The sequence below is a fragment of the Mixophyes fleayi genome, chromosome 8 (assembly GCF_038048845.1).
Source record: "Mixophyes fleayi isolate aMixFle1 chromosome 8, aMixFle1.hap1, whole genome shotgun sequence".
Lineage (NCBI taxonomy): Eukaryota > Metazoa > Chordata > Amphibia > Anura > Limnodynastidae > Mixophyes > Mixophyes fleayi.
The window spans coordinates 22,459,208-22,603,386 of record NC_134409.1 but is presented as its reverse complement, the minus strand read 5'-3'; the positions used below and the strand labels follow the sequence as shown (position 1 = coordinate 22,603,386).

Sequence of the window (144,179 nt, the reverse complement as noted above, 5' to 3'; positions counted from 1 at the left end):
AAAGGCTTAAAGGTTTAAAAGCTAAAAATGACAGACAATCATAATCCCTTCATAATCTATGATTGTGGCCATGACCCCGGCACTCTATGACTTAGAAATACTTAGCATGTCCCATCCTCTAGAATGTAAGCTCTCACGGGCAGGGTCCTCTCTACCCATTGTCTTATGTCTGTCTACTGCCCGACTCCCTTGTCCATCCTGCCGTGTATTTTGCTGCACTCTGTGAGAGTCCCCATACCATTACTCATCATCATCAGCTGTTTATCTAGCGGTATTAATTCCACAGCGCTGTACAGAGAACTCACTCACATCAGTCTCTGCCCCATTGGAGCTTACAGTCTAAATTCCCTAACACACAGACACAGACACAGACACAGACACAGACACAGACACAGACACAGACACAGACACAGACACAGACACAGACACAGACACGGGTCAATTTGAAAGCAGCCAATTAACCTACTAGTATGTTTTTGAAGTGTGGGAGGAAACACTGGGAGTGCCTCTCAGCACTGGGGTCATGGGTTCAATTCCTGACCATGGCCGTATCTGTGTGGAGTTTGTATGTTCTCCCCGTGTTTGCGTGGGATTCCTCCGGGTGCTCCGGTTTCCTCCACACTCCAAAAACACAGTAGTAGGTTAATTTACTGCTATCAAATGGACCTTAGTCTGTGTGTATGTTAAGAAATTTAGACTGTAAGCTCCAATGGGGCAGGGACTGATGTGAATGAGTTCTCTATACAGCACTGCAAAATTAGTGGCGCTATATAAATAGCTGATGATGATGGCGACCTGGGCAGGGGCGATAGACGCAAATGTGTATTAAGATCCGCAAACACATACTTTGTATACAGAACAAGATATTGAGGAGGAAGGGGTGGAGACAGTCTATGCTGCCGCTACGAGACATTGCAGCGCTTTGCAAGGAAACCATATGCAGGCCCGAAAAAAGTAATATGCATCACGCTGTATGGATTTATTAAGGAATCTGCTGAAGTAGGTGCTGGCTACATGAAATTTATATTTGAAACCTATAATAAAGGGATCCCCAAAATTCAGCAGTACTTATTGTTCCCGATATGTGCATAGGGATAACATCCACTTCCCTAATTATGATCACGCACCAGATTAGATGGATAAAGAAAGAAATGTTTGCTTATAAATGTATTTAATCTGTAAAAGTAGGCTCAATTTGTCAAATATGAATGTGCTGTAAGGTTCACGCTTATAATATCCACTTGCGCCCTACTTGGTATAGAACTGGACAGCAAGAGACTGACAATTACATTACAATCTTGAGACCTGCAGCCGCACCACTATCTCTGACTCCCATCAAAACAATGTCAGTGGCTAAATGCCTTTATCACTCAGCAATACAAGTACATATTTTATAAGCATATTCTAAGACTTTTCTCTGTACTACATTATGAACTGCTCCAACAATCCCTGCTGCCTCTTCTTACAATATAAAGGTATTAAATGGTAGATTACAATCTAATAAAAGAGTAATTAGCTTAACATAACTTGAAAATTAAGATTTTTATGAAATCAAGGATCTATTTTTTTCCAACCAATGGCTCCTATTCTATACTCACTATCTGGATATATTCTCTATATAGTAAACATGACACACATTGTTCTTGAGGAAGGCATCAATGATCTCCAATGTAAACAAAAAAGATGGACTCTACAAACCTGATTGATTGAAACAAACAAAACAAAAAACACAGTACAAAGAATTATTGTATGCTAGCAGCCATTCACTTGTCAATCATTGTGTATAGAACATATTTAACGTACGAATCAATCATCCAGGTTCATGATCATTTTAGGCTCCACTCAGTACAGTGAAGAACATACATCTAGGACCATCTAGGACCATCGGTTTTCTAGCCCTTCGATAGATGAAATACTGAGAGATGATGACTCACTAATGGGTTGTAGAGGTGAGCAGAACGTAGGACAAAAGACACCTCCATGAACTGTAAAAATATCCAAACTTCAACCCTTCCCTCTGTGTGATTATGGTCATGTGATAAGTATGCTCATCAATGAAGACCAGTTAAAATTTTATGAGATGGCTTTGCCACGGCTTATTTCCATCTAAAATGTAATAAATAATATTTTATGTTTACTATGGAGATAACCATGAAAATCTGTGTGTTATTATTATTATTATTGACTTATAAGGCGCCACAAACGGTCCGCAGTGCCGTACATTACGTATACAGAAAACAGAACAAAGATACAACATGATACAAAAATGTATACAAACACAGGTGACAGGGTAAAGCAAATCAGATATCTGGGACACATAGTGAAAGGGATGGTAGAAATCAGCGTGAAGAAGGCCAAAGCTTAAGAGGACAGGTAAAACAGGGCTAGGGAAGAGGGCCAAGAGGTACAGAGGGTGATGGAATAGTAGAAGCAACGCACATGGAAAGAGGGCCCCGCTCCTGAGAGTTTACATCTTAAAAGAGAAGGGGGAGACACAAATAGGGTGGTACTAACTAGGGGAGAGAGCCAGAACAAGGAAGTTAGGAGGAGGACTGATAGACTTGAATAAAGAAATGAGTCTTAAGGGCACGCTTGAAGCCTTTGAGAGTAGATGCTAACTTGATGAAACGTGGAAGATCGTTCCACAGCAGGGGAGCAGCCCGGGCAAAGTCCTGGAGACGGGAGTGAGAGGAGGTGATCACTGAAGTTGTGAGGCGGTGGTCACAAGCAGAGCGCAGGGGGCGGGTAGGAGTGTAGGTAGAGATGAGATTGGAGATGTAGGGAGGGGAAGATTGACTAAGTTTTAAAGGTGAGGGTGAGGAGTTTAAATTTAATTCTGTAGGGTATGGGGAGCCAATGTAGTGACTGTTGGAGGGAGACTGCAGAGACAGAGCAACGGGAGAGAAAAATGAGGCGGGCAGCAGCATTGAGGATAGACTTAAGAGGGTCAAGATGAGAATCAGGTAGGCCAGAGAGAAGGAGGTTACAGTAGTCAAGGTGAGAGATAACAAGCGAGTGAAGGGTTTTCGTAGCTTCCGTGGTGAGAAACGGACGTATCTTAGATGTATTCCGAAGGTGGAAGTAGCAGGATTTTGAGAGGGACAGAATGTGAGGCTTGAATGAGAGGGAGGAATCAAGGATGACCCCAAGACATCGGACTTGGGGAACAGAAACGAGGAAGGCTATTTACACTATGGCATTAAAGCAGAAAGCCCTCTCGTCTGATAGGAAACAGATTTTTAGTGGAACATAAAATGCCTCCCTAAAATCTGTTATAGGATATATAAAAGAAAAGCTAGATAAGACCTGTGTTAGGTCAGGAAGCCTTTGGTATAGGGCGTTAGCATTCTTTTCTCACGCTCATAAAACGTCTGTAAACGTGTGACATGCGCTTACTACTAGTGCTCCTCGTAGGCTGTAGTAAGTACATGTGGATATGGAGCAAGATATGTTCTGATAACCATAACACAACCATCATGCAAGTAACAGTGGTATGGGGGACACTAGAAACAAGGTTACGAATGTAATTTCTGTTTACCTGCATTTCACTGGCATTAAAGCCACCAGTAAAATTAAATTAACTTCAGTGGGTATGACCTACAATGACTTTAGATTGATTACTTTTAATCCATCGTTTCAAAACTACGTACTATTTCTGCGCTAGACAGTTTACAGCATATAAAATAATTTAAGTTCTGAAATTTTATTGCCGATTATATAGTATCTATGTAACAATCGCAAACAAAAGACCAGGAAAGAATTCGCATTACCTAAATATAAGGTCATACACCTGTATCTTGCGCCAGCTGATGGAAGGTACAGTAAATGAAGCCGTGCTCACGTATCACACACAAGAGTTGACTAAGCAGGAAGCAGGCACAACACACACACAGGAATGATGGTATAAATAGAATGCCAAGAATCTAGGAGGTGTCATCCTCCCATCACCCCAGGCAGGGAAATATTAACTATGAAAGAACACTTCTCAAAAGGAAACAACGCCAGGAGGAATATTCTATCTATTCTAACCATGCAGGAATCACTACACAATAAACATTCTTTATTTAGCAAAAAAATTAAAAAAGGTGTTTTTTTTTTCCTGTGCTTTCTTAAGAAAACAGAAGCTTTGTAATTCAGTTTTGGGAAAAATGCACAAAAAAGACAACTTCGTAATTAATGTGCACTCTACAAAAGGTTTGTTGTGGTATTACCTAAACCACTTAGACCTTGCACTCATTAGCATACAGAGGTGGAAGAGGAAAGGGGGAATGTAACATTATAGAAAATGGAATACAAAGAAGAACTATCAGGCAATATCTTCCTCCAATTACAAGTCAGGAGATTACAGCAAAATGGTTAATAGAGTACAAATAGTTCTTGTCCTTCACTAATGACCCAAGTGACATCCAAGGTGAAAAACAACAGACTCTCTGCATGACTAAGGCTATGTTTATTTACTTCTAAGGGATCTGAGAACAGCCTTCAAATAAAAAAAATCCAACCACTATTCAGCAGTCAGGGATCGGCAAGAGCTGTAATAAATTGCTCCCTGTCCTTTAAGAAATTGACACCCATGAATGCCAGAATCCTGGAGAAACTAACTCTCTGAAAACCGACAGAAGGAGCAACAAAATTATAAAGAAAAAGATTATTTTATAATATGTTTAAAAAACATGTTTTCAAGGTAAAATAGGTAAGCGCCCACTTTTTACACAAAGGACAAACAAAGTATCCATTAAGACATGGACTATACTTTCGTGAATTAAAGTGAGTAATCCCACACTAATGCCAATCCAGAAGGAGCGTGGATATGTACTTAATAAACACAGGCGATAAAAAATATGACATTTATGAAACGAGATCAAGTTTTTCTCGAAGAAAGAAAGAAATGATGCAGAAATACAGTCTTCTCATGTGACTTGATAACAAAAGAGAATTAACTGATTATTTCTTTACAAAACAAATCCATATATAATAATATGTGTGGGGGAAATTCAGTTATTCCAGAAAAACAAATCAATTTTATTAAATCTGCACTGGTTAGGAAAATGTTTGAGGGAAGCATTTGACTTGAGTAGGCAAAGGAAAAGAATATACATAATAAAATTGGGATACAATGAAGTTTATATGTGTTTTTGATTCACTCATTGAAGAGTACAATGAGAGACTTAAAGGCATGATTCAAGCAAAGGTTGGCTTTTCAGCCACATCTGGTGGACGGCTCACATGCACCTGAGAACTTACAGATGGAGATGGGTAACATTATAAAGTCACTTTTAATAACAAAGAAGATCCTGTAGAAAGACGTAAAAATGCTATACAAGATCCTCAATCACGTCAATATGCTGAGTGTTTACTCTCTTGCTAATTCGGTACAACCTATTGCTGCGAGTCTAACTGGCCGCAGCGATGGCCAATTAGAAACTTACTGTAAAGTCATGTGATACATTATATTGGTCTCCACCGCAGACTGAAGAGGAGCCAGCACGGCAGTGACGATAGGATGGCAAGTATCGCTGGGCATTATCACCAGCTTACTACACTTTGCTATACATTACTACTAGCATGTAACATTCTGCTAGACGTTATCAATGGTATATCTATAATATTCCAATGGGCAATATTATTGGCACATTACATTTACATCTAACTGCACACTAACACTACTGGGCATTTATACTGTACATTACATCTTACTGGGCAATATCACTGGCATATTCCATCACCATCATACTACTAATATTACCTACTGCTGGTGCAATGTTCAGGGCATATTATATTTGCTGGGCATTACCACGTTTCTATCTTACTGGTGTAATATTACACATTGCTAAGCATTGTTACTGGCATCTTGATCAGCGGTACCACCTTCGTATTACGTCCTTACAGTAGAATACACTGGCCAATACAGCATCTAGATTATTAATACCAAGTAGATTACATCTTGCTGGGCACTATTTATTACAGTCAAATTTCTATTTATAGTTTCTTTTTTTCCACTCAGTCCCTCATTTCCGAATGTATATTCCCATTTTCCTAGCTTCATACTACTTTTTCTCATATTCTAATTCACAAACATTTTCCAGGCAGGATTTTGTACGGTCATATTGCTGTACAGTATGGGGGGGTTGACTTCACATTACTCCAAACCACAAATCTATTTTCACTTTACACAACATCCCTAGAATCAATAAAAGATTTCAGTAAATGAAAATATTCTGCCAGTGCAGTGGTGGAACAGTGATGCGGTACCTTGGGCCACTTACTTACATCTACATTGTATAGTTATTAAAATGCTGCAGTTTTCTATGAGCCGTTACGTGTCTAGGAGCGCACTTCTCCTTGACACATCCTGATCTTCTCCCAACAACAACATGACCAAAGAGCAATTGGTGAATATTCTCTTTAAACTGAACCTCTCAGGAAAACTGATCAGCAACTTCCAAACACAAACATGAATAAACAGAAGATGTGCTTACCAGTTTATTAGAGGATTTACGTGAACCAATATACAATAATAAAGCTGCCATCTCAAATGCTCATTTTGTTTTGATTTATAACAGCAAGTTTTGTATCGGTTAAATATAAAGTTGATAGTAATTTCTCCTATGAAACTCAGCCCACCCTATGCAAAATCTGTCTGTGCGGGAGACTGGTATGGCTGCCACTGCAAGAAATAGCCTCAGCAAGAATGCATCGGCTTACCAGCACTCAAGCTCATTCCTGAGGAAAGGGTCACCTGATCTGAGTTATCAGAGGATGATGATTGTGCGGGGAACAAGCATGCTGACAAGAGGGGCCTCTATGCTCACTAAATCATATTAGTTTGGTTATTATGGCAGCAGCAAAACATTAAACAACTTGAAGAAAAAGGTAAAAAAAAAAAAAGTATTGCTTAACAAAAAACATCAATTTTTTTTTTTAGAGCATTTCAGCTTTAAACTACACATCTAAAAATACACTAATTATAAAGAAAAGATTATAAATTTATCGTATCACTAGTATACTGTTTGTTGTTTTTAAATTACAACCCCTTTAATACCAGTTACCACATATTTTCTGAATGTGCAGGGCATTATTTAGATCAACATATTCATTATAGTATACAGATGTACACAAACACGGAGATGGACAATATTCATGTTAAAGATCACCTGTCACATACACACAATGAAATAAGCTATTTTGTGGGCTGAACAAACATTCATGACAATGCAGCCTATTGATCTAGGAAATGATAACATCTTGGATATTAGTCATCCCTCATGATGTCACTAGCTCCCACTGAATGGATCCTATGAATATTGGTTCAGTCCACTGGGTATAGAGGACATGCTGATTCTTTTGTGAGTAAAAGGCAATGACCCCAACATCTGTTAGGAAAGAGAACACCAACACTCAAGGGGCAATTTACATATGACTAGTAGATGCATTTAGATTTTGTCAGTGTATCAGTCTACATTCAAAGTATAAGCCCCACCCACATGTATAAGGTCACCAAAGTGGGAGGGCTATATGGAATAAAGCCTGGCCCCCGGAATCCGCTTTGAGGATGTCACAAAAGTGGGCAGTCTGACATTTATACAGGGAGGAGACTGAGAACATTAAGCTACATGTATGAAAACTATGTAGGAAAAGAAATCAAATTTGAAGCTGCGTCTGAAAAGTAACCACAATGGAATGAAAACATCTGCAAATACGCAGCCAAACACACTCACTTTTTGGCAGTTTTTTTAGATTCATTGAACATCTCCAAATACAATTTTAAAGAAAGGCGAAAAAAGAAAAATCCTTACCTGTATTTGCAAAGTGTGACGCAAGATTGTTTCTTCTAATGCATTAATCCACTTTTCCCGCTCATCTGCATCTCTGGCTGTTAGCAGGAAGGAAAAAATAAAAAGAATCTGTTAATCACAATGTAACCTCAGACATATGTAGCCATAGTGGCCCGAAATTAAGGACCTTTAAATCCTGCAGCAGAGAGAATCTCCCACTCACAGTAAATGTAGATTGTGCGGTTTTATACGCCATAAAATTGTGTAAAGTGATTGTAAGCCTTGTGTTAGCCTGCTTCCTTTCTTCAAAGGCTCTGTGCAGCAACACATACTGTTTATTATGAAAAGCACAATCAAGGTCCCTCATGACATGAAAATAGAATTAAAGTGCATACTCTGTGACGAGTCACAAATACACATGCTCAAACTTTAATGAGCATCTGTACAAAGTGGTTTCAGTGCTAATCAGATGAAAACAATTTGTGAATCATTACCTTTATTTAGGAAGGGATACAAACTAGCCATACAAACACACACACACACATCACAATGTTACTGCAGAATAGAACTTAAAAAACATCTAGAATGCCCATTTTTGTACATTTGATTTTTCTTTTTTTAATATAAAAATATGTAAGCTGTACAAGCATAATGTTGGTCCATTGCATTCTTGAATTATTATTTTTTGTATTACTCCCCACCACAACAGCTGGAAGACTACACCATAGATCGATCACCATTTATGTATTAAGAGCTTTTCCCTATTTGCTTGGGTGCATGGAAGGGATGGGTGATACCAAAAATTCCTATATTAAGAAATGTATAGTGATATAGATATATATTATAAGTATCTGATTAGTAGGAAACACCTGGATGAAAAGCATTCAGCAGGACATAAGAGATCAACACCTCATCATCATTTATTTCTATAGCACCAGCATATTCTGTAGCACTTTACAATTTGGAACACAGTAATAAAACAATACTGGGTAATACATACAGACAGAGACCCTGCTCACAAGCAGGACAGAAGGGGTTTACACATGGGAATGGGGACAGCAGATAATACATTAGGGAGCAGACAGGAGTGCAGGAAGGGAGGGGCTAGGGATTAAAACAGAGTAGTTATTTGGATAGGAAGAGGACAAGTGATGGACATGCTAGCCCGTCCAGTCTCTCTATATAGAGCAATACCCCTATATTCACATCACCTCCTCCCTTCACTGAGCATCATATATCATACCAGCATCTCATCTATACATCTTTCCACCACGTACCATTCTCTCTCTATATATATATATATATATATATATATATATATATATATATATACACACCCCCCCCCCCCTCCCGCCACTGAATCACCATCAGCTATTTATATAGCGCCACTAATTACTCAGAATGATACCTATTATACCAGCATCTCATCTATACACCTGTCCGCCACATGCCAATCTCTCTACATATAACTATACACACACCCCCACCCCATATATTTATCTCACCTTCCTCCCGCCACTGAATCACCATCAGTTATTTATACAGAATTATACCTATTATATCAGCATCTCATCTATACACCTGTCCGCCACATGCCAATCTCTCTACATATAACTATACACACACCCCCACCCCATATATTTATTTCTCCCTCTCCTGCCACTGAATAATTTCATTTCACCAACATCTAATCTATACACCCGTCCTCCATGTACCATCCCCTCTACATAGAACAATATATGCCCCCCCCCCCCCCAAGCATTCAGGTGACCCTCCTCCTTTACCGTTTTAATAGGGTTGAAGTCCATTTGCAGGATATAGGCATCGCTGTATCTATAAGTTTGCTCCTCCATTTATAAAGCAGCCAGCTGGGATCAGCCACGGTGTTACACAACCATGGCATGCAGCTGACTGGTATCGCTCAGGGGAGAAGCCACAGGCTCCTCTCCTCTGTTGGCGTACAGTGCCATCTTCCCCGCTCCTTGGTATTACCCTTAGGTCAACCACCCAACTATAGCTCAGTCTCTCCCACCCCAGGATCCTGTGATTCAGAGTTGGCATCAGGGATCCCTGCACATGCAGGTTTGATAATAGAACAGATGTAATGCAGAGGCAGCAGGTGATATAAAGCACAATTACCACTGATGAAAATAATGGGCACCAGGTTATCTATGTCAGAAAACAGAACAGATTTATTTACAGTCTCTCTATATATACACAGTCTCGTCTTCATATCTTATCACACGGCAGAATAATGCACTGTGCTTGCAGTTAGGCTTAATAGCACAAATCACTTTGTAGTAATGCAACACAATAATATCAGGCTTAGTGGGTGACTCTAGTGACAACACTCGCTCACATTGGGGACCGTCTCACTCCTGCACTGCAGCTTTAAATTACTGTTCCTAGTTTCCAATGACTCCACTTGCAGAACACACTTGATTGCAGCATGGATTTTCCTATGTGCCGATATGACCTTTATAGTGGTGCACTCCTGTGTCCTCTGATGCAGACTCACTCTAACTTGTGCCCAACTATAAATCAGGTGATCAGCTTTACTCAGCATACACTTGCACTGCCTTCATCCTCTGTTTTAATCTCTCGTGCTCTCTCTCTCTCTCTCTAGATATCCATCTAGATCTTGTGATCTTCCCTCGTTCCACTCTTTCACAGCATCACTCTCTCATCTTATCTTGACATAGAACTCCATTTTATCTCTCATTCATTATCTCCCATTCTGCTACCTGTACCAGACTCCTCAACTCTTCTCGCTCCAATGCGGAACTCTCCAATCACATCCACCATGGGCGTCATACCCAGCCCTGTCACTAGGGGTGTTACTCTTACGTTACCTTTCAGTTTTCCTCACTCCAATTTCAAAGTGTTCTAAAATGCTCTTACTTTTAAAGATACTTTTGAACTCTTAATACTTGTGATATGTTTGAAGGTTTCCATCAGATCACCTCTGTCCAGTCTATCCTCCATGCTGTACTTGCCCAGTCTTTCCCAATGAGTTTTGTTATATAGTCCATTGACCATTTTTAGGCGTCCTCTGACATTTTTTCCCTTTTTGGAGATATAGCCTGCAGAACATTATACAGTACTAACAGTGCTTTATAAAGTGCCACTATTACCTCTTCCTATACAATTCTGTACACTGCTTTCTTCCCTTCATGTTATCTGACTATAACTTTAAGGTCCCTCTCCACTGTAGGGAAGACAATACATCACCATTCTGTATTCTCCTCTCACATTTTATTTTACTTTTTGACTTTAGTACATTCCTCACTTTTGAATTTAGCACATTTCTCTATATTCTCTAAATCATTTTACAATGTCTGTGGTATTAACGCTATTACAAATCATTGTATCATCTGCACACAGACAAAAAACATTCTTTACCTCCCCTATGTCCTTCAAGGTCTTCTCTAAATAGGTACTGAATAACTGTGGGATACAGGGAGAATATATTCTAACCTGCAGGCATATGAACACATAGGGGGGATTCAATTTCCCGCCGAGTGCCTCCAGAATGGTTATGAAGGGACTATGAGGCAATGTAATATCACAGATATGTCGTCATACTCCATAAAGAGCTGTAGCCACAACTGGTGTCTACCTGTAGTACAAACGAGCAGGACAAAATGTGCTGGTTTTTCAGGACCTTCATAGCTGTCTGTACAGCACATTCCTGAGGGAGTGAGAACTACCTGTAACAAAGATGAAGGGCCTGAATCATTAAGGAGAGCAAAGCATAAAAAGGGAGTGACTTTACACCTGGGCAAAACCATGTTGCATTGGAGGGGGAGGTAAATTTAAAATGTGATGGCAGATTTATAGTTGGGGTAGGGCATGTCCTAGATCAATTGTAAATTTCAGTGTAAAAATAAAGCCATCAAGCATTTATGTGCTAGATGAAAAAACAGACAGTATTTATCTTATGTGCAAAATAATAAACTAATTTGCACCCCTTTGCATTGTAACATGGTTTGTCTCAGAGAACATTTACTCCTTCTCTTGCCTTACTTTCCTTAATGACTCAGGCCCGAAGTTCGTTTTCTATGTGAGGCTATTTAGACTCTGATGCACTAAATTGCAGTCCGTTGTCTGTTACAAGCTCCTCAGGAATACCACAACTAGCAAAATATATCCTTCAACAGTTTGATAACGCTGCTTCACGTGTGTAACAGGATTGACCTATGCCACCCTGTCTGTTGTTTCTGGGAACCAGCTGGGCTTACTTGCCACCGTTCTCTTTTGTTATCCCAAATGCGCCCACTAACCGCAGTAGGAGGGGGCTTACAAATGCTGCCACCACTGGACTCCTTACAGGCATCCAGTACATAGACAAGTTTCCAAGCAGGTCTTTGAAGCAAGTGATGTTTATTTGCTCACCCTGATTGAAGGTACCAGGGAGCAGGTCAGATGGAACAAGAAGAACAATTTTCAATACAAAACAGTGTTTTTTATACAGTTTTTGGACACAGCCTCAGCAGGTAAGCCAGCCCCTTGAGGTCCGAGCTATTTTTAGAATCAGGATGCAATGTGTCTACCCAAACATGGATTTACATGCAATGCAAAGGTAACAATATTTACACTTCTCTGTGATATCCTAAAACTTGCTGTGATTCTCTGCATTGTTTTAGACACAGGAAATCTAACAGCAAGTCTAATTAAACCTTCCTGTGCCTTCAGGTGCTGGAACCTCACACATCAAAATATCTAACATGATATTAACATGGGTCCCCCTCTTCAACCAGTTGCTGAATACACATTTCCTCTACTTGAACATTCCCAAAGAAAGTTACAATACCCCAAACAAGTCATTTCCCTACACCAAGATGCACAAAAGAGTTCCTCAACAAAGGCTTATTGTATCAGATATATACCTCAGAAATAATGCATTTCCTCTAGCAAAGTTAAAACAAAAAACAAATTTCTCAGAAATAAAGATATTTCCTTTACCAAAATACACACCATCACAAATAAGTACATTTGCAATTATATAAATAAGCTTTCTGCTCTATTTCCTTTAAATATGTTTATATCATAAGTTATTTATAAGTGATCCAGTCACAACGTGATATCGTGCAAAAAAAGAATGTCTAAATATCTTGAGCTGTAGTTGACTGAGACTACATAGTGTGCACCATTCAATTCAAACAAATCAGCAGCCAATCACTTTTAAAGGCCTACTCGGTAAACGTGTAGTAATTATCAGCTGTTTGGTGGATTTTGTTTGTCCTGTGAAACATTGAGAATCCCTAAAAGACAATTTTCTTAACCCTCTACATTTCCTCTATTACACTAAATCCTTCTTGGAGCAAACACAGGATTTCATCTTGCATGTATTGTTGGACAACAATCTAAATCAACAATATTACTATGTTCACTCAGGTGTGAATGACCTGCATCATATTTTCTTGTCAACTCTTTGCAATTTTGGTGCAATTTTATTCCATCTTCTGTAAATGCAGCTTTTTACAGCTGACAAGTCTGTTTGATAACAGCTTGGTGTTAGGCTGTTCACCTATAGCAGCCGCCTTTCCCGTAGAGCTTTATATGCTCACAGGTACTCGGATGACCTCAGGACTTAACTCCTAGCGTAGTGCAAGTTCGTTATACAACACCGCAGCGGCAGGCCAGAGGAGGCCGAGTAGATGGTAGCAGATGGTCAGACATTAACCGAGGTCAGGGGGCACAGGCAAACAGCGGAGTCCAAGATTCAGACCAAAGGGTCAGGGTCACAGGCAACAGGCAAGGTCCAAGGTACAGGCAGAGGGTCACAACAGTAGGTCCAATAGAAAAACGGGTAGAGTATCCACAGTAACAGCACAGGGGCAGGACAGCAGCAGATAAAATCTACGCTATAAGCCCTCACTGCCTTAAATACTAATGGTAACCAAACAGGGCTTTTCCCTGAATCATCCCCAGACACCAGTTAATGAATTAATTAGCTGCTTAATCAGCCCGCATGCACCCGGCTGCTCTGATGCCGGGGTGCGACAACAATTACTTTCAGCGTCCGGCTGTTGCCCTGGCAACGGTCAGGCAGAGAACCCGGAAGAGATGTCCTGGTCATCATGGAGACGGCCGGGACGCCAGGGAGAGGGGCAGTGAGTAGCAGCGGTGCCCGCGGCCTCCCTGTCTCCTAACACTTGGATCATTATTTATTGACGTTTATTTATGTTTTGGACAGAACTTCTGGTTAAAGCATTCACAATGACCAGTTTCTTTCAAGGCATGGGATCAAGTATTGGGTTGATCCACATAAGCCATCAGTAGACCTTAACATATCGAAAGAGATTTGATCCAAATCTTTAACTTTTAATCAGAATTGCCAGTGAGCAACTTTAAAGAACGTAACCCACCTAAGTATCAATAGAAGCTTCACAAGTCCCTACACTCGGATTCAGAAAAAAGAGGATGTTGTCGCACTAGTTACACACACCAACTACACATCTCTTTATACATTTTATCGGTATCATGTTCTCAACATTTCTAGGTATATGTTGCGATCACTCTTTTATTGAGGTGCTACCATCCAGTAATTAAATAGTCAGAGGTAAACAAAAAAAAGAGAAAAAAAAAAGAACTGAATCTTAAAGGTGCACTGTGTAATATTGGGTTATTTTTTATTCCAATTACTTGGTACATGTGCATTTCAAATAAGAGACCCAACACTACACAGTGCACCTTTAAGATCCAGTTATTTTTTCGCTCTTTTTTGTTCAAGTCCCTACACTTGCCAGACACTCCTCCTCAATTTGTGATTTATTAGGGGTTCTGGAACACAAAGCTTCTAGGTTTCTACAATGACTCAGGAATAATACTCCTCCAAGGCCTAATGATCATGTCGTATGTATGCACTCATACTGACGATCTCCATAGAGTTTACAGAGCCAGGCTCTTTTTAGCCGATGTTAGCACTGAGTGTCAGAGTGAATAAATGTAGAGAGTGCTGTAGAAGGAATAATTCATTTGTTTGTTCTGATACAGAATATTTCGTTTCAGAGTCACAGAAGCTAAGGAAATTCGTTAGGACATGCGGATAGTTATAACAAGGCGGTTTTAATCAGTGTGACAATGAATGAATATTGTGATGTCATTCTCCGGACTAGAGGACCAGATGAAGAGCACAGATCTGAAGGTAAATCGTGTCAGTGTGTACGCATGGATCGTCAGACTGATCGGACTTTCAGTCGTAGGTATAATCGTTTGAGATAACAAGTCGGTCAGAAAAATTCTTCAGTGTGTACCCAGCTTAAGGCTCACATTTTAAAGAGTCCTTGATTTCCAAAACACCTTGTCAATTTCATCACCTCTTTGCGTCAGGCTCTTCTTGTCAGTAACACAATGGCTTAGCAAAGTACACAGTCTTGCCACACACTGTAAACGTCAGATTGTCCTTTCTATATTGCTTCAGCTAGGAATTTCCAATGCAGTTTAATTTACCTCCACGGCCCTCAGGAATGTGTGGTTGGGTCTTGGGAGCATGTGTGCTAAAAATGGCTATCCTTTATTTTCAACTGTTATTAAGACGGGGAATATGCTTTATCTAGGTTCTTTGGTCTGGCTTGGCAGTAGAAACCAGATGATCTGCTTTTTGAGAAGTAGCTACTTTAGCTTTAGTACCTTTGGATGTGTTCCTTCCACTTCACTCTCTGTTCCCAATCTTCTCTCAGAAAGACTTCTCTAAGAAATCTATTTATTCTTGTTTCTTTATATAGTGCTACCAAAATATGCCATGCTTTCCAGAGAATATTGAATTATTTACATTAGTTCCTGACTCATTTTTTATTTTTTTTTGCGGACAATGTAAATCCTTAATCCCACAAGCCCAGGATAAAGTCCGTTTTATTTTTTGTCAGAAGACAGGTGGGTGTTTTGAGTGTCTGGAGCTCAAGAAGGAAACCCATGTGAACACAGGAAGAACATACAATCTGCACACAGATAGCGCCTCGGTCGCAGTCACACACAAGGCAGTAGCACTGCGAGACACCCATTGTGCCGCCCATTATTAACTACACCAACCTGTTCACTGAATGTACATAAACATTTTTGTGGCTTTCTTCAGCAAATGTGAACGATTTACAGATGGGACTGGGCTTTTTTCAATAACAAATAACAACCAGTCCTTCCCCAGCCAGATGAAAACCACCAAATCCTTCCATTCTGGCCATGCAGCAGGGTGTCTCTCAGACACCATGTCATACGGAGGACGGACCATGTTTCAGTTAAGCAGACATGCTTACTAACACACTGATGTAACACACAGTACGTTCCCCGGGATAGAGGAAATAGAAACATATGCCACACTGGGCAGCATGGTGGCTTAGTGGTTAGCATTTCTGCCTCACAGCACTGAGGTCATGAGTTCAATTCCCGACCATGGCCTTATCTGTGTGGAGTTTGTATGTTCTCCCCGTGTTTGCATGGGTTTACTCCGGGTGCTCCCACACTACAAAAACATACTAGTAGGTTAATTGGCTCCTATCAAATTGGCCCTAGTCTCCCTCTCTATTGCTGTGTGTGTGTATGTTAGGGAATTTAGACTGTAAGCTAAAATGGGGCAGGGACTGATGTGTGCGAGTTCTCTGTACAGCACTGCGGAATTAGTGGCGCTATATAAATGATGATGATGATGATCTAGTGTCAAACATCCATTTTCCGCAAGCTCATCATCACACATGCTGCACTCATCGGGCCAATGGTTCAATATTGTCTGCAATATAGTACGTGCCTCTCCAGCATTAGAGGGTTGTGTCTGCCCCCTCTATGCTTGCCCTTATATCAGTCCGAACGCAAGTCCATACACCCAATGCCTCTAAAATGTATTGTGGATTGAGGGTCACCACACATGATTAGGATCGGCAAGAGGGCTCTGGGAGGAGGTAAGGGCATTATGTGTCAGAGAGAAGGAAAAAAAAAAACACCATCAGAAAAAAATGGTAAATCCCATAATAAGCATCTTACCATCCATTTATATCAAAATATCTCCAACTTAATTGCAAAAGGTAGTTTACATTGACCAGATGTTTGAAAGGCTTTCAAAAGACCAGGGCATAATTTCCAATGTGAAATCTGCACATATGATCAGCAGAAGAAACATATTCTTTATGACCATCAATGAAATATAAAACTAAGGGCTTTGCTATGCACCTTTGGCCGTTAAACACATTTATAAAGCACAAGCTGTATTTAGGTTGTGAGCGTCCCTTTAAATCAATGAATGAATTAGCATCCTCTGAATGATGGCAATGCTTTCTTACCTGCTGAGAGGATCATTTTATAAACCCAGATACTAGAGAAGCAAGCCGTTTGAATTCACATTAGAAAAACAGAAGATCAATAAATCTTAATTCAGACAGCAAGAGAATATATAACTTCAGCTAATGCTGCAGAAGAGGAGAACTCATACGTATGTAGGTAAGAAAAAATATTGTGCGTAGTATGTTAGACAATACCAGGAAATGTTTAAATACCAATGATTGAAAATGGAAATTATATGAGATACTGCATCCAAACTGTGGGCAATAAAGATATTAGAAGTGACAGAGGGCAGGGAAAACGGAGGGGACTCTGGATCATGTATCCTCCTGTATCTCCTTTATGTTGGAGTTTGTGTGGGGATCATGTTTGGTGGCCAAAATGTCAGAAGCTTTCAAACTTCCTCCTAGAAACTGCTGAACTATATTGTTTGTATTTCTCCCATTACTTATGTAAGCTGAGATGACGTATGCATAATAGAGGTCAGTGTATAAAACGCTCTATCCGTCTTTCCGTTAATTTGTTTAATTTACTATACAGCACAAAAGGCACATAGCAGTATAGCAAACAGCAAGGTTTGTCCCTCTTTAACGAGTCGCAGAGTAGTTTATCTAGGATGTCCTAACAGTCTTCCCTTTGCAAAATCTCTCTGTGGGATAGAGGCAGTTTCTCAGCTGGAAGACATTTCCCTTTCAAACTTAAACTCGTTCTTAATTAGAGAGTCCCCCTATACACAAGTAAGCGGAGAAGAGGGGTATTAAAAAAAAAAAAAAAATGTAAAAAAAAATGCAACACAAACATGCCATTTTGTTACAAATTTACAGCTTTAATAATGTTAAGAGCATTTAGGAACTATATATTTTGTTGATATTTCCATAGCCGCTGGCTTGGTAACCTTTTGCACTGTTTTGTCCATATGAACACCCTAAGGCACTAACTTTCTACGGGTTGCTCTAGCTCTGCGAGCATCCCAACGCACTAACTGGCTTCAGGTTGGTCTATCTCTGCGAGCATCCCAAAGCACTAACTGGCTACAGGCTGGTCTAGCTCTGCGAGCATCCCAACCCACTAACTGGCTACAGGCTGGTCTAGCTCTGCGAGCATCCCAACCCACTAACTGGCTACAGGCTGGTCTAGCTCTGCGAGCATCCCAACCCACTAACTGGCTACAGGCTGGTCTAGCTCTGCGAGCATCCCAACCCACTAACTGGCTACAGGCTGGTCTAGCTCTGCGAGCATCCCAACCCACTAACTGGCTTCAGGTTGGTCTATCTCTGTGAGCATCCCAACGCACTAACTGGCTTCAGGTTGGTCTATCTCTGTGAGCATCCCAACGCACTAACTGGCTTCAGGTTGGTTTAGCACTGTGAATCTGTGAACATTCTGTCAAAGTCGTATAATTGGATGAACGTAAGTATATTGGTTAATATTGTTTTACTGTGCGATTGTGATCAGTACGCCACATGTTACGTGACATGGCGCGATCGCACAATAAAACACGCACGCATACACTCGCACTTTTACATTCATCTATTTATATATTTCATATTTATAAGGGTTCCTTTCCACGGTCGTTTATAAGCAGATGGTATTTGGTTTATAGTTATATATATTATAAGGTTATGTGTACACTTTAGTGATATTTAAGGTTCAGGTTACAGGAAATATGTCATGTTTAGTATAATTTTAATCCCCTATGTATCCGCAGTTGTCCGGTTCATTCGCCGAAGGGATTGCACATTGCATACTCTAGTTAGCGATGTTAGGGAATAAATGTTTAAAATGATACTGACTGTGTATTGTAAATAGACTAGTTTAAACTGGAGGGGGTTGTTTGAACTGGCCTATGACCTGCATTACACTGGACCCTCCTGAAGCCTGGACCTATAGAAGCAAGACACATCATCTGTATTGTTTTCTCTGTAACACGGAGTGTATATATACAAGCTCCCTGGGACCAGCTAACAGTGATCTCTGACCACAGTCTTCTGGACTGAAGTACTATAGCTGGTACTAGCGGAGCACAGCGGTATGTATGTATTTGGTATCAGCTGTACTGTATTATAATTATGTATTGAACTGCTAAAACTTTTGCTTCTGCTAAATAAATTGTTTGTGCTTTGGAAACACAAGAAATCGCTTAGACAATGCTTATTGGAAAATAATAAAATTACTTTAATAATCCCAATGCACTAACTGGCTACAGGTTTGTATACCTCTGTGAACATTCCAAACACAATAACTGGCTTCAGGTTGGTTTAGCTCTGGGAACATAATGTTTCATTGGCTACAGGATGCCGTAGCCCTGTGAACATTGTAATACATTTAGTGGCTACAAGTTGGTTCAAATCACACTCATTTCAAATTTAGTTACGCATGGGGAAAAAAGCAAATCAGTGCTAAAAAGCTCTGCTGTTTGAGGTTCATTATTAGATACAATAAGAAGGACTTAAAGGGAGACCGATTTAGTATAGTAAATAGTGTGGCATTGCTGCCTAGCCCCTCTCCCTCAGACATTCTGCAGACAAAGATACAATTAGTATTCTGGAGCAGTTGATGGCAGCTTGTTTAGTTTCTGGCTTATTGACTTCATCAAAAGCTGCTCCTCAGTGTCTCTGCTTTCCTCGAATATGTGATGAGTAGTGTATTTTTTTTTTATTACTAATTATAGAAAAAGGGTCCGATACTAATCAGTGACACTGCACCAACAGAAGAATCAATCAGCGATGCAGTCTCACAACAGGACAACTCAAGCAGTACACACTGCAACCTTACTGCACTTTGTAAAACAGTCATTTGTATTACATCGTTAAAGGGTCCAAGAGCACAAGCTGTCTATTGCTAAATCTTCTAACAAGCTAAACATGGTTAAATGTTTTATCAGTGGCAATCCATTTCTAGTATACTAAATCAAGAGAGTTTGGACCACCCCCAGAGTTAAATGTGATCGCTAGGCTTTACAGCAAACGGTACTAAAGAAACTTGTAACCCAGGGCAAAGAAAATAAACATGGCCTAATAATTTAACACACATGGCCTGAAACCACAGAAAAAGGCAGAAATATAGAGTTAAAGTGCTAGATTTACTAAGCTGCGGGTTTGAAAAAGTGGGGATGTTGCCTATAGCAACCAATTAGATTCTAGCTTTCATCTATTTAGTACTTTCTACAAAATGATAGCTAGAATCTGATTGGTTGCTATAGGCAACATCCCCACTTTTTCAAACCCGCAGCTTAGTAAACCTAGCCGAGAGTTAAAAAAAAATAAAAAAATTAAAGTCTACAGTGCAAACAATTGCTGATTATAAGACATTTTAATTAATGATCCAAGTCAGTGAATTGGTATATAGAATGAGATTTCACAGGAACATGGCGGCATCCAATGAGCAGCTTAGGTGGTGATTTTCTAAATAAACAGAGGCTAGACCTGAGATGGGCCACATGCGGCCCTCCGAACCTTCACCTGCGGCCCCCAGCTCCTTCCTGCCTCATTGCCAGATGTGTTGGTTACAGCTTGTAGCGCTTGTGTGACATTCCTGCTCATATGTTACTGCAGATAGGGGTCTCTTTCTTTCATTATATGTATTGTTTTATCTTATTACGGAGATTAAGAGTAATATGCGGCCTTTAGAGGGCAGCAACCATCGGCCCCTGTAGAGTATCAGGCTGCCGGTCACTGGCCTGGACCATACAGTTCAAACGTGTTTATTCAGGTTTAATGCAATAGAGTGCTATCATTACAGAGAACCTAACCGTCCATTCATTCAAGACTGAGCGTAAGAACCAACACCTGTAAAATAACACAGTTATAGCATCAGGTAACCTTCTACATATTACAAACACAATAAATTAGTGAAATTGCAGTAAGTGGGGTAAAAAAAACTAAACTTTTTCCTTGCATCTTATTCCTTGGTTAAAAACGTCATGGTCAGATCCTAGATCAAGTGATGGTTAAAGAAAAGGCTGCTTGCAGGGGCTGTATCTGGCCATGTAAACTAACTACAACAAGCTGTCTGAAAGGGGACATACACTGTATCCATCACTTTAAGGACTAGTACACACATTTAAAAATAATTAAAAATATAAAAGTTATCAAATGGACCTGTGCGCGCGGGCGCGCCCACACACACACACACATTTACTTTCTGAGTGTACAAGCCTTCACTGGTGGCACCTACACTCAGAGCCGTAACTTAGAATTCTAGCGCCTGGGGCAAGAAAGACAAATGCCGCCCCCCTAGCCCTCAATTTTAACCAAATTAACCTAAAATATTCCTTAATTGCGCCCTTCAGCGTTGCGCCCTGGGCGATCGCCCCTGTCGCACAGCCCTAGTTACGGCCCTGCCTCCACTAACGCCTATGTGTACAAGCCTTCACTGGTGGCACCTCCACTAACGCCTGTGTGTACAAACCCCCACTGGTGGCACCTCCACTAACGCCTGTGTGTACAAGCCTTCACTGGTGGCACCTCCACTAACGCCTGTGTGTACAAACCCCCACTGGTGGCATCTCCACTAACGCCTGTGTGTACAAGCCTTCACTGGTGGCACCTCCACTAACGCCTGTGTGTACAAACCCCCACTGGTGGCATCTCCACTAACGCCTGTGTGTACAAGCCCCCACTGGTGGCACCTCCACTAACGCCTGTGTGTACAAGCCCTCACTAGTGGCACTTCCACTAATGCCTGTGTGTACAAGCCCTCACTAGTGGCACTTCCACTAATGCCTGTGTGTACAAGCCCTCACTAGTGGCACTTCCACTAATGCCTGTGTGTACAAGCACCCACTGGTGGCATCTCCACTAATGCCTGTGCTAGTCTCTGTGAATGAGGGGAACAGTAGGATTCAGAAGGTATTGTAGTAACTAAAGCTCATTAAGTTCTCTGTAAGAGAAATTTAACTACTACTATATTTAAAATCACAGCACACACAGACATCAAGTCCTGTCAACTTATCAGCAAATGAAGATATTTCAAATTAAGTTGTGATCTTAGGGGGGGAGGGGGGAGATTCTCTGCACCGTAAACTTTACCCACATGACTTTTAAAGAGGTACTGTGGGCCTCTCCGTGTATGAAATGGCTATAACATACAACAATAACAGTCATTGTGCCGCATAGCTAACAGTCCTGGTAAGGTAATAGCACTTAAATATATATCTGTGAATGTTACTTAGCTGTTTTTTTTATGCAAGGCTACTATTAAAACTTCTATGCACCATCTGTCCTCCTTTTAATAACTGTACCCGGAAATATACTAAGCTGACTCTACAAATTCTGCAGAATATATCAATACTTGAGAAAACTGTAGTACCCTTAGCACAGCGGGTTATGTGAAAGGAATGTCCCCTTAGGTTCACTCAAACAGCTATAATGTATTGTGTTATACATATATGACAAACATCAGAAGCTCCGAACACCAGTTTACACTACATAGAGACAGTTTGGGCTGTTACATTTTAATAAGCAGAGAGATTACAGACTCCAGTGCAGGACACCACACAGACAGATCAAAGCAAGATTTTGTTTCCTCTCTGCAAAACAAACACAAAAGCAGCGAAACTGAATAAATCACTAAAATATCCTGAAATCTCTCTATAAACAGATAGTGACTTATCTGCCAACACGGACTGGGGTATGGTTTAATGACTTAAGCAAAGTAGTTCAGCCATGATATAGGGGTACAGGCTGTGCCTAAAGGAGGACAAGGTGAAATACGCAACAACATTTCACATGCAGAATCTATTCACATGATGGACAGTTGGATTGCATTCATTTGCATAGCGCTCTAATGCACAGAGCGAACTTGGTTCACGCAGTGTGCCAATGACAGTAAGAGTTACACCTTACCCTTTCTACGGTTCAGCCACAGCATGCAATGCCGAAACATAGCAGTAATAGACGGCATTGATTTGTGAAGTTATGATCGGATATGGTTAGGAAAGCAGAGAAATGATGACAAGGGAGTGCAGATGAAAGAGAGAAAAGAAACTTGCAGTCTTGAAGCAAAACTCCACCTTAACAAGGCAACAGCAGGCACACGGATAACAAGATAATTAGCCTGTTTCTGGCTTTATTCACTAACAAAGACTCCGTAGGCGTTCTCCCCGGCAGACTCCTCATCTCAAAGGCAAGTGAAGAGTGGATGGAGAAGTCTGACACAACGCAGAGTCGGCTTCTGGGAGACAGCTTGCAAAATAGTGAATGCCTCCAATCTTTTGGTCTCAATCATGTCTAGCACGCATCCTATTCACTGCAGAACAGGCTATCCCATCCCAGCACAAGTATCCACAGCGCTCACTGTCTGCTTAGCCAAGCAGCGTGAGCTGTAGTGCTGCAAAACTGGAGCGCGCGGTACACAACAGCAACAAAACAAGAGGTAGATATTGCTCACCCTGGAAGTGAAAGGTTTTCTGATCAACGGTTATAGTAAAGGTGCTGTCGTCCTCATCGTCAATACCAATCACAGCCCCCTGTGGAACAAAGAGCAGAATGCTGAGCAGAGAGGCAGTGACCTCAGCAGTACATACATTATTACTACAGCACTGCAGTACAGCAGCCAGGAGGGGAGAACACGTAGTAGGATGAGTTCTCAGGGTTCCTTGTAGACCACATATAGTAAATCTAGAAGAGCAGGAACGGGACCCCCCTTCCTGGCTGGCTGCACAGGATTACAGAGATGCCATGTAACCAGCTGATAGAGGCCACTAACCTAAAACACAAGTTGATGCAATATGTAACATATCTATATCATCATTATATATATATATATATATATATATATATATATATATATATATATATATATATATATATATATACACATATACATACACACACACACACACACACACACACACAAGTTAACCCGTGCATGATACTCATGCATTCTAGTCAAATCAAGCTACTTAATGTGTTAAAAAGGTTCTTGTCATGCATTTGGGCCATAGCCCAGGCCTCAACCACCAACCACTCCCCACTGTCACCCCCGGCAACCACCAACCACTCCCCACTGTCACTTCTCCTTCAAGAAATATATATATATTTTTTTTAAATCTTTATAAACACTTTTAACAATTAACAAATTAAATTAACAAATTAAAAACATCTTAGTATACCAAATTTCAGCCCTTTCTGAATTTTTTTTCCCACACACACTAAGAATTTAGTAGGTCAGTGTATAACTCCGCCCAGCAGGTGGCGCTGCAGCTTGGTTTTATTTTTTCCACACACACACACACAGACAGACTAACACACGCCACTAGACATTTATATTATAGATATATTCCGTACATTGCATATAATCCTGTCACATACATGACTGAAAGCCAACATCTATTTTTATTGCAGAAGTCAAAAAGAATGCATAGGAAAAGCAAGGTGAAGTAATCACTATTAGCCGTGTTAGGCTCAGAAAGTGTATTTATAATAGGATGTCGGATGTGAAAGGGGAAATTACGCCCCCCCATTAGTTACTTCTAACATATTTAAGTTTTTATTAGCTCCTGAAAGGTTAATACTTTTATATACATGAACAGGGCAGCACGGTGGCTGAGTGGTTAGCACTTCTGCCTCACAGCACTGGGGTCACGAGTTCAATTCCAAACCATGGCCTGATCTGTGTGGAGTTTGTATGTTCTCCCGGTGTTTGCGTGGGTTTCTTCTGGGTGCTCCGGTTTCCTCCTACACTCCAAAAACATACTGCTAGGGAATTTAGACTGTAAGCTCCAATGGGGCAGGGACTGATGTGAATGAGTTCTCTGTACAGCGCTGTGGAATTAGTGGTGCTATATAAATAAATGGTGATGATGATGATGATGAACTTGAATTTTAGGTTTAGCAGGCCTTTCATTTTGTAATCTTGTAACACAACATGACGTTTTTGACATTTTATCTTATCCCATAAGAACAGTCTCTCAAAAGTCCACGTACATTCATAGGTATACATGGAAGCACGCTAACCTGCTCATACGTTCCTAAACACTCCTAAGCAACATGCAACTCCCAAACAGTGATCGGGCAGGACAATCTTTACAGGAAGGTAAGTTTAATCTAATCAAGCAATGTACACTGATAATTTGTGGTAAAACCCCTCCCTTCCCAATAATGGTCCTTTGCTGGAGTCCCTCATCCATTTTCTCTATGTAGCAAGGGCTTGGCTCTGGTCTCTCTGTCACAGAAGAGATCCAACGCAGCAACTCTACAGCTTTCAATTAGACGTAATGTGTTGGGTGTCTTCTGGTACTGAGCTGCCCTGAAGACAAAGATCTCGGCTCTATATCAGCACCGGGACCCTGCTAAACAGAGGGTAGGAACCGTGATCAAAAGTACTATAGTCAAGAAGGGAAGGAATTTAATATAGGGGTTAATTAAAATGGAAACCCCCTTTAAATGCATATAACATGTTTTATCAGTCAAATTATCCCATACTTGCCAACCTTTTAACATTGAATTCCGGGAGATCCCGGGCAGGGGGCGTGATTGGAGGGCGGGAGGCGCGGGCAATCGCGTCATTTTGGCCCCACCCCAGCGACAAAAACGTCATTTTGCCGCGGGGGCGGGGCCAAAATGACACGATTCACTGCGAATCGCCAGAGGACCACGAAATGCACTAAAATCATTTGAAGCGTCTAGGAGACAACAGTCTTTTTCATGTACTCTTGTGAGACTAACTAGTTTATATGTCATCTGTACCATAACATTTGTGCTAGAAATACTTATCAAGTCTCAGTAGTTTAAGGCAATGATCACAAAACATTTGGAATATTTGTGTCAAATAGGAGTCATTTCTTTGGTTTTAGTAGAAAGTTTGCAGTCTCTATTACATTTTTTTTATTATAGCTTTATTATAGCTTGCTGCCGTTTTCTTTTCTTCTTTTCTTTCAAAAAGTTTGGTTTAGGACACCAAAATAAAACAGCCCCTTCTACCACAGCCGGCCCCCTCCCCCGCCCACCAAACTAAAAACTCCTCCATCCAAAAGAACCGTATTAGTCACGTGCTGCCAGAAAACAAGCACGTGACAACATGAAGCAGCACATTTTTTTGGGAGCAGCAAAATGAGGGAGACGACTTAAAGATTGCCAATTTCCTTATACATAACTAGATTCGTTTTATTCACCTAGTGGTTTTTAATTATGGTTCAGATTTACAATATGTGTCTCTTACAGTGGCCACAAGTCTGTACAGATGTCAATGGCAGTTGTGAGAGATTTGAGATGGACACACAGAGGGGCTGGCTGGGCAGATGGGCATCTGCCTCCGGGGCCGGTCCCATAGTGGGCTACCAAGGGCTGGGTCACTGGGCCGCCTCCATTTTATTTCCTTTAAAAGAGGCTGCAGAGGAGAGTCTTGCCCCCCGCGGTTAAAATTTGCCAGCCCTCCCCTGGGCACACATGAGGCTGCTACCACAGACACCCTCCCTGCATTCTGCAAAACTGCTGTGTAACTTCCACTGTTCATCCCAGCAAGAGAGAGAATCAACTATATACAGAGACATCTGCTCACAAAGACATTAATATAAACACAGATTACTATACAAAGCCACAAAACCACAATAACTGATTTTAGTATCATTGCAGCAAATGCATCAAAGTAAACACTAAAATATTAACCTTAAGCACACAGTTACATAATTACATTTTGTCTCTTGTTTCACTGTATACTTGTATGTAATCTCCGTACTCCGTTATTAATGTACAGTGTTGTATGAAATGGAACTTTACAAAACTGCATAATACTACTCCATGAACTGGACAGACTGAAATTTTCCCAATAGTCCTTCATGTAACACAGTGCTGCTGCCACCTACAGACCAATTTAGGGAAGTACAACTCCACCTCACTGTTTCCTGTTTTGTAATATATTACTCAGCAAAAGATGACATTTACATACAGTCTGTACTTTGTGAAATGTTTTGACAGTTAGGATGGGTTATAAATACCTAACACTGGTAATATTTAATTGTTCAGCTGAAGAAACAGATCAGCATCCAAAGAAAACTGCATGTTCTTCTAACAATGTGGATATTTCCACTGGAAATAAAGTGCACCCATCACCTACTCTGTGCTTTATGTCTCTGCGATGCTGCAGAAATAATAAACCCTAAAGGCAATTAGTCTTGTCCAGGGGTGCCCCAAGTTTTTGTTCAAGGGGGCCACAGACCTAAACTGGGATGGGGCCAGGGGCCCTAAACTTCCAAGTCTAGTACCTTTAAACAAAGCCAGGAGCCAGGTGAGGGAAGTCTTGCAGCGCACTTAAATGTGGTTGTGCGTTATGCAAATTCAATCACGACTTATGATTACGTGGGAATGGCTTTATACTGGATTATTACATAAATTAGATGACACAAGAAAATGGTAAGTGCTCACCTCTCTGGAGTTTGTAGGTATTTTTGTAAGGAACCTGCAGTGCTTGTCATACAGTATCTGCTCCCTTTCCCTGACCGACTTCTGCTTAGTCGTCTCCCAGATCACTATAGCTTGGTTCCACCCATCCCAGTGCCATCTAGCACTACCTACTGACCATCATTGGTCAGCACATAGGAGTGGCTGGGCCAACCTTAAGAGTGACCTTTGACCTCTGGTCTGGTGCCTTTCATCACTGTACTGATTGTCTGTCTGTTTCTGGCCGCTACTGTGGTGCAGTCTGGGCAAAGGCGAAACGCATTCATTTGCAAAGTGTCTCTAAGCCAAGTTAATAAAATTGTTAATATACTTTATGCTTTTTGCAGTCTCAGGCATAAATGGGAAATGTCAATTGGCAAAAGTGTATTTGTAAGGTATATTCCTGCTGACTAACTTTACTTCCTTGTGCAATAACCCATTGAGGCTGCACATTCCTTATAGTGTAACTGAAGTCGCACTAATGTTGTAAAGACCATCGTGATTAAACTGAAATCAGCAAGAAATGCAAAACTTCAACTAAATATGCTTGGAAAATTAACAGCATCAAATCTAAATGTTATGTATTAACAGGAGTTTGGACAGCTGCACGTGCTAAATAAAGATGGTGAAGGCAACTTAAACAGCTTAAGAAATGAGCTTTCTATACTCACTGCTTTTTTTCGCAGTACTGGCTGGTCAAAAATAGAACAAGTTTTCTTCAGAAACGTTTGGAAAACAAAAAAGGATGAACAGATCGCATTTCTCCTGTTCGCCACTAGAAGAGAGCGCCCCTTCACATTCCAGGCTAATACTTGGTAGGTAAAAACAAAATTAACTTGTCCTTAATTTACAATCTGCCTTTTCTACATCCTCTCCTAATGTCTATTATACCGTATGGGCAGCACAGTGGCTTAGTGGTTAGCACTTCTGCCTCACAGCACTGGGGTCATGAGTTCAATTCCCGACCATGGCCTTATTTGTGAGGAGTTCGTAGGTTCTCCTCATGTATGCGTGGTTTTCCTCCGGGTGCTCCGGTTTCCTCCCACACTCCAGAAACATACTAGTAGGTTAATTGGCTGCTATCAAATTAACCCTAGTCCTGGTCTGTCTGTGTGTGTGTGTGTTAGGGAATTTAGACTGTAAGCTCCAATGGGGCAGGGACTGATGTGAATAAGTTCTCTGTACAGCGATGCGGAATTAGTAGCGGTATATAAATAGCTGTTGATGATGATGACGACACCGTGTTTTCAAAATTCAAAGTCCACTTTTTAAAAAGGGTCACAGCTATTTTGTGGTTATTAAAAATCAGAACTGTATAGCAGAACGGAGACGTGAACGAGCGCTCCTGAGAGTAAAAGTGTGTAGGGGACTGTCACACCTGCGCCTGTCGCTGTCCTTGTCTCTCCTACTCCCCTATGTTCAGGCACCCAAGGTCGACTCACTGTCTTCTGCCTTTACCATGGGTTTTCTTTTTCTCTGGTTTTCTCTACCTGTCACAATGGTGCATCCCAAAAAAATAGCTGCAGCCTAGTCAGCCTATTGGATAATCGGGCCCTGAATGCAGCATAGGACAATGCACTGTGGTGAGATGTACAATTGTGGGCAGCACAGTGGTTTAGTGGTTATCTGCGTGGAGTTTGTATGTTCTCCCTGTGTTTATGTGGGCTTCCTCTGGTTTCCTCCCACACTCCAAAAACATACTGGTATGTTAATTGACTGCTGACAAAATTAACACTAATGTGTGTGTGTTAAAGAATTTAGACTGTAAGCTACCATGGGACAGGGACTGATGTGCGTGACAAATATTCTCTGTACAGCGCTGCAGAATTAGTGGCGCTATCTAAATAAATGATGACCGTGAAGCCTTACAATTGGAATTCTATTTTCACAGAGGCAGACCTGATGTGGACAGCAACTTAGTATATGTAAGCACTTAAAGTCAGTTTACATCTGCCAGTGTTTCCTCTGACCCTTCTCCCTCTGACCCAGAGCAACAAACGTAATCCGTGGAATTTCTCATAGCAGTTCCAAGTGCACACGCTCAGTGTATAAGGGTCAAGCTGAGTTGCTGCTTAACCTTCTATTATCTCACAGATTCGGTGCCTTCAATAATTTTCTCGGTGGACTGTCCACTTGGTGTCCGGTATTTGTAGTAATTTAAAAACAAATGGAGAGCAATTACATAAACCAGGCCTGGCCAACCTGTAGCTCTCCAGGTGTTGTGAAACTACAAGCCCCAGCATGCTTTGCCAGTAGATAGAAAGCAGATAGCTGGCAAAGCATGCTGGGGCTAGTAGTTTCACAACACCTGGAGAGCTACAGGTTGGTCAGGCCTGATATAAACAAATGCCGTCCACCTGCTAAAAAGAGAGGCGATTTAATGAACCATAACACATTAAATATCTTGCTTGTGAAATATTTCTATACAAATTTCAAGAAAATCATAGAACTAAAATAATAAGGTAAGACGTAAATAACTGGCAGATGTACTTACTCTGAGGCGGACGCATCCCCGCCGGGATCCTCTCATCATTTTGTCTTTTGACTGAAAAAAAGACAGGAAAATTAAGTTGTTTATTAAAACAAACAAACATACTCCCTACTTTATAACCTCATTCACCATTAGATGTTTTTCTCCTGTTCTGATAGCCCAGTCCCAACCTCTCTGGATGCTACCAGGCTTACTGCACAGTCCGCTTCATAATTAGATTACTGTCTTCCACCGCTCTCGTGCTTTAGGAAACTGCACTGTTACCGTCATATGCCAAAACCATAGAATCTAGTCAAATACCATCACTCCAAGGCAGTGAACAGGAATAAGGTTTACGTCATTGTGTCTTTGCCGGGGCAAGCCCAGACGAAAAATCCCAGGTCTGAAAAACCAGGATTTAGACCATACTTGCCAACATTTTTTTATTTTTTTCCGGGAGATGCCGGCTGGGACGTGGGCGTGCAGGGGGCGGGGCTGCGAAATCGCGTCATTTTGGCCCCGCCCCCGTGACGGAATGACGCAAATCGCGTCATTTTACAGTGGGGGCGGGGCTAAACGCTGCGATTCCGGGTGAATCGCGGCGTTTAAACTAAATTTTTCCCCCTTCCTATCAGGGAGATTGCCACACTCGTCCGGGAGACTCTCGCAAAATGCGGGAGTCTCCCGGACAATCCGGAAGAGTTGGCAAGTATGATTTAGACCCGGGACTTTTGGCGGGGTAATTCCCGTGTCGGCCCTGGTTAGCCTGCAGTATGAATGGTGAGACCCGGGTTAAAGCAGCTGATTGGGTGTCTGGAACGCTGGCCCTGAGAAAAACTCTCCTCCTGTGTATATACAGACGCTGAGTACCCTCCCTCTGAGCCAGAAATTGCTCCTTTCTCCTCCTGAAATGACACTGTGCAGCTGCATCAAGCCCTCATTTGCTGTATAAAACAGCAAATAAACGCAATAAAAACAGGAACTCCGAGCTACCCAATAGTGGCTCGTCGGCCATGATTAAAGCAATGCTGTAAACAGCCACCACCCACTTTGACCTCATCTTTGTGTGCAAAAAAACTATTCCCCTTTAAATGACCTCAGTATTTTACAGCCAATGAGAGCTCCTCTTGTGATGACTCACACTTATTGCCAGGGCAGACCCGTGTTCAGTATGAATGGGGTCGACCCGGAAAACTCCCGGGTCCAAGGTGCAGTGTGAACGGGGTCTCTGATCTGGGACGCTCTGTGCCTCTGCTTGAAAAACCCCGGAAAATTGCAGGGGCGTCAGTATGAAAGCGGTACAAGTGACCTGGAAATGCCTGGCTGCAAAAAGGTCACAGCTTTGCCTGGACAACAGTGACAATGGGGCAGATTGATAGGTGCCAAGCACCAATGCAGTTTTCTGCATACCCACATTCAGGGGATCCTGACAGTTTTTTGTTGAGGACCTAAACTATGCCCTGGAAATAGAACTCAGTTGTAAGTGATCTGCTGCCGAACATTACCGCGGTCATACCGTACACATTCCAGTCACCGCGGTCATACCGCACACATTCCAGTCACCGCGGTCATACCGCACACATTCCAGTCACCGCGGTCATACCGCACACATTCCAGTCACCGCGGTCATACCACACACATTCCAGTCACCGCGGTCATACCGCACACATTCCAGTCACCGCGGTCATACCGCACACATTACAGTCACCGCGGTCATACCGTACACATTACAGTCACCGCGGTCATACCGTACACATTACAGTCACCGCGGTCATACCGCACACATTACAGTCACCGCGGTCATACCGCACACATTACAGTCACCGCGGTCATACCGCACACATTACAGTCACCGCGGTCATACCGCACACATTACAGTCACCGCGGTCATACCGCGCACATTACAGTCACCGCGGTCATACCGCGCACATTACAGTCACCGCGGTCATACCGCACACATTACAGTCACCGCGGTCATACCGTACACATTACAGTCACCGCGGTCATATCGTACACATTACAGTCACCGCGGTCATACCGTACACATTACAGTCACCGCGGTCATACCGTACACATTACAGTCACAGCGGTCATACCGTACACATTACAGTCACCGCGGTCATACCGTACACATTACAGTCACCGCGGTCATACCGTACACATTACAGTCACCGCGGTCATACCGCACACATTCCAGTCACCGCGGTCATACCGTACACATTCCAGTCACCGCGGTCATATAGTTTATTATAGTAAGGAATATCCGCTCATTTTCCTGTACAATGTCTTCACAGACCGCTTACAACTGACCCCCCATTGTACTGTTTTACAATTACCAGTGTCTACAAACCAAAGAATTCCACCTGACACTAAACATGCTCATATACTTTTTTATTTTGACGTCCGATTAGTAGGTTTTAGACCTAACTTGATGCAAATATCAGCATATATGAGCTCGAACAACATCTGATTGAGACAGCAAATCTTACAGGACGATCACATGTGGCCATGTATGTTATATTGCACTATCTATTCTTTCACATATGACAACACATGTGTATGGCCAACGTGACACAGAGCTACTTGTTTTTGGTGCAATTTTACTCCGATTCAGAGGCTCCAACAGAAACGCAATGTGATTCTGTGTCCTACTGCTGGGTGATAAAGGAGAGATCAAAGTGCTGGATTGTTGGACCCTTCCAAGAGGGCTAAGGTAAATGTTTCACTTTGGGTGTTATAAGTGTACCACTGGTGATAAGTACAATGCCAGAGAAGTCATCAAGTTGTAGAAAAGAAGAAGATTAGGAAATTTTTAGCAATGAGTATATTAGATGGTCGGGCACAGTGCTTCACTATTCACATCATTCCCTGATCCAGTGGAGCTTACAGTCTAATTTCCTACAGCGCATACACTAACACTAACGTAACAGTATGTTTTTTGACTATGGAGGGGAAAGTAGAACACCAGAAGGAAATATGGGGGGCACTGAGGCAGCCCCAATGGGACACAAAAAAATGATTTGGTAGCCGGGGGGCCCGGCCTGCCCACAGAGCTCGGGCCCCCAGGCAGGCCGGAAGCCGGTAATTTGTACCCGTCCCACCCCCCTCTCGGTGCCCCTGGTGTGTACACATGAATCAGCAGCTGGTCGTGACTTTAATGATATCACATCGGGAGAAATTTTCTGTAGTGTGTACCCAGCCTTACTCCTAGAAACAAGACACATACTTGCCAACTCTCCCGGAATGTCCGGGAGACTCCTGAAATTCAGGTAGGTCTCCCGGACTCCCGGGAGAGGAGGGAAGTATCCCGCATACTGCAACTTGCTCATCAAAATGACGCGATTCACGGTAAATCGCGTCATTGTGGCCCCGCCCCCCGCAACAAAAACTGCATTTTTTAGCGGGGCCAAAATGAAACGATTGACCGCACCCCGCCCCTCCTGCCCTTCAACCACACCCCTTGCCTGAGATCTCCCGGATTTAACTTTTCAAAGGTTGGCGAGTATAGACAGACATCGTTCCCAAACCACTTGTCCTGGAACATTTTAGGATGAATTTAGACCTGCTCTGTTGAGGTCAGTGTGTGTGCTGCAGTGTAGTGGTGTCTATAGATAGAGGGTTCTTCTGCTGGCATGGAGAACAGGCTACACATATTACTGTGTGGCCACAATAGTGATCAAGAACACCTTCATTTCATATACTACCAATGCTGAAAGCTTTTGAGACTCCTCAAATATGATTCAAAGGTGGATGGAGTAATAGTGCTTCAATATAAATGTAATAAAAAAAAAAACCCACACACACAACCACACAATAATATCTGTTTGTTTGTTTTTTAAGTATATCATCATGTGTTTTCTGGAAAAGAAAAAAAGTGAAAGAGGCACAAACAATGAGAAACATGTGATAAAGGCACAGATCACCACATGTGGGATGCTTAACAGAAATTATTTTTGGAATGGATTCAGCCACACAGATATAAACGTTGTACGAGGAGTTATCATCTGGAAACAATTTAATTCCTACTTTAGAAAGAAGAAAGGATTCTTTAGGTCTCCAGCGATGCAGAAACTATATTCAATCTGTCTGATGTAACATTGTCACATTATAACAAGCACCTACATGGACTTTCATCATTAAAAATCAGAGGTCTCCAACCTTCCTGCTATAGTAACACCTGTACTCTAGGCTTCTATCACAAGATGAAATCTAAAATATTTTGATAAAGATAGGACAGACCACAAAATATACAAATTAATTTCCCTTCAAGTAGAATTTCCCCTCCAAGAAATAAATCTCCCTGTAAAATGCATGAATTCATATATGTGACATCTAAGACTGGGTATCTATATTTGCTTCTATCTGATCGCGCTTGATCTGATTAGTATTAGTGCAGTGTTGGGCCAGATGTTCGATATCACAGCATGTGGCGATCAGAGCACAATACAGTCACAGGGTAAAGGACAGTGTAGCATTGTGCTCTTTATAATACCTGGATCACGTGGAAAATTAACCCACAAACTTCTTGCCCTGAACAAAAGGTGTTTAACAGATCAAACACAGAGTTTTGAGGCTAGATTTACTAAACTGTGGGGTTTAAAAAGTGGAGCTGTTGCCTATAGCAACCAATCAGATTCTAGCTGTCATTTTGTAGAAAGTACTAAATAAATGACAGCTAGAATCCGATTGGTTGTTATAGGCAACATTCCCACTTTTTCAAACCCGCAGTTTAGTAAAGATACTCATTGGTATTAAGAAACGACCATAAAACTTAAAGTACAAGCTGCTGGATATAAAGGAATTAATAATAACATTCACAAATAAAGACTATCCACAGTTTGACAGAACTTAGGATTTCTCACATTGTATTAGCGTTTGCTGAGCAGCCAAGCGGAAGCTAACGTTCTATGTGTGGAACAATCAAGTCTTCCGACTACTGCCATGCACACCCTGTTCATAAAGCCTGAAGCTGAATATCTGAATATAAAGGAGGGGTGGGGTGGAATGAGGCAGGCAGGACTGCTTGGTTCAAGTGGAATACATGGCTGTGAGTACTGCAGACTACATGGCTGTGAGCACTGCAGCCTAACAGCCACATAAACCACTCACCATAATCATTACCAGCAACAACTAAAGCTGCATGTCAATTCAAACACTTAACGTAATAGATAGATATAAATATACACACACGTATACATATACACACACTGATCAGCCACAACATTAAAACCACTGATAAGTGAAGTGAATAACATTGATTATCTCATTACAATGGCACCTGTCAAGGGGTGGGATATATTAGCCAGCAAGTGAATAGTCAGTTCTTGAAGTTGATGTGTTGGATGCAGGCTTCAGGATCTGAGCGACTTTGACCAGGGCCAAATTTTGATGGCTAGACGACTGGGTCAGAGCACCTCCAAAACGGCAGGTTTTGTGGGGTGTTCCCGATATGATTAGTACCTACCAAAAGTGGTCCAAGGAACAACAACCAGTGAACCCGTGACAGGGTCATGGGAACCCAAGGCTTATTGATGTTTGTGGGGTTTGAATGCTAGCCCGTCTGGTCCAATCCCAGAAAAGAGATGTAGTAGAAGGTCAAGGTGTTGACTTGGACTCCAAATTCCCCAGAACTCAATCCGATCAAGCATCTGTGGGATGTGCTGGGAAAACAAGTCTGAGCCATGGAGGCTGCACTTGGCAACTTACAGGACTTAAAGTATATGCTGCGAACGTCTTGGTGCCAGATACCACAGGACACCTTCATAGGTCTTGTGAAGTCCATGCCTCAACAGGTCAGAGCTGTGTTGGCGGCACAAGGGGGACATACACAATATTAGGCAGGTGGGTTTAATGTTGTGGTTGATTGGTATAAATACATAGCACATTTACAATCACACATAGGCGGGGAGGAGAATATGTCCTTAGCAGTGTGGACTCCATCTATAGACATGAGGTCATAAAGTAACACCTCACCTATTCAGATAAGAATATATCCCCAGTCTACAAATCAGGAGAGTGAATGGGGTCTGACCGATTACACAGTGGAAAAATCAGAGAATTATTTACATATACGCCCCCTCCCTTTCTTTACCCCATGGCACAAAAGGGAAAAACAATCATTCAATTTACACCTTTGGGCAGAAGCCTGGGATATTTGTCATATCTGAAAATCCCTTAGGACCCCCCATTCAGGAGATTGCTATGGGGGAGGGGGGTTAAAGGCCCCCAGGTGAGCTTGCCAGTCACTAACCTATCTCTGACTACTAACCACAGCATGTGGCATTATCCTATCAGAATAAATAAAACAAACTAATACTATAACAGTACTTGCCATCAACAGGAGGTATAACTGAAATCACCAAGCTTCACTAGACTGTAGAACACATAACAAGCTTAAAATAACAAAATACCTTGGACTTGATTCATTAAAGAAAGGAAAGGAAAAATGTGTAACTTTGCACCTTGGCAAAACCATGTAGCATTAGAGGGGAGGTAAAATGTGGGGACAAATTTATAGTTGGGGTAGGGCATGTCCTAGATCCACTTTAAATTTCAGTGTACAAATAAAGGTATCAAGTATTTATGTTCTACATGAAAAAAACAGCATTTAACTTATGTACAAAATAATAAACTAATCTGCACCCCTTGCACTAACATGGTTTTGTCCAGGAGAAAACTCATTTTTGCTTTACTTTCCTTAATGAATCAGACCCAACAGGTTTAAGGCAAAAAAAAGTTAGAAATATTACACTAGAGTTTCTATTTTAACTCAGAAATCATCTTATTTTGAAACAAGGGGAAGTCTACATGTCAGGAACATTGCTATAGAATAACCAATTGCAAAATATTTATTTATATATATTTTAATTCACAATAGATAGGAACCTTTTACAAAGACAGCTAAGCATCTAAAACAAAACAAGAAGGGGGTAAAATACATTTTTTATGGTTACTCTGACATTAATTTCTTGCTTTGTTAAAAAGTAAATTATTACTTCCCCATTTCATTACAGAAAGCTGTAACTCCTCAAATCTTTAGGACAGTGTCCTCATGGGAATAGATAATACTTGCCAAATCTCCCGGAATGTCCGAGAGACTCCCGAAATTCGGGTCGGGCTCACGGACTCCTGGGAGAGCTGGCAAGTCTCCCGCATCCCGCAATAGCGGGGCTAAAATGATGCGATTTGCGGTGAATCGCGTCATTTTTGGCTCCGACCCTGCGACACGCCCCTCTCCCGGATACAACTTGCCAAAAGTAGGCAAGTATGGAATAGATAATAGTCAAAAAGCTGATTCTGTGACATCACTGGCCCTGTCACTGTGTATATGTCAACCAATGCATGTAGTGCATTTCTGGACAGATGTCACTCAAACTTTACCTGCTTAGTTAGAGAATCCCCTCCCTCCTAACAGGGCAATCTGCTGCAGGGAAGTGAAAAAGAGCATAGTTGACATACTTAGCCATGCAGAAACACTCCAGTTATTTAATGTATAATAGTCAGCTCAGTAATACACAGTCTTTGCTATGAACTGATGTCAATTAGTAACTTTACTAGCTGTTAATAGACACATGCCCCCATCAAAACAGCAAGAGATACAGCTATTCAAGCAATTTCAAAAAGGAAAGGACAAAAAGCTCTAATGGCAATGCAAGCCTGTGATATTACTGGAATTTGCCTGTATGTGAATCCACCAATCCTAATAGAGCATTTCTGATACCTAAAGCACTACAACCCAGACTAGTTTCTTCAAGACCCCAAAGCAATACAAGATGAAGTAGATCTGCCATTCAACAAAAAACTTGAAATAGGTCTGCTTTTATCGGGAATGGACTAGAAACTGGAAATCTAATATAAACTATTTATCAAGTCCAGATCTTCAGTGAGCATAGATGACTCATTTACCATAGAGATTAATAAGCTCTATAATCATAGAAACATATCCTTATGTCTATCCCAAGCATGTTTAAATTGCTCTACTGTATTAGCCTCTACCACATCTGATGGGAGGCTATTCCACTTATCCACTACCCTTTCTGTAAAGTAAGTTTTTCTCAGATTTCCCCTGAACCTACTTCCCTCCAGTTTCAGAGCATGTCCTCATATTCTAATACTTCGCTTCCTTTGAAGAATGTTTCGTTCCTGTACCTTGTAAAAACCTTTGATATAATTTAACATTTCTATCATGTCCCCCAGTTCCTTTCTCTGCTCCAAACTACACATATTAAGATCTTTTAGCGACCGCTTGGCCAGACATCACATTAGTGTATTTCCTGCAACAATGAACGATTATCGTTCCAAAGCACATTGTACCGTTGAACGAGATTTTTTAAACTGAACTAAAAATCTTGTTCAACAATGGAACAATGTCTTTCCAATTCTGCAGTGTGTATGCACACAGGACTGGCACTGTCCATAGAGATCTATGGAGTGTGCAGAGTCACCATCTTTTCAGTTGATGGTTATGAGAGATGAAGAGCACAGATCTGAAGGTAAATTGTGTCAAACATTCAATAGTGTGGACACAGGAATGATCATGCTGATCAAGGCTTTTTTTTTTTATATATAGTTGCTGGTAAATTTGCTAAAAATATTGGATCATTACAATTTTCCTGTAGTGTGTACCCAGCTTAAGTTTTCTGCTATGGGCTTTACACCGTTTTAGTTTCCCTCACAAGCTAAGCATCCTATCAGTGCCTGCAATGTGGTGCACGCAGCAAAATGCATAGTTGATAAAACACTACTGGTTTACCCAGAGTGTACAATGCCATTTACTATAAAACATGGACATCGGGTATTGTATTACATCACTTTGCAGGAGAACAAGGCTTCAATAAACAGGATAAGGACTGCACATTTTGAAAGGAAATAACTACTCATGCTATCAGCCTAGATCAGCACTTCTAACAAACTGTCTCATGTGTCATTTGCTGATCCTCACACTTTTTAACAAAGCTGGGAGAAAGTCAGACCAAGATAAAACAGCGCTTTACCATTTATATTTCATACGTAAAAAGTACAATACAGGGGAGTTTAGCACATACCAAAAAAACCTGCTACAATGTTACAAGAAATGATGCATGGTTTAAAAAATGTAATGCTGCATAAGAAAGTTTTTGTTTTGTTTTTCCAACAAACCTTCAATCTGTTTTTTTTTAAAACCTATGTTATTCCAGTCTGACTACATTTTTTTTTTCCACTGCACCTCAGTGCAAACTTATCATTGAGACACGTATGCCACAGCAAACAGTGACATGCAGGTTTGTACATATACTTTGGGACTGAATGGAACTGCAACGTGTTACATTACTACAGAATATCAAAGATACTAAAATATTTGTAACCACTTCAATTAATTCAAGTACAAAACAGACCACAATCTTTAAACTCTATCCATCACCTTGACACCAAAGTAATCTAATGCCACTTTATGTCAACTTGGGAAGATATCTCAAGATTCCATAATGGACAAAAAAAATACCAATTGTCCACTTACGGACAACACCCCTACACCATACTTACCTACTTTCTTCAGCTCCCTTCCGGGAGCCAGCCAGTGGAGGGGGGCGTGAAGGGGCGGGGTGGCCGAAATCGCGTCATTTCGGCCCCGCCCCCTGTGACGTCATGACGCAAATTGCGTCATTTGACAGCGGGGGCGGGGCCAAACGCCGCGATTCACCGGGAATCGCGGCGTTTGGGATCTAATTCTGCCCACTTCACTAGGAAGTGGGGCACTTCCTAGTGAAGTGGGCAGAATTCGGGAGATTGCCACACTCGCCCGGGAGTCCGGGAGACTCTCACAAAATGCGGGAGTCTCCCGGACATTCCGGGAGAGTTGGCAAGTATGCCCTACACCAACTTAACAGGAACACACAAATTAAAATCTGTTGTGATTTTTTTTTAAAAAAAAGAATACTGACAGGTAGAGAATTGTTTAGGGTACCACAGATTTGACCATGTCTTTGCTTGATTTCATGTCATTCATATGTTGCTTAGTCCACATTATTATAAGCCATAATTGCCAACTCTCCCTGAGACTCCCTGAAATAGGGGTGATCTCCCTCACTCCCTGAAGAGTCTGGCATTCTCCCTGATGCTGAGCCAGTACAAGACGTGGTTGGCTTCGCCATCTGTGGCATAACGACAGTTCAGAAATTGTGTCCTATGTCCATGTATTGATGCCTATGGAGGTGGCCATTTTCATGAAGACCAAGATTTAATCAAAGACTGACAGGTAAGACAACATCACTTCAGTAATGGAGACATAAATGTAAAAGACACTTCAGTCTCTAGAGATTCATTAGCTGCTTTTCTTTAACTTATAGTTGTCTTCTCTCCCAGCATGTCCGGGAGACTCCCGCATTTCTGTTCTGCATTTGCAGGGCAACCTCCCGGTTCTTGTCCCCGCAATAGATAAGTGGAGGCGGTGGGGCTTAATGATACAAATATCGCACCATCTTAGCCCCACCACCTGTTGTAATTGTCCAAAATTGTGACAAAACGTTTAGGGGGCGTTGCTAAAATGATGCGATTCACCAAGCCCCACCCCCACACACCTCCCCCGGGATCTCCCTGAACCCTACGAGGAAAAGTTGGCAAGTATATTATAAGCCCTTAACTTAGAAAATATATAAAAGAAAAATAAAACTTAAAGGGGCATATTCAATTGTCGACGGGTTCCGCCACGGAAAAACTAATACCATTAATGCGGTAATCTCTCACTGGATTTCAGCTCGCAGCTCCCTGAGTAAATTACCGTATTAACTTTTTTCCGCGCACGATTACCGTAATAATGGTAATCGTGCGCGGACCGCGAGATTCTCTGCGTTTCCGCCGAGAATTGAATATGCCCCAAAGAGTTGTAGTTTAGTTAAAAATTACACAAACTGCAAACTTCAAACTAAACAACTATTACATGCAATGATTTTATCAATTCCCACAAAACATTCTGCTTAATATAAGTGTGTAAAAAAACAGAACCACTATAGTCACTTGTCCATATAGGTTTCCATACAAGTATTACTGTCTCTAGGAGTTAATGTATTTCATAAACAGGGACCAAGAGCTGTTGTGGCGAGTGTTGGAATTTGATTTAAAGTAGGAAAATAACCTAACAAAAGTAAAGTTGCCCTCAAAGTGTGTACAAAGTACAGACAGATGATGACCCACAGACTTGTATGACTATGTTACATGCACCTTTGTTACAGTAGTGAACTATGGGACCGGCAGAGCCATGTTGGCCATAGTTGGGCGGCGCCTCCACATTTATTGGGTGCGGCCAGAGGGACACAATAGACTGAGGCTCGCGCCTGTCTTCGCACTTATTGGCTAGAACACGGAGGAGGAGAGCGATGATTGGCTGCAGCCTCAACTTATCCGCAATCTGATTGGCTGGCACCTGACAGCTCCGCGACTATAACCCGTGGTCTCTCCCACCTAACAGCGAGACCGGAGTTGCATGAAAACTACTCTACCCCAGCCGCGTATTCTCACCGTGTAGTAGGAGAGCAGCCCGGCGTTAGAGTCTAACACAAACCACCGATACTGCCAGCCCTTCATCACATTCGTCCATTTACTCAGAGGACCCTCCATAATAGACGCCATCTTGGGATCGATCGTGGAATAACAACAGACGTCCTGGCGTGCGTCATGCGTAACCACGAGAGTGGGCGTGGTCAATTCGCCAAGAGGGAGCGGTCAGTTGGGAAGTTGGGCGTGTCGAGGACGTTAGGAAATGGTCCAGGCGGTTGCTAGGCGACGCTTGGATGCTGCGTTGTAATGAGATGCTGAGATTATCCACTGAGAGATGACAGCTGCCGTGTTGTCTGCGGCGGGCTATGAGGCTTTATGTCCAAGTTATAATAAAATATTACATGCAGCTGTCTGTAGTTTATATTATAATAAAACATCCCTTCTGTAACCATGAACTCTCTAGTCCTTGTGAATGGCAATGTATTCTGGGACTTGTAGTTCCACAGCAACTGGAGAGCCACAATTTACCTAGGATTGCTTTATAGCAGGCATGTACAACCTGCGGCCCTCCAGATGTTTATGAAACTACAAGTCCCAGCATGCCCTTCCAGCTATCAACAGGTTGTCTACTGGCAAAGCATGCTGGGGCTTATAGTTTCACAACACCTGGAGGGCCGCAGGTTGGACAGGCCTGCTTTATAGTGTCCATACACTAATAACAATTACAGAGTGTCCCTAACCTGGTCCTCGCAAATCAGAGAATATTAATAATAATTGTAAATTGTATGTAGAGTTTAGGGCAAACTGTGGCTCTCCCACGTGTGTTGAAGACTTGTTGTTGAACAATAACCAGAGAGCCACAGATTGCCTAGGTCTGCATTTTAGTGTGGTGGTATTTCATATTGCAAAATATGTTTCTAAAAAAGTATACAATGTATATATAAACATTTATATATAATCTCATTCTGTCTACCAAAATATTGGTAATAACTGACAACTGAGTTATTGCTAAGTTTTTACACCAAATAATACAGTGTCATACAGTATAAAGATGAACATGGACTTGTTACAAAATATCCAATATACTGTATGTATCTCATCTTCCTCTCTTCATCACATCTTTTCCTCCAAGCATGTGGTCTGCTCTGATTGGCTGCTTGGAGCCCCACCCGACCAATAGCAATGAGACATCTGTTTGAGAAGTAGTTTGAGGAGTAGCATCTATCTGCAGTTATAGACAACCTGTTACCTTCTCAGTTCTCTGGTACATCTATACAGGTAAGTAGTCCTTATCATTTATTATATTTTCTCTGTACATCTCTCACTTTCTCCACTTCTTTGTGCACTACCCATCTTTGTTTATACATCTCTCTACATACTGTACATCTAATTATATACTCTCAGTTAGTGTTCATCTTCTCTTCACATATTGTTCATCTGTCCCTTAATTTGTCTCATGTCTCCGTCTGTAATGCATTGCTCTATGTGGCCTGCACTTTTCTATGTATAGTACACCATACAATGCATATTTCTTCATGTATAGTGTATATTACTATTTGCATAGTGTGTATAACTTAGAGCATTATGCATCTTTTTCTACACAGTGCCCCTCCTTGTCTAGCAAAGCTATATGTAGTTCCTCTCTCTAATACAGATTGCCTCTTAAATAGTGTGCTTTACCTCGTAAATTGTGCATATCTTCTTTTGTCTATATAGTGGCTAATTAGAAAATATAGTATCTAAGACTACAATTAGTCTCCATGCAGTGTGTGCTCTTCTCTTTATAATACGTGTGCATCCTTATATTGTATGTATTTCCTCTCTAAAGTGCAGTATGTATTATCTTCTATCTAGAATAATTTAGTACATCCTTGTATGATGTAGTAAAATAATTATGCTTAGTATTTATTTATTATCATTTATTTAAATAGCACCAGCATAGTCCACAACACTTTACAACATTGAACATATACAATAATAAAACAAGACTGAGGGGTATATTTACTAAACTGCGAGTTTGGAAAAGTGGAGATGTTGCCAATAGCAACCAACCAGATTCTAGCTGTCATTTTGTAGAATGTACTAAATAGATGACAGCTAGAATCTGATTGGTTGCTATTGGCAACATCTCCACTTTTTCAAACCCGCAGTTTAGTAAATATACCGCCCAGGTATATTTACTAAACAAACAGAGAAATCGGATTCGCAAGCTTAAAATCTATAGCCTTAAAGTGTAGACTAGTGTAGACTACTAAACTTATTTTAAGATAGGTCAGTTCAGAAGGGAGGAAAGTGGTGGACTTAGGCCCACAGATTTAGAAATACTTGCAAAATTAAGATTTGCCTAGTCTCCAATTTAATTGCCCAATAAGCTTAAATTCTTTATTTTTGTTTTTAAAAAGTCAGTGGTACAATTTTCAAATATATATGTAAACATTACAGGTGTTATAACTGGAGATATTTAAGATAAGGTTGAAGGGGGGGGTTGAAGAATTGTTTGCCCTGCAGACCAGACTTCCTGCCTATTGAAGGACACTGGATTAAGTCTTTTAGAACCTAAAATGGTTGATAACAAATTGCAATAGCTGATACTTAGCTACATACCTTATATCTCGAGTCCTATTATGGTTTACAAACCTTTACATACATATTTGTAAATATTAATTGTCTTCCTTGGCTCTCAGTAGCAGGGAATTGCTAGCTCATCTTAATGGGACCTGCATAGATAAGATTTTCCTTTCTTATTGTGGAATAGACACAGAGGCATAATGAGATAAACGCTTCATTCACAATTTTAGTAAAGCCAAGCAAATGATCATTTCCCATAATGCTATGGCCATTGGGTGGCACTGTTCTATTAGTGACTGTGAGTGAATCTTCTTTCTAACTCAGCAGAACAAATGATGTTACCTGTCATACTAATAAAGTTACATATCACATATTAAAACAACAATGAGTAAAGAAATAAAATTTTCTATGCTGAAATAGAAAATAAAAAAAAAATAATGCAATACAAAAAATAGAAATGGAAGACCTTTTGATTAGACTTTCAATAATGTATATTTCTCTCTGAACCTATTTCATGCAAAATTACCATCATAACCATGAAACACCCCTATTATCTCCCTCATACAAGCTATAAATGACACTATACCATGTATTTAAGGGTGTTGCATTATTATATGAGTAACGAGAACCTTGTGTGAAACAACAGGGAAAGTTATTTAACATATATGTGTACTTTTCCATTTGAATGGAGGCAGCCATTTTGTTGGCAGGACCAATAGTCAATAAGAAATAGCGACAATACTAAGTCATGAGGCACAAAATGGCTGCCTCCACTGTGTGGAGGTGTTGAGTACACTTTGATCCCAATCTCTTGTGTCTCCTAACAGCACCATTGTTTGGCAACTGGAATCTAGAACTTTAACTTTCAGACATGAGGTGGTGTTTGCTTTTGGCAGCTACTGTTCTGGTTGTGTCTGCAGACCCCATTATATATTTTCGAGAACAGTTTGAAGATGGGGGTAAGAGGTTATGTTTAGTCTTCCACCTTTGTTATCACGACTGCAACAAAGCTGCTTTTTAGTAATAAATGTTCATTTTGCCATCTAGTATTACATTAAAACAATAGAATGATTTGTAAATTGCTTTTAGTAACATGTGTAAAAAGTGTTTAGGTGAGCAGAAAAACATATATATTTATACATGTATTATGTTAAGTATCCTATTGTTGACTCCACTTCACACGCAATACACTTTTTATATCCTTTCCTCTGTATAATGTCTTATGTGATACCAATGTATACCAGTGATGTGCAACATTATAGTTTTCAAGGAGGGAATTCAATTGGCCACGTTACTGCCGAAAGTAACGCGGCCTGCGCACTAGTACCGATATTACGGTAATAGTGTGCACTATTACCGCTAATACAGTACTCTTAAATGCTGGTTTTTGCTTGCAGCTCAGGGAGCCACGAGCAGAAATCAGGGTTAAAATTACCATATTAACGGTAATAGAATTAACGCCGCGTTGAGGGCGTCTGAATTGAATTCCCCCCAAAGAATTCACATATGGTTCTTGGAAACTCTTGAGGGGCGCATTGTATATAAAAGTATTTTGGGATTTAAAAGGTACCATTGCACCCAGTTCTGTAACAGTTGTGGCCTATTATTGATTCATTGTAGTTAAGTAAAGTGGGGCTCAGTGATTTAGCATACCACCCAGGCTCAGATTACAGCACTGAGGGTGTCCTGCTCCCTGAGGCTCTACCAGAGCTGAGGTGCCCTAATCTGTGCAGGATTACTGCTTCACCACTTTATCTGGGCGCTCTGATGAACAGATCGGACGATGGGCGACCAAGCTCCTCCTTTGGTGATCTCTGCAGCTGCAACCACAGCTTTCAGTTTCATATCTCCAACGTTCACTGTCTATCCTCATTCCAACCACACTACACCACCAGAAGCTGCACATACATGCTAATTGTGAATGCAACTTCATTATTGGTGGCTATTAATCATGCCACCCAAATGTCCCAATTTAGATGTGACCGTCCTGATTTTAGGGGACTGTCACACCGCCCCGACATCCAGGACTTTTGTCCCATCTGCCAGGTATATCCTGCTCATTATCCGGCAACACTAGGGTGTATTCACTACCTCATCTAACATAGCTCATTGTTGCTGATGCTATTACATGTTCCACAGCCAACCAAACATTTGTGGCATCTCTACTCCAACTACTCATAACCACTGTATGTACTCTGCTAACTCCTCATCCTTCCCTGATGTCACTTAATGTTGTTTCCAGATGAATGGCAGAAAAGATGGGTTGAATCAAAAAACAAATCTGACTATGGCAAGTGGCGGCTGTCTGCTGGGTCGTTCTTCGGTGATCCAGAAAAAGATAAAGGTGAGCACTTACTGTTCTAAGCTAAGGGCTAACATGTTAAACTCTCAGCAACACACTCACCTCCCAAGGATTTTGTTGTCCTGTTTTTTTAAGACATTAATTGACAAGTATATTAAGGTCAACATTGACTTTCACATGTTCTCAAAGGGATTGTACATTTTTGGACAAACCCTTCTTATTCCATAGAACCTCGGTGTCATTAGTACTTTAACAGGGGCTTCCTCCCTTGGGAATATGCTGTTTATACATTTTAATTCCAGAAGGAGAAGCAAACTGCTCTCATCGTAGTAGATAAGTCTGGGCAGGTAATTCAAACCTAAGATCTGGGGTATGTTGAGCAGCACGTGAAAAGACAGCACCCATGGCCAATCCAGTCAGGTGCCATATAAATAACATACAGTACGTCATGTTCACAGCACAGAATGCTATCAATGACTGTGACGTACTAGAGTTCCTCCTCCCGTGACTGTGCAAACTAGTAACAGGTGCAGCCCCTGCTGAACCACTAATTGGGGATATTACTTAAAGAGAGGGGGGTTGTCCAAAACGGGACACCTCCTTTCAATGAAGTAACAGATTTGTAAGGTAGGTTAAGATTACAGAGGCTCCTGCTTGAAGCCGTCAAACACCACAAACAGCGCAGGTGTCCAAGATCTTCTCAGAAGGTCCACAGCTCCGAACTTTATATTTACCATTTCACACTCTGAACATTTAGTATAATGAGGACAGGACTGCATGTGACAGTGTAATGAGGTGAGGAGGGGAATGGAGGCAAGCCTTAGGGAGCAGACTGAGGGGTAAATGTATCAAGCTGCGGGTTTGAAAAGGTGGAGATGTTGCCAATAGCAACCAATCAGATTCTAGCTGTCATTTTGTGCTAAATAAATGGTAACTAGAATCTGATTGGTTGCTGTAGGCAACATCTTCACTTTTTCAAACCTGCAGCTTGATAAATGTACCCTAGAGAGTTAACTAGTGGGAAGAGCTTGGTCCTCCAGGAGCATAGAGTATGATGTGAGCTCCTTTCACCCTGGTGCAGGAAGATTGTGGAGTCAAACACACCTGTGTATGAATAGAAGTTAATATATCCACAATGTAGTGTATTGTCTTCCATTTATTATTATTATTATTATTATTAATAGGTTGTGACATCCATGGTCTGCTGTGTAGAGGTAGTAAGTGATGCCCATGGGGTCATGTGTACACAGCCAATGGCAGCTAGAATGATTTACTGATTGTGCCTCATTTAAATGTATTATCAATAAATCGGGTCCTGATCCTGGTTGGGACAGAACATTATTCAGGAAATTCTCTGTTGACGCCGTCTTAAGCCCTTGAAGTTATCTAGAAAAGTTCCTAGTTATAGCGACTGACATCTTAGGGGGGGAAATATTATATGCAAGAAACATATTTTATATTAAATACACATATTTTATACTATATAAATACAGACTATCACTCAATGTTTGCTTCATTGGGGAATAGACTGTGTGGATTTATGGTGGAATAAAGTTACCTTCCCTATGCTTCTTGTTGGTAATGTTGATGTTGTTAATTCCCAATGACGTTACTCCAGGTATACAGACCACCGAAAGCTGGAAATACTATGCTCTGTCTGCTCGATTTGAGCCCATCAGCAATGACAATCAGACATTGGTTATACAATTCACTGTCAAACATGAGCAGGCAATCGACTGTGGTGGAGGCTACGTGAAGTTATATCCTGCGGACATAAACCAAGAGCAGATAAATGGGGAATCTGAATATTGTATCATGTTTGGTAAGTCCTCCAGTTTCTGCATGCAGAACATACTACAGAATATAGCAACACTGATGCAATATGCACTTATCAGATAGGCCTTAGGAGGTATACGTAGGTTAATGCAGCTCTACTCAGAGAGGATTCTGGGTAAGCAGGTCATCTCCAGAGAGACATGTGACTAGTGTAGCTCTGTTTAGAGAGGTACATGATACTAAAACAGATTTATACTTTTCTAGCCTATACTAATCACATTACAGTCTGGACAATCAGATGAAATCCTTATATCTTTCTTTGCTCTCAGCATAATTAGTCACTTTTCATCATCATTCACCTAATCCTGAGATTGTAATGCTGGCCATACATGTGAAAATCTAGTCTTAGGATCTGATTGTTTTCAATCGATTTGTTATCAAGTCAAAGAGTGTGGCGGTAACAGTAGTACAGTCATACTTTTTGGATGCCCCCTCTGGGTGATCCCATAAGGGAGGGTCAAAGGGCAAGTGCGAGGGATAATGACGCTATTCGCATTATAATAGCCCTGTCCCCCAATGCACAATATACAAGTGTGCCTCATTACGCAGTGGGGGGCTGGTCCATGATGACACAAGTAGGATCCTCATACAGCATATCGCATCCTCTTTGCGAATCACATCAAGGTACCCCCCACTTTACAGGAAAGAGAAGTGGCCTGCTATACCGGAAGGACTCCCCAAAATGCGGATGTCTCCCGGATATGTCCTTATCATGCAACAAAAGTCTGGCAGTACTATAATGTGTGAAATCATCATTCCTTCTTTATCTGATTGTAAAAAAAACAATTTTTTTTTTTTTTAAAATGCGATCACAACATGTGCACCATAATTGATAAATTATCTAATTGGATACGGGCAGCACGGTGGCTTAGTGTTTAGCACTTCTGCCTCACAGTGCTGGGGTCATGAGTTCAATTCCCGACCATGGCCTTATCTGTGTGAAGTTTGTGTGTTCTCCCTGTGTTTGCGTGGGTTTCCCCCGGGTGCTCCGGTTTCCTCCCACACTCCAAAAACATACTGGTAGGTTAATTGGCTGCTGTCAAAATTGGCTCTAGTCTCTCTCTCTGTCTGTCTGTCTGTGTGTGTGTGTTAGGGAATTTCGATTGTAAGCTCCAATGGGGCAGGGACTGATGTGAGTGAGTTCTCTGTACATCGCTGCGGAATTAGTGGCGCTATATAAATAAATGGTGATGATGATGATGAATTGTTCATTGTAAAATGTGAACAATTCTTGCATCTATTTATATCTAAGTCAATATCATACTTCCCAACTGTCTCAATTCTCTGACCTCTAAATGCCGGAGCTTTCATGAATATTAGTGGAGTTTCACACAAAAGTGGGTATTTTAGGGAGGATTTGGGTGGGGTTTGGGTGGATAGGGGGAGGGGCTTATTTTGTCCTAATGTCTCAGTATTGGGCGGTATGAAACATACAATATGTTACCTATCTGTCACTTTCATGAATAAATGTCAACAGAGTTTTATATAAATATTTACATGTTTTATGTTGTTCACTTTTTTTTTTTCATTCATTCATTAACAGTAATTCAGTTAAAAAAAAACATTCACTTTTTCTTTCCAAATAATTTCAGGGCCTGACATATGTGGCACAATCCATGAAAAAGTCCATGTTATACTGAATTATAAGGAGAAATCCCATTTAATAAACAAGGATATAAAGTGCAAGGTACCGTGCTTCACTGTCTATTGATCATTGCTCCGGAGTCATGTGACCAGGAAGTGTTATCACATTTAATATAGATATTGTAAATGAATTGATACCATTCAAATGTTTATATTCCCTGAATATCCAGCAGTTCTTAGTAAAAGAATTTTACTTAACACTACTGAACCACAGACTTAGTACAGCTAGAGATCACGTGGACTTTTGTAGAGTATTGTCAATGCAAAAAACTTAACAGCAAAGTTTTCTGTTAAAAACATATCGGACCGGATTCATTAAGGGAAGTTAAGTAACAAAATTGAGTAAGTAGTCTCCTGGACAAAACCATGTTACAATGCAAGGGGTGCAAATTAGTTTTCTATTTTGCACATAAGTTAAATACTGTCTGTTTTTTTCATGTAGCACACAAATATCAACTTTAAATTTCAGTGTACAAATAAGCTATCACGTATTTGTGTGCTACATGAAAAAAAGACAGTGTTTAACTTATGTGCAAAATAGAAAACTAATTTGCACCCCTTGCATTGTAACATTGGTTTTGTCCAGGAGACTACTTACTCAATTTTTTTTACTTAACTTTCCTTAATGAGTCAGGCACATCGTTTTTAAATGCATTTTTCAAAGCTCGATTTTTAATGTCGGTCAATTTTACCTAATGGCCGCTGAGTAGCATAGTTTTAATAAATTTACACCTCCTTAGCCTGGGGTTAAACCACAAGAGGAATTATAATTGTGTTTCAGTAAGCCCATTATAAGAACGTCGTTCTAGATAGCTTATTCTTTCTGTTTTAACAGCATGATGAACTCACCCATTTATACACCCTGGTGATTCGTCCAAACAACACATACGCAGTGAAGATCGACAACGAGGTGGTGGCAAACGGGACCGGGACCCTTGAGGATAACTGGGATTTCTTACTACCCCGCAGAATTCAAGACTTAAATGCAACAAAGCCAGCAGACTGGGACGAACGAGAGAAGATAGAGGATCCCAGTGACCCTCGGCCAGAAGTAAGGGAAGACAGAAGATTCTATTTTATTATCTAAGGAAATACCATATCTTTTAGTGTGCTTTAAGACATGAAATACTGAAATTTTATATGTAATAATTGTGCGTGCAAATAAGTATGTGACTAAATAGATATATTGGAAATAGAAGAGAAACAGGGTGCTTCCATGGTATAATAAAATCTTTTTATTGAGCTTTAAACAGTTAATCACATACCAGATTGATGTAAGGTTGGGTACACACTACAGTGTTTTCAGCCGACTATTGGGTCAATCGAGCGATAAACGACCGTTCGGGCCAATATTGCATTAGTGTGTACACTTAAACGATGAACGATAGTCGTTCCAAAGTACCGATCGTCGTTTTCATTTGAACTATAAATCTCGTTCCAACATCGTTCCGATCCTGCAGTGTGTACAAAATCACAACCAATTGCTCGACCAACTGCCGAAAGTTCCTCAAACAGGGACTCCTTTCTGGGTGCGTATATTTAAATTTATGATGTTGTCTCTACGTGGTGCGGTGTCAAAATGTCAATCAAATGGGAATAATGTGCTTTATTTTAATTTATTTAGCATATTGCTAGCGGGAGGACATATATCGCTTCAGTGTTACAGAATCACAATCTTTTGAGACGAGGTTATAACAGACAAAAAAAAAAACACAGCCCGGATGCTAGATTGTGCAAAAATCATTTAGAATGTGTATAGTGTGTATGCATGATTTGACCCACTGATCAGAACTTCAGGTCATAGGTAAAATCGTTGTAGATAATACATTGGTCGGGAAATTCTGCAGTGTGTACCCAGCCTGACGTAGTACGCATGTCCATATCCTAAGGTCTGCTAATGTTGCCTAACGATTGACAGGAACGGATCATCTCCTTGCAGAGAAGACAAAAGACTTTTTTAAACTTTAAAACCCAACTTTGGCGCAAGTTTCAACGTTCCAAAAAATCATCCATTACACATATCCCTTATAACCCTGTATATGTTTTGTAGGACTGGGAAGAGAACGAGTTTATGATAGATCCAGAGTCAAAACAGCCTCATGACTGGGACTCTAGTATGGATGGGGAGTGGGAACCTCCCATGATTCCGAATCCAAAGTACAAGGTATGTTACCTACCATAGTTGCCAAACTATGCAATTAAATTGTCAAGAACATTAAGCTGCTATTGAAATAAATATTTGCATGCCAAGCTGTACACCAGTGCGTCTGAACCTTTCTGTTAGCGCTACAACATGTATCGGTGTGCCATTATTGTCATATATTGTGTACTTCACAATACAATTTATTGTATATCGGTCATTTGTAAGACCCCTAAAACAGATTCTGGGACCCCTGCTGTAGTTTGTGATAGGCACAGCAACAATATAATAAGTTAATTTATTCTACTTCCATGTTATTCATTATACAGAAAATGAGAACACACAACAATGGCCTGGACTATTGTCCATGGATGTATTGAAAACACAACAACATCATGTATTAAGAGATTATTATATTATCCTTGGTTTATAAAGCACCAACATATTACACAGCTCTGTACATTGAGCGATCATAATACAAACAAGTTACATACAATATAATGGAACAGGAGGTAAAGACGTCACTTCCCAAACGAGCTTACCATCTAAGTGGTGTGAAGGACAATGCAGTGGGTGGACTTGGTCTGGATGATTTAATTCTACGTGAGTTTGTATCCCTCTAATTGGGAACTGTGGCACTCTCTGCATGTTAGTCAGAGCCTTGGAGAGTAACTGGTTTGTGTGGGTGACACAGATGAATCACATTCCAAAGAACATAGACAATGATCAGAACAAAGTATGGCTTTCTACACAGCAGCAATCTTCTTGTAACATGGACCAGTCTTTGTTTAACAACTGGCTTAGTGGACACCTCAATTTCCAGATTGAACATCATTTATTCCCCACAATGCACAGCACACTGACTGGCAGGTCGCCCCTCTTGTCTGCTCAGTATTCAACAAGTACTGCATTGAATATCAGTCTGCGATATGATTGACAGGAACCTCTTAAATCTGCAGAGCTTTAGTTGAAGTGTTGGTTCATCGAAACTATGAAAAAATGAATGCATTATATGACCCACAAAAATACTTCCAGATTTTTAACAATTTGGATTTTATTTGTTTTCAGCTTAGCTGCAGAAAAACAAAACACATATTGTACTTTAGTTCTCTCCTGTCGGTGCTAAATGCATAATACATACCAATTACATAACTTATCAGCTTATATTGAATTTCTTGTTTTTCATCTTTAAAGCTCATGTTATATTGTCCAGACATTTGTGTGGATTGATCTCTGCTATACAGCAGTTTTTTCTTTTTTTTTTTTTTTAATGTTCAAACACTGATTTTGTTAGAGGTACCAATAAGTATAAGGTTAATTTTATTGATAACTTTCATTTTTATTCCTTTGAGTGGTTGTGTAAGTAGGGCCCCAGTGCACTGCTTTACCCGGGGGCCTATAATGATGTTAAGACGGCCCTGGTCACGATACTTGGTATATACAGAGTGTACTGACAACATGTGAAAGTAAAGACAGATTGAGATCTGTTTGTAAGAAAAAATAAATAATTAAAATATGGCATGCTGGTCCCTAACACCATGCAGAGCAGAGGTACTCAAATTCAGTCCTCAGGTACCGCTAAAGTTGCATGTTTTCCATACCTCCGGCTATGGTATAACCAGGGGGTATATTTGCTAAACTGCGGGTTTGAAAAAGTGGAGATGTTGCCTATAGCAACCAATCAGATTCTAGTTGTCATTTATTTAGTACATTCTACAAAATGACAACTAGAATCTGATTGGTTGCTATAGGCAACATCTCCACTTTTTCAAACCCGCAGTTTAGCAAATATACCCCCAGATGTACCAATTAATTTAAAATATCCACAGTTGATATTAATCATGTCACTTGTGATTCCAAGTGGAGACATTGAGAACATGCACTGCTTCACCATTCAAGTGATCTCAGTGGCCCTTGAGGAATGGATTTGTTCAACACTGATGTAGAGTATCCAAAATTTGCCCCAGCTCCATTAATACCTGTTGGAGAATTTCCGCTCTGTTAGGCACAAGTAAGTAAAAACTTTTTTTTTTTTTATTAAAGAACAATTTTACATATCTGGGGCCTGATTCATTAAGGATCTTAACTTAAGAAACTTCTTATTTCAGTCTCCTGGACAAAACCATGTTACAATGAAGGGGTGCAAATGAGTATTCTGTATTGCACATAAGTTAAATACTGAGTGTTTTTTCATGTAGCACACAAATATCAACTTTAAATTTCAGTGTGCAAATAAGCTATCAAGTATTTGTGTGCTACATGAAAAAACAGTCAGTATTTAACTTATGTGCAAAACAGAATACTCATTTGCACCCCTTGCATTGTAACATGGTTTTGTCCAGGAGACTGAAATAAGAAGTTTCTTAAGTTAAGATCCTTAATGAATCAGGCCCCTGGTGTTTATGTAAACAGATGGAGACTTTGTGGGAACCAGTATTTACCTAGAATCTCATTATGGGTGGACTATACAAGAGTGATCTCTAGGGGGAATTCAATTCCCCCCCGAATTAGCGCGGCATTAAAGTTATTACCATTATTATGGTAATTTTAACCCGGCTTTCTGCTCGCCGCTGAGGGAGCTGTGAGCAAAAAGCTGGCGTTGAAAGTACCGTAATAACGGTAATAATGCGCAGCCCGTGTTACTTTTACCCGTAACGCGGACAATTGAATTCCTCCCATGTAGACAATCAGTTTTAAAATCTCAATGGAAGCTGTGGTTGGATACGTGACACTGAACTGTAGCAATATAACACATTAAATCGCTTTATGTTGCAAGTCCTCTGTTCAACACACAGTGACAAGATAATTATCCCAGAAAATTAGATAATGAGATTTACTCTAGAATGTAAAAGCTGCTTTATAATGTAACCAGACCGTTATTAACTACAAGTTAGTTATTATCGTTGCAATTCATTGTTCTAGCCTTGCTCAGACAACTACTAGTAATTACATGTGTGTGTGTTTAAGTGGAAAAAAAAGCAATTACTTTTTTCTTAAATATATAATTGCTATAATATTAAATAATCAATTACAAATCTGGAAGTACAACGATAAGTATTTTAAAGCAGCAATCTCATATAGATTTTCTTTCTATAAATAACAAGTTAAGTATATTTTTAGCATGAATCTGAGCTGTCCTCTTACAAATCATTATCTCCTTTTCAAAAACGGTCTAGTTGGCAAACAAAAATGCCTGCCAGAAGCAGTCAGTCAGCCTGCTACACAGAAATAGTCTCACAGCTCTTAGTATGTCACATGATGGCAGAGGGGATAGAAGGAGTATCATGGTGCAGACAGGAATCAGAGGGGCGTTCCAAAGCCTCTCTGCTCACTAGATCATGTGCCATATGACTGTGGTTGCCATGGGAGTGCAGAATCATAATGATTACTATGACTGTGTGGAAAAGAAACAAAGGGAAAATGGTAAATTCCAACATTCTTCTTATAGCCTACCACAGTGATTTATGTTAAATAAAAATACACACATTTTTTTTTAATTGCTGCTTTAAGCTAGTTAACACATTTATAGCAGTTTGTAATATTTTCTGAAAAACTTTAATAAAAATGTTCTAAAAAATTTAGTTTTTCCTACTATACACAAAAGTATTATGCCAATGGATTTGATACTGTAATGCCCTTTACCTGTAGATGCTGCTACTAGTTTAACAACTAGAGAATTATTTAAAAAAATATATGTATTTATAAGACAGCAAAACTATTGTAGTGCTCTGATTTGGTCAGATATTAAAGGGGATCACCACCTAAAGTTAGATAATATGTATGTACTACCAACGTCATGCGTACTAGTGAGCAGCTTGTGTCTTCTCATACTCCAGCCATCAGTATTACAAATTAAATTTACTTTTGTAAGCCTGACTCTTTACTCTGGTTGAACACTAATTTAAATTCCCGCCCCCTCTGACCATCCATGGGACTGAATAAATCAAGCCAAATTATTTGTTATTTATAGATTTAGGGGGGAACCCTTTCAAAAAGCAAGGATAAAATTCTTCCATAGTAACACTTTTAAATCTGTGATCGCCCCCACCTCTGAATTTGTACTCATAATCAATGTATAGCCAAACTGGGCAGCACTGTCAGTGCAATGTTATATATATATATCAGTGCAATATATATATATATATATATATATATATATATATATATATATATATATATATATATATATGTATATATGCTTGTCTCATAATAATCTCAGCCTCTTAGTTTGGCATGCAAAGTCGGTCTGCACAGTACTATCTGACAATACTGTCATCTAAACCATGTATTTATGTTACATTCTATTTCATTCAACAGGGAATTTGGATACCTAGAATAATCGATAACCCAAACTATAACGGGGTGTGGGTTCAACCATTCATTGATAACCCAGATTATGTCCCAGACACAACCCTATATAGATATGATGATCTTGGGGTTATAGGTCTAGACCTCTGGCAGGTGAGTGTAAAACATCAGTGTAAATGTAAAAGTAAGTGAGCACAATAGCACTAGGACACATCTTGTGTGTGAAAAGTCCAACTGCTTTGCTGTATCCTGGGGTAGATAGAAGACCACATGAGCAGGCAAACGGACCAATGTCTAGGGATTATTAAAATACAAATCATACAAATAAACCATTTGGCTGTCTGGTTTTTGCTAAACAACATTTAGTCCTTGAACTCTGTATACAAACACATAGCTGAAGATAAATACACCATTTACCATGATCCAACTCTTTATCATCTTCTCCCAGCTGCAAGCTATTACTTGTTATGGTTGGCCAAAATTCTGGAGTGGTAGCTTTTCCCTCCTTACACAAAGGTACTCACTCCAGGCTGCCAGTTCCAGCTTTTGAAAAAGCCACTGAGTTAAAAATAAACAACAACAATATTTTATTCCCAAAATAATACTACTCAGGAAGTTTAAAAATAATACAAGTTATCTAGGAGAACTATAGATCCATGTTACTGTTGTCCACGATTCCTTTGGTAGTTTGTACCAGCTCATATTTTATCTGTTCAGCGTATAGACCACTATTGGTATGATGGTTAAAGAACACTTTAGAGTATTTAAGTTCTAAGGCGTAGCTGGAGTCAGTAGCAAGCGTTAGTTGGTCCTTACATTACTATTGATGGGTGCTGGTAATTTTTCATCTTCCAAAATTTGGGCAATATGTGCTCTGGCAGTTACTCTCAATCAAAGGAATGAAAGTCCACATCACATGCTACTTCCTAATATTTATATCCAAATATTGGTATATTGTAAATATCCTGCTATGTGATGACCTGTGCCACGATGGACTGTTCTGCAAAGTTATGTTGTATCCAGTGACATCTTGTGGGGTGATTTTAGGTATAATGATGTCAGGGGCTGACTGGCGAATTTTAGCCTGGGGGCAAGACTCATCTCAGCAGCCTATTAGGAACATTTCAAAGGAAACAAAATGCATTATGGGTCTGGCCCAGAGGGCAGATGCCCCCTAGCCAGCCCCTGCAGACAGTGCCTCCCCCTTAATTTTGGACATTTGTCTGGTCACCCCTACATCCCTGTCCTCACTCTCGAGCTTTACTCCAATATAGTTTTAAGGGAGATTAAAAAAAAAGCTACCTTCCCCCGAACAAACAGGTAAAGACCAAAATAATTAATTTAGTGTCAGTTGATGCTAGTGTATGTTTGGTGGTCATTTTAATAGGATTTATTTTGTTTTATCTTCCTTTGAATCATGTTTGATCAAGACAGGAGAGTAAGGACACAGGCTTTGCTAGATAGGAGAAGCACCGTCCGATAGAAGAAAACAAGATGTTTCTTTTTATTGATTTTTTTTTTAACAAAGATGTTTTAATTAATTCAGTTAAAGCTTGCTCTTTGAAACTGTGTGTGCTCTTTTTACACAATTTAGGTATAATGGTCAGGGGTCGTATGGACATCTTGGTAATTAAACATGTACCACAGGTCTGTAAAGTTGCCATTCTTGTGTTTAACATAATTTATAACCCAGATGTCACTATTCCGGGTGACTCTGGAGAAGTCCAGTTCTTTTCAGTACAGAAGATGTTTCTATAGGAGCGAGGGGAGGACACTTTTTTTTGCCACCTTTCCACCAGTCTGGCAGTTGGTTTTCACTGTGCCAGAATGACCCCATACTCATGTTTGTGTTTCTTGTAGTCATAATGAGTCGCAGCTAGCGCTGGGAATAGTTATACACTCATGGCTAAAAGTTTTGAGAATGACACAAATATTGGCTTTCACAAAGTTTTCTGCTTCAGTGTTTTTAGACCTTTTTTGTCAGATGTTGCTATGGTATACTGAAGTAAAATTACAAGCATTTCATAAGTGTCTTAAGCTTTTATTGACAATTACATTAAGTTTATGCAAAGAGTCAATATTTGCAGTGTTGACCTTTTTTTTTTTAAGACCTCAGCAATTCGCCCTGGCATGCTGTCAATCAACTTCTGGGCCACATACTGACTGATGGCCGGCCATTGTTGTCTAATCAATGTTTGGAGTTTGTCAGAATTTGTGGGTTTTTGTTTGTCCACCCGCCTCTTGTGGATTGACCACAAGTTCTTAATGGGATTAAGGCCTGGGGAGTTTCCTGGCCATGGACTCAAATTTAGATGGTTTGATCCACGAGCCACTTAGTTATCACTTTTACATTATGGCAAGGTGCTCCATCATGCTGGAAAAGGCATTGTTCAGCACCAAACTGTTCTTGGAGGATGTTTTGGTACCATTCTTTATTCATGGCTGTGTTCTTAGGCAAAATTGTGAGTGAGCCCACTCCCTTGCCTGAGAAGCAACCCCACACATGAATGGTCTCAGGACGCTTTACTGTTGGCATGACACAGGACTGATAGTAGCGTTCAACTTTTACTTCTCCGGAAAAGCGTTTTTCCAGGTGCACCAAACAATCTGAAAGGGGATTCATCAGAGAAAATGACTTTACCCCAGTCATCAGTAGTCCAATCCCTTTACCTTTTGCAGAATATCAGTCTGTCCCTTATGTTTTTCCTGGAGAGAAGTGGCTTATTTGCTGGCCTTCTTGACACCAGGCCATCCTTCAAAAGTCTTCGCCTCACTGTGCATGCAGATGCACTCACACCTGCCTGCTACCATTCCTGAGCAAGCTCTGCACTAGTGGTGCTCCGATCCCGTAGCTGAATCAATTTTAGGAGACGGTCCTGGCGCTTTGTGGACGTTCTTGGGCACCCTAAAGTTCTTGATGATGCAATAAATAGTTGATTTAGGTGCAATCTTACTAGCAGCAATATCCATGCCTGTGAAGCCCTTTTTGTGCAAAGCAATGATGTGTTTACTTGCAGTTAACCATGGTTAACAGAGGAAGAACAATGATTTCAAGCACCACAATCCTTTTAAAGCTTCCAGACTGTTATTCTAACTCAATCAGCATGACAGAGTGATCTCCAGCCTTGTCCTCGTCAACACTCTCACCTGTGTTAACGAATGAATCACTGACCTGATGTCAGTTGGTCCTTTTGTGGCAGGGCTGAAATGCAGTGGAAATGTTGTTTCTGGGATAAAGTTCATTGTCATGGCAAAGAGGGACTTTGAAATTAATTGCAATTCATCTGATCACTCTCCATGACATTCTGGATTATATGCAAATTGCCATCATAAAAACTGAGGCAGCAGACTTTGTGAACAATAATATTTGTGTCATTCTCAAAACTTTTGCCCATGACTGTAGAATTTGTAGCTGTACTTACAAAAATGCAAATAGTATTTACAATTCCATGCGACCCTGGTTGTAGCTAGACACAGACCCCTCACTAGTGACCAGCCACTGGCTTGAACTTTAATCAGAATCCTAATTACTTTATTTTTTTTAGGTGAAATCTGGTACAATTTTTGATAACTTTCTGATCACGAACGATGAATCTTTAGCTGAGAAAATCGGAATGGAGACATGGGGTGAGACCAGGGTAAGAAGCCAGAGGTTCATGATGTTATTCAAGTTTTCCAGACCTATATACAACCAGCACAACGGTGACATCATTCATAACAACCAATCAGAAGTTAGCTTTCATTAGTCTTATCTGATAGGAGCCACAGAAGGACAAAATAGCCATTATCGTATTGGTTTCTGTTTGTCTTTACACATTGATACTAAAATGTTTACACCATGTTTTTAAATAACCCTGTTAGGCCCAGATTTAAATTTTTGCCCTTTGAAACACGTTTTTCGGTGCCACACAAACCCCCTACAACTGCCATAGCTTTCCATAATCTTTCACCACCTCATTTCATCACTATAACATAAAGAAAAATAATTTAAATCCAATTCAGCCCATGGTTAACTGTTTATAACAGTTTAAAATGCATAAATAATACAAATAAGGCCATGGTTGAGAATTTAACTCATGACCCCAGCGCTGTGGCAGAAGTGCTAACCACTAAGCCACGGTTACCACAAAGTGCTAACCACTAAGCTACTGTGCTGCCCCAATACAATAGGCTGAACCAATGTTTGTGAGAATGCAGAGTATTATTCCAATAGGAATTCATGACAGGAAATACCTCATAAATCAGGGGTGGCCCATAGCTCAGTATTTCCCACTGTCAAAAAAAATGTAGTCACATTTTAATCTGTTTGCTGACACAAAGTACTATGCATATCAAAAAGCATGCTGGTGATAGGGAAATAAGATTATTTGGAAATTGTTACTAGCTTTTATGGTATTCTCTGGTTAGCAGTGTGGTTAGAGAGTCATGGAACCCAGTGCAATATATAACCCAAGAGCCCCCCCCCCCCTCCCCCGAAATCTACCCCCACCTACCACACTCACAATCACCACACACATCACACCTACCTTGGTTACAGATTGCAATGTGTTCCTTTCTGGGGCCTCTCTGAAATCTATTTCACTCTTGCACCCCCCCCCCTCCCCACTCATATTGTCCCCATGTCTCGTCACTCAGTTTGGGCACCACTAGTCTAGTTGATTTCACAGAACCCACTAGGACATGCAGTCCTCACACAGGGCTGTAGTTGATAGTATCATGTGCTCCAATTGGTACTGACTGCAGTATCCGTCACTATAATCCACTTTATTTTAATGTTTTAAACTTAATTTTATGCTATAATTACACTGGGGGCTAGAATTACTAAGCTGCGGGTTTGAAAAAGTGGGGATGTTGCCTATAGCAACCAATCAGATTCTAGTTGTCATTTTGTAGAAAGTACTAAATAAATGACAGCTAGAATCTGATTGGTTGCTATAGGCAACATTCCCACTTTTTTAAACCCGCAGCTTAGTAAATCTAGCCCTGGGTCTGATTCATCAAGGAATACACAATCTAATAATCAATGTTTATTATGTGCCCATACAAAATCAATGCAATTTGCGTTTTTTTAAAATCATCTGTAAATTGCACGCCCGTGTCCCCGTATTCAAGTACAAGCGGAACTCAAGAAACGTTTCCATTTGAATACAGGTATAAGTGCGCTCTGACTATATGGCACTTGCAATATGCAGACAGACACAACACACTGCAGGATACATACAATGCATATGTATAATATAAAGTCCCATCAGGACGCACAGAGAAAAAAATCCACATCTCTTAATACTATAATCCAATTTTTTTTCCACATTAAATGCATTTTTTCAGCATATTGATGTCTACTGTACATAAAACGCATTTTTACAGTTACTGTTAATTAAAAACACATTTTCTGGCATGCACATGCGTCCATCATCACTATCGATCGGCACTTACACCTGCCCTGTATCTGGTTTAAGTCTTAAGACTAAAAATCACGTAGTGATGCCCAGAGCTTGAATCGAACGGATGTGCTGAAGCACGACCTTGGCACGCCCTTACTGTACGTTCCCTACGTGCTTACGTCCTCTCCCTCCACGCTCCAGCCTTCAAATTGTAGGCAGTCAGAAGAGTAGTTTGCGTTCATAGATGAATTGTCTGCACTTGAGTTCACTGACGTAAAGTCGGTTACTGAGCATGCGCAGAGCGAGTTCACGCAAAATGCGTCACACAACGGGACTTACCATCCTTACTGAGTCAGGCCCACATTTTGCGTCACACACTTCTCAATTTGTGGGCCCAGGTTATTCCCAATCCAGCCTAAAAATCTGACACATTCTTTGTGTGACATTGTTCTACCTGTTTCTTTCTATATAATATATTTTACCCATATTGTTTTTCATACTTTTGCACGAAGCCTAAACCGCTTCTCACGCTGACGTCTCATGATTCTGTCTTGTCATCTCCCCCAGGAACCAGAGATGAAGATAAAGACAATACAGGACGAGGAGAGGGACGCGAAGGATGAAAAGAAGCAAAGATGGAAAAAGTTAGAACAAGAGTTTGCAAAAATGGATGAAATGGAAAAGGAGGAGAAGAAGAGGAAGCATAAGCTAAGGAAAGAATTACGGCAACAGTATGGATTAGAAGACGCGGCACCTATACCGGCTCCAGCACCGGCACAACTACCGGAGCCTCCTGCACCTAAAGATGAATTGTAAAAATATCATAGACGGGAATAAAAGACAAGACTGCCCTGTCTGGAAAAATATTGGGTGACAATGATGGCTGTCCTTGGTACAATCACTTTATGTGTTGGCCGTCCAACATTATTGGATATAAGAAGAGAATGTGAGATGTCACTAAGTACTCTCATTATTTGCTTACTGATTACATAGTTGCCACCATTCCAACATTTCCAAGGACTAGTATGTCACTTTTATTACGATGTGGATCTTGTTGTACTACAACTCCTGTCATTATGTTCACATAACATGATTTTATGCTTTCCATTTGAAATAACCAATAGCTTTGAAAGTTCAGAGAATAAGGATAGATTGTGAGAATTGCATATAATATACAAAATTATAGAGATTAATTGATCAATACATTTTCACAGATAACATTTTTAAAACCTGGGACTGTCCTTGGACATTAGGGACAGTTGGCAACTATGTGTTCAGGCTGCAAGGCAATGTTAAATGAAACCTTAGCTAATATATTTATCCATGTATGACATGCAAATCTTTATAAAGCTCATATATGATTCCATTGAAAGATCCATAGATGTAATTAGTCCTCAGGTGGGCAGGAGGGCAGGTACAAGCCCTGGGGAAGCCCCAGTTGCCCCCCCCCCCTCCCCCCCCACACACACACACACGCTCAGAAGTGGTACCCCTACTTGGAAGCAGCTCCCACACCATACCCCCCAACTGTCCTGATTTTATTGCCTCAAGCTAATTCTGATTGGCTGCTGTAGGTTAGGGCACACCAATTTGCAGCTGTTATTTATTTTATTTTATTTTTTCATTTTATTTATGTACTTGATTGCACATTTTTACCTGTTACCCAGGTGGGGCACATAATAAACATTGATTATTAGATTGTGATTTTTTAAAAAAATATTTTCAATTCTGTACTCAGTTCAGTTCAGGTTCAGTTTAAGGAAGCAGGTCCATTACTTTGGCATTTCCCTATAATCTTTAATATCAAATTAACTATCTCAATAGTTTGTTGTCTTGCATAAGCATTGAGTCCATTTTCACATGGACTCAAGAAAATATAAATATTTCCCCTATAAAGTTGATGTTTAGCTGCTGATCACTATTTTGTGTTTGTATTTTGTACGTATGATATATTACAATTGCATCCATTCTAACGTGCACCCTTGTGGATAGTCTATGGGTATCTACATAGAGATCTATCATACTTATTGCTACATTCACTCTTTTTACTCTTCTTCGTATTCGTAATTTGTACAGCACCAACATACTCTGTGATGCTGTACGACCAGATAATTTTTATTAAGATGCCTCAATCCCTGCCCCAGTGGAGCTTACAATCTAATATCACTGCTAAACCCAAGGCCCCAGCCCTGCAAGGCAGCGGTACTAAGCATCCAATGGGAACACAACAGAACGGAATCCACACACTCCTGGTGAAAAAGCCATAAATTCTGAAATTGCTGATATTGATGCTCATGTTTCCAAACTACATGGCAAACAACATCGTCTGGTGTCTCACAATTAACAAATTACATTTGTTAATTTATCAGTAGTAGAGGATAATAACTAGTTATTGCAATTTTTGGTATTTTTTAGCTAATTTCCTAGCCTCGGGTCCTACTTTCATTCCCATGTTTTCTTCATACATTTCTTGGAGGCTGCAATGAGGACAGCAACTGTAGAAACTTGGCAATATAATAGAATATTTCTGAGAGTGGGGAGTGTGCAAGTCCATGCAGAATGCTCTCAGTCTTCACGTGTCTGGCGGATTTTCCTACCAATTAAATGATGGTAGAAAGTTTAGTTGCCACTTCTCGTAGGTAACTGTACTGTACAGATACAGTAGTAGTGGAAAGAAACAAACAGGGGGAATTCAATTAGCCCTCAAGTGTCTCCGGAATGTCTATGAGACACTTTGTGGTGGAGATTTGACAAAAATCTCCAGGGCCAAACGCAGGATTTGTAGACGGGGGTTTCCACACCACGCCGCCAGTGGGCGTGACATGCATGCATGGGGGCGTGGCTATAATATTAGACAGTGCTTGGCTGCTCTCCAACTCTTCCTATCCCCATAATATACATGGGCAATGCTGCGTGCACTACTGTTAGGTGCACGCATCTCTCCCTTTTCAAGCAGAGCCGTGTAAAGCGGGGTCAGGGTCCAGCCACCTCAATTATACAGTGCCCCAGGCTTGGAGGGGGTTTCCAGGCACTAGAAACCCCCCTCCCCCTCAGTTTGCCTATGATCTCTGCTCACAATGAGCGGAGATTTGTACCGTAATTGCCAGCAATGTGCGCGGCTCGATGTCCGCGCGCCACATCGTCGGCAATTGGATTCCACCCATTGTATATAAATGGCTTTTTATTGGTCATGGAGCACTGTGCAATCACGTGGTCAGGGTTTCCCTTCTTCTGGATGTCTTGAATGTTGTAGCAAAATACTTTCCTAAAGGTATTTTGGAAGTCGGTGGTTATATCATACTTGCCAACTCTCCCGGAAAGTCCGGGAGACTCCCGAAATTCGGGTCGGTCTCCCGCACTCCCGGGAGACCTGGCATTTCTCCCGCATCCCGCAATTCCCTTGCTAAAATGACGCGATTCACCAAGAATCACGTCATTTTGGCCCCGCCCCCGCATCAAAACGTCATTTTACTCCCGCCTTCTAGTCACGCCCCTCTCCCGGACGTTGCCTACTGAAAGTAGGCAAGTATGGGTTATATATAAATGCTATATAATTTTTTTTACTAGGTACTACTGTGCTTTTCTATTTTCATTTATATTAATAGGCACAGTTGTTTATTTCTTTGTCCTAGAATACAGCACAAACTAATCTCTCAGTACAACTGTATCAAATCCAGATTGCATGTGGAGCTGTAGCGTATCCCAGGGTAATGAAAAACAATCTATCTGGCTAAATAGCATAGTTGCCTACTCTCCCGGAATATCCGGGAGACTCCCGAATTTTTGGGAGTTCTCCCGGACTCCCGAGAGAGCAGGCAAAAATCCCGGAACAAGTTGTCGCCACTGTTGAAGATGGTGGGGGGGGCTAAACGCTGCATCATGGCCCCGCCCCCTGCTGCGATTGGCTAAATGGCCTAAGATTGACAGGGGTGGAGCCTAATGGCGCACCACACGTGAACACGCCCCCTCGATGGACCCCCTCCCGGACAGCTGACACTAAAAGTAGGCAAGTATGCTAAATAGAGCACAGACAAAAGATAGAGAAAAACTAATGTAGATAAGTAATGAAGTTAATAAGTAATGTAGATAATATGTAATGTGGGCAGTATGGCTGAATACACACTACAAGTACTGGGAAAAAAAAGCCCCAATCAGAATGCTGATTCATGTGTACACACTAGAGATGTTTTAAAAGATTTATCCTCAGATCTGTGCTCTTCATCAGTCATAACCATCGGCTGAAAAGATCACAACTCTATGGAGAGCCTAATTGTGAGTTTGTACACACTGCAGGACCGGAAGGCCGTCATTCCATAGCTGAACAAGATTTATAGTTCTGCTGAATAATCACATGAAATGATGTTCTGTGCATTGGAACAATCCTTTCTACGTTCATCCTTGCAGTGTACACACTATTGTAATATTGGGCCAATCAGTTGTTTATCGTCTGATTGGCCCGATAATTGGCTAAAAACCCTGTAGTGTGTACCCAGCTTAAGTAATGTGGGTAGTAAAAGTTGTAGGAGGGTTTGTACAAACGAAAAAAATTAAAATCCTGTAAGTACGCTGCTAAGATGGTGTTTGAGGGTAACATTTTTAATGTTGTAGTTTTCCATTAAAATGAACTTAAAGTTATGTGTCCATGTTATATAATGAGTAAGACTATAATTAGGTGCATGTTATTTTGTAAACAAAAAATTGTGAACATTGCACTGTTGTTAAAATAAATATTTATAAGACTAAAATTTTAAGTGATTATGAATGTATATTATATTTTCCATAATACTTTTGCATCCTATAAACTTCATTGTACAAAATATAATTAAACAAGTGTCTTCATGTTAAGTGATTATATTCTACCAGTTGGTTAATTTAAGGCATAAATGAGTTTTCAAAGAATATTCAGATCATTAAATTAACCTTGAAGATAATACATTATTAAATATGGAGATCACCTATTGTAACGAATGTATAGATCCAGGTGCTGCGTCTTGCAGTCATTTTCCATGTGTCCTACTGGAAATACAATGCCCTTTGTCACTTTAAAATGACGGGGGAGGCGAAGGGGTTATAAGCAGGAAGATAAATCACAAGGTGCAATAACTTAGGAACAATAAAAGGATTTTATTTTAATACTACTCTTGGTAGCAAGTAACAGTTTATAGTCTTGTTAACACCTATGTTCAATGTCAGCTCTCATGCTCTTTGGACGCATGAAAACCACATGATAGATAAAGCGCATTGGTTATTGCTGTTTCACTATTGTGTGAATGGCGTTCTACATGTCAGTACATAGATTTTTTAAATTAAGCTGATTTATTAGATGTTGAATGTCCACTATAAAATCTAACAACAAACAAACGTATTATTACCCGGATTTCTTTTCTGATGCACCAAAACTACAGAGCCGACTTTTCTCTTTTTGTCAATACGCATACTGTATCCCAATGTCCATCTGTTGCACCCAAATCTCCCTGTCCCTCTTCCCTTGTAAATTGCTCCTACTTTTAGCTTTATGTGCAGATCTTTTGTGATCATTTGAATGTTGGCTGTGGTGAATGTACATGAATGCAAGGAAAAATGTTTTCTTAAAGCTTACCTTTATGGCCATTTGAAGAGTTTGACACGGATAAGTATAGGTGCCCAGTGATTTCAAAAGCCAGTGTGGTCACTTTAGACCAAATTGGCCGCAAACTAATGTATGTGTGAGCCCAAAACAATTGCTGATTCCATTCAAAACCTGACGAAGATAGATCAGATGTTAATGGGGCCTAGTACCATTGTTCTAGTATGACCATGATCTGACAATGTGTGCAGTAATCATGTGATCACACTACTTGGAGTTTTGTAGGATCCTGATTTTTAACAAGTCCAACACGTGTGGTCAAATTGGACATAGATCTGGTCACACAAAGGCCACAACTCTACATAAAAGGCATTTAAAAGACGTGATAAATGGCAAATATATACTGACCTACATCCAGCTTGCTCATCCGAAGCTCCCATTATGTCACAATATGGTTGAAAACTCCAAAATACTTTATACTAATGGAGAGTCCCTGATCTAGTTGTCTTCTTTTACAGAAATGTAAACAGCTAAAAATGTAATACATGTTACAGGATGTTATTACTGTTGCCTTTTCCTATGTGGCAGTCCCCTCGCGCATCTATCCCTGCTTCAATTCATCTAAATGCCAGACTGATCTTCCTCTCTCTCTCCGCTTAACATCTGCTGCACCACTGCCAATCCCTACACTGGCTCCCTGTGTCCTCCAGAATCCAACTCAAATTGCTCACCCTTACCTACAAACTCTCAACAATATCACCCCTTCATACATCTCATATCTCATCTAAAAAAAAAACACTTTCACAACCTCTTACAGGGGCAAACGCAGGATTTGCAGACGGGGGTTTCCACACCACGCCGCCAGTGGGTGTGGCCAGCATGCATGGGGGCGTAGCTATAATTTTAGAGAGTGCTTGGCTGCTCTCCAACTCTCCCTATCCCCATAATATACACGGGCAATGCTGTGTGCATTACTATCTGGTGCATGCAGCACTCTCTTTTCGAGCAGAGCTGCGTGAAGTGGGGGCAGGGTCCAGCCACTTCAATTATACAGTGCCCCAGGCTTGGAGGGGGGTTTCCAGGCACTAGGAGCCCCAACCCCCCCCTCAGTTTGCCTATGTCTTAGGTCTATCTCATAACTGCTCCTTGTCTTGTCTCTCATAGCCATCTCCTGCCTACAAGCCTCCTCCCGTGCTGCTACCCACTTATGAAATACCCTACCAATCTTGATCAGTCTGTGCCACAGCCTTCAAATTTTTAAATACTCAATGAAAACTCACTTCTTTATTAGAGCGTAACCTACACCCACATATACTTCTCCAAGTACACCCTCAAAACTCCCAATCTCCACCTCTTCCTCTCCTCTCAGCTGCGCCCTTTTCCTACCAGATTGTAAGCCCTCTCATGAGCAGAGCATTCCTACTTTTTATCTCCTTTATATAAGCCGTTCCCCCCACTATTTGAAGCTGTGGAGTCCTGCGGGACATGGTGGATTGATACTCTCTGAATATGGCAGCATAAAGTGAACAAACAGCTAATGCAACTCACAATATTCTTACAATGCTATTAGCAGCATACCTTTATTGGGGATCCTGATGTATTTTATCACACAGAAGCATATCACAAGAAACTACTTATGGTCATTGTATGTAATACTATAATGTAGCTGTATGTAATCTTGTGACAAGTTCTATGATGAATTTGAAAAGTTAATATTGGAGAATTTTAACTGAGCCTTACAGATCACTGAACATACAGTGGCTGCTAAGAATGAGTTCTCTTGAATAAAAACTGAAACTTGTTTTTTTTATGGGAAAACCAGGAGTCCTAAGTTTTGTACACCTATAATGTAAATATGTTTGTAAAGCTTCTCTGTTTCGATAAATATTTAGAGGTGATATATTAAGTCTATAAAGCCAGTGTTTACTGTTAATATGTATCAAAAGCTGCAATAAGTGAACACAATAATACACAGAATAATACCCATAAAAACATTTAACTGTTTATACTAAATATGTCCAGTATGCTAAAGGCAGCTTAAATGTTCAGCTGCACCCGATCCATTTAGAACACTGTCATAAAGGGGGCGTGGCTTCAGTGGACTATAATGGATTGACTAGGCAATATTCTATTAAACTTTACTTCTAAGTTGCAGTGGAATGATACATTAACCCCGAACTATGCATATTGCCTTCACTATTCATATCTAAAAAACAATTAATGTTGGAGTTTAGTGGTCCTTTAATTACCAGTCATGGAACGTTGTTCAATAATGATTTTGAAATGATGCTAATCCAGCCTCCCAAGTACCCCGAGCTAACAGGACACCGTAAAAGCCCCAAAATTACTCATGTTATTACCAGATATAGAAGGGATTTTCAGAACATCTAGATAAACTGGTAAAAAAGAAAGGGATAACAAATTCCCTATTATGTCATCTGGCTATGTGTCAAAATAGATATCTTCCTCTTTTTATATACAATGATTGCTCTGTAGCTCACCGGTTTGTGTTAAATCAGCATCACACTGCGGCCCACTAAAAATAAAGATATATGGGACCAACCTAGACTTAATATATAATATAATTTATGTAACCATACACATAATTCATCCTCTAAATAAATATTATTACACAGTAGGGTGGACAAGGTAGCAGGAACTGACAGATCTTGCTGGGACTTGTAGTTCCACACCAACTGGAGATACAAGCCTGATGTACACGTTTTTTTGTGTTCAATATCCTACTGTGTTCTTGTTAAGTTTGGGACCCTAGATAATCTCTTGGTAACTTAAAGGACCATTAAACCTAAAATGCAAGTTGGCTTATATAAAATAAACAGTGAATTCTTCGGGACAGCTTGGGAGGTATGGTCAATGCTTGCAGACAACGTTAAGATACCTCCATGTAGGTACCTTGCTGTACTGAATAGGTTCAGCCCATGATGCCAGTGTTGCCATGGTCTAATGCAAATTAAAGCAAGCGGGAGGATCATTAACTGCCATGTTATCTATAAACAAAATAGCCTGGATCCTGTTCAAATCAGAAAAATACTATGGGTGCAAGCTCAGGTGACAGTCACAATACCAGCTTGTCTATGTCTGTTTATTATAGAGTGCCTTTACCAAACAAATGTTCCTCGCTGTAACTGCTGTAAAAGAAAAGCATAGTCATTTGTAGTTCGAATGGCATCATATAGCTTCCCAACATCTCTAATTTGTTGTGTAATTGTATCTGCTTTATGTTGTGCAATATTAATAATTGTGCAATTCAGATACTGTTGTTCTTGTGTTTAATGTATACTCCTATGTATAGATATATTTTTGTAGAGTCTCGTTATTTAAATCTATTTTCTAATAAAAGCATACATATCACACAACATTAAATACATGCAAGTAATTCAATATATAATTTGTAAAAAAAATAAAATACATCATATTAATGCACAGAGTGTTCTGTTCATGGATCCACCGGCATTCATGCTGAACTAACTTGCAGTCTCAGTCTCCTCTTTTTTTCCTTTCCTCCAGACTCCCCTTTCCTAAATGCAATGCATGTAAAATTGCATCCATACATAACTAATGACTCTTTGTTGGTCACGTACTAATAAAATGCAAATACACAGTCAAATATAACATCCAAACAGCAATTAGTTTTGATCAGCAGAATGAAGGTTATACAATAAAACATTCACACCTTTACATAAAAAATAGTCCTCATTGTTTGATTTTACTATTGGACACAATGCATAGTTACTAGAGTTTAATTTCCGGGGATGCGATGCAAATGGAAAAGTGTAAATCTACTGTATACATGTTAAGCATTGTGCACTCCATACAGACACAGGACACCACAACTCACCAACATGACCTCACCCCTGAAGATTATCATAATTCTACTTTGTTTAAAAATGTACAGTATATCCACCTTCACACAACTTTATCTTCCAGGCAGAACTGATTTGTAGACACATCTCTAATCAATGCAAAGTCCTAAGCTTATCTGTGGTAGTACCAGAGGAAATGTCTAGAGATAAAACTGTCTGCCAGAGGTACTTCCCTTTAAGTATTCCTCCCCCTCCCCCCCAAACTTACAAGAACAGCTACTGAGAATCAGGTATTAGAAATAATCAGGTATTACATACTTTCTAACAGTGTCTAATTTCTAGGGATTGCCCAATATTTTCCCAGTAATTTTTATTTCCTGGAAATATCCCTCTTTTTCAGTGTTCATCAACTGCACAATAAAATGAATCTTAGTACAAATAAATTACATTCTCATTATCTATTTTTATTCTCTGGACTTTGAAGAGGAGAATTTACAATGCAAAAAAATGACATTATAATCAAGTTCAATAAGCATGTCATTCTTTTTTAAAAACAAATTATTAAATTTTTATTAAGTCTTCACAAATTATAAGCAGGCGAGCACTTAGGGGGGGTTTCCTACCCTCTCCCCAACCAGCTGGGACAGCTTGGCCAGTTGTTTCCTCTCTTGGGACCTGCTGCTTTGTTGCTGAGGATCTACAGCAGCGTTCAGTCCCTTCTACACTGTAGGGTCCGTCTCCCCAGCACAGTATGAAGCAGGACTATCCTTGCAGTAGGGACAAAGTCCTGATTGAGTGGGTGGGACAGTCACACAAAATTGTGACTGGCCTATCAGAATCAGGACAGTTGGCTACAATTGCCTGTCTATTTGAAGGGGATGGTATCAGTGTCTTAAAGGATACCCGGGATGTGGAGTCTAATGACCCCTACTGCCTTCACCACAGGACCTTATAAAGGGTTGGTTCCTTGAGTACCCACATGAACTACCAAATCACAAAATAGAGATAAACCAAAATTCAATAAGAAGGAGGCAGCAGTGAAGCAAAATCAAACAGCAGATCTCAGTGACAAGGATCATCCAAGGTCACAATGTAGAAACTAGCAGGGAAATGCTAATGTACTTTTGCACAGCAGTGTAATCTGTTGCAAAGGCAAACAGTGAAGTAAGCAGAGGAGTTTATATAGGAAACTAATTCCTCTGTTTGGACACAGGGGGCACACAGGTGAGGTTGGTAATCAGCAAAGAATAAGGAATTATTATTACTAGGGGCTGCAGGGGCGCACGCAGGATTGTCAAACAAAACCAAAACACGAGAGAGGGCTGCTGTCGTTTCGGCAGCACTGTACTATACAGCAGCCGCGGCGCTGTCAAAGAAGCGTACAGTGCCGTTATGGTGAACACTTAGCTAACGGGGGGAAGGGTGGTTTCTGGAGACCCAGAAACCCCCCCCCACCCCCCCCTGCGTGCGCCACTGGGCTGGCTGGCAAATTTTAGACTGGAGGGGCGATACTTGGCTCAGCAGCCTATTAGGAACATTTTAAAGGAAAAAAAATGCAGGTAACCCAGCCCAAGGTAGCCCACTATGGGACAGGCAGATGCCCCCTGCACCCAGCCCCTGATTATCATAATCACACCAGCTACAGTATGTGGCAGCCCACAGCAGGTTACTACATATGCAGCACCTCCTACTGTGACACTGTATTGATGCTCAGGTCAGATTACTTAACAGCAGGATAAGGAAATTGCATTCAAGTGGAAAAGTCGAGCAGCGATCTCTGAAATCATTTAGCAATAATGAGCAAAGCCCATAAAGATAACAGCAGCACCAGGGGAAATGGATTCACAAATACATCACATGGCCGGTGTATTACTGGTAAATGTACTTTATGGTGTCAACTACGTGATTAGTGAAAATACAAATTCCCCACCATGAAGTGTGTCCTTCCCGACCCTCAGGTTCACCTGGGTCCCCTCACACCCTCAGCTCTCCGGCTCCCTCCCCACCTCCAGCCCTGACTCACTGCTCGCCCCGCCCAATGTCCCTCCAGTCCCTGGTTCAGCGCATGATGGGCGGATCGGGCCGGAAGCAGCATGGCGGCCTCACTGCCCCGGACACAGGTAACTCTCCCAGCGGGACCCAGTGCGTGCGATCCGGGGGTGACAGCGCCTGGGAGCCGGCACTGACTGACTGGATGAGGGGAGAGTGGGAGGTAGTGGTGGGGAGGTGACACCGGGACAGCTGGGAGACTGTGTGTGACACAGTGATTGTCAGACACTGTCATTTATATACACACAGTTGTGGTATCCTAGTATACATGAGTTATAGTGGGGGCTGTGCGTGGTATATGTCAGGGTTATAGTGGGGGCTGTGCGTGGTATATGTCAGGGTTATAGTGGGGGCAGTGTGTGGTATATGTCAGGGTTATAGTGGGGGCAGTGTGTGGTATATGTCAGGGTTACAGTGGGGGCAGTGTGTGGTATATGGCAGGGTTATAGTGGGGGCAGTGTGTGGTATATGTCAGGGTTATAGTGGGGGCAGTGTGTGGTATATGTCAGGGTTATAGTGGGGGCAGTGTGTGGTATATGTCAGGGTTACAGTGGGGCAGTGTGTGGTATATGTCAGGGTTATAGTGGGAGCAGTGTGTGGTATATGTCGGGGTTACAGTGGGGGCAGTGTGTGGTATATGTCAGGGTTACAGTGGGGGCAGTGTGTGGTATATGTCAGGGTTACAGTGGGGGCAGTGTGTGATATATGTCAGGGTTACAGTGGGGGCAGTGTGTGGTATATGTCAGGGTTACAGTGGGGGCAGTGTGTGGTATATGTCAGGGTTCTAGTGGGGGCAGTGTGTGGTATATGTCAGGGTTATAGTGGGGGCAGTGTGTGGTATTTGTCGGGGTTATAGTGGGGGCAGTGTGTGGTATTTGTCGGGGTTATAGTGGGGGCTGTGTGTGGTATATGTCGGGGTTATAGTGGGGGCTGTGTGTGGTATATGTCGGGGTTATAGTGGGGGCTGTGTGTGGTATATGTCGGGGTTATAGTGGGGGCAGTGTGTGGTATATGTCGGGGTTATAGTGGGGGCAGTGTGTGGTATATGTCGGGGTTATAGTGGGGGCTGTGTGTGGTATATGTCGGGGTTATAGTGGGGGCAGTGTGTGGTATATGTCGGGGTTATAGTGGGGGCAGTGTGTGGTATATGTCGGGGTTATAGTGGGGGCAGTGTGTGGTATATGTCGGGGTTATAGTGGGGGCAGTGTGGTATATGTCGGGGTTATAGTGGGGGCAGTGTGTGGTATATGTCGGGGTTATAGTGGGGGCAGTGTGTGGTATATGTCGGGGTTATAGTGGGGGCAGTGTGTGGTATATGTCGGGGTTATAGTGGGGGCAGTGTGTGGTATATGTCGGGGTTATAGTGGGGGCAGTGTGTGGTATATGTCGGGGTTATAGTGGGGGCAGTGTGTGGTATATGTTGGGGTTACAGTGGGGGCAGTGTGTGGTATATGTCGGGGTTACAGTGGGGGCAGTGTGTGGTATATGTCGGGGTTACAGTGGGGGCAGTGTGTGGTATATGTCGGGGTTACAGTGGGGGCAGTGTGTGGTATATGTCGGGGTTACAGTGGGGGCAGTGTGTGGTATATGTCGGGGTTATAGTGGGGGCAGTGTGTGGTATATGTCAGGGTTATAGTGGGGGCAGTGTGTGGTATATGTCAGGGTTATAGTGGGGGCAGTGTGGTATATCAGGGTTATAGTGGGGGGCATTGTGTGGTATATGTCAGGGTTGTGTTATAGTGGGGGCAGTGTGTGGTATATGTCAGGGTTATAGTGGGGGCAGTGTGTGGTATATGTCAGGGTTATAGTGGGGGCAGTGTGTGGTATGTCAGGGTTACAGTGGGGGCAGTGTGTGGTATATGTCAGGTTTACAGTGGGGGCAGTGTGTGGTATATGTCAGGGTTGTGTTACAGTGGGGGCAGTGTGTGGTATATGTCAGGGTTGTGTTACAGTGGGGGCAGTGTGCGGTATATGTCGGGGTTACAGTGGGGGCAGTGTGTGGTATATGTCAGGGTTGTATTGTAAGGGTTATAGCGGGGGCAGTGTGTGGTATATGTCGGGGTTATAGCGGGGGCAGTGTGTGGTATATGTCAGGGTTGTATTGTAAATGGGCTAGTATGTAGTGTGTGTTAATATGCTTTTATAGACAGATATGTTTGTTGTATATGCCAGAGTTGTCTTACAGACATGTTAGAGCTGATTTATGTTAGTTTTAAAGAGCAGGTTTTCCCAACCTTCTTTAACATCTTCTCCTGTGTTATTGTAAATGTTTACCCTAAAGTGTTTGCCGATACTAAGCACTCCCTGATCTAAGTAAAGATATAAAAGCCACTTCTTATACATTTGTTTCTGTAATACCCCATTTGATTATTTTTGTGTGTTTTATTGCTTTGTAGTACATTCAATGGTATATTTAAAAGACTGAAGTACCACTAGAAAGTATTTGAGGTACTTTTTGAGATACACATTCTACTGGTTGATAATCTAGGTTATAGTGAGGCAGTATATAGTATGTGGCAGCTATGTGTTATTTGTCATGGTAGTGTTATAGAGAGTTTTGCGTGTGGTATACGTCAGGATTGTGTTGCGGTGATAGACAACCTGATGCACATCAGGTGCTACATGGGCGACCCTCTAACCCTTAATCGATATAATAAGTTAAAACAATACATTTAATAATTACTTGTCAGTTGTCATTTTAAACAAGTGTTACAAGCTGTAACAAACAAATCTGACAATGAAGCAGTAGGTGAAGGCTCGGAGGGCCATCTGATGCCCTTCCCTGGGCTAGTAAGTTGTATGTGGCAGAGTTGTGCTATAGAGGTGTTGCTGTAGGGATATTATGTGATATGTTATGCTTGCGTGAATAGCGGTATTTGTATGTAACTTTATCACACTAGCGTTAGAGGTGTGTGTATGTCAGGGCTGTATTATAAAAATGTTAAGTATGTGTCAATGTGTTGTTATAGACGTGTTTGTATGAGGTTTAAGTCAGGGTTCGATTACAGGGCTTCAGGTTACTGAGTGTTTTTCCTATCCATTATGTAAACAGTATAGTAATACTACACACACACACACACACACACAAGTACATAGTTAAGGTGGTAAATAGTTAAGCATACTAGGCATCGTGATGAGACATTGCTCACAATAACTTATAATCTGCTCAGTATGTGGTCTATTTTAGTTTTTTATTTTATTTTAGTATATAATGTTGTGATTGTGTTTCATATTCATGAGCTAGAGATATGTCATCATTAAGTACCAAATAATTTCGCGTTTCTAATATACTTAGTCAATCGTATTACAATAGTTATTACACAATGTGTCATTTGACTCCTCCCTATCTATACTAGGCCACAGTATGTGGTGTAAGAACGAAGTGTGTAAGTGGTGGGTGGGTTGTGGTATTTTAGGTATTTTATAGTGTGTAAGGGGTGGGCGGGTTGTGGTATTTTATAGTGTGTAAGGGGCTAGACTTGGGGGACTAGTGATGTTTATTGATAGGTTTATCATTATTCTGCAGAATGATCCTGAGCTGCGATTAAACTATACTTTATGAAATGTATTAATTAAATACATTTTTGCAAGAAATTTATATCACTAGCTAGGATTAGGTGTGGATGATCTTAGCCGTGAATCACTAGGTTCCATTATCTCATTCACTATTGTATTTTTGCAGGCTAAAGTATTTATTGATATAAAATCAATCGCAAACTTTGATCCAACAGATGTAGACTGATTTGATTGTAAGGACTTGCGATATCCATGTCCTGCTTACAATGTATCATCACAAAACAAAAGCCTGTTGTTCAGTAGACCGAGGTGCTAAATGATCATTCATCTATTGCACAAACTGTCCACTGAGGCTTCTGCTTTATGCTCCCAAGTGCAGGAAATGGTTTGATTGCTAGATGCTGAGGTACTATTGTTCAGCTGACTGGTGTCCGTGCTTGGTATTGACTGATACCTAAATTTATTCTGTGTGTGCAAAGGAGATTATCTGCTCTTTTTTGCACTGAGCAGTAATTGGAGAGTTCTCTGAAAAATCACTATAAATATTTACAACGATCACTTTGCCTTTCTTTTTTTTGTTTTTTTTCTTTTTTACAAAAATTTAAATTTTAATTATGAATTGGATTTGAAAAGTGAAGATTTTCTAATTTTTTACGGGAAACCAAAAGTGTAAACATACACATTTATTTTTAATTTTGTGTTTCTCTAATGTGAGCTGGGGTTAAGTCATGAAAAACGTCAACATTCGCCTTTTCCAGGAAATATTTGATTGAGCAATTTAATCTCCCGCCCCCCTCCCTTAAGAAATGACAAAAAAATCTGCTTCTCTAGAATTGTTTTTCAATATTACTTATTTTATTTTTCCTTTGGTGTAGTGTCGATGTGGCGGGTTTTCATAACTGTTATTTGGATTGTCTGTATTGACAGCTACTTGTTATTGACTAGCCTGTAAGTATGTACACTCATCTGTTCATGCGGTTTCAAAATAAAAATTAATAAAAAAAAAATCATGAAAAAAGTAATAATGTAAAAATACTTTAGCTCTATCTTTTATAAGACTGACCTTATCATTTTGGACCATCTTTGAAGCGTTTTGACCTGTCAGATGCATTCCTAATATGGTAGTTCAGGCCATCCTGTGGTTCTCCAGGTGTTAGGCAGAGGATAGCTGGCAGAGCATTCTGGGACTTGTAGTTTCACAACACCTGGGGAGTCACAAGATTGGCCAGCCCTATGCTAGTTGATTCAATTGAGTGCATACTTAAAAATAAATAAATATATATATTTAAGATATGGCCAGGTACAGAAGTGGAAAATGAGAAAGTTTCTCATTTTCCTTACTCCTGGTCTTAGCGTGTGGATAAAAAAAGAGATTTTAAAAAGGGAATTAGTGGACGTACCATACAGGTATTTTTAATTCTGATGCTAGATCTTACCATTCAGTAGAGTGGTACTGATTTAGTCTCTGTCCCATACTGTGCTTATTGTCTGTCGTACAAGAACCTTCTATCAATGTCAGTCATCCCTCACAATACAACAGCTTGTTGTTGTGCATGCCATGGCTTCTTTCCATAAGGGCCTTGTTCACATATTAGTGCTTCAGTTCACTTACAAGTGGTCTGATTGCACACACAGCACATTAACAATTCAGCATATATTGGGATCATTCATCCCTATGCCAGCACACCTTTCTCTGTTGCTCATAGCATGCACAGAATGCTACATCTAGCATATGTTTCCTCTGTACTATGTCCAGTTTAGCACAGTGTCTTTAAGCATTGAGCTGAAATATATATATTTGCAAATCCCCTTAGAGAACCACTGCACTGAATGGTATATGTGGACCCTTGCCTTCTTTTGCTAATGGAATCCAATTAACTATTTAATTATTTTTGGCAATGAATTTTGATTATTCTTCTGTGCACTCGCAACCCAGAAAGTCATACACGCTGGTATGTCTAGGGTTACATTGCTGGCTGAGTGGCTACCGCTGATTCAGCTAATGATGTTTCCAAAGATAACCAACATTCCAAAGAGTGGACGGACAAGAATTTCCAGCTATTATTTTGTTTATAGGACTAGCAACCCCCTGCATTGTGATAACCCATGAAAAGCTTTCTGAAACTTGTTAGCTTTATTTATAGGGAGAAAAAAAAATATCTGCTCCTTTCTGAGCTGTTTATACCACTCAGGCTGTTAAGTATATAAACAGACCAGAGCAGACAAGATTAAAGCAGACTTTTGGACAAATATTACATTCTCGTGTCTTCTTAGGAGACTTAGGTACTTCTACAACATTTCAAATCGTGGGAGTTTATAGCAATAGTCCTTCAATTCTTATCTCTGTGCGACAGTCTCCTGCTTTCTTGTCTCTTCTCATACTGAAGTATAAATTACTTATCTCAAAGCAGTTTTTTTGTTTTTTTTTAGATGGGCTGTTTATTGATTTTGCATTACACAGCACATTTTTCATGATCATGTTCTTCTCTTGCCAGCACGGATGTTTCAGTAGTACATGTCTCAGTAGTGGGCAGATCTGTGATAGTAATTCATGATTGACTGTCTTCCTACAACTTTTTCCCTCTTCACAGTTCTGTTTAAGGGCCCCGTGCACATGGGTTCAAAGAAAGTGCAGTTGGCTGAGATGCATTCAGAATGCATTGTAGCAGATTAGGGTTTATTAATCCCTGTGTGATTTTTGCACTCACGGCACTTGTTGTGAATGTGGGGTTGTTGATAGACGCGAGGCAATGCTGTAAAGCCTAATATTGTACTCTTGGCAGCACTGTTAGCTCTTGCACCCTGTTCTCTGTGTAATTAACAACGAGACAATAAAAAAGTTACCAGAAATAACTTGATATGTTTAGATGGCGTGTTCAATTATTTACTAGGGTAGTGCTGTGAATATTGAGAGAGAGGTCCCAGCGCTCTCTGTATAAAGGCTGGTGGCTATTGGCACTAACCTGCCAGTTCTGGACTCATCTAATGCAGCATTGGGGGATGAGCTTGTTCCTTTTCCAACCACGCACTGGCCTGTGCATATCTAATTTCTCTCCCATGTTTCACCACCTATGGACCAATTTGTTTTCTGCCATACATCTGATTCATTATCAAACAATGTACTTAATCTGATCCCAGTTATCAAATCCAAATTAATGTGGTGCTTCAGGGCTCAGATCATGACCTACACTGTTGGGCAGCTGTGGGATGCAGGCTACTTTCAGGTATTTCAGCAATTGGCTGCAGTGATTGTAACAGGTACATTAACCCCAGTTTCTGTCTGTCAACTTCTGCAAGCCCAGACATCATATATCACAGATAATTGTTTTGGGGTTTACTTTCCTCTTGCTTCTCAATGTGCTCACAGTATAACAACACCCAATTCCCTGATGAATTTGCCAATTTATTCCCATTAACTCTTTGTAACAATGTTTCGCTTAATGATACAGTGGCTGAGTTTGCTGCCTACCTTTATGCTGGGCTCTAGAGTGTAAGACATCTGAACATTGCTGTTTGTTGTCAGTGACCTCTCTGCGAGTCAGGCCTCACCCATACTCCTCCTGTTCCACTGATAGATCACACATTGCCTGCATCCCCTCGGGCTCCCAGCTCTGGGAACATACACTAATGGCTTTCTATTGAAATTGTACCTGCTATGTCTGAGAGTCCTATAAAGCAATAGGCCACAGCATAATTAACTGGTCAAGCAAACCGATGGAAAGCTTTCTGCTTTTAGTACTTCAAATGCATGGAATGCTTATGCAAATTAATGTGCACATTCCATACATATATCAGTCCTCCCTTTGTGTGATCCCAGTGCTTGGTAACCATATGAGTGTGATCCAAGTAGTGGAGACTACAACAGTGTGTTTATAGGTAGACTAGTAAATGCACACAACACAGTGTAGATTTCCAAGGAAAAGTGTTATTCTGACAATAAATCAGATGACTCTATATTATCTAGAACTAATTAAAAAGAACACCGACAGCTTTGCTTGTTGCCTATTTGTAAAGGCACACAATGTTCCTTTTTTTTTTGCATCTTCTAAAATTGACCAATGACAAGGATCTGTGATTTAGCACAATGCTTGCACTGCAACAGGAGAATGGCTACACAGTGCATCGGCTCCATTAGATATTGACTGCTATGATACATACTTAATTTGTACCACTGCTAACGATTACACCAGTCTTCTACTAATGAATCTTGTGGTTTTCTTAAGGAAAAAAATGCAGATTAGTACTGTAATAACTTAAATAGCATACTACACAGAGATGAATACAATACCTATGATGTTGAATATAAATAATTAAGATATTGCAAAATAATGCAGATTAACAGTACATGCCGAATATGTTTCGATACACATTTACACAAGGCAAACCAGTGTGTACAATGCGCACTTTTCATATGTCCTCTATAGTGTTTCCAGTTTTCTGCTGCTGTGAAAAAAAAATCCAAGGCTGGTATGTAGCAGTTCATTGTGAGCAGCAATGATATGATTGCTTCTGTGTCTACCGGTTTGTGCAGTGCTGCAACCTCAGACAAGAGAAACTATGGGAGTAGCGTCTGTGAAATGTATCATTATTATTGTTTATAAAGAGCCACAGTGCTCTGCAGCATAGGACAGTGGGGAAACGGGACATAAATAAAAGAGACATAGAAAGTGGGCAAAATAAATGCAGGCGTGAAAATAAAGGGTAGGGAGGGACCTGCTAATAAGAAGACTTGTAATGTTATTGGAACAGGGCACAGCAGAAACAAGCTAGTGGCGCTCAGAGTGGAGATTGGGTGTATTAGTGTGGCTAGTATAGGTGGAAGTAGTTTATGCTCATAAAGAAATGGATTTTCAAGAGTATTTAAAGATTTGAAGTCGGTGGGAGAGTCTGATGGGGAGTGGTAGTGATTTCCATAAGAAGGAAGGAGTGAGAGGTGTTTATCAGAGATTAGACAAGGCACAGGTTAGAGGTAGATCTAGGAGGGCAAGAAGGAGATTAATTTGTTCTGAGATGTATGAAGGGGACTGGTTGTTGAGGACTTTGTAGGTAATGGTGTAATGGATTCTGGAGTAGATGGGGAGCCAGTGAATGGATTTGCAAAGTGGTGTGACACCTGAGAGGAAGATCAGTCTTGTTGCAGCATAGAAGATGAATTGAAGCTGGGATATATGGGTGGGGACAATGCCAGAAAGCCGGAGGTTGCAGTAGACAAGATGGGAGATGATGAGAGAATGGGTAAGAGTTTTGGAAGCATCTTTGGTAACAAAAGGGCACATTCTGGCGCTATTTATAAGGTGGAGGCGACAGGACTGGGGGAGAGTCTGGATGTGAGGAATAAAGCAGAGGACAGAATCTGGCATGTTCATAGAATTTTCACACACCTTGCACAGGACGCGACGCGATGTGACAAAATTGCTCTGAATTTACTGCAGGCATCTGGATAATTGCTTTTGGTGCCTTCATGCATCTGTAGTCCACACAAACAGCAGTATATTCTGTGTTTCAGAGCAAATCGGTATTTTCCAGTGCTATGCTCTGACCCACGGGTTATACTGCTGCTCTTGTGAACAGCGGGCGCATGTAGGCACTGGGACCAATAATCCTGGCACCTGCGGTATTTTCCAAGTAACATACTTGCATCATTCTCCACCTTGAACATACCGAGAGAAAATAAAAGCTCTCCAAAAGCCTGTCTGGATGAGACGTTAAGTAGTCATTTTATTAGCACAGTGAGTGTGATTCTATCCATGTGTGGGATTGAGGATTCATCACCTGCTTAATCTGGGGAGGGCTTGTTCTGTGTGTGTAATGTGTTTGTATTGCTTACTATAGGACCATGGTTATTGTGGTATGTTGCTGAGGAAATTATTTGCCAACAGAATCCTTACCTATATAAATAAATGGTGGTGGTGATGATGCCGCTGCTTTTATGGAAAGGCTTTCAAGGATTTACATAAAGTCAATATAGTTTTATTCACAATGTTTTAACTCTGCACGATCAACTAGGCAATATATTTACAAGCTTTGGCTACATGTGTGATCTATATAATGTATGTCTCAGCAGTAGGGTCCTATAGCTAGTTTTCCTGTTTTATAAATTGTGAGAGTATTTAATGAATGCTAGAGTACATATCTGGGCAAAATGAACATTGCAGCAGTATCATCCAGTATGTGACCAACACTACATACTGGTAGTCGTCAGTCTTTATACACAGTGAAATATCTTCTGCTGGGTATGGGAACATACATAGAGATTTGTGAATATTGTACAATGCATTTTCATATTAAATTAACATGTACTTTGGTGTTAATAACCTTTCAAGTGCTCTAAGATATTCTGAGCGCCCAGTAACTCTCACTTGAATGGATAGACTTCTTTAGTTGACTTTTCGCCATTGGTATTCCTAGAATTGTTACATTTTTAGCATCAATTTAGTGGAAACTTCTGATCCCTTTTTGTTGGCCGGAAGCTTAAAGACTTCGAAGTCAAAACATTAAACTCCAATTTTCCGAAAGTCAGCAATGTGAAACTTATTAAAGAACTATTACTGCTATGTGTTATTTTTAAACTTTCATTTTGAAACAATTAAAAGTTTCCATCTTTGCAAAACATGAATTAATTTGCTCGATGAATAGCACATTCTAGGAATATTGTAACAATCTGGGCTGCTGATTTGAGGCACCGACCGTATAACAGACTTAAGGCGTCCACGCACTAAACAATTGTATTAATTTTGATTGAAACGTTGCACAATTTGTACAGATGCAGAACAATCTAAATATAATGAACTTTATACATTTAGAATGTGCAGAAAATAAATATCTAGCTACATACACTGCTATGTTGTAACCGGTATTGGGCTGTTGGCTGGATATTACAGGGTGTGTATAAACTAGCAAGCCGCATGCATGATGATAATCAGATTTCAATTGATTGCTTCATCATCGGGCATGTTGGAAGATTACCGCTGACAACTTGTGTGTAGTGCATTCATGGTGATGCCAGAACAGTTTTAATTATGACCATCCAATCTACCACACACACAGTGATACATTTATTTTTAAGTACTGGGCTGTGAAAATGTTTAAAATTGGACAAACCTATTTGCGAAAGATCTTTTAGATTTAAAGAGCTTGTTTAAGTTCTTTCATTCTCAACACAAGCAGCAGTAGTTGTAAAACCTTATAAAATAAGATTGCATCACAAAAAACATGTTGTTTGTGGTCAGTTTAAGGCAGCATACGGCCGTCTATCTGTAGTGCAGCTCCACAAAATCTGGTGAGCTGCAGGTTTCATTAAACCTGGTATATTGAATAATAATAACTTAGTGATGTAGTACAATTTACACATCATATTAACTGCCCTTCAGTCCTAATATGCAGGTTTTATCAAAAATATACACACAAAGGATTTAGGAACTTAATCATAACTGAACTTATGATAAGGCTATGATTCAGGGGGGTGAACTTTTTTTCATATGCACGCCAGTCTCGTTACTTGCTCAGTGACAAAACGTAGAGGAGGAAAATCAGAAATTGTAAGGAGCCACCAAAAGCCTAAACTGGTCACCTACAGAGCAATCCACTAGATTATTTCCATTGCTATGTGACAGAGACCTTGGGCCTGAGTCATTAAAGATAGCAAAGCATAAAAAAGGGAGTAACTTTGCACCTGGGCAAAACCATGTTGCATTGGAGGGGGAGGTAAATGTAAAATATGGGGACAGATTTCTAGTTGGGATAGGGCGTGTCCTAGATCAACTTTAAATATCCGTCTAAAAATAAAGCTACCAAGTATTTGTGTGCTAGATGAACAAACACAGTATTTAAATTATGTGCAAAATAATAAACTAATTTGCACCCCTTGCATTGTAACATGGTTTGTCCCGGAGAACATTTGCTCCTTTTTTTTTGCCTTACTTCCTTAATGACTCAGGCCCCTTGTGTGGATATTACGTATTGTGACACTTAACAAGCATATTTTATAGCACTAGACAGCTGGACATATTGTGCCCACAGACATGTGATTACACTTTTTATTGGCGTATAAACATGAACTTTTCCTTGTTTGAGTTCTGTTTTTGACCATGTGACTCTTGGTGGTGGTGAGTTTTTTTTTACTAGTAATGACTTGGAAAATCCTTATCACAGATTGGATTTATCATTACAATATGTGTGCTAACACTGCCTTGGCATGTAGGGAAGAAAGTTAAGCTTCCCACACACAGACTGGGGTGTGTTGGTGCGGTCAGACAGCAGTGATCTTTCCACTGCAGATCACAGTTTGACAGATAAAGATCTGATATAGATCAGATTATTATCATGCATTATTGTTATCAGGAACCACTTGCTTTGATATAGAGCTAATTGCCCGATATTAGCTGTGCTATTGCATTATGTATGTGGACAGCTTACAATAGAAGTTTCTATTTATACAGTAATCAACATGTTCAACAGTGGGATTTTTTTTCAAAAGCAAAAGTATTATATATCTGTTAATGCAGCTCTGTTAAACTAGTACAGAAGATTATAATAATGTCTGTAATATTTGTATAGTGTAGCTCTTTGCAATTGTGGAGCTTTATTGGACATACTGTGAAAACAATACATTTACATACAATGAAACTGACGGTAGGGCCTCCCCACTAGAGCTTAAGCTGGGTACACACTACAGGGTTTTCGTCCAATAATCGGCTCAATCAGCCGACATACGACCGCTTGTTCAAAAGTCGGGTCAGTGTGTGTAGTGACACGATGGTCGAAATTCTGCCCAAATGGACGATTGTCGCCTCATTTGGTTGGTCGTACCGTTTAATATTTTCGTTCCAATCTTGTTTCCATTGTGTAGTGTGTATAAACTTCCGACCGATCCACAAAAGTGAGTACGAAATTACAGTCGTTGCTCACGACAACATGGCTGTAAAAAGTCGCTAAAGGGACGTCTGTTCTTCCCTTTATCGTCCTAAACAAGACTAGTGTGTATGCAGTCCATGGACCGAGCGATCGGACCATCGATCGCATGTAAAATCGATCGGCATAAAAAGTTGGTGGAAAATTCTGTAGTGTGTACCCAGCTTTACAAACTAAAGATGCCAGAACAAACATCTATCAGATGTCAATTAGAGGTGACCATAAATGTCACTTTTGTCCTACATGGGATAAAGCGGTTTATGTAAAGTTTAAACGAAGTAACGGCCATACCGTGAAACTAGATGGTCTAGTGTTTGTATAATATACATAATACAGGTAGGTGTGATTTATATGAATGGTCATTGTAAGGTAGTAACATACAGGCACTGGACATGAGGCTCATTACCTCCTGATTGTGTGACTCAGGACTAGTTTCGCTAATGAGGAATTCTCACTGAGTTTTGGCTTGTTTTCTGTGACCCATTTTTCTGGCTTTACCGCCCACACTTTGGGTGTGTCTGTTTGTTCCCAGAACTCTGGCAGCTATGAAAACTGAAAGTAGTATCCTTGTATATCTCTTGACATATTTCTGTACATGTAAAATGAGAAACGTCTTCTTTTGGAATGCAGGAACTCACATGAAAAAAAACAAACAACTATTTTTAAGAAACATAAAAATTATTTTATTTAAATTACACAATATCTCTGCCTATCATCAAAAATTCTGTTTTATAGAAGATCTACATGCTCCATTAGAACAAAATATTATGCCTGACTAAATCATTTCCATTGGCTGTTTTGTTATATAAATGTTATGGTTGCCAGTGTTTAGTGATGTTTTACCATAACCCGGCTGTCCTTTTGCCCTGTGTCAACGGACAGATCTGTGTTTGTGTCTGTCTGTTCTCCATCTCTCCTTCGCTGGTTTCCTGGTAGTTTTCCTAGGCTGTATTACAGGAAATCTGGTATGAGAACACTAGATCATTTTACCCTCTTATTCTCTCAAACATCTTGTTTGTGCTTCCCTCACGCAGGCTCCACTAATGTTTGAATTTAATAATCTTCTGTTTGTTTGTTTTTTATATAAACACTTGGCTCCAAGATTAAATTAAACTGTTCATATCCGCGTCCACTGTGCCCGTCTGCCAAGCAACAAACCATTCCTACTGTCCTAAACCAGGCAGCGACTAGGGATGTCGAGTTTGCTATGGGCAACAAGTGGCCACTACAGGGCACAGACCTACAGGCGTTTCAGTTGTACGTTTTATAATGTATGTAAACAGATGTGTTACTAAGGAGTAGATTCACTAAAACTTCTAATAAGGGAAAGTTGGTTGCTATGGGCAACACCCCACCTTTTTACTTTTTAGACACTTTATTGAATTTACTCCTAAAAATGCATCCCAAGCACTAGTGAGGTTGCAGTGCACAATAAGACTGCTTGCTCCTGATTTTCTATTTTTTGGCTGTAACTGTCAGTGGTTGTACTTCTAATGACAGGTTGGCTCTAAGAAAATTGCTGCTATTTATTTTCTTAAATGTACTTTTCCTATTTATACTGTGTACAAACAAAAAATAGAAAAAGATAAACAAAGATAAATAAATTAATGGACTAACCTACCTTGAGGAAACTTAAACGTTTTTAAATCGGGTCTGGACAAATGTATCCAAAGTTAGTGTCCAGGAGTCACCATTTTAATAATCTGCAATTTGCGAGCCGCGTACAAACATTTTTATGGGTGTAGTGGTGCACATTGGTGGGTCACATAGCCTCGTACTTTACAAAAAATAAATACATTTTAAGCTCTCCCCCCACGTTTGCACCAACCTGTGCAGTGTACGTGTTAGAAGACAGTGGAATTGGTTGCTGGCGATTGGTGTCCCCATACCCAGCATTCAAACACCACTGTTACAGTGATCAGAGCTGTTCTTGCTCTGTTGAGATAAAGCTGATATTTGTCTAGTGGTTTGTTACCTGTTCACATCAGTCTTGAGTTTTTACCTCTTTTATCACAATTTGTTGCTTGTTTTACACATATGTATTTATTATTTAACGATTAAAAATAAGGCTGCTTTATATTGTCGTAACGTGTGCATTTATGTGGTAACTGAAGAGTTCTGTGACCGCGTAAATGTACAGGGCCTATATATTATTGGTTACTATTGTTGGTGGCTTGTTTTCAGTTTTCTTACCAGATAGGTAGTTACTCCTCTGAAGAGCAGGTGCTGCCTGGCCAGATAAACTGTGCTTCATTTCTCTCTATGTGCCAATGGAAGACAAATCTAATATTTATAGTATAGGTCTGTCGCGTGACTGATTCTAGCCTCAGTTTGTTTGCATTTGGCAGTCTAGTGTGCTAAGTATATAAATATAGATAAGAATAAAATAAATAAAAGGAGGAGACCGGGAACGAGTTGCAACTGTTAGAATGATGGGTTCTTTTATTGTGCTTTTCAAATGTTCATTTTGTCAGTGTACAGTCCAGTGGAATTCTAGAATTCTTAAAGTTTGTGTAAGAAATACTTATTAATAAAAAATACTGTTTATTTGTATGCTATTTATACATCTCTAAATCAGTGGAGGTTTTATGTCATGAGACAGATTAACAGTTGATTTGTCATTTCACCTCTTGAGCAAATTAACTGCGTTGATTCAGAATAAGATGAGAAGTGAACAAAGAAATATGTCTTTGTGCCCAGCAGCCTCCATAGAGTCCTTCTGCAAAAACCAAGATGTTCATTAGAGCTGGGTGAACAACCAATGACAGCTGCTTCCTACAGCTGCAGTAGATTTTATTTTCCCTCAACCTTATCCATAAATTAGACTGACCACCACCACCTGTTCAATACAGAACTTACTGTTACAGCTAAATAATGTTCTCTCTCTTTCAGATCCCAAGTAATAATGCTGTGTATGAGAAATACTTCCACCAGGTTAGTTTTCTGGTTTGTCGAAATCTGTGTGTGACGGACGCTGGGATTCTCCCAAATCTTATCTTGCTAAAGCTGTTTTGTTATATTTGTTTAATATAGTATTAAAAGGTGAATTTACAAAAAAGTATTTGTATAATAGTTTCCGTGTTGATGCTAGTAAAATTACTTCCATTTTTTTATTATATTGCTCATAATCTCCTCCTTGTAGGACTTTTTTCATCTTAAAGAATTGTGATCTTCCCTTCTCCTTGTAGTAGCATTGGGACATGGTTTAGTGGAAAACATCATGGGGGTTTGGGTATGGTGTCATTGCAAGTGTGGTCAGATACGGAAATGACTGAAAATATGTTTACTTAGAGTTTACTTATGGCCTTGCACAGAGGGACAACATAAAACTAAGTCTAGCATATGCATTACCCTGGGCTAAGAAAAGTTATAGCCCCTCTGCCTGACAGCGCTGGGGTCATGAGTTCAAGCCCTTACCTGTGTGGAGTTTGTATGTTCTCCCCGTGTTCGTGTGGGTTTCTTCTGTGTGCTCCGGTTTCCTCCCACACTCCAAAAACATACTAGTAGGTTAATTGGCTGCTATCAAATTGACCCTAGTCTGTCTGCCTGTGTGTTAGGGAATTTAGACTGTAAGCCTCATTGGGGCAGCTGCTGATTGAGTGACAGATATCTTCTGTATAGAGCTCCGGAATTGGCGGTGCTATACAAAATAAACAATGATGATTCACCGGGTTCTACGTAGCCTTTTATTCATTTTACTTATCGCTTTATACACTGTGTATGTAATGAAAAACAGTGTTATTTTTTTGCTCCTGTTTATCCAGGAGACCCCATAATACTGTGTGCTCTAAGCTGATAGCTGGACTCTGCTTTTGAGCTGTCTGCTCTCTTCCAGGCCGGCTTCCTCTGTACCTCTCATGTTCCTCTCCTGCCGTTTAGTATCAAGGAAGCTGGCACTGGAGAGAGCTAAGGACACTGAGATCACATACTTATTACCTTGGGTAGAACACTTAATATAGAATGCTCTCCGTTGACCGCTCAGCTCTGCTTCCGAGCTGTCTACATACACTATGCTTTCTTCCCGGCCAGTGTCCTCAAATCCTTATAGCTCTCCCGCAACGAGAGTGTGCTGGTGAATGGGGTCACAGAAACCTGGTTATGTTTTGTTTTGTGACTTTTTGTTTTATTTTGTTTCAGTTAAATACATTATGCATAAGGTGCTGTGTGTTTATAAACAAATAAAAATGCCCTGTAAAATATCCTGACAGATGCTTATTAATCGGAGTAAATATGCACCGTTCACATTCCCTTCCATTACTGTGCAATAATGAGCTGTTAACATATGGACAAGGAAATTAAACAAGTAATTGTGTTATACATAACGAGGATAATAGAGGTGTGTGTTTAGTGTAGAAAGGAGAACTCATTACAGGAATTAATGCTCCTAAGAAGAGTATTTACATGACAACCCTTAGTCATTGCTTTCATTACCTATTGCTGTTATGAGTAGGACACAGGTAAGTGCTGACAGCTATTTTGAAGCTGAGTCAATTGTGTTTTCAGGAGTAACATTTGCTTATAGTCACCGGGGAGGAGATTTAAAAGTCTCTCTCACTTTTCCAGTAATGTTTTCTCTTTCTCACTTTTTTGATGAGCAGAAAAACCCTTTCCAGGTACTGCTGTCTGTCTGCACATGTGACTTCTCAAAGCTTTCCCGTGTCATGCTCTGAACACTTATCTCGTGAAGGGTTACTGTGTAAATGTTGTTTCTGAAATGTCTGTTTACTGTAATGTACAGGATGATTTTCCTGTTGTCTCTAGGGAATATCTTAAAAAATCTCCCTAACGTTTTTATATATTTTCATCATTACTTGTCAGAAAAAAGTTTGTTCTTTTTCTGTTAAAGGGTTTTGAGTCCTGGTTATAGCTAGTGTTCATAGCGCTGACATCTCTCCATGATGACCTCTTGAAGTGAATGTGGAACGTTCATCTGTCACAGCGCTCATGTTCAGATAACGTGGCCTACAGTGTTTCTTTGTGTAAGTGTAACCGGGCTGAGCATTCGCCATTCAATCCAGTGGGTCAGCATGGAGCAATTTGAGTGCGATGAACGCTCGCGCCTTTTCTAGCTGGAAAGCGTAACGCTCAGAGTGCACATGGTTAAATTAGTTTATCCGTCTTGTTAGACTCACTTTGACATCTGTTTTAATCTATTTCATACAGTAATTGAAAACGGATTAATAGCAAACATTGTGACCCTGTGGGAATGATCACATGAACCCATTGTCTCTTCCCTGCATTCAGTTTTTTTCTAAAATGTGACATTCTTAGCGTTCATTTCCTGCACGTTTTCCTGCTGTATTCAGATAAGAAAACTTCTCTTTATTTTGTTAATTGTTCGATCCATTGCCATAGTTACATAATGGTTTAAGAAAGAGCATCAACTAACCTCCCATACCATTTATTTAGAAAAAGTCAAAAAAACTCTGTTGACTAGTGACACAGTGCTTAGTGTGCCCCCTATCTCCAGCCCCCGGGTAGCTGGCGTTTACAGCAGCGCCCCTTATCACCAGCCGCGTAAACCTGACCTGTTACACGCTGTATTTGACTGCACATAGAGAGCAGGAGTAAGTGCCAGTTTCCTGGAACACTGATGTGGGAGCTTTAATAGAGCATATTGGTATGTAAGCGACGGGTTGCAGTGGGTACTCAGAGCACTTTTTTGGCCCTGGCATAAAGCAATTGCCTCATCCTTCCAATCTCCGAAATGGCAATTAGATTGTAATTAAGTGACAAACCATACGGTGGTGTTTATATATTTCATGCGTCCGTTGATGCAGAATAACTGATCACATATGTTAATGTTGTGATCGCATACATAAATAATCCTATTCTGTCTCTGATCTGTCATTGCTCACCACTAGCAACCCGCTATGAGAAATGTAATGCAGACCAAACAATCCGTGCAAGTTCTACTAATGAACACTGAAGTGTTAGGATGCTGTAGATGAGTTTGCTTCTTTTTGCACAATGCTCTTAAGACTTTTTGTGTGTTTTAGATCAGCTTTAAGACTGGCTGATCCTTTAGGTTTGTACAGGTCCGACACATGTCTCCTTCATGTCGGCTGCATAATGCCATTCAGTTTGATTCTATAATCTGATCAAGGCAAGATAAATGCAACATATATTCTCCTTCTCAGGTGGAGTCCGCAAACTCTGGCAGAGTATTGGCTGGAGATGCTGCCCTGTTCTTGAAGAAGTCCGGACTACCAGACCTGGTTCTGGGCAAGGCAAGTGATGCTGGTTAGCTTAATCCAAGCAAGTTTATTTCACGTACAAGGCTAAACTTGGCATCCTCTACATGGCGCGATCACTCTTTTCACTCAAACTCTGTTTGTGAATAGGTGGAGCCAGTACGGTGGCACCCCCCCCATACCTCATCCCCTTCTGACCTCTCCATCACTGTCGACAACTCCTCTATCTCCTCTGTCCCCCAACTTCGCTGCCTTGGTGTCACCCTCGACTCCTCTCTCTCCTTTGGACCCCATATCCTCTCTCTTGCTAAATCCTGCCGCTTCCAGCTGCGTAACATCGCTCGCATCCGGCTCTTCCTCTCCCAAGTTGCCACCAAATGCCTTATTCACTCTCTGATCATCTCCCGCTTGGACTACTGCAACCTCCTCCTTACTGGCCTCCCCCTCTCTCATCTCGCTCCCCTTCGATATGTACTTAACGCAGCCACTAGGCTTATCTTCCTTTCTCGCCGCTCCTCTTCTGTCTCCCCCCTCTACCAATCCCTCCACTGGCTCCCCTTCCCCTACAGAACGCTGTTCAAACTCCTCACTCTTACATACAAGGCCCTCACCAACTCCACTGCACCCTACATCTCCTCCCTCCTCTCTACTCATGCTCCATCCCGTCCTCTCCGATCTGCCAATGACCGTCGCCTATCTTCCTCCCTCATCACCTCCTCCCACGCGCGTATCCAAGACTTTGCCCGCGCTGCCCCCCTCCACTGGAACAAGCTCCCTGCCCTCTACTCTCCCTCTCTCCCCTGCGTTTCTCCGTCTGTCCACCCCTCCCCTTAGATTGTACGCTCCTCTGAGCAGGGCCATCTCTCCTCCTTTTTCCACCACTTCTAACTCTGCTCTCCAGCTACTTTGCCCTCCTCCTCGAGGGCCCTCCTCCCCCCTCTGGGGGTCTCCCTGTCTTCCGCGCCCTCCTTTTGGGCCCCGTCATTTGCGGATACTCCCCCCGCCCTCACTAGCTGTGCATTGAGCTTACTGAGTTACTGTGCTTTATGTTTACTGTACTGTGCTGTCTCACCTTGTATTGTAATTAGTTTTTGTCCCTGTACGGCGCCACGGACACCTTGTGGCGCCCTATAAATAGAAATTAATAATAATAAAATACCTTCTCCACACTGTCATTTTCTGCGTTAAACCACTTGTCTTGGATAAACCCGCTCAGGGTACTTGTATACAGATAGGTCACTGAATCTTCACTGAAGTTTCCTCCTGTACATACAATGTATAATTTTACTTGTTCTCCATATTACTATATTGTGTTTTTCTTTTCCCTAAACTTTCTCAGTTTTCATCCTTCTTTTTCTGTGTAATTTAATATTTTGTTGCTTTAAGCACATTTCATGCTGACCTACCGGGAAATGTAATTGTGTGCTGTAACAGTGTTATCCTGTGTGTCATTTTCCCTGGTACTCACCCAATGCCCTTTGTTTCTGCATAGATTTGGGACTTGGCGGATACCGAGAGCAAGGGATATTTAAACAAGCAGGTAATATGATTCTGTATTTTCTCAATAATAGAGTTTATTGAAATTTTTTCAGTTTACAATAGTATAAATGAAAACAAACCAAAATTTAGGGAGAGGGAGGGAATTAGGAAGGGTGAGGTGAAAGTACACAGAAAACATTATGTTTCTGTATTTTAAAGTCACAAACAGTCTAATGCCCCTTGATCAGCAAGAGAGTGGGATCAATCTGCATTAGGATGGGACATATTCACAACGCTAGTCAATTGTACTTCTGTTTGTCCATTACTGATGTAGCCACATGATCTGCGTACAGTAAGGAAGGAAATGTGAGTAAGGAAATTGCTCACAGTTCAGGGATTTCCTTTTAGTTTTACAGTAGGACCACAAAGGACTAAACTAAAAGTTGCTAACTTAGGGGCTGATTTGATTCCTGGCAATGTGCGGCCGAACCTCAATGAGACATTTACGGATACTAAGGTACCCAACATTAGGGATTTCCCTGCGCACTTCTACTGGTGCGAGGCAAGATCCGCAATGTCACATCGCTGCAGCATGCTCCCCAGTGATCATTTCGGAGGCACTACATGGCACGTTGCAGAGAACTGAATTGGCCCTTCAAAATGTATACAATGTATGTGAACAGATTAGAAACTTTTTGGAACTGAAAGGGGACAAACACTTACCTTTCAGTATTGTCACCCCCCCCCCCACCCCCTTCCCCCCACACCATTAGTATTTTGGTGGTAGATTCCCACCACTCCCAGACCCCTGTTGCTGCTTAATTTCGGCCAATGTTACATAGAGGAGGAGGGGCGTTGTATCTTTGAGTGGGTAATTTAAATCTGGCCAGGCTTGAGGTGTGTAATAAATGAAAGACCTAATTGGATAGGAGCTGTAACCAATCCTGTCAATTGCTGCAATATTTACATACCTCTCATCCCATAGAGTCCCTTCAGCAGTGCTAGAGGGACCCTGCTCCTCTAGGGTTGTGACTAAAGACTACCAAACTGGCTGACAAGATCTGCTGTGTGTTAACAACTTGCCTTTTATCTTTAAAATATATGTATATAATTTTATTTAACAAGACCTAGTTCTTTGTTATAGGAAAAGAGTACATATAACAACATCCTGGCAGCAGAGAGGTTAACAAGTAGCATATTTGGGACAGAAAAAACATTTGTGCTTAGTGCTTACACTTAGTTGACTCTGAACTAAATGTTTTCATTCCGTAGTCTGTAGATTCTTACAGAAAAATATTCCCCAGCATTCTGTCAACATTGTTTTACAGACATTGCCATTTATTGCAGTATAATAATGTGTGTTCTTGTATAGTGTAATAAAGCCATGGACACAATAGACAATGAATTGCACTGGGAATGTTATTTGATTGTGCTGACAGCCACTATTCCTCTCCCCCAGTCCTGCCACGTTACCTCCATGCCCTAGAAGACAGGAATTCCTGTGTTTACATACTGTTTGGTCGCTTTTTCCGGGTTCCTGGTTAATTCTTCCCTGCAATCTTTTGTTTGAGTTTCTATATCTAGAAATTGCCATGAATGTGACTGCATTTATTATACATGCTGCTATAGACCTCTCTTTACATAGTCAGTCTTGGTAAATATTTGTTATATGCATAGTACTGAACTAATATTAGTGTGTGCGCTTTTTTTGTTTTTGTTCCCCAGGAATTTTTTGCAGCATTGCAGCTGGTGGCCTGTGCGCAGAATGGAATGGAAGTCTCACATGGCAGCCTTAAGAAAGTGGTACCCCCACCCAGATTTGTAAGAACTTGATTGTTCTCTATTTTAGGTCGATATTTTTTATGACAATATCTTGTTTGATCAGACAATATCTTGGCAAATAACTTGATCTACTGTTGCCATGATGGATTTAAAATTGTCCTTACTTGAAATGTGTTGCTGTTTAGTGCCTCAAGTTTATCTGTGTGGAGTTTGTATGTTCTCCTTGTGTTTGCGTGGGTTTCCTTCTGGTGCTCTGGTTTCCTACCACACTCCAAAAAACATACTAGTAGGTTATTTGGCTGCTATCAAATTGACCATAGTCTCTCTCTTTCTGTGCGTATGTCAGGGAATTTAGACTGTAAGCTCCAATGCGGCAGGGACTGATGTGAATGAGTTCTCTGTACAGCGCTGCAGAATTAGTGGCGCTATATAACTAGATGATGATGAAGTTTCTTTGTTGGCAAAATTACACGGTTCCTGTCCTTTTAGTTATTGGGTTGTCACAAAGGGGACTTAATTTAAGTGGCTGAATACCCTCCACACCTGCTGATGTAGTTATCAGCCGACTGATTTTTTTTTTCAGAATTGATGATCGAGTCTGACTGATTTGTTTGGGCAGACGCAGTTGTAAGTGGCACCTAGGACAAAACTGTAAAAACAAGAGCAGATAGATCCACTGAAATTAGTTGCTGAGTTCCTGTTATATTTTTGCTTAAACTGGAATTGCATATTGTTAGGTATTGTTTATATTCCGTGGTGTCCATAACTCAATTTACTGGATAATCACTGCTGTCTGTGTCTTTCTCCAGCATGACACTGCCAGCCCCGCCTTGGTTGCTGCCCCAGTCTCTGTGGATATGCCATGGGCTGTCAAGGTGAGTTTTACTGGCAAGGCCCTTAAATTAATCAAACAACTTAAACTGTGGCGCTAATAGGAAGCACATATACCTAATATTAATAAAATAAAAAACCTTGGTATCAATTGCAGCAGCTCAAAAAGGAGGTAGTGTTAAACCTCCATGAATATATAGCAAAAGAAAAATATAGAGTTGCGCAGAATCACCGAATAAAAATGTTTAATATTGTTAAAACAAATACATGAATACGTTTGCCTAAAAACAATAAAGGCTATATATAAATATTGGCAACACATAGAATGTAATAATTAATAATTGAAATGTGTTGGTGTTTAGTGCCAATAATAATAATCCAACAATAGTATGTACATACTATCTCATGCATGCAATATTTATATATAGTCTTTATTGTTTTTAGGCAAACGTATTCATGTAATTGTTTTAACAATGTTAAACATTTTTATTCGGTGATTCTGCGCAACTCTATATTTTTCTTTTGCCTTATATTAATCACTAATTAAAGGGACCAAATAAAAGGTAATCTAAGAGCAAGTATATATGTGAACATTCCCACACCTCTTTGTAGCGGAACACTAGCATTCGCTTTTATTGCACGTTTTATTCCCTGCATTGCTTTCTGCATTGTCCTTCAGTAGAGTCACAAACAAGGGGCCTGATTCATTAAGGATCTTAACTTGAGAAACTTCTTATTTCTTATTTAACTTATGTGCAAAACAGAATACTAATTTGCACCCCTTGCATTGTAACATGGTTTTGTCCAGGAGACTGAAATAAGAAGTTTCTCAAGTTAAGATCCTTAATGAATCGGGCTCAAGAAGTTTAAAGCTGGCCACACATACCGACATAACGGCAGTGATATTGGCCAATTATCTTGATAATCCTGAATGTTGTTTCTAATTGAGCAAAATTTACAAATATAAAAATTACCAATATAAAAAATACTTCTTGCACAGTTACAGCTTTATCCCATGTTACTTTGGGACAAATGTGTTACATTTCGGAAACTTTTGCACATGTACTTTATGGTAGCTCTCTGTACCTGGGACACGTTGCAGTTTACAGTAAGAGTCCTTTATATGGGGACAGAATACAACAAAGTGCCGTATAATATTTAAGATATCAGAACAGGAAGATACAGTAAATTGGGTGCTCATTTAAATTTTTTTGCACCTTGGATAACAATAACATGGATTGTTTACAAAGGCAGACTCCTTAATTGTGTTATGATGTGAGACAGATCTGTCACTTCCATGTAGCTCAGATACAAATGTTTCAGATTTAAGGTGTCATTGTGACACACACACACACACACACACACACACACACACACACACACACACACACACACACACACACACACACACACACACACACACACACACACACACACACACTGCAAAAAAAAATATGGCAAATTGCTCAAGCAATTTATAGCTTAACAAAAGGTGCTTACATTAGCTGCTGTGTTTTATGTGACAGACCGAAGACAAGGCCAAATATGATGCAATATTCGACAGCTTAAACCCCGTGAGTGGATTCCTGTCTGGTGACAAGGTCAAACCTGTGCTGCTGAATTCCAAGCTACCTGTGGAAGTTCTGGGCCGGGTAAGTCTGTAAATATGGTACTGTTTTCTGATTGGTTTGTAATGTTAATGTGGAACACTCTATCGTGTGTATCGGCGTTATCATAGTTCTTTCCAGTTCCTATACTTCATTTTCTCCAGCAGTAGAGGAGGACACACATTGTGGGTTTATCCCTAGGAGACGGGGCACTAGTAGGAACAGGAGCTGTCTCCTTCTTGTAATCCTCTTGCTCCTTTCTCTGTTTATTCCATTGCCCTGTGAGTGAATTGGGCACATAGCCATTACCTTTTATATTTTAATTTTCTTAAATTTTGCACTCAGCTCTTACTCACTTTAAAGAGCAGATGGGTAATCTTGAGACAACTTTTCCTTCCATGGTGCGGACTTGGGCCCTAATCCTTGTGATCAACAGTTATGAATATGCCAAAATGTTGGACTAAATTACCTATTTGATAATCTGACCCCTTTGTGCTACCTGCATTTCGTTGCAGTCCTAAGTGGCACCACTGTGGGGTGAAACTCTTAATGCAATGTCTAGTCCATAGCACAGTTTTTGGACTGCCTTATCTGCCAAACTTTCCTGGGGCGGAGGAGGAGGAGGCCAAAGAGTACACTGGTGTTTAGGTCTTGGAGCCCTAATTCAGCCTGATGCAGACCTTTCGTAGAAAATTAAAGGCCTGCAGGCACCTCGTTCCCTGAATGTGCTCCTGTGGAGTGTTTCTGATGACCTGGTGGTGTACCCTTCCTGAACTGATGGAGGAAGTGAAACTAGGTTAGGTCGATGAGGGTGGAGCTTTAGAATATTTGGTAGCCCCTCTGGACTCCGATTAGTCCCTCCCTGCTGCGGATTGTGTCCCCCTTTCTGCTGACAGGTTTTTTTGTTCTTGCACACCCCGGAATCAGACTGGGCTAATTATAAACTGAAAAAGCAGCTGGGGTGTTTTATGGAAAAGTAGTTTTGTTTTTTTCCCAGTGCCCTGTTTCCTGGGGTTGTAAAACTAACCCACCATCTGTGTCCTCCTACATCCTCAGGGAATTTAACAGTAAAAATCTGTTTCTGTGTTTTGTTTCCTGCAGGTCTGGGAATTAAGTGACATTGATCATGATGGACTGTTGGACCAAGATGAGTTTGCAGTTGTGAGTACATTATTTTATGATATAACCTGCTTTTCATTATATGTCATTGGCTGAGTTACAGAAGCATACATTAAAGAGAATGTTTGCCTTCGGTGATCCAAACCCGTACCTCAGTTGGTAGCAGCTTCTGATGGTGCAGCTAAGGCAACCATTGTGATTCTGGCCTTTACAAGCTGGGGGTGGTTTCCAGTATTGTCGTGAGTTTTAATAGCAAACTTGATCGCTGTGCTTTGTGATAGATGCTTTCAGTGTGTTAACGATCCTATGTAAAAGTGTGGATAAGATTTTGCCCTCCTTCCATGATTAATAGTAAATGGGGTAGAGATGTGAGCGATCAGAGATGCCAGTGCAGTGCCCTTAGTTGCCTTTCCAAAACAGTTCATAGAAAAGGTACAGGAAAGTATAGAATGTTCTACTTCTACGTCGTCCCTACTCTGTTACCCGCTTTGCTAACATGACCATGTGACTGCATTGGCCTCTTACAATAGAGAACAATGATCTCTATCCGACCTTCCATTCAGCTGTCATAAACAGAACAGAGTTCAGACAAATAAATAACTCACATTTGCACAAGCTTTAAATCTCAGCTTTAAAAGACCATGACACTAGTAAAAGTCATGTATTGTGTAGTGCGACACCCCTTTATTGTTCCCCTCACCTATAAGCCATAAATTCCCTGTGATCATCCGCTTAGCCTGGTGGATTCATGATTACTTGATGGAAGCTGTGATACTTCACAGCCAATGGGAGTGATTGGAATGTATTCCACGTTCTCCGTTGGAATGGAACAGGTGGAGGTTCCGCTAACCATTGGTTCCACGTCTTGCTGGAATATAAATTGTTCTTTCTGTGGCAGGGTTCTTGCTCCCACTGCACAGACATACTATAATATAACATCTCCTTATAGAAAAAGAAACACTGATCGCTGAACCATTTTCTTACGTTGGGTCTGTTTTGCTTTTCCAGGCTATGTTTCTGGTATATTCTGCTTTAGAAAAAGAACCTGTGCCTATGCTTTTACCTCCTGCGTTGGTGCCACCATCTAAGAGAAAAACACCCAGTCCTGCAACATCATTGCCAATTATCCCACCTCCGCCGTCAAGCTCTAAAGAGTCAAGGCATTCTCTCCCCCCTGTAGGAATCTTACCCACTAAGGCACCTGCAACACAGGTAAGAAAATTCAGACGGGCAATGTGGCCACAGTCGTCTTATAACTGTGTCCATTTCATGAGAAATCTCTTTGCTATGTCTCTAACATGTTTCGAAATGGGTCTGGTTGGGAGGCATGGTGTTATTGGTTTAAGCTTTTCCTGTGGGTCAATCTGCATAGGTAACTTTGATAAAAATTATAATATGCACATTCACCTTTTTCTTGTGTCTCTAAAAACTGACTACCAAGTTATCAGTTTGGTTGATTTAGTGCACTTTATTTTAATATGTATTCCGGCTTTTGGTGGTTGTAAATAGGTTTGTGGTGTGTGTATGTATATATATATATATATATATATATATATATATATATATATATATATATATATATATATATATATATATATATATATATATAGTAGGAAATTATCGTTGACTTTTATGCTGACCATTAATTAGTGTCACTTTATGTTCCACTCTCCCTGTGAGATCTCTGCTTTCTTATATGGTATAAGGACCTATAAATAATGGCTCGCACTTTTTTGTTCTTTTTTGTAGTGGGTTGTGTCACATATAGAGAAAACTAAATACGATGAGATTTTCCTGAAACTTGACAAAGATCTGGATAATCTGGTGTCTGGGCTGGAAGTTCGAGAGATATTCCTTAAGACTGGATTGCCCTCGGGACTCCTAGCCCATATCTGGTAAGTACAGCGAACGTAGGATTAAATTCTCTTGTTGGAGACGATTTTAAATAAAATCTTCTATGCCACAAAGATATGAAACATGAAATGTTTTATTACAGATAAAATACGAAGACCCATCTCTATTATCACTAGATTTCTCTCGGGCATGTTTAATTCCCTTAACTTCATGTTTTCTTTGCATCTACTGAAAGATTGTTCTGCATTTTTTTTGTGTGTGCAATTTTGCCACACATATGTAGCATTATTGCTGGCAATATCTGCAGACTGGCCCTATATCACCATATGTATTGCCCCAAAGCAGGCACTGTGACCAGAAATACTAGTAAAGCTGGGTACACACTACAGAAAATTTCTCCCAATGCAATATCGTTAATGATTTTACCAATGACAGAAAGTCCCGATCCGCATGTCGCTTTATGTGTACACACTGTACACTTTTTACAAGATTTACCTTCAGATCTGTGCTCTTCATCTGTCATAACCATCTGCTGAAAAGATGGTGACTCTCTAAACTCTACAGATATCTGCCTACATTGCTGGTCGTGAGTGCATACACACTTTAAAAATCTCTAAAAACGAAGGAACGATATCTAGAAAATTTTGGTCTGTTTATCAAATCGAACGATACAATGTGCTTTAGAACGATAAACCATGATTGTGGGAGCGTACACACTAAAGTGATATCGGACCTAACAGTTGTATATATCGTGTGATTGGCACGATAACCTGGTGATAAACCTGTAGTTTGTACCCATCCTAACTCCAGTAGGCAGTGATGACTATCTGCCTGTGTGTATAGTCATCTGGTGACTGTATTACAAATTGGTAACAGATTTTGTCATTTAGCAATAAATCTTACTATTCTACTTTCTGTAGTGATATTGTGATTAGTTATCCTACAAGACGGTGTATTCTGCATTTATACCAGTAGTCGCATTTATTCTTAAGATATTACAGATTTTTTTTTTGTTTCATACTTGGTTAATTTCAAAGCAGCAAAAAACATGGTGTCCTTGATACAAAATAATAGACATACCATAGGAAACATTTGCTGCTATGTAGTTTATTTATTAAATGTGTCTTTCAGATCTTCTATAATACATTGTGGTTTGGAAATTGCACCAAAACATTAGTAGTAGATTGTTTAAAATTGACTGTCCTATTTACTTAGATGTGTCTGCATAGCCCACACCGACACATGGAAAAATATACAAGTTACAGTCACACGTCAAGGATGGCAGGATGGTGCATTGAAGTTTCACTGATGTGGTTGTGCACATGCTGCACTTAAAAGCCAGATCACAGTGCAAACCCATCCCCCTGCTCTGGGCCTACATTTACTTATTGAGCGATAAGGATCATCATTTGATTTGGTTTTCTATTATATAGTAACAATTCCAATGGAATCAGACTGTTAATTGGTCAAGAAAAGTTGACCAGCCAGAATCTTGCCGCTATGGGCGTCTTAAGTGTTGTAACATTAAGAACCTATAGCTAGTTAGCGATAGGAATGAAACACAAATTACAACCATAAATTAGGCCATGTGCAAACCAGAGTATTTTGTTTTTTACTGTAAAATCTCCTTTTCGGACAGGTGACCTGAGGTGAGACAGATAGTGATATATAGATCTTTGATGAATCTCTTACATATTTTCTGGATAAACATGTTTTTATGGTGTATGTGCAGGTCTCTGTGTGACACACAGGATTGTGGGAAACTGTCCAAAGAGCAGTTTGCGCTGGCCTTTCATCTCATCAATCAGAAACTGGTCAAGGGCATTGATCCCCCTCAAGTTCTCACATCTGAAATGATCCCTCCATCGGAACGATCAGCCACTCCTAAGGTATTGTGTAGAGGAAGACTCGGGTGCGATTGGTATATTGTGTAGTGTTATCGGTTATAGCAGCAGTGTAACGTTTACAGAATGTAGCCTTTTCTCAGATATTTAAGTTTGTTTAATTTCATAATGGAATTCTGTTATTTCACATACAGTATCATCCCTATGTAGTTAGCAGTGTACTGCGACATACGTTAATGTATGAGCGTCCTAGATCGTGTGTGTACAGGAACCTGGGGTAGGGGCTAATTCATCTTCATAGTCTTTAATCAGGCAGTAATTTCTGCTTTCATTGGGACCAATATTGAACTTAATCCATTTCAACCAAAAATCTTTTGTGGCATTTATTATATTTAATACTCTTCAAACTAAACCACTTTGACATTAGTAGTAACAGGGTCATCTGGGAGTAAGGAGAAACTCGACAATAATTCCCTGTTAGTGACTGTATGTGAATACAAGTAGTCAAAACTATGAGTTGAGTGGATCCTTTTGTCATCCCCCGTCATTCTCCATTCAGTGCCCCCCCCCACATGCTGGCGTTTGATGGGTGGCCCTCAGCTTGGGACCACCTTTTTAACTTGGGATTCGGTGTTAGACTTCACCCTTTGAAAGGTAGGAGAAAAAGGAGATGCTAGGATTTGGATCAGGAACCACCTTTACTACCCTACTCCCATCCACAATAACCCTGTGCCATGCCCAACCAGCAATGCCCCACATGAACTCACAACTCCCTCACTACAGGAGTTTTGTTTTCCTGCACCCTATAGTCCTCGATCCCTGAATGAAGTCTCTGTCCTTTGCCAACTGCATGGTCTGACGCAGATTCTTAAGCTGGCTACACACCTATGTAATCTTCCTTCAGATGCAATGTTTGTAATGATATCACCAACGACTGAAAGTCCCAGATGAGCATGTCCATTCATCACTAATAACCATCTGCTAAAAAGATTGTGACCCTGTGCACTCTACAGATATTTGTTAATGCTGCTGGTCATGAGTGTGTGCAGACTTCCACATTTGTCCGACATAGTTCTATCGCTGATCATGACTTTTAGGATGTTTAATAACAAAAAATCATTGATACGATGTGCTTTGGTATGACAAAACCTGATCGTGGGAGAGTACACACTCTTACAATATCTGACCAAACGGTTGTGAATTGTGTGACCTGCAGATAATTGCATAGGTTTGTACCCAGCATTAGGTAACAGTGGGGTTTCCAGGGGAGAAAATAGCAAATTGATACATGGTGGGGGATGTACACAAGTGGACAATCACTATAAACATACATAGGATAAATACAGGTCTGTATTGAGAATAAACCATTTCTAGAAGGCAGACTAGATTGTCTGTTACTCATTTAGTGTTGGTAAAGGTTTCTATCCTATATACTGTGTGCATGGTGGTATCACGTAATGGTATTCGCATGAGGCTGAGTAAACAAATATGACTTTGGTGAAAACTCCATTATGTGTTTATGTTGCTTTTTTTTTTTTAAGATGTCCCAAAAAGTCATTTTTTCTTTCCTTTTTTTTATTTTTTTTCAACTTTTTAAAATACAATAGTGGCCTGGTGCTCACCCAGTGTGGAATTCACTAAGCTCCTATGGTCCAGGTCCGGTTTGTGTAAGTGTATCAGGCGGTTTGCAATAAATAACAAACTGACTGCACTATTTTGTATACCTGTACTATGGATTAACAGGACCATGTCTAACTGTGTGTATCGCTGAGATGGAATATAACAGACAAAGTAATATATATACTTATTAACCACATGTAGCAGTTCCCTGATTGGCTGTTAAAGTAGACCTTTCATCTTACAGAAATTACATTTAAAACCAGCATGAGTTTTTTTTGTTTTTTAAATTTGTTTCTATTAAACTAATGAATTCATATGAAAATCTTATCCCTACACTATATTAAGGTTTGCTTACCTTAAACCTGAATGAGGCGCCATTTTTGATTGTACTGAGGTTATAAATATTCATTTCATATTACCTAGAGAACTATAGAACCCAGCCAATTTCTGTGCTTATGGTTAGGTATGGCTGCATGCTGTCAGTGATTTTTGTATCCTGGTGAAAGGCACACTTTAAAATCTTGTTGCTTGTGTTCAGCCCCAGGTAGGAATTAAACACTTAATATATAATGTATGCATTATTAGGAAAGATACGTGTACCCTTCTGGATTATAGTAGCAGAATAAGGTAATAGAGGGTTTGTAGAGTGTCTGACCAGCTGCTATGCACACTTAGTAAACACGAACATCTCTATAAGCTTTTGGGTTTTCATAAAAAAATGTTGTAAGAACAATGGGCAACTGTTTACATGATGTCTAGGTGGTGGCTACCTTTAAAATAAAAGGTATAGGGTGTGCTAATGACAGTGGTTGGGGAAAGCCAAGCGAGGCCTGGTCTGGCTGGTATAGCCTTATGAGTCTGGGTATTACAAAGTTAGGAATCTTCTCTGGCTCAATGCATTTGAGCATCATGTACATTCATTTTAAACCTTCTCTCTTCATAATAATCACTGTCCGCATTGACAATTATTTTTAAGTTTACTTATCATGAGTAGACATATATATTTATTTATTTTTTTACTTCTTGTATATTAGTGTTGGGGTTTACTAAATATTAGGGGTAGTCTGCTAAAGCTGCATGATGTTCTCCTTGCCTGTGCATTACATCCTGTGGCGCCATCACCTTGTACAGTGTTGTGGGAGACTCGTCCATTAAGAGCAGGTGGTGATTTGCACTGTGCCCAAGGTGATTGGTGCACTAAACAAAGTTCTAGAGAAAACAAGCAGAACTCTATGTAAAGCTGCATATTGTTCAGGTTTTCTAAATCTGCAAGAGAGTAATACTGTCAACCTGGATGAAAATGTTTACATGCCGTAGACATAATTTGGGTAACCCACTACGACCATAGCTCGTACCCCTAGTTGGTTCTATTGATGAGAGACAGTCATTGGCTTTGCACTGCTCTGCATGTGATTATTGGTACACAGTGATATTTATGCTTTTAGTAAATTAAGAGTGTGCCCTCTATTGGTGCTGCAAAGTGTGACTGCAATTAAGGGACTATATACCCTATTACTGTACGCCTGGTGACATGATGGCTGATTTTCACCCTCCGTAGCTGCTGTGTGGTCTGCAATCCTAAATACATTTTATTTTAGAGTTCCCTGTTTTGGTTTTTTTTGTGTTTTTGTATTTTTTTTATTGCATTTATGTACCTTAGATTAAAGCAAATGTAATTCTAGTTGTAAGAGGCATACCATGTGAATGCTACTGTAAGTGTTAAAGTGGCCGGTGTTGTACTGTTTTTGTGATATTTAATGGTCCTTGCTCTTATTCCCATTTGCTGCTGGTAGGAAGAAGCTATGTTACTAATAGGTGTATATCAGATTGGCTGGTTCTCCTGCTGCACTAACTCTCCTGGTTTGCTTTCTTTGCTCTATTATAGCTTGCTGGACTGTATATTTCCATCTGCCTCAATCTGCTTTCAGCCTCGCTCTAATATTCCTAACTCTCGTCTCTTCTGTTCTGACTGCGCAAGGTTAGACATTTTACTACAATCTTCTACTGTGTTTGTGTCATACTTGATCACCTGAAGTCTAAGTTACAGAAACCTGATCATACCCGTTGGCTACACACAGTAGTGACCGTTTTGTGGGCTGCAGCCCATCTATTCACTGGGAGCTATGACCTTGCTGAGGCATAAGGTGCAAAGTGCCTCATACCTCAATGATGCCACTGTTCCCAGTAAATTAATAGGTTGCATTCTGAGGTAATGATAGTCACATGAATATTACTTCTGCTGACAAACTATAGACGCCACCACTGTGTCCAGACAACATTAACTTTTTTTTTTGCATGGATGCTTAAATACGTTACTTCCAAGCGCTGCACGTCTCTTTCCCAATGTTGTGCCGTTAGCTTTTTCTGTTCTAGTTCATGAATCTTTCAGCACATAAAACTTTTTTTGATGTGACAAGTTAATGGCGTTTCTGTGCCCACAAGACTTGATTTCTCTACCCAGGATTTATGTGAAACAGGTGTAGTTTGCAGTACAACATTTATAGCCACATTCTTGTATGTACAAAACAGAAGAGGCTTCTTATCTTTATTGTAAAACATTTTCCTTTTACAGTTATGTACACCAAAAGCAAGCTTGTAAACATGGATCATCTGTGTAACAAAATAAATAAAAATATCTAAACAAAACCAGACATCTAAAACTCAAAACTTAAATGTTTGATCCAATCTTTCTCTTTGAGATTTTACTTTAAAATAGCTGTACACCCCAAAATTTACATATTCAGGTAATGAACCATGAAGGTAAAATACGTTATTTAGTGTCCATTCCTGCCCTGTGGAAAAGTAAAGTATTCACTGCCCACTACATTAGACAGCTGCAGCTGCTCACTCATCCTTAGGAGAGTGTTCTGATATGATCATATACAGGTCTATAATCAGAAAATAGTCATTTTGGTTACTGTGACAACCAATCCACTCAGATCATTTATGCAAAGAAAGTTTCTAAGCTGTCAGTCACTCTGTGTCTGCTGTGTTAGAGACATCTCTCCCTCCTAACACGGTGGACACATTTATTGAAGTATCAATACTATTATTTGATGGATATTATTCAACTCTGTATAACACACAGCTTTGATGTACAGTTGTATGACCAAGTCTGCATACACCTGATCACATTGCATGTTTCACTGAACCTCCAAGTGAAAAGAAGGTAATGAAATGCTACAAACTTAAACATGATATATTTCTGCATATTTAGTGTTAGTTTGCGGCGTTTAGCAAATTGAAAAACTAAAACGGTGAATGTGGCATGTGCAAAATCTTGTAATCCTTTAAGTGGATTTATTAATCTAGTTTTTAACTTTTATTTATTTATTTTTAAAATCGTTTATTTGTAGATTTTGCCACACAGTAGGCAGATAAACAGCTGTAGCCCAAGAGGGCATCGCCAAGTTACATTGTGAGTTGGATAATCGAGTAAAAAGAACAAGTCCATTTGGAGCGGTTACAAAACATAAACAAGTAGAAGAATTTCGCAACAATGAGGAACCTTAAAGGAATGCTGGGGAGTGTGGCGTTGTATGCAGTAGTGAGGACATGGGAGAGGTGTGTGTGTGGGGGGGTGGTGGGGCGTTGTATGCAGTAGTGAGGACATGGGAGAGGTGTGTGTGTGTGGGGGTGTGTGGGGGGGTGGGTGGGGCGTTGTATGCAGTAGTGAGGACATGGGAGAGGTGTGTGTGTGTGTGTGTGTGTGGGGGGGTGGGTGGGGCGTTGTATGCAGTAGTGAGGACATGGGAGAGGTGTGTGTGTGTGGGGGTGTGTGGGGGGTGGGTGGGGCGTTGTATGCAGTAGTGAGGACATGGGAGAGGTGTGTGTGTGGGGGGGGTGGGTGGGGCGTTGTATGCAGTAGTGAGGACATGGGAGAGGTGTGTGTGTGGGGGGGTGTGTGGGGGGGTGGGTGGGGCGTTGTATGCAGTAGTGAGGACATGGGAGAGGTGTGTGTGTGTGTGTGGGGGGGTGGGTGGGGCGTTGTATGCAGTAGTGAGGACATGGAGAGGTGTGTGTGTGGGGGGTGTGTGGGGGGTGGGTGGGGCGTTGTATGCAGTAGTGAGGACATGGGAGAGGTGTGTGTGTGTGTGTGTTGTGTGGGGGGTGGGTGGGGCGTTGTATGCAGTAGTGAGGACATGGGAGAGGTGTGTGTGTGTGGGGGTGTGTGGGGGGGTGGGTGGGGCGTTTGTATGCAGTAGTGAGGACATGGAGAGGTGTGTGTGTGTGTGTGTGTGTGGGGGGGGTGGGTGGGGCGTTGTATGCAGTAGTGAGGACATGGGAGAGGTGTGTGTGTGTGGGGGTGGGTGGGGCGTTGTATGCAGTAGTGAGGACATGGGAGAGGTGTGTGTGTGTGTGTGGGGGGGTGGGTGGGGCGTTGTATGCAGTAGTGAGGACATGGGAGAGGTGTGTGTGTGGGGGGGGTGTGTGGGGGGGTGGGTGGGGCGTTGTATGCAGTAGTGAGGACATGGGAGAGGTGTGTGTGTGTGTGGGGGGGGGTGGGTGGGGCGTTGTATGCAGTAGTGAGGACATGGAGAGGTGTGTGTGTGGGGGGTGTGTGGGGGGGTGGGTGGGGCGTTGTATGCAGTAGTGAGGACATGGGAGAGGTGTGTGTGTGTGTGGGGGGGGTGGGTGGGGCGTTGTATGCAGTAGTGAGGACATGGAGAGGTGTGTGTGTGGGGGGGTGGGTGGGGGGTTGTATGCAGTAGTGAGGACATGGGAGAGGTGTGTGTGTGGGGGGGTGGGTGGGGGGTTGTATGCAGTAGTGAGGACATGGGAGAGGTGTGTGTGTGTGTGTGTGGGGAAGGGGGGGGGGGGTTCAGGTTTAAGACCAGGTCTGGGCTCCCCGGCAGTCAGAGGTAAAACTGTATTAATCTATTTAAACCTATATACATATGTCCATGTAGTAGAAAAATAAATTACCCTGATGTAAAGTGTTGGACCACCATGTGTAATATACAATATAGCCTGTATGTGCCCTGGCATGGAATCTACCAATGTCTGGTTGATGGTGCTGTCATTCCAGATTATCCCATAAATGCTCCATTGGGCCAGATCTGGTCACTGAGACTAGGGGCTAGATTTACTAACCTGCGGGTTTGAAAAAGTGGGGATGTTGCCTATAGCAACCAATCAGATTCTAGCTTTCATTTATTTAGTACCTTCTACAAAATGACAGCTAGACTCTGATTGGTTGTTATAGGCAACATCCCCACTTTTTCAAACCCGCAGCTTAGTAAATCTAGCCCTAGGACTCTGTGGGCATTATGGCTGCTGCATATTAGATTTAATTCCAACTTTTCTAAACGGTTCTACCAGAGCTCACTTCACACATCCTACTTTTTCCACCTGTAGATAATTGTGTAATTAGCAATGGTGTTATTGCCTATAAAATTAATTGAATCTTATAGGCAATTGACGATTAATATGAATCTGGGTTTAAACAATATGGGCCTGATTCATTAAGGAAAGTTAAAAAATTTCTTACTCAAGTTTTCTGGACAAAACAATGTTACAATGCAAGGAATGCAAATTAGTTTATTATTTTGCACGCAAGGAAAATACTGGCTGTTTTTTCATGTAGCACACAAATACTTGATAGCTTATTTGTACATTGAAATGTAGAGTTCATCTAGGACATGTCCTACCCCAACTATAAATCTGCCATCACATTTTAAATTGACCTCCCCCTCCAATGCAACATGTTTTGTCTTACTTACTTTTGCTTAACATTCCTTAATGAATCATGGCCCTTTATTCCCCGAAAGGAAAAAATGTCACATCATCTTATTATTGTTGTTGATTTGTCAGGCGTCTCAGTGCTCTGCGTTGCCAACAGTGGGGTAAGCAGCATACATAATACAGGGACACGAATACAAAGGGCTCTGCTCATATATATGAAGCATGATGGGAAAAATGCATCATCCACTGTCATCCAAAACTGCAAGATAAATATAGTGCTGCTCATAGCCAGTGGCCATTAGGAGGCGGATGGTTGGCAGAACACATTGATAGCGTTGAATAGTGGGAAGGTTCTTTCTCGTCAGTGTCTGATTCTACACCTCTGTACCAAACATTTTCTAGCGAGCAGGAAACTGAAAAGCTGCCACTCAAGTAAGGAGGTAGCAGGGAGTACCCGTCAAATACACAGGATGATCGTTTTAGGCGCCTCCCATGCAAACCGCTGGCTGTCTTGGTAAAAAAAAAAATCAAACTAAACGACAGTATTGCTACATGTGACAACTCAGGGGCAGAGGTAAACACAAAAACTGGATCAAGTAGTAGTGAGAAAAATGCTACCGCTGAGCAAGTGAAATGCCAATGGACATAGTAACACAAGAAACGATTGGTTCTAGTGTCATACCCCTTTACCTGTGTTCCAAATGCATGTAAAACTAATTTAAAAATACTAATTGATATGAAACTTTTACTTTACCTGCTTTATTTTGCAATATCATAGAAGGTAGAAAACATTTTCATAGAATTGTATTTATCTTCAAGGAGCCAATTGCAACAGTTTTAGAATGTGAGTTTCTATTGGAGTTCACGGATTATGTGCATCGTTATCTATTATAGTTAAATTATCTGAGCAATTTGATTGGATTTGGAGGCAAATCTCCTGTGATTGTCTTTGTTTCTTCTTGTAGTTGCCTCTAGTATTAAAGCTTGAGCCATATGTTAGATGTTTGTCTAATAATTTATTGTATTTTAGTCTCTAAAACTGGATGTCCATATGGTCTATGCATTAATTACATATGTTATGTATAATCATATGCTTGGGGTTAAGCCTACAAAAAGCATTGGATTGGTTAATTTGAAATCTCTAGTACTGCCTTTAGCTAGCTAGCCCCCCCTCCTCCCAAAGTCCTCAGGGGCTGCTTCATGAAACTGTGTCCTGTCCTTGTGCTTTGTTGTTCATCTAACTACCCCCGTCGAAAGCCAGTGCGTTGTGATGCTGTGGAAGAGGTGTGTGAGCAAGATGACCACTCATAAGCTACAATCAATGACATTGCAGCTTTGATTGGTCCTCCTGCTTACACCAGCCTTCTACAACCATTTTAAGGGGGGTTGTCAAAAATATTACCTACTTTAGGGGTAATGCAACTTTAAAGAGGACCTTGACTTGTAAGACTCCCTCTAAATTTAAAGGGCACATATGCTTTAAATTGCTTCCTTTAAATATATTCGGTCCAAATATATATTTTACAATACAGCATGGGTATATGTCGGCTTTAGTTTAGACTATACATGAATGCCTGGCCTCCTGTGGATCAGTGGCTGATGGGAGTTGTAGTTTATAGTCACAAGTAATTGCACAAACTGCTACACTCCCAGGACTGAATTTTCTAAAGATACAACAATACAAAAAATTGTCTACAGAAGGTATGTCTGAGGGTCACAAATATATTGTGACCCCAGAATGTAATAAAACATTTACTAAAAAAGAAATTATGGAATTATCCAGTAAGCAATTAAATATCTGTTTTCGGAACATTTACGTTACATGTGCTCTTCCTACCCACATCCTTTGCCAAATGCTGCTATATGAAATAATTGCTAGCTGGGCAGTGACTGATTATTCTGCTGTTACTGCCTACACAGCACTTTCACTTCTCTCCCAGGCCGATCTCTTGTGCGAGGAGGCTGTGTGCTTCGTATACTGCCAGAACATCTGCTGTTCTCACAAGACAGGGGCTGGACAAAACCCCAGGTAGCCGATTATCTTAAAAAAATAAACTCGGACACCTCATTTTGGCAGTCACTTCAATTGGTGCCAATGGATGGCTCTCCAACAAGTCCTGCTAGCTCCTAAATTACACAATATTTTTAGAACAGGGCTGCCAATGTATTATTTAAGTTCAGTTTTAATTTTTTTTTAACTTACTAAAGACTGTTCACCAGGCTGTGAACAAACACAAACTGCAGTCTTTCTACAGTACTGCTAGTGCACAATATGCATTTTATGAGTAATGCTTATCTTGCAAATTAAAAATTATAACATGTTTTACTTTGTTTATAATCCAGATTCTGCAATTCTGTTCATTATATAGTGCCCTAGAAAGTGTCCGCCGGGCTTTAGCGTGGTTACCACGCTGTTAGACGAAGCCATGGAACACATTGTTTGCCAGTGTTATGACACAGAAACTCACAGATTTGGTGACCTGCGTGCACCAGTGGAGTTCTTAGGGAAGATGAGTGGCATTCGATTAACCTCTAGTTTTAGACTGGTAGCAAAGCATAAAAGTGAACTGAAGACCATACAAAGTGAAAGCTACATATAGCAAATCAAATGGAGATATATACAAACTGCAATAATTACAAAATGTGAAATATCACACGAACATATAGAAAGCACATAAATACAAACAGCAAAGGGCTCTTGTACACACAATATCTTATGAGCTGCAAAGTACCACTAAACCTAAAATAGGAGTTGCTTATTATAAAGTAAATAATTATAACATTAACACATCTATATATAAAAATTCTCATACCTTGACAGAATGTGAAATATTGCATACTGTATTTACATGAGCTTTGCAGAATGGAACCCATTCTGTCTCGGCTGCTTTCTGCATACGGTGACAAATAGGTGCTGGCTGCAGTGTTCCACAATGAATTTACCAACTGGCTGCGTAACAATCCTTCACCGGCAGCTCCTGCTGCTCCCAATCTGATTTACTCACTTTGCTATAAAGTAGAGAATAAAACTTGAACGGGAGCAGCTGGCTGCCTTGTCTTGTGACCTCCTCTCACACTGCAGGGAGGTCACACAGCGCATTCGATCAGAGGAGGAGAGCGTGCAGAATACACTGCACTGTGTGCTCTTATTCCTAAGTATTTGTATACTGTCAGTCTGTGATGGGCGCGCGGGGGAGTGTGCGCTGGCTGATGGGCGCGCGGGGGAGTGTGCGCTGGCTGATGGGCGCGCGGGGGAGTGTGCGCTGGCTGATGGGCGCGCGGGGGAGTGTGCGCTGGCTGATGGGCGCGCGGGGGAGTGTGCGCTGGCTGATGGGCGCGCGGGGGAGTGTGCGCTGGCTGATGGGCGCGCGGGGGAGTGTGCGCTGGCTGATGGGCGCGCGGGGGAGTGTGCGCTGGCTGATGGGCGCGCGGGGGAGTGTGCGCTGGCTGATGGGCACGCTGGGGAGTGTGCGCTGGCTGATGGGTGCGCGGGGGAGTGTGCGCTGGCTGGGCGCACGGGGGAGTGGCATGTGTGGAAGCTTGAGTGTTTTGGGGTACATGTGGGATTTGAGGCTGTTTGAGGGTGTACAGGAGTATTTTGTGGCAAGTAAAGAATCTGAGGGCATGTGGGATTATTTTGGATTAAGTGGGAGATTTGCATGGCATTTGGGAGAATTTTGCACCAACTGAAGGGCATTTTGGGATGAGTAGTTATAGGCCTTTGAGGCTGTTTACATCCTTTAAAACGAAAGTAAATGTGCTGCCCACTGAAGGGCGGAGGACCACACATACTGTATATTGGGCTGCACCTCACAGATTTACAGTGTTCTAAATAGACCAATAATGAATTACTGGAATTGAGTCTCATAATATATCCAGTTTAGACTACAAATGGAGAGCGCAGCAAATGTTTTATTTTCTTTCTTACAATATTTTATTTTTACTCATAAATATTTTTTTTTTTCTCTGTAAAGCCCTGTTTGTTGCATCTTTCTGTCTGTTCTCCAGCATTTATTGGAATAAGCATGAAAGGGTTGTGCATTCATTCAGTTTCTACTGTGTTTAATGGGATTTCTCTAATATGAATCAATGGCTGTTCTAATACATTAATCTATGAATATTACCAATTACATTAACATTGGTTCTCGAATTCTAAATTCCCTGTCTTCCAAACAGTGTTCAAAAGCAGAATTTTCTGTTTATGTATTTTATATTAATAGCCACACACTTTTTTGTTCTTCAGCTGTTGTTAGCTGTGTCTGACACAATCATTCTCTTACAGATCCCCTCTGCTCCCAGTCCTGTAGCTGATTTCTCTGCCATTAAGGAGCTGGACACGTTGAGTAATGAAATTGTAGATTTACAGAGGTGAGTGTGATGGAGTAATATTATGATTATGTATCCAAGTGATGTAGACCAGTTGGGTGCATAAACTTGCATGCGTTTACAGACCGATAAGCCCTGATACTGTAATTTTCCGATATGACCCAGGAATTAAAGGTCAGCAGTAACCTGACATTCCAGAGCAGCTCTCCCCCCGAACCAGACTCTGAACCCTACAATCTATTTTGCATGATTGATTGATTTTCGCTCTTCCACTGCCGACCTGCTCTCCGTTTCTACATTGGTTACATGTTTTTACTGAATCCAATCTAAAATACCTCTACTAACATACAAGGTCATCATCAAAACTGCACCTATATACATCTACTCTCTCAAAATATGTCCCAACTCGACACCTCCGTTCTGGCCAAGATCTGCGTCTCTCCCATTCTCATTACTGGTTACAGGGTTATTTTAGGGCTGCACCCACTTTGTGGAATGCACGTCTTTGCACAATAAGACTTTCCTCTACTCTTCAAAGCTTCAAGTGATCTCTGAAAACCCACCTCTTCAGATAAGCTTATCAAATACCCCAACCACCCTTTTAACCTTCCTAGATTACCCTATTACCACCCTCTACACAGTTCATATAAGACTTGCATGTGTCCTTTCTATGCTCAGTCAACCCTCTGACTCCTGACCAACATCGCTATGTGATTGGATCATACAGGCCGCAAAGCACTTTCTGCCTCTGCATTCTGGCCGGACCAATATACAATATATAGCACTTCACCTCATGTATTAACCCCCCCATTGTCCTATAGATTGTAAGCTCGTGAGCAGGGCCCTCCTGTCTGTAATACCCAGCCTCATCTTATTACTGTGTTGTTACCAATTGTCCAGTGCTATGGAAGATGCTGGCTCTATATAAATAAATGGTGATGATGACAATAATAATATTACCTCCATACTCCATTAGACAGCTAAAGGTCCTCCCACATATTTAAGACGTAATGGGCTCTCTTATTAGTCTAAAAGCCAAGAGACAGTTCATGTGACCTCACTTCCCCGTGTTTAAATCAACCAGTCTGTACATAGCAAGTCTGCCAGGCTGTCACACTCACTTTACCTGCTTAGTTAGAAAAGCACCTCCTCCGTAATGTGGCACACTGTTGCAGAGGAGTGAAAGAGAGAGCAAGATAGAGATATATATTTAAGTATAAACAATTTAGCTATTTCTTGTATTTTATTCAGCTCATTAATATACAGCCTTTGATATATATTAATAATATCAAACAGAGACTTTGCATGCTCTTTAAGTAGAATGGTAGGATAGTAACACAATTGCAGTGTTGTTTTTTTTTGGGGGGGGGGGGGGGTGGATTGCAAATACTGCTGCCTAGTGCCCTTTTGTGGACGCAAAACAGGGGGGCTCTATTCCCACTATTCACAAGCTCCATATTAATAGTTGGCTTGGTTGATCACAACATTGAAAGGGCTTAGGTTGTCATGCCTTTTATATTCTGCTATGGTCTCAGGAGCACAGTGAGCATGCTCCAGCCAGCACATGGGCTGTTCACTGTCATATTAATATTCATGAATATTTATAGCTATATGTAGCCCGGAAGATTACAGGCTATGTGCTGGCATGTAAGGCTTATACAGAAAAAGCTGTACATCTGTCACACACAGTAAATTAAACATGTGTTAGGTTAGGTGTTTAACAATAACTTGTGGAGGGAGGGCTTGTCCTCCACTGTGTTAATGCCACGATACAATAATTGTTTAGAATGTAATGAGTGGGCACAGACACCGTAGGTCACACAGCATAGTCCTACCTCCCAACATTTCATTGTTTCGAATCGGGACGCTATCCGAAAAGGGCGCGTTTTCCTGTCCCACTAGCGTTGTGGTCACGTTGAGGAAATCGGGCTTTGCTCTGCAGAGCGGGACATATCCGCCATCATTCCCTATAGTTGGCACAAAGTACTGGCTGTTGGGACTATTGCCTATACCGGCTAGATTGGGAGACATTTGGGAGGTATAGCAGAATTGTTCAGGCCTTGTAGAACTCTAACCATATAATGTTGGCAAAGAAAATGTTGACACACCAGGAATAAAAGCTCATTCCATTCCGTTTCTCTTTTGCTTGTATACATAAAGGCACATTGCTAGGGAATTTGGAGTACTGAAACCCTCCCATGAATGTATTTACTGTAAATAAGATGTTTTGAAAAGCGCAAATGCATCAGCAAACCCTTATAATCAACCTCTGTGCTACCTAACCTCCATCTGATGGCAGGAAAGATGCTATAAGTAGTGGAAGTGTTTTTATTTCCATATAGACAGAAGTCACTTACCCTTTTATTCACACCTAATGTACTCTCTACAGGCTTGTGCTAAAAAAATTCATTTTTAATGCATAAAAATAATAAGCCTTGGGTTAAACTGTGGTTTGTTTAAGGTTTTTTCATTTTTAAGAATGCTTTTTTTTCCTTTCTTTTTTTTTTTATTATTATTTTTATTATTATTATTATTATATTACAAATCAGCAGTGCATAGTACTCAACTGCACTGTCATAACGTAAGTTATTTCCTCTCTGGTATTCGTGGTGATCCGGGGGAAACAGCAGTGTGGTACTATAGAAACCAGTGTATTAAAAACAATGTTTGTTATGGGAATGTATCTATTGGTAAGGAAGGGGTTAAGACAATGCTTTGTGCTTAGTATCTGCTTGAATGTTTCTGCTCCCTGGTTACAGCGTCTCTTTTGGGATTTCCCTTTATCTCTCTCTCTAAAAAATACATTGAGAGCTCTGTAGAAAGGAATCTGCTCAGTCCTCTTTTCTCATTCCACTGTGTTCTGCAGCGAGTACGGTGTACCTCTATACAACCATCTGTTGAAAACAAACCCCATCTGCCCTGGCTTTATAGAACTCCATATTCATCCCACAGCGTAAAACTGATACTTGTGCAGTCATCACCCTGCAATGATGATGTGAGAGCATTGCCACCTTTGTTCCCGTATCTCAACATTTCAAGCGGTCGAAAAAGATTGCCGATTACTCATTTCCCTGACTGTTCAAAAGTGACTGTAATCAGTTCAATGGTTGACAACACCTTTATTGTATGGGTGATGTCACCTGTGGTCCCCCATTGACTAGGCAACAGCTGCCTTTTAGTGGAGCATTGGGGGGACAACATAGACCGTCTCAACCCATTTCTGAAATTTTCAAGAGAAATGTATGTGGTCCCATTGGTGAGACGTCCAACGACACAATTGTTGTTAGTTGAACATTGAAATCTGTTTACATTCTATTGTATTGAGAGATAATTTTGAATTTCCGAATGTCTAAAACCTACAGCCTTGTCTATTGTTCCATTGTAGATTATAGTACAGTCTACTGGCATCTCCCACATAGTTACATACATACACATTAGGAGAATATTCTTAGGGTGTGAACATTGATTTGCACTTTAAGCTCCAGTTATGATTTAACTTTTAAAAGCAGGGTAGGTCAGTTAGTAAAGTCTTTTGTGTGTGTTGTGTAAATCTCCCTATTGATGTAGTCTCCAGGTCTAACAGTCACTTGCTATTTATGTCTTAAGTCTCCTGTGTGTGTGTGTGTAGTGATTAACCGTTGTGAATCTGTACTAGTGGCGTGTTAACATCTGCATCACGCCTCTACGATACCTTCGGCGGACAGCAAAAATCTGGACTGTTCACAGATCATCTCTACAACTCCATGAGTCATTAACCCATTGCTCTGTTGTGCTTAATCCACAAACTGTTTTGTTGTTGTACCCTGCTCCGGGTAGTCTCTGAAGGATTATGAGCCTTCGAAGAAACAGAAAAAAGAACCATCGTTCAGTCTCTTATTTCCTGCATGCAGTTTACAGTCTGCTCTCACTAAATCTTTTCTTTTCTGTGTTGTTTAACCATGTCTCCAATGACAATGGAGAGTTAATAATGAACGATTAAAATGCTTCGTGCTGTGCGCGACTGTTTGACTTCTGCACGCCATCGCTCTGCGGATGACCTGGGGTGAGTGTGCAGTCATAAGCTTGTATCTGGGAGTGGAGTAGGTGGTTCTGCCTGATGAACACTATGGTGTATAAAGGGTTTGGAGGATAATTGAGTATGTTAAGTGAGTCTTAATTTTTAAATAATTGGACTGTGGGTCTGGGCACATCCGATTGTTCTGTTGTGTTGCATATTTGAGACAGCTGTGACTTTTTTTCCATGGAAAAGGAAATAGTGAACATACAAACTGGGATTGAATATTGTTGCATTCAGTTCCTTCCATGAATGGCTGTATCCCATTTCTGATTCAGTTAATTTATTATTGACTTATAACTACATAAAAATATTAGTGTGCTAATCAATTTGACTGTAATAATAGCTGAGAAATCTTTCCACCAAGTAGTGTGTGACACAGTCCTGTATTACAGGCACGCCAACAGCTTTTCTTCTATGTTTGCTTTATTTTGTTTTATAGCTGTCACTGTGTTTATTTAGTTGGGTGCCTCTGCTGTACAGTTTTTGTTGATGTACGAGTAATGTATCATACATACGTCTTGTGATGTACAGCTGCTAATGTTGCAAAATATCGCTGCTGTACAATTGAATGTACAATTATGGCTTTGTAGAGGATTTGCTATTGTGTGCATTGGTTTTTCGACACAGCAGTCCTGAAGCATGACAAAAGTCTTAGATGCATACACTTTCAAGTGATTTCACTGTAGTTTTCTTTGATTTTGGCATGAAGCTGATATATACACTGTGTGTGTATGTATTTATGTGTGTATGTATGTGTGTATATATATATATATATATATATATATATATATATATATATATATATATATATTATATAATTTTATATTTTAAAGAACATTTTGAGGACATTGGCACATTGCATTATTGTCAGTCTTTTAAGAAATTTACTGTACGTACGGAAAGTCTTTTTCACGGAGTCTGTTTTTACACATGTAGAAATGTTACTTAAATTAGTGCAGTGTTGCATCTGGTAAACCTGCAGTTATTGCGCACAATCCGCACACAGTTCGGCAGCAGATGTCTGATGTTAATTGATGTCCATAAAACCTGCTTTTTGCTGGCATGTAATGAATGTTTCACATAGAAGATTATAAAGAGCTGATTCCTTTTAGTCCTAATGAATTGAACACAAAACATTGAAGCCTATCGCACAAAACCTGCAAAAAGCTATTAAAGTTCAAAAGCTTACCTAGCGGATAAAAAAATAATACATTTTTTTTTTAAAAAAAATAACTAAGAAAAATTCCTAAAATGTTTTTGAGCTTTTGTAAGTGGCAGAAATACGCTGCTTGTAGAACGCAGGCGAGATATCAGTCTGTGGTAGGTTAAGATATGTTCACCAGGTCATTCTGTGGGTTCCACACCTCCGTTTCAGTACCTAGCTTCCTGAGCTGAGCATCTATGTGCAGGGTCCATGTGAATCCACGTCCCGATGTTGTGGTGGTTAACACATATATACAGGCTCTCTCTCCTGGCATCTACCCTGCACCTCTACAGGTGATGGCAGGTGTCCACCTTGAGCTTTATGCACGGTATGGTTATGAATGTGCCGGTATAATGGAGCCTCTATCTCTGTTCTGAATAAATTACAAACGATATTAGTGTAAGTGGTCTGTTGCTGTGTTACGGGTTGTATGTTTCGTGTCATCTGTTACATTTACGCATAAACCATTCATTGTTGGATGGAAACTTGTATTGTTGGGGGGAGATTGTGCACAGTGGTGCAGTGGGCAAATGAAGCCGTTACAGTGTGAAATAACTCGGATGTACGAGTCAATACCTGCCAACAAGTCTGACATTTCTATATTCCATAAAAATCAATAACTTAGCTGTGTGTTGTATAAGAGATTGTAGAATTTATGTTGCTGTGTGTCTCTGATTATGCTGCATGCTTACAGCCGGGCATGTTTGTCTCTTGACTGTGCAGAGTCAAGTGCACAGCTTGCTGTCCGCTGCTTCCCCTCCCACCTACATCCTCAGCATTTTGCATTAGCTGATTTCTCCTTAGCAACAGTGAGCTCATCAGAGTATTTCATTGATTTCTTGCTCTCCTCCTTTCACCATTCTCTCTGACCATTCTCCCACAATGAGGCGTTGGTTCTAGTGCTCCTTAGGCCTGTATCTTTCCAGGCTTCTATACTGTGTTTTGCTGGAGAATCGGTCTCTGCACAATGTACTTGAAATGGGATCAGGGGGGCTGGATCTGCATGCCGGCTGTAACTGATGTCTTCAGATATTCCTGTATGGTTTGCTGGTCTTCTAGGGAGAAGACGAACGTGGAGCAGGACCTGAAAGAGAAAGAGGAAACTGTGAAAAAGAGGACAACTGAGGTCCAGGTAGGTGAGAGGCCTTTATTGTGGGCATGGGAGATCCACAGAGCGTAATAGATGGCTGCATGTCGTTATTAACATGTGAATGAAGTCTGTAGGAATGGAGGGGAAGGTTTATTGATAAACTTATGTGATTCAGTGACTAAGACAGAGGTAAGTAACCTTTGGCTCACCAGATGTTTTAGTACTACAAGTCCCAGCATGCCCTGGTGCCTGAACAGTTGATGAGCGTGATATGTGGTATTGCTTTATTCACTGCAGTCCTAACATTTATATCCTCAGGTCATCCACAGATTGCTGTTTTTTGTTTTCATTCTAGTTTGAAGCTAGTCCATATTAATGCTAACATTCCGAAGCCCTACAGCCTATCCCATATTAGCTACAAATCCCCTCACTCATCTGTTCTTCGGGCACTGCCTGGTGGTCTTTCTCCTATATACATGGTTACACGACTGCTCCCTGTACAACATGAAGCATCATCTCTTTGGTGGTGCTCCGCTGACTATGGTCATGTGACTGTGCACCATGCAGACGTGAGGAGCCCCCAAGTGTGACATTATCACTGGCAAGTGCTATTCTGTCGAAAATGTGTTCTGTACATTTGTCCTAGATAAATATATTTGTAGTTCCTATAGACTTTTAATAATTTGAGATCAGCCATAGGTTTGAACTTCCTAAATGTGTAATTCTTATATTTTATTTTCTATCATGAATCTGTAAAATTACATATTGTCCTCTGTGGTGTTTAAATTTATGCCATTGATTTTTAGAGAGCCTTGTAACATCTGCTATATTGCTTAACCTTCATCTGACCTATATCTCAGAAGTAATACACGGCTACTTTCACTACACAAATCATTAATGTTTCTCAATACACTGTTGTCCCTTTTCATCCATTTTATCATTTATTCACATGCTTGATTGTTAAATTCCTAATTTCATATTTTGGCATTATTTTTGGTTCTCCATCATTATATGGTGTAGTGTAATATGTAGGTACATTATAAATTATATTAATCTGTATGTCTGTCAGACACAGTGCTCATGACATGATATTTATTAAACTGCTCTCCTCATTGTGTTTGGACACATGAATATTCATGTTGTGTTTTTAAGATATAAAGGCTGCTGTGGTTATGAAGAGCCATCCCTGTTTAATCCAAGCAGCCCTGACTCTATCTGTAATGCTTTGTGTTGGAATGTGTACAGATAAGACACTGTGACCGTAGAAAGATGCAGACATCCTGAGGTTTTAATAGGATACTTCCTTGAACAGATCTGTATAACACATAGCTTCTGTTTCAGTCCTGATAGGCTGGGATGTTTATATACTTCTTGACATAAGAAATTGTCATCTTCCTGGTAACTGAGGAGTCTTGTGTTCTGTGGCAAAGGCTGACTCTGCTCTTTGTACATATTAATATGTTATCCCTTGTAACTGCAACCTTCACTTCTCAAGAGGTTCCAATCTCTGGACGCATAAGGTTGTCTGAAAGGTGTTTGTGGCGAATCAAAAACCACTGTGTACCAGAATGGTATATGATTACTGCCCATCCCCCATTGCCACGTCAACCCTAATGCTCAAATGGTCCACTGGAACCTGTATTGGCGCTGGTAATTTGACTTCCCTCCTCTTAGGTGAATAACACACTGGGGCAGGTGGATCAAACTACCATTGCCAATAGCGATTGTTACTGGCAACTTAAATCCTCTGATGTCAGGATGGGTTCATGATTGTGGAGTGGTAACCCCCATTTATTGGGCTTCTTGCTGGTTGCCACCTGACCTCAGGGAACATAAATTGCCAGCGCAAATAGAAATCCCAGATGACAATTTAAGGCCTGTGATATCATGCATGATAAGGCAATGGGGGGTGTACGAGTTTCTGGTTGTCGATGTTTTATGAACACCTGACTTCTATAAACATTTGTTGTATTGGTACCTTCAAGAATAAAACCCTGGTTGTATCCTTGGCTTAATTTGGTCACACTTTTGTTGTACAGTCAGGGTTACATTGTAAGATTTTGGTTGGTCAGTACAATTGGATAAGATTCCGTTTGGAACCATTTGTAATTTCTTCAGTGTTCTTTTCGCTATTGCTGGTGAAGCAGGATGTTGCTGCCTATATATAACACCACATCACATGAAATAGTAACATACTATTTTACTACCTTTTTATTATTATTAAACGTGGGTGTACTTAACTTGACATTCAGCTAGTGATGCAATTCAGGAAATTTCTACAGAATAGGTCTATTTATATCTGTCAGACTCCAGGGATGCAGCAAGATAATGTTCAGCTGAATGCAGTAATTACATTGTTGCTATGTTCCACAGAGCACATTGAGATTCTGTATAGGTTGTATATTCAGTAGATCTAAAGTACAAAACAATCCTTGTACCACAACTGTTAGATAAATGTATATACTGATTAAGGAGTGACGATGTAATGGCAGTTCACTCTGCCTCTTAGTGTTTCTGTTGCCCACAATCAGTGATGGCTGACACTTTGTGGGATGAACCAATATTCGTGAAAATGCAGCCTGTTTGCTAATAGCTAGTGACATCACTAATGCCCGGTAATTTGATAGGTTGTGTCCTCATAACGGTTCATACATCACAAGATGCTACTGGTTCCAAGCAAAATGATAGGCGTCATTCTCATGGACTGAATAGTGGGTTCTATTGTATGCTGGCAACAGACACACATTATTTCCCAACTTTTGTGGCCCTTTGCACCTGCTTAGTGTCGGTCTCTTCTGTAGGATCTGCAGGATGAGGTGGAGCGTGAGAGCGCTAACTTGCAGAAGCTCCAGGCCCAGAAGCAGGAGGTGGAGGAGGTGCTGGCTGGATTGGATGAACAGAAAGCACAACTAGAGAGCCAGTTACAGGAGCTACGTCTAAAGTGTGCAGAGGAGACCCAACAGGTATGGAAGTGTTAACATTACCGCCTTGTAGGATGACTGCAAATTACAGGTGCCACGTGTCTGATCTCAAGTGGACAAGTCAATTAAAATCACACTGTACTGAGTGGCAACGTCATTCACAGGGACATCTTTATAACTGGAAGTTTACATGCCGTTACCCTCAACCTAGTTTAAGAAGTGTAACTGATCTTGAATCCCTTTGTAATACCAGAAACTATATCCAGAATGGTTTATAAGCTAAAGTTGATTCCTATTCTTCCATCACTGCCATCTGTCTGCATAGATCTCTACTTTGCAATTGTCGGTCTCCACCCAGGAGACGCAGATCTCTTCTTACGAAGAGGAAGTCATCAAGGCCAAGGAGGAACTGAGCCGACTGCAAGAGGAGACTCTGCAGCTGGAGGAGAGCCTGGTGCATGGGAGGGAGCGGCTCACACCCCTGGAGCAACAGCTGCTCCAATGCCAGGAAGAACTGCGCTTGGTAAGAGATCTCTCACCACAGTTTATGCAGCTCTCTGTATTTATGTAGAAATATTTTAATTTGTTTTCAATGGTAATACATCATACACGTTTCTTTGTTACATTACTTCAATATATTCAAAGTAACTTTCATAGTTCACTACAACCAACATGTATTAAGATTGTCCTTGATATAAGTTTAGGGTGTGCATTGAGTGACCATTATTTAAAAATAGAGAATTGTCATTATTATTTGTTCATTTGTAAGGGTCACAGCGTTCCTCAGCTCCGGACAGTAGGGAGAACAGCATTTGCATGAAACAGACATACAAAGTAGACAAAGTAAATGCAGATGTGATAGCATGCGGTATGGAGGGCCTGCTAATAAGGTGGCGGACATTCTAATTGGACGAGAGCACAGTGGAGAAAAGAGGAGTGATTGAGAGTTGAGATGGGGGCAGCTTTGAGGGTGCATTAGTGTGGGTAATATAGGTGGGAATAGGGTAAGCTCTAATAATAAGATGGGTTTTCAGAGAGAGTTTAAAGATGTGAAGGCTGTGGGAGCGTCTGATTGGGTGTGGTAGTGAGTTCCATTAGTGGGTAGCAGCACGGGAGAAGTCTTGTTGTTGGTGGGAGTGAGAGGTGGTTACTAGAGCTGAAGCACAGGCCAGAGGTAGATGTAAGAGGGAAAAACCCCTTTGAATTACCAACACCCTAATCATTCCATTCACATAGGAGAACAATACGCAAGACAGATATGCTTAATTGTGTTTACAGAACTTCACATTGTTTTAAATTAGGAGGGCTTGCTTGATGTTAAAATAAAAAAGACAAATAATGCTGTTTCACAGTAACCTGTTAAGATTTATACAGCACTTCACAGGTAAATTAAAATAAAAATTGAGATGTGGGATTCTGAAAAATGACTGCCCCCTATAAATTGTTCTCTGTAGCTGAGATCAGTGGTGGATCCAGGGGGGGTGATCGGGGCAATCACCCCCCCCCCCCCCCCCCTGCAGCACAAACCTAATTTTAAATTGCTCCAAGGCGCTGTCAATTAAAACGGGAGGGGGTGGGGGCAATCGGCCAATCAGAATGAAGGAGGGGTGTGGTTATGCTAAATTCCCCCACCTTCTTAAAAATAAAGTCTAGGTCCACCCCTGGCCAGGATTACAGCTGAGCTTGGCAAAGAAAGAGACGGTAGCCTATTTTTGCTAGGGTTGCCCTTTAAACAGGACGTTCCCCTTCAGACTTTAATGGGAGGGTAGGGTGATTAGGTTACACTATGATGGCAAATGATTGGAGACACCCAATCAGTTATGGCCCCTTTTGCGCTCTGTGCCCCTTTTTGTCTTAAAACATAGCCGAAATACAAATATAGTGAAAATTTAGTGAAAGTAATTGTGTTTATTATATCAATGTAGAACTAAACTACGAAGTTATAGCTGACCCCTGTGTTCTGGTTAAAGAGTCTGTTTGGAACTGTTAATCAGATCTCTAGTTTGCAGATCACAAGCTTATGAAATTCATTTTAACAATTCCCCAAGTTCAGAGGTCACCACCCATTTTAGCATTTTGTTATCATGTTTAATATCCCATGCCTCAGGTTTCATTCATTTTCTTCGTGCCTATAAATCAGTATTTATATTTTTATCTCTTGTTTTCACTTGTCTAGGCAAAGCTGGAAGAATTAAAGCCCGCTGAGAACCACATAAATGATCAGTTTCATATCGGCTGGCGTCGCCATTTAGATATTCCAATGGTCAATGGCACAGGCGATCACTCTAGTCTAAGTAATAGCAGCAGCGAGCCTGCAAATCTTCATGAAAACTCAGAGTATGAAAGCCCGGGCCAGCCGGAAAACCAGAGCCAAAGCTCCCCAGTGAGTATACAGCTGGTTGTACAGTGTTGCTACAAATACAATCCATGATTTTATATAGAGCTTAACACAATGTATATCCCTCAGGCCTATTAGCCTGAATTTCTCAGTCCCTTTATTAATTTTACAGGTAAGGAGCAGTCCAGAAATCAACCAGACCTCAGGAAGTGATGTGGAAGAGAAAGATGACAATCCTAAAGTGCCAGTGACTACTGACACGGTAAGTTTGTATCTCTGAATTTGCTTTACCTACGTCAAATTTGTAATAGAGTCCTAGTATGCCCTGTCCGTCCTTAGGTTGTAGCACGACAACTACCTGTAGTTACTTGCAGGGCCACTAGGTGGCTATGTATGCTTTTACTAGCTTTGTGATGAATTAATAGAGCAATGTTAGGTTCGTAAACTAAGTTTTTCTTCATGGATCTGACTCATGAAATTGTGAATTGTCCCAAATACATTAACAAGAAAAATGAAATTACAATTTCTTATCATTTTTTTTTTTAATGCAAATGATCTATAGATTATAACATTCTTGTTTGTTGCTTATTGGCTGAAATAACTATTCACTTATGCTATGAGCTCTCTGAAATCAATAGATTTGATGCACTTGTGCATCAACTCTGTATAATGTGTGGAGAGGCAGGTACTTGCATTAGTGTGCATCAGCAGTATTAACTTACAAGAGTGAATTCTCTCTAGAAATTTCTATTTTTTTTGGTTCATCTATTTTTTTAAATAAAAATGTGGGTGTATTTAGAATTCTGCTGATTATATCTGCTGAGTATCTTCCTTCCAACATCTGTCCGATTCTTAGAGAGTGTTACAGACCTCACAGCATGCGGAGTATCTATGCACAATTGTTGTCTACATGAAGCTGTTCTTAGTTACAGGAGGTCAAGTTCCAAGTGGGTAATTTTGACACACAGCCGAGTGCACCCCTGCCACAATCTGTACCGGAGCCTGGACTGGATTTCTTCCAAAGTGATCCTTTTGTTGGCAGTAAGTTTTCCTGATTGTATCTGGCGAGAAATGTAAGTTTGGGTTATGGAAAAAATATGTGGACTGGATCTACAAGGGGACTGACAGGAAGACGATATCTGTGTTTCGCTTTAGTCCAGTTCATACAACTGTTTGTTTCAGGCTTCCTTGCATATTATAATTATTTTTTGATAGAATGTTCAGTACAATAAATAGAAACCTTTTTATATTTGAATGCTGCAAAATTTATGATTAAAATCGTGGTAGATGCTTATGAACTGTGTAAAATGTCTTTACAGCTTGCTGGTTTAATTTGTCTGCCCATATGAGCGCTTATAAACTACTGTGACTCTCCCTCTGACACTGAGATCACTGGAGCCATATATAGTTACATCTCTGTATAAAAATTTGCCTGAAACATTCGCCGCTAAGCCAAGTTCTGTGTTCTAAGAACGTCTGTTACGTTAATGGTGAAAGTCTGTACTGTCATCCCAGTAGACTCTGAGAAAAGGGGTTAAGTGAGGGAGAGGCATGATATAAGATTAAAACTTTACATAGTTACATTAGAAAATAGACTTTACCCGTTGGATATGTTATACTAATCGGGCCTCCTTTTTATTTCTCATTCCATGAATCTCTTATCCCTACAGGTGATCCATTTAAAGATGATCCGTTTGGCAAAATAGGTGAGTTGTGAGTGTGATGTAAAGTTACAATTGTTAATGCAAATGTTTTGTTTTAGATCCATATATTTTCTGGGGCATTAGAAAGCAGGTTCTCTAGGAGCCAGTAACGTTATTGAGGCACCAGGCCTCTGGTTCCTAGTTAATTAAATTTCATGCTCGTGTATTTTGGTTCAGTCCTAAAAAGAACTACCTCCGCTGTTTGTAGGTGACAGGTGCACTTTTTATATGCATGCAAAGGAATATGAAAGTGTTTATATGTACAGTATAGTTATACTATTAGGCTTGTTTTCATAATGGTTACCATTGATGTCCGTGATGGAGTTTAAACAAACAAGAGGTGAATAGGCCAAGGCTCGGACAGCCTGTAGCCATTCAGAGTGTTAGACTGTTAATAGCAGCACATAGTATTTCTGGAAGTTATCTTTGTGATCCTTATGAAAGGCAGTGACCTGTATCCTTGATTGACTAGATAAGTGATTGCAGGGTTGGCTGTGACGCGGGGTAGCGTCATGATGTGGGTTAGGAGCAAGGAGGCAAACAGGGAGCTACAGACTTATATATAGGTTGTGGAAGATGCAGAGTACCCCAGGAGTGACTACTGGCCAGTGTAACTTAATTCTGTATACGAGGAGTTTAAGCACGGTCACTCTTACTGTTCCAAGTTCCATAGGTCATTTAACTTTTGTGTAAGCAAGTCTGAAGTGGAATGGATTAGGCCTACATGCTGCCCATCTGAGCATAGATTAGTGGTGTGGAGCTGCTGTAAGATTGTATTGTCAAACACTCCTCTCTATGAAACATACGTTCAATTTATTATATAAGTATAATATATATATATATATCTGATGCCTGAGATGGGTTCTCTTGTGTCCCAGAATCGCCTCATGAGTTGTATCCTGTAAATGCACACTTACATGCTATGTGTCACGCATATACATTCATCTATTTCTGAGCAGCAGCATCATTTCCTTTGCTTTATTTACAGATCCATTTGGAGGAGATCCTTTCAAAGATTCTGATCCCTTTGCTTCTGACGTATTTTTCAAGCAGTCTTCAGCCGATCCTTTCTCATCCTCCAAAGCAGATAACGTAGATCCTTTCCTGTCCTCTAAAGCGGATCCCTTCTCGTCCTCCGGCGCTGATCCCTTCTCATCCTCAAACGCAGATGATCCATTTACAACCTTAAAAGCGGATCCTTTTTCAGCCACAATGACAGAAAGCAGCATCTCCTCGGTATGTGTTTATAATAATAAGCAAAATATTTAATGAGCATAAGTTTCCTTTTGGTTATGATCCTTGACCACTGTGTAACCTTCACTCTTGGACGTTTCCATCCTATTTACTTGTACAACTCCTGTGTTTTTTTACATCCGCTGACTAATCCAAAATGCAGCTTACGAACGTTCAGGTTATAGTACTCTAAAAGGAGCACAATTACGGTTTTAATGGGAGTGAACCATCCACTACATAAAGAAATTGATTGCTGCATTTTACATAATCCTTTTTGGTGGCTTGTGGGTCTTCTTGTTGGATGTTCACTTTTGGATATCCCCCCTCATATCAGCCTGTGTCCCTTCGCTATCTGAAGCCATGAGCCGACTGCTGTGATACTGCAACTCAGGATAACAGTTTCTGTCCTGTCCTCCGTTATAGAACCTCTGGCTGTCTCTGTCCTGTCCTCCGTAATAGAACCTCTGGCTGTCTCTGTCCTGTCCTGTCCTCCGTAATAGAACCTCTGACTGTCTCTGTCCTGTCCTCCATAATAGAACCTCTGGCTGTCTCTGTCCTGTCCTCCGTAATAGAACCTCTGACTGTCTCTGTCCTGTCCTCCGTAATAGAACCTCTAGCTGTCTCTGTCCTGTCCTCCGTAATAGAACCTCTGGCTGTCTCTGTCCTGTCCTCCGTAATAGAACCTCTGGCTGTCTCTGTCCTGTCCTCCGTAATAGAACCTCTGGCTGTCTCTGTCCTGTCCTCCGTAATAGAACCTCTGGCTGTCTCTGTCCTGTCCTCCGTAATAGAACCTCTGGCTGTCTCTGTCCTGTCCTCCGTAATAGAACCTCTGGCTGTCTCTGTCCTGTCCTCCGTAATAGAACCTCTGGCTGTCTCTGTCCTGTCCTCCGTAATAGAACCTCTGGCTGTCTCTGTCCTGTCCTCCGTAATAGAACCTCTGGCTGTCTCTGTCCTGTCCTCCGTAATAGAACCTCTGGCTGTCTCTGTCCTGTCCTCCGTAATAGAACCTCTGGCTGTCTCTGTCCTGTCCTCCGTAATAGAACCTCTGGCTGTCTCTGTCCTGTCCTCCGTAATAGAACCTCTGGCTGTCTCTGTCCTGTCCTCCGTAATAGAACCTCTGGCTGTCTCTGTCCTATCCTCCGTAATAGAACCACTGGCTGCCTCTGCCCTGTCCTCAGGGCCGGATTAACCATAGGGCTAACTGGGCTACAGCCCAGGGGCCTATGGCATCCAGGGGGCCCTTGCAAGTGCTCAGCAGCAGTATCTATCGGTTGGGGGCGCCCCCGGCGCGATCAGTGCTGCTGAGCACTTTCACTGCGGTCATTCTCCGGCGCACTGTAGTCTCCTTACTGAGGAGATCTCGTGAGTCTCACTCTCACGAGTCCTCCTCAGTAAAGAGCGTACAGCGCGCCGGAGAAGGAGGTAAGTGCCGGGGGGGGGGGGGGGGGCAGGGTATTCAGCTCAGATCACGGGTGGGAGGGCCCTCACGGAGGAAAGGAGGCCCCCTTAGCCCAGGGGCCTCCATTCCCTTAATCCGGCACTGCCTGTCCTCTGTAATAGAACCTCTGGCTGTCTCTGTCCTGTCCTCCATAATAGAACCACTGGCTGTCTCTGTCCTGTCCTCCGTTATAGAACCTCTGACTGCCTCTGTCCTGACCTCCCTAATAGAACCTCTGACTGTCTCTGTCCTGTCCTCCGTAATAGAACTTCTGACTGTCTCTGTCCTGACTGTTTGCTGTGCTGCCCCCATTCTTTGGAACTCCCTACCCCGCCTCACTCTATTCTCCCCCAACCTTCAGTGCTTGAAATGCTCACTCAAAACTCACCTTTTCAAGCTCGCCTATCCTGCCACCCCCTGACCATTCTATTCATCACCTCCTTTTCCTTGCCTGCCATCTCCAGTTTCTCCCAGCTAGTCCTACTGTCTCTCATCACCCCTCCCTCTAGAATGTAAGCTCTCACGGACAGGGTCCTCTCTACCTATATTCCAAGTCTCTCCACTGTCTGACTCCCTTGTAGGTCCTGTCATGTATTTTGCTGCACTCCATGTGATTCCCCATAACATTACTCATACTCATCTGTGCTATTTAGTAAGTGTATTACCCCATCTATTTGTTACTTCTGTATCCAGCGCTACGGAACCTGTGGCACCTTATAAATAAATAATAATAACCACCTCTGACTGTCTCTTCTGTCCTCTTTTTTAATAGAAATGCTAAATCTGTACTTTCCTTGAGAAGAGGGGCTGTATTCATTCCATATGCTACATGGGTCACAATAAATGGGGTTGTCCATAAAGTGGATGAACCATTTATACAGCGTGTGGAGGATGGGATCAATCGTCTTGCATATTGTGTAGTTCACATGCAATGAGATATTTCCAGCCCCACTTAAAGACCCTTCCCCCAGTGTTTCTCAAACTGTGTAAAAGTCAATAATCAGCTTTTTTTTTCTACACTGTGAAGTCCAACCCCTCAAATCTGTGTTTTATAGCAAATAATGTCCCATACTAGTTTCTGATAAGCATAATAGTTGTCACTGAGTTCTCTGACCCATATAGAAGCACTAAACCTGCGACTTGAACCTTTTATATGGTCATAGAACACCTTGGTGACTTCTCATTTGCAGGAAGAGTTTCATAATATATATAAGCATTGTCCTTGTTTGAATAGTTAGTGATGTGGGATAATGGACATACTTCATACTCCTAATTCACAGGGGTGCATTCAGTTGGCCGCATCACTGTAAAAATTAACGCGGCCTGTGCGCTATTACCGATATAACGGTAATAGTGCGCATAATTACCATTGATACGTTAAGTTCAACATTGGCTTTTTGCTCGCAACTCCGTGAGTTGTTAAAATTACCGTATTAACGGTAATACACTTAGCACGGCGCTATTCTGGGAGGAATTGAATTCCCCCCACAGACTCCACTTCTTCCACTTAGTCCAAAGACAATCCTCAGCAGAGCGTATTATAGCAACACTGAGCCCAATATATTCAGTCTGTCTGTGCTAGACCATATTCCTGTCTCTGCTTGTACATGAGGCTCTGCTTAAATCAGTAATTTAAGGTTGGAATCAATACTATTGTATGCTGTTATATCGAGTTCTGAAGCCTAGAGATATTACAATGTTATCCTGTCTTTGTATCCATTCTTACCGTTTTGATGTTGTTGTGACCCCCCCCCCCTTGTTTTCTGCACCCCTACATTTTTCACTATATATAATTGATGATAAATCTGTAGTTTTCCTTGTGAGCTTTGCAGCAAATAGTCTTATCTGATTGTATCATGGTAGCTCAATATGTTCGGCTCTGAATTAGAAAAGGTAAAATATTTTATTTCTGCTAGTGCAGCCTGTAAAACATCTTGTTTACGAATTGTGTTTAGTTCTGCCATAAAAGTTGATGAAGCTGTTTATCCTTCTACAATCAACGGCCTCGGGCAGCCCACCAGAGATCAGTCAGGCGTAATATGAAAGAGACTGTATGTAGTTTGTACAGCAGTTCAGTGTCTTACCTATAAGATCACCATATTGAAGATACCAGATGAAACAAAGCTTTGGAGAAGACAGGGCCCCCAGAGCTCAGCCTGGTAATTGCCCTGATGGCTGCTTTGTTAGGAAACATGTGGTGCATATGTTGTGTGTCACAATAAGCAGGCCAGTGAATAATTACTGGCGTCAGAACGGCAGCCGAGCGCACAGCCCCTTCTGGGAAACCTATAGACCAAAGTTACTGTGGCGAATAAGAGCATCAACTATATAGAGGAAATTGCATAAACGCATCCGTAAGTTACGGTTATTGTTATATGGATAATTCAAAATGCTGCATTTTTTCTGGACGATGAAACGTGACATTTAGACATCTAGAACACGCACCGTGAATGGGGAAAACCTGCCTGCAGTACCACTAATGGCCACTATGTTGTTGCAGAGTCTTCCTATTCTTCAGTTTTCTTTTTGACACTGTAAGCCATGGGTAGTGGAGAAAGGATACAAACACCTGTGTAAATGAGGGGCACCAAGCATATTAAAAGCAAAAGACTTCCATATAGGTGCGACACGTCATTATAGTTACCATGGCTGCAAGAGGAAAGCTCAGTGACTTTGAAAGAGGGGTGGCTGTTGGGATGCGTTTGGCAGGAGTTTGTGTCCAAGACGGCAAAACTGGTAAATTTTCGCAAATCCGCAAAGGGCAACAATGGGCAGAAGTGCAAACTCCAAGATCATATCTGTGTGTTAATTTGTAGTGCAAGGTAAAACTGGTGCGTAACTGACTTTATATTTCAACCTGTGAAGCAAGCAGCCAGTTTGTGTCTGCTCCATAGGGTAGGATATCATAGTCTGGTAATGACCATTCATAGGATCAGTTGTGCATATAACAAGGAGAGTGGTCTACTAGGCAGTAGAGGATGGTGGTGTGGTCAGACAAATCCACCATGTTCTTGACAAACCTATAAGTGCACGTGCCAACATAAAGAACTCTAAAGTCATGAGCGCTTGTTTCCAACAGACGAGGATTCTGCAGGTTCCGTAACGTTCTGTAGTCCATTTTCCTGGCATGGTTTGGATGCAGTGATTTCCTTAGAAGGCAAGGTCAATGTTGATCGCTACTGAATTGTCCTGTGTAGCCATCGTCGTACCATGTTGCAGCATTTTCTGACTGGAGGGGTGTTTTCCTATCCCCATTTTTCCATATGTCATAACTTTTTCGCCCACCAGATTTGAACCCAATCCAGCATTTATGGGACGTTCTGGAGCAACACTTAAGACAGTGTTTTCCTCCCCCGTCTACCAGGCATTAATTGAATGAGTTTCCTGTGGAAGAATGAATGGTGCTGCAGCCTCCTGCATGATTCTAGACCTTGATAAACTCAATGCCATAGTGCATACAGTCCACACATGGTGTCCAGCACCCTATTGCATGCCTTTATATTGGTGTCAGCTGTGTTTTGTTTGTTTCTTTTATGTCCACTACCTGTAGTTTTATTGTATATGTGCAGTGATGTAGAATACCAGCATTAGCTGCTCTAAATAAAATATCCGTTTGTGTTTTTTTGTTCCAGGGTGAAGTTTTGAAAAACAATGATCCTTTCGCTCCTGGTGGAACCTTGGTCCCAGCAGCCAGTGAACCTGGTGAGTAATTTGTAAGGATTTTGATGGTTCATATATATTTTCTAACCGTTTTGTTTTATTGCCTAGTTGCTCCAAACCCCCCTGTTTTGCTTGCAGCTTTCAAATCAAAACAAATGTTTTAATTTTTTTCTATGTTTTACTCTGTGCTAAGGGGACAATATGAGGCAGGGCACTGGGGAAATGGCTAACTCACCCTTTCCCCTATAACCGTCTCCTGCTCGTCCTCCGTTTTATTTTCCCAGTGTATTGCATAGAGGGCCTTGGCCCTAGTTTCATAAATTTGTTGTCATTTCGTACTAATATCGTCTAGGATCAGCTCGGCTCACTTGCTCCATTGAAGATGGCAGCCTCAGGATAGCGGCACCTGCACCGAGCAAGCATGAGTAGACATTGCCAGAAACCTATTCAAGTTAGAACACTATCCCAGAATCCCAAGAACTATCCCCTAAACTATAAGAATAGAGCAAGCGGAGAAGAATAATAAAAGGAGCACTTTCCACTTGGTCCAAGAGTTGGTTTCCATTGGGAGGTGCTGTGTCCATTGAGCTGGTTAAATTACTGAAGTTAATGTACAAGTCCTTCCACAGGGTGTTGTAACAGGTTGTATTGCCTGCATTGAACCTGTGGCCCACAGAGCACACTTTCCAAGGTCATCTGTTTGATTCTAAAAGCCCAATAGTGAAGGTATTTTTACTCAAATCTTTTTCTGGTTCTTTCTTTCTCATACTGGACCTAAAAGCCCTCAAGAAGTTCCTTCCATGGATGTGATTTAAGATTGAATTGTTGGTGATCCAGGCCATAGTAGAATGGGAGTATATTTTGCAATAGTATTCTGTACTGTTCCACATAAGCCTGGGTACATAAGATGAGAATACTAGGGCTCACGGAAAAGGTTTATGAAAGTGTCCATGAAGTCAAGAGGGCATCCGCAGCTCCCAGACCCTGAGGGGTCACAGATTCTGGACAGAGCAGTTTACTCCAGTTCTCTATATTGCATGGGTGGGAATTTTATGAGTCAGACTGAGAAAGTTTCTAGATCCTGGCAAGTGTTCTACAAGATCCCTATAATTCTCTTCCTGAAGAGATATCTGGGATTCCACAGTAATAGACCTGCTTGTATCGCAACTAAATTATATGGCCCATGGCCATACCAGTTTGTATGTGCCGGACCATTCTTCCCATTTACTAGATGTTTACTCCGAGGCCTCTAATTTCTCAGACTATATAGACTCAGTGATTGAAAGCATGATGCTTGCACTGAAGCCTTTTACCTTCCTCGTATATTACAGGGTGTAGATGTTGTATTCCATCTGACATGAGGAGCAACGTTTTCCATCAGAGGTTTTTACAGCCATCTTTCTCTCCAAGGGATTCTGGAAAAAGAGCTAGCCCTGAGTCCTATCAAGTTGCAGTGGGCGATGCTTCCAGACATTATCATTTTTTTGCAAGAAGCAGGCCACGTTCTACTGCCCTCCTCCAGTTTCACATTGGGACCTTATCTATGTTCTGAAGACTCTACATGGTGCTTCTATTGAGCCCCTTAGTTCGGTTCACTTGGGCATCCTCACTCGTCTCTGCGAGGTGTGTTTCTGAGCTTGCAGTTCTCTTCCATAGATCTCTATACCTTGTCTTTCACAAAGACAAAGCTGTCCTTTGTACTATCCCGTCCGTCCAACCTAAGAGGGTCTCTGGTTTTCACAACAATCAGGAGTTGGTGGTGCCGTCCTTGTGTCTTCGTTCTTGGAATGCTAAAGATTCATCCCATCACTTCTTGAATGTGGTGTGTTGTCTGCCAGTATACCTGTCCAGGAATTAAGTGTTCGGCTGTCCTGTTTGATGGCCATAGGCAATCTGGCAGCTATTCATTGGGTCTTTTCATGAGACAAGGATACCGCTTCCCTCTGGGTTAACAGCAAGTTCAACCAGGATGGTTGGTCACTCCTGGGTGGTACCACCATAGGGCCTTAGTAGACCAGATCTGCCCCGTACTTTCCCAAGTTCTGGAAGATAAAAATTCCTGACTCCGCAGAGTAGGTTCTCCAGACAGCCGTACTTTCTTAGGATTTCCCCCACACACTTCCTGTTTAGTGTGGCATTAGGACATCTCCCTGCCACTGTCCCCAAAACATTTTTTTTATCTCTCCCCTTTTCTCTGAGTCATTAGGTTGACATATATGAATCCACTGTATTGGTTTCTGTCCCTCTCTGCTCCTTTTCTTCTTGTAATCTCCTTGTGGAAAACCAAGTAGGAGCAGGGGTACAAGACGGTCATATGGGAGAAGCTGAGTGTTTTTTTCCCCCCACAGTGCTCTGCCTACAAGGGTTGTCCCGCTACATGCTCTGAGAAAATGATTTAATGATGAGTACAAAGATTCCCTTGTTTATCTGAACAAATAGATTTACACTGCACTCCAAAAGTATCTGTAAATAAATACCTGACATCTGCTATAATCAGGAAATCCTAGTTTCATTTTTGTATTAAGTCAATTTTAATTGGTATGATTTCAGTATATCCAACACTCTCTCTCTTGTATTCTAGCGAAAGATGACCCTTTTGCTTCAGTCTTTGGTAACGAGTCCTTTGGTAGCGGATTTGCAGACTTCAGCACACTTTCCAAGGTAAGATTCTGATATGTGATTTATAAACTTTTATATCTGCATCTGATTTATCTTGTAATATCAATAAGGGTCAGTAAAGACATTAGTCTGCATTTTATTAAATGTTTTGTAACCCAGAGTATCATCCAAAGGGCGAGTTTCTAAATGTATTTCACAAATGCCGTGCTGTAGTTTTAAATTTAACAACATTCAGAAAATGGAAACTGCCTGATTGGTTTATTAATTCGAGTGTAAGTGCTTAAAGTTTTCCTGTCACACACAGTGTAGGCAGTCATTTTGGAGGCTGAACCAATCGTCTATCGCTTCACTAGGAAGTAGTGACATCACCGATACGTGAGACACAGAATGCCTCATGCCTCAGTCACAGCCCTAGTTCCAAACAAACTTATGCGATGGATATTGGATCTTCTGCACTGGAGGTGTTTCTTAGATTGGGTGAAATACGTGCTTTATATTGTATGATTGTGCTTCTTGAGGCTGGGTATCTGTGTGTCTGCCCCCTATCACCACTAGTGCATTGGCGGGATGCCACCCAGACCATGGCGGAGGCAGGAAGCACTGTGTAGTATGATTTTTACCACACAGAACAGTGTAGTGGGGTTGTATTTGAAATCCATGACATGATTTTTCCATATGCTGCCTCTTATCTCTATGCTATGTTGTTTTGCATTGAGCAGATGTCATGTAACTGTAAACAAATGAGACCATGGATTCATCCTGCTTTCCTGTGCTGCATCTCTCTTTCCAGAACAGCAGCACAAACTCACTGGATGGAACGTTGCCCTTTAGAGAAACGGAGACACTAAGCGGGAAGAGCGCGTTCGAAACTGAGCCCTCCCGGACTGAGAGCCCACCTGCACTGCCTCCGAAAATCGGGACTCCCACTCGACCCTGCCCACCCCCACCAGGTGCGTGACACGTAATCACAAATGTTTACCAGCTCTCTTGTAGGGTATATGTGCGCTGGCATTTACCCTGTGTGTTCCCTGTGTCGCATTGACCTGTGCTTGCAGTTTGAACCATAGCGCTAACACTTTATTCTAAACGACGGCCCAGGGTTGTTCCTTGACTTCTTGTAAAGCGTTTTGGAAAGTGTTGGTGTGTACAGGCCCTGCAGTTACTATAGAAACAGGCGCACAAGCTGCAGGCTAAACACCTTTATATACAGGGACTATCACAGTAATTCCACCCCCTTTCGGCAGTTTTCATATTTTATTCTCTTACATCGTGAAATAAAAATGCATTAATTCTTACCGCTCATCCACACAGATCTCATGCAGTTTTTCTTAAATGCTAATGAAAACAGTCAATAATTAATTACATAAGCATTCACCACTACAGGGTATACCGAACTGACTTAATGGGTGAACACTTATGTAGTATACAGTCTGGTTTTTTTTTAATTAGGAACATCAAAATATCTGTAAATACAGGTTTTATTCCATGATAATTGCTTGTCTGCAGATATTGTATTAAGTCTGTTTTTCAAAGGCAGGAGATATTTAGTATTTGCTGTATTTTGCGTACTTGTTCTGAATGTATGGGCCCATGCCCCATCACGTCACTCAATTTGAAACTTTTCCGTAATGAAGTGTCCCTATAATTGGAACCAGAAGTTGGGACTGGGATGTAAAATACACATATAAGCACCACAACTACTATTCCTGCTTAACGAGAGGTCTGATCAAATTTCACCGCCCACCTAACACAATAGACACAATAGATAGCCTGTAATATAAAAACTGCATTTTCTTGTAACTAAATGGATTTCGACATTTACCCAGAAGCATTCCTCCATAAGATAATGACACCTCTCTGAAGCCATCAGCTGGGTGCGAGATATTCCGTGTAAGAGAACACGGCTTTTACATGTTTGTCTCGGTAGCGTCTGGTATGTGTGCAGGTGTTGTTTCAGTTGCGTTGTTACCAGTATGTAGAGATCACGTGTTATGAATGATGACTCTCGGGTCTCAGAATATACATGGTAGGAATTTGCTGTCTTATTTCATTCCTATTTAGGCCAGAGGCCTTCCTCCAAGACAGAGGACTTGTACAAGCACGAAGACCCCTTCCAGCAGTTCAACCTCAGCTTCCCCAAACAGGCGGAACCTGACCCCTTCACAGGCTGCCAAGGATCAGGCGAGGCAGCGAGCGTCGGTAGCTTTAACACTGTAAGTACAATCTGAGCCCAGCGGCTGTCAGGACTGTAAACCCTCCCCCCCCCCCTATCCTGAAAGCGCTGTATATCCAGCGGATGGGGGCAGACATTGAGTGGCTCATCTGTATTATAAACTGTGTATGATTTTATTGTATCTTAAAACCACTTGTATCGTTCTTTTTTTGAGTTGAAGTAAAAAAAATGACAATTATGTTTTTTTGTTCATTCTTTGTTTCTATCTTTTTTTTTTTTCTTTTTTCCCTGAAACATCAGGTGTATAAACCTCTCAGGGGAGGCCAGAGTAACACAATGTAATATTTGGTTTTGTGTTGCATGGCCTGTAACAGACAACCTTTGTACAGCCATGAATACAGCGGTGTGCAACCTTTCTACTTTTATGGGACAGTTGCTGTGGTTTTTGTTATTTAAGGTAGAATACAGTGTTGGAAACACAGCAGCTGTGATAGGACCACTAAGGGACACATTAATTTCTGTTGTGTAGAGCTACATTCATAGCTGGGATGGATACTCTTACTCCTCATTAAGCTCCTCACTGACATTCCGTAAGTTATTCACTGTGATGCAGCTGTTTAATTCACAATCTGGTTTAGAACAGTCAAACCAAGATATACAAACAGTTGTGTAACCAGTTCTCTGGTACATGGGATCTGGCCGTTCTACCTCTCAATCTTCTATGTACCGTTGATGGTGCCCTTAGCATTGTGGGTGAATTGTACACAGCCCGCCTATCCAACACTCCCTCTCCCATTATCTTTACTTGACAGATGAGACACCAACATACTGAAGGTGAAATACAAATAATATTAACATAAAAACTGTGTTTATATTCTGTTTGGATGTGTTGTACTAGACCTGCTTAGTGGCCTATGTATTGGTTGCATGCTAAAGAATCTCACAATCTGTGCACGTGTTGTTTAAAGGGAAAATACACAAATTCTAAGTACAGTTCATTCTCCTGTTTGAGTGAAACACGTGCACGTAAGATTATTCTACTTTCTCTGCATGTTTTACGGTCACTGAAGGAGTGTGTCGCTGCTGCTTCTGGAAGATCAAAAGAAATATCCACATACTCCAGTTTGCCATTTGGCTTTGCCAAACAGTAGCTATTGAACTACACCCCTTTCACCCATGGAATTATATTGTGCTATTCAAGAATAGAGACCATAAAGGTTACTTTCCTGTCCTGTGTTACTGTCAGATCACTCTGTAGCCATTATCCTGGAAAATTACTTATTTTTAGCACAATGGGGGAGCTTCACTTAGCCGCCAGGTTCCTGAGAACAACGTGACTGCGCATTTTTACCAGTAGTACTATAAAAACATAAGCTCATTTTTGCTCGCACCTCTATGGGGTGTGAGTAAAAATCAGCGGGTATTTCAATAAGAAAACATGTGTAAAGTGTCTCTCGGCTATTCTGGAGACACTTTGCCCGTATTTTTCGCTAATTGAATTTCCCCCAATGAGTTGATATTCTAAACCGTACAAATGTGCAGTAACTAATAGCAACTGGTCATATATTTGTTTTTTATTAGTCCAATTTGCATCAGGCAGATCAGTTAGTGGATTGGTTGCTGTGAATTACTGCACCTATGCTGGCAAATGTCTAATAGTATTTTCTTAAAAATAGTAGTTAAATGATTTACTGTGTTCATTTGACCACTGGGTGGTGCTGTCCTGGTATACACACGTCCTGTTACCTCCGAAAGTGATCAGCACCTACCTCCTATCTGCTTGGGGAACACAGCAGGAATAGGGTATCGGCATAAATAATTGACGTTAGCTGTCTTCTACCCCTGATGAAATAACTGCAGACTTTAAAATATAATTAATCTTAAATGGCATATTAAACAATCTGTCAACATATTACAGTGGAGGCGGCCATTTTGTGTTCTGAGACAATATTTATGCATCCCATTTCTCTGTACTTGTAAATTTTACAAAGGCTTCTTGTAACATAGACGCCACCCACTTGCCTTTCAAGTAAGATTCCATTATCTTAGGCATTAGTGGGGAACTGGCGCAGTCCAGGACGGCAAACCGTACCCTATAGGTGCTCAAGAAGGGCACTTGCAGAAAAATGGCCAACACTGTAATTATAATAATAACAAACACATTCTAAAGGTAAAAGCACCCTTAAATAACAGCATGAAATCCACACGTGTATTTGGGTAAATATTACCTAAGCTCAATATTTTGGTATGTTGAAGAACCTCGCTAAAGAGACATTTAAACTAATAATCAAGTTGCCTTATATTAAAGGACTAACAATAGCACTATTACTTTGTGTAAAAAATGTGTGTATAAAGAAAGTACACCCTCTTTCATGTCACCCTCGTTTTCACACGTGGCTTTGTCATATTGGCTTATTTCTGTTTAATGAGTAATGACAATGTAAAATATGTTGTTTTTATTTGTCATATGGGATTAGATCGATCAAACTTTAGGCCTTGACCAGACGACTTTTAGTTATGTCCTGTTACGTAAAAACACAGATTTGAAAGAGGGCGTCTTTCTTTTTCCCATGACTAAGGGTGACATCAAGCAAAAACACACACACAAAAATTGCAAGGATTGGAGCACTATTCTTCTACAATGTCATGAGCCATAGGGGGCGCCCTTGTATTCTGTGGATGGGGGACATTACCATCCTGGAAGTAGCTTCCACTCCAGTCAGGAAAGTAATGGTGTAGCAAAGGATGAAGATAAACACTCCGTACCATTAAATAGCAGTTAGGCTTGGCCTAGCCTTCTAAGATAGTGATGGCACCCGAACCGTGCCAAGAAAATTCACCCCAAAACATTACTTTAAACACCAGAACCCTTCCTTGTTGGAAAGAAGCACCGGGGCCTTTAGAATCTGATGCAGTTACAAAGTATATGTATCTGTTGTTGTTCCTAGTTCATGTCAATAAATTTTCTACAATCCTTTATTTAATGCACTTTGCTGTATATCATGTACCCCAAATGTTGGTTTGTATCCACTTTGTCTCCTCTGTGGATGATTTCCTCCATTCTTTACCGTTTCTTTCTGCTAAGAACTTGCTCAGCCAGTGAATGTCTCTCTTGAAATCTGCAGTACCAGTCTGAGGATGATATGATCGAATGGGCGAAGAGGGAGAGCGAGCGGGAGGAGGAGGAGAGGCTTCAGAGGCTAAAGCAGCAGGAACAGGAGGACCTGGAGCTTGCAATAGCCCTCAGCAAGTCCGAGATCTCAGAAGAGTGAAACGTCCCCGGCCTCAGGGCTTATAATAACAAAACTGTGTAATTCCTAGAAATATTTAAATAGTGTGCAACCTCTACCTATGAAGTATTTTAAACATCTCTTCGACCCTTGCTTGGCTAGGGGCATCTCTAGCAGTGAACAGGTAACGTTAGCTGTTTGTGTTTTGAACATGACTGAGGAGTGATACTTTGTATTTCTGTACACTGTTGGGCCACCTACACCTCACTAATGAAATAATGCAATTGCACAGAGTTACATACAGCTGTGGCTGTGCTTTTGCAGGAGATGAATTGACCCAGGAACTGATGTCTGCACCTACAATGTGCTTCCCCACTTGATAAGCTGCTTGGTTTGGTAATGATAACATTGCATCCTGACCCTTGTCCTCCATATCAAAACTAATTGTGTTGAAGGGTAATATCTAGAGATTACTACTTAACATACACCTACTAAATGTGTTCATCACTCTGTCCCAGGTCTTTACACCGTGCTCAGCAACATAATGCAGTATTTTTCTCCTGAGCGCAGTGTGATTTGCTACAGGGATAGATTACAGAAAGGCCAGCTGAACGTGGTGAGATTTAAATGTAATTTGCACATGAGGAATCCCAAACTTTTACCCAGTGCCTGATCATTTTTCGAAGTACAGACTGAAAACAAATCCTACACCAATACAATTCTGTTTTATGGTGCCGGATGTTCTAGCGCTAGAACCAGCCTGATTGGGGGTGGGGGACTTAATTCTTTATTTGTAAGCGCCCTTAATTTATGTGCAGTGAAACTCATCCGTTATCTGGAAACAGGTGCCTTCATTTCCCAAATAACTTTTCAATTTTTTAGTTGTGAGCGTGTGGTGTTTACTGTGGTGTGTTAGGGGTCAGATTTGCCTTCATCTCGCCAGTGCCAAATTCCACCCCCAGCATTTATTGGAAGATGATATTCTAGACACTGTAAAATGAAGAATAATTTCTGAAATGCCATCAAACATGTTCCTCCTGTGTTGTTCCACACTGTGTATGTGTTGCAGTAAGATTTAGAATCTTGTTACTATGACTATTATTTTCCGTTAAACTGTTGAATGATGGAGGTGAACTGGCGTAATCTCCTAAGGTATAGATTTTAATTCTAATTTTAGAAGTTTGTGGTATTTGTCAAGGGTAACGATCAAAAAATAAGACCATGTGCACAATTTTAAAGCAATTTCACAACTGGAGTAGTTTAAATTTCCCTTTCAAAAGTAAGTTTGCTCTGTTTATGAAGTTGGCATCTACCAGTCACGTTTAGCCTCCTGTCCTGTCTCATGAGCCCAGTTGTTTGGCCCTAACCGTTGCCTGACGGGCACACGTGCAGTAACTTAGCTGGTTTCAAGGCTCTTGGCAAGTGACTATTGTTCTTAGCCAATCTCCAAAATGCCGTTTCCAGTTTAAGGTGCACAAATGGCTTTGTGGTTTCAGCGACAGGAATTCAGATGGACTGAACTGCTCTGTCTTTTTTAAAATGTTTCCTGTATCCAGGATCTAGCCATGTAGTCAAGACATCGAAAAAGATCTGGCAAGTTTGGACTCATAAATCCTGTTGGTATTTCTGCCCCTAGCATGTGAATGTTTTATAAGAACCCACTGCCAACTGTAGAGGGGAAAGCCAGCTGATTCAGTAACCCTTTTATACCACCTAATGTTTGTTTGGCAACAATGGTTCATCCATCACCCCTCTGACGTCCACTTTCCTTCGGAAAACCAACGTTTCGGAATATGCAGTCTTTCAGGAGATGCTTACGCGTCGCACATATTAATGAACTTGTGTGTCTTGGAATGTAGCGTGATAAAGAGTATTTCTACGTGGTATATGGGCTGAAGTACATGGTACACGTTCCCTGAATTGTAAGACTTGTATTGCACAAGATGGCATATGAACAAAAAGATGTTACTGTTCGGCAGCCATATTTTGTATTCTCTATTAATGATTGGGTGTCTGTGTCATTATACGATGAAGCATGTTCCCGTTCATGTGTGGATGAGAATCGGTGACCTCCCAGCCCTCTTAAACATACGTTGCTATTTTAAGTGTACACTAATGTTTTACAGAAATATAGAATCTGTTTGTTACAATGAATACTCTGTGGACCAATATTATTATTATTATTGTTATTAAATATGTATATATATATAAAATTCATTTATTATATGTTTGTTCTACTGACGTGCAGCTGTTCTGTGCTGGGAATTTATCCATAACCACTATAAAAAGCAAGGTATCCCATCCCCTGTGTCTAGCTCTAGGGGTGGGTACGAGCTTCTCTTAATGACTCCTTGGTTGTATATGCCTTTGTTTTTCTATATTTTATTGCAGCTAGATGTTGTAATTATGGACATAAAATGTACTTTAATAAAGTGTAAATTGATTGAGATCGTTTGGCTTGCTAAGCTTTGGAACATGTCATTTCCATTATAATCTTTCTCACAATGACCAAAGAGGGCCACTTACTACAGGTATGTCCACCTTCAAACGACTTTTATTTTATTGGGTTGTCTGTACCTTCCTGCATCTTTTGCTTAATACAGTACTTTATCTTTCTGACATCTTACTGTAGTCCGCCCTGTATATCTATCACCAGAAAGAGTTTGTTATTGCTGTCTCCAGGTATATAGGACACCAGTTCACACAATTATAGCCACACACTTAAAGAGCAACAAAAATAAAGAACATGGTCCAGAGAA

General features: G+C 40.9%; 3 protein-coding genes across 12 annotated transcripts in view; 2 read left to right on the top strand and 1 right to left on the bottom strand.

Moving 5' to 3' along the window:
• Positions 1 to 41,508, bottom strand: part of OSBPL9 (oxysterol binding protein like 9) — a 95,929-nt gene extending 54,421 nt beyond the window's left edge. For 4 of the 5 annotated variants that reach the window (XM_075182071.1, XM_075182072.1, XM_075182073.1 and 1 more), the window contains exons 1-4: positions 41,388 to 41,502; positions 29,919 to 29,969; positions 23,436 to 23,514; positions 7,797 to 7,873 (exon numbers count right to left, since the gene is read on the bottom strand). In XM_075182071.1, coding sequence (XP_075038172.1) covers positions 7,797 to 7,873; positions 23,436 to 23,514; positions 29,919 to 29,969; positions 41,388 to 41,498 — 318 coding nt within the window. In that variant the 5' untranslated portion in view covers positions 41,499 to 41,502. Of the gene's footprint in view, positions 1 to 7,796; positions 7,874 to 23,435; positions 23,515 to 29,918; positions 29,970 to 41,387 lie in introns of all 5 variants that reach the window. The other variant, XM_075182075.1, reaches the window with a different exon arrangement.
• A 12-nt stretch (positions 41,509 to 41,520) lies between these two features.
• LOC142099020 (calreticulin-like) lies at positions 41,521 to 62,428 on the top strand. Its single transcript, XM_075182080.1, has 11 exons — positions 41,521 to 41,590; positions 42,499 to 42,644; positions 44,762 to 44,893; positions 46,177 to 46,278; positions 47,855 to 48,058; positions 49,665 to 49,759; positions 50,552 to 50,767; positions 51,767 to 51,880; positions 56,174 to 56,317; positions 59,710 to 59,802; positions 62,116 to 62,428. Exons 3-11 carry the CDS (start codon positions 44,806 to 44,808, stop codon positions 62,362 to 62,364), a joined length of 1,305 nt encoding a protein of 434 aa, XP_075038181.1. The 5' UTR covers positions 41,521 to 41,590; positions 42,499 to 42,644; positions 44,762 to 44,805; the 3' UTR covers positions 62,365 to 62,428.
• Positions 62,429 to 72,977: 10,549 nt separating this feature from the next.
• On the top strand, positions 72,978 to 143,869 carry EPS15 (epidermal growth factor receptor pathway substrate 15). 6 transcript variants are annotated; one of them, XM_075182068.1, is made up of 27 exons: positions 72,983 to 73,058; positions 88,306 to 88,347; positions 91,554 to 91,643; positions 93,100 to 93,147; positions 94,812 to 94,907; positions 95,678 to 95,743; positions 97,226 to 97,351; positions 98,408 to 98,467; positions 99,434 to 99,637; positions 100,175 to 100,320; positions 102,012 to 102,168; positions 103,731 to 103,790; positions 113,711 to 113,796; positions 120,075 to 120,147; positions 122,907 to 123,068; positions 123,352 to 123,549; positions 125,203 to 125,409; positions 125,537 to 125,626; positions 126,291 to 126,405; positions 127,035 to 127,070; positions 128,056 to 128,303; positions 133,371 to 133,440; positions 135,980 to 136,059; positions 136,808 to 136,967; positions 138,079 to 138,228; positions 138,918 to 139,024; positions 141,316 to 141,402. In XM_075182068.1, exons 1-26 carry the CDS (start codon positions 73,032 to 73,034, stop codon positions 139,004 to 139,006), a joined length of 2,886 nt encoding a protein of 961 aa, XP_075038169.1. In that variant the 5' UTR covers positions 72,983 to 73,031; the 3' UTR covers positions 139,007 to 139,024; positions 141,316 to 141,402. The 6 variants fall into 6 exon arrangements, with proteins under 6 accessions (XP_075038165.1, XP_075038169.1, XP_075038166.1 ...); XM_075182064.1 differs by lacking the exon at positions 138,918 to 139,024 and having other exon boundaries at positions 72,978 to 73,058; positions 138,079 to 138,230; positions 141,316 to 143,869; XM_075182065.1 differs by lacking the exon at positions 138,918 to 139,024 and having other exon boundaries at positions 72,985 to 73,058; positions 126,297 to 126,405; positions 138,079 to 138,230; positions 141,316 to 143,869.
• Positions 143,870 to 144,179: the final 310 nt, after the last annotated feature.

What these genes read in the sequence shown, in the direction of transcription:
- EPS15 (XM_075182064.1), top strand. Translation starts at nt 73,032, where the DNA reads ATGGCGGCCTCACTGCCCCGGACACAG. An exon ending in ACCAAGATGAGTTTGCAGTT is followed by an intron (nt 98,468 to 99,433) that starts GTGAGTACATTA and finishes TTGCTTTTCCAG; the next exon opens with GCTATGTTTCTGGTATATTC. An exon ending in TGCCAGTGACTACTGACACG is followed by an intron (nt 125,627 to 126,290) that starts GTAAGTTTGTAT and finishes AGCTGTTCTTAG; the next exon opens with TTACAGGAGGTCAAGTTCCA.
- LOC142099020 (XM_075182080.1), top strand. Translation starts at nt 44,806, where the DNA reads ATGAGGTGGTGTTTGCTTTTGGCAGCTACTGTTCTGGTTGTGTCTGCA. An exon ending in AGAACAGTTTGAAGATGGGG is followed by an intron (nt 44,894 to 46,176) that starts GTAAGAGGTTAT and finishes TGTTGTTTCCAG; the next exon opens with ATGAATGGCAGAAAAGATGG. An exon ending in AGACATGGGGTGAGACCAGG is followed by an intron (nt 59,803 to 62,115) that starts GTAAGAAGCCAG and finishes CATCTCCCCCAG; the next exon opens with GAACCAGAGATGAAGATAAA.